General features: G+C 43.7%; 1 protein-coding gene across 2 annotated transcripts; it reads left to right on the top strand.

Moving 5' to 3' along the window:
• The first annotated feature begins 53,800 nt into the window (after positions 1-53,800).
• LOC111150411 (adhesion G protein-coupled receptor G2) lies at positions 53,801-140,177 on the top strand. 2 transcript variants are annotated; one of them, XM_022507831.1, is made up of 28 exons: positions 53,801-53,835; positions 66,899-67,017; positions 93,319-93,354; positions 95,926-95,964; positions 96,078-96,101; positions 97,597-97,635; positions 99,555-99,596; positions 101,805-101,858; positions 105,309-105,361; positions 106,202-106,257; positions 109,406-109,445; positions 109,912-109,949; positions 111,211-111,305; positions 111,814-111,880; positions 118,214-118,602; positions 119,961-120,132; positions 120,331-120,487; positions 121,372-121,515; positions 122,530-122,652; positions 123,301-123,346; positions 123,467-123,570; positions 125,139-125,260; positions 126,804-127,072; positions 129,731-129,830; positions 130,383-130,666; positions 132,827-132,928; positions 134,746-134,898; positions 138,426-140,177. In XM_022507831.1, exons 2-28 carry the CDS (start codon positions 66,900-66,902, stop codon positions 138,608-138,610), a joined length of 3,051 nt encoding a protein of 1,016 aa, XP_022363539.1. In that variant the 5' UTR covers positions 53,801-53,835; position 66,899; the 3' UTR covers positions 138,611-140,177. The 2 variants fall into 2 exon arrangements, with proteins under 2 accessions (XP_022363539.1, XP_022363540.1); XM_022507832.1 differs by lacking the exon at positions 99,555-99,596.
• The last annotated feature ends 4,002 nt before the right edge of the window (positions 140,178-144,179 follow it).

Genomic DNA, 144,179 nt, shown 5'->3' with positions numbered 1-144,179 from the left:
GGCACAGTCTCAAAGTATCTTCCCCAAGAGGGAACATGGACATGTAAGACAGACTAGGGGGCTCTAGGGGTGTGTCTGTCCTGAGTTTTCTCCTGAAATATGCCCTGTGGTTTCAGAGACAGGTAAACCAGAGACTCGGTTTAAAATTGCGTGGCTGGCAGGCACCTTGCTGGCTCAGGCTTGATCTCGGGCTTGGGGGTTCGAGCCCCACGTTGGGTGTAGGGATAACTTAAAAATAAAACTGTTAAGAAAGAAAGAAATTGCACAGCCAGGACCTCATGCGTTCTTCCAAGAAACAAACAGGGCCATCTTTGTTCAGAGAACTTTAGTCACGGCTGAGCTGAAGGTGGCCTGGCCCAGAGACTTGTTCCCTGTGTCACTTCGGAAGAGATGGGCTCATTCTCACCCCCTTCCCCGGTCTCTACCCCAAGGCCCCGGATTGCTCATTGTCGCCAGGGTTGTGGTGAGTTACACAAGCTAATGCCAGCGTGCAGATCTACTGGGGTGCGTTTAGTTTCCTCTTGATTCTGGGATTATTTGTGTTGGCACGGGGCCATGCTCAGCTCTTCCCAAGTTGGGACACATTCTCAGAAAGGGCTGGTCCCACCATCCTCATCTTGCTAGAGGCCAAAGTCTGGTTTCATTTTTCATTAAACTGCTATTTGTAACTTTCATCGAACAGAATGACAACATGTCCAACTGTCTTCATTCAGTATTTTCACAGGAGAGAGCCTTTTGCCTCCCATGAGAACATGTGATTTATTTATCTCCTCCATTGTGCAATCGGTTCACCATCATGACAACTAACGCAATGTTCTAGAGAAAAATTTTGCTGTATCACATGGTGACATCACTCACATCGGCAGTGATTGGCTTTTCACCTAGATCCACCAAAGCCTACACTACAGGGATGGAATGGTGGGACCAGGGGCTTCTCTGCTTTGACTGTGAGTGCCTAGGGGGCTGGGATCACGTCTTGCTCACCTTCATTTGCCCAGGGGTCAGCCATGGTAGGTATGGTAGTATTTCTACCTCTCCACTTCCTGGGTCCTTAAGGGACTACATGCCCGGCCTTTTGTGCCTGGGGTCAGCTCTGAGAACGGTTCCAGCTGATGAGTAGGGAGCAGAAGCGTTGCAGATCAAGCCTGGGCTGAAGCTTGTGGTCCAGGCGCTCTTACCCTTCTAACTGAGCAACCAGGAACATTTAAGAGAAGGCCCCTCAGTTAGCCTGGGTCCCTGAGCGACTGTGGTAAGTAGAGCTCTCCCTTCTAACTTATAATGAACACGCAGCATGAGTAAGACATAAACGGTTGTTGTGTGAACTGTGGAGATTTTGAGTTGTTTGTTACTGCAGCAAAACGTAGGCTACGCTCACTGACACTGTAGGCCTAAAATAGATACTTGTTACTGAATGAATAAATGATTTAAGCCAGAAAGGCCTTCTGAACAGTGGTAGCTCTAGAATTTCTAGAAAGGAGAAATTCAGTCCTGGTAATCAGGTGACACTTGTGTGGGAAGTAGGGGCCATGTTGGCTAGAGGACTTTTCATGTTTTGTTCATATAGTACACTGGTTTTGTTAGATGCCTTTTATTTGGGGTGTTGGAATGTTGATGAGGTTATGAGGAGCCCAAAATACCCCAAAGCAGTCCTTGGCACTATCACTAGAGTTTAGACTGAACTTGTCACCTCCTATGTGTTTTACAGATGGGGAAACTGAGACCCAGACTCAGTGTGGTGTCGTTTCCCGATTCTCTATCTAGTGCCTTTTTTTTTTAAGATTTTATTTATTTATTTGACAGAAAGAGATCACAAGTAGGCAGAGACGCAGGCAGAGAGAGAGGAGGCTCCCCAGAGAGCAGAGAGCCCGATGCGGGGCTCGATCCCAGGACCCCGGGATCATGACCTGAGCCGAAGGCAGAGACTTAACCCACTGAGCCACCCAGGTGCCCCTCTACCTAGTGCTTTTGCCACCCCAACATTGTACCTTTTGTACCTGGCCTTTAGACAGCAGGAGCTTGAGAGTCACACTCTGGCTGATTCTACTCCTGGCTCTACCACTTACTAGCTGTGGGTCTTGGGAGAGGCTGCTTAATCTCTCTGTGCCTCAGTTTCTTCAGCTGGACAATCCTGAGGGGGTTGCCATGAAGATTTGGTAACAAAGTATAGACTAGGGAAGGACCTGACATGCCTGACATGTAGCAAGTATAACGTTCATCCCCATCAAGGCCATTATCGTTGTTGTGGTTTCTCATCCCACCGTCTTGACTTACCCCCAAGTCCCATGTTCTCTTTGTGCTCATTTCCCTTGGAAAATAATAAATCTGTTAGAGACCATTGAGTGGTATCTTTGTAGACTATTTGGCCCCAGGGGAAGTTGCAATTGAAGTTTTTTTTTTAAATAAAGATTTTATTTATTTATTTGACAGATAGAGATCACAAGTAGGCAGAGAGGCAGGCAGAGAGAGAGGAGGAAGCAGGCTCCCTGCTGAGCAGAGAGCCCCGATTTGGGGGGGGGGGCTCGATCCCAGGATGCTGGAATCATTACTGGAGCCAAAGACAGAGGCTTTAACCCACTGAGCCACCCTGCAGTTGAAGTTCTAAGGAAAGAACTGGGCCTTGAGCCCTGGTGAGCTGTCCTTTTCTGCCACCTCCCTCTGCTGAGAGCCCATACTCCGGGGTCCACCAGAGGGAGGGGACAAGGAGAACGAGGACTTGTGCCCTCCCTACTCAGGCTCTGCCATGTTTCCTGACGGACTGATGCTGGGGCTTAAACTCTATCACGGGCTCAAATATCCTGTGGGGCAAGATCCAAATCGCCCACTCTCCAGTCGCTGGGACAGCAGCCTCTGGGTTGTGCTCCCATAGATTTAAGATTGGACTGCAGATCGTGGGCACCCTCAGCCTTCCTCCTGTCACCAGACAGTGCCCGCGGAGGTGTGTGACCAGGGTCCTTCTCACCGAAAGGGCAGAGTGCCCCTTGGCTAGAGCGCCGGCCACCTCTTCAGTCCCAGCCTCTTCCTTCTTCCTTCAGTCAGGATGGCAGAGTTATGTTGACCCGACAGCGTGTGCCAAGGGGAATAGAATTTCGGCTGAAAGTGCATCAAAATCTGAATTTTAATTTCAGGCAAAGGAGTCTCTTCTCTCATTTTTGTGTTTTAGACATACTTCCTTCGAGTGTCCTTTTTTTTTTTTTTAAACAGCAAGGTTGTTTAAAGAAAAAGCATATTTATTCTGGCATCACACTTACTTTAGAAATTTAAGCATCTTTTAATATGAGGTAGACAGACTTGAAGTCCTTTCTTGAAGTAAAACCTACATAGGGAAAGTGCGCATATCACAGGTGAGCAGCTCGATGAATTTTCACAAACCTAATACATCTACGGAAGTTAACACCGAGATAAAGAAACAAGACATCACCTTCTTATCCCCCTTGTAACTCCCGCCAGTCACTAACTTCTCCAAGACCGCTAATCTGATTGTTGGTTTGGCCTGTTTTACACTTTGCATAAACGGAATCACATCATGTGCATGCTTTCATGTCTGATTTCCTCTGCTCAGTATCGTTTATGAATTCCGTCTGTCCTCAATGGTTCACGCTTTCTCCTTGCTGTTTGGCATTCCGTTTTGTGACTACACCACCGAAAAGTTTTCAATCCATTCTACTGCTGATGGACATTTGAGTAGCTTTCAATCTAGGGCTATTAGAAAGACCCTGCTTTGAACACTCTTGTTCATATCCTTTGGCAAACATACACACTCCTTTCTGTTGGGTATACACCTAGAAGGGCAATTGCCGGCCGTGGGGTTAGTTGTATGCCCAGTTTCAATCGATTCTGCCAAATAGTAGTGTATGAGATTTTTGGCGGCTCTGCATAATATGAAGTCTATTTTCTAGTAAGTCGAAGATATACAAGTGTTAAGTTAATGCAAACAGAAACAATTAAGTCCTTTGGCATATCATTAAACCCGTTTATTGAAACTGTTTCCCCCCTTATCATAATTGTGCCTCCAACTTGTTATGTAACCTGGATGAGCTTCCTGACCTCTACTCTCTCTTAATCCAACCAGTCAAAAGTCTCTCTCAAAACACTTTCCATTCATTTATCCACCTAGAATGTTGTGAGTGTTAATAAGCTGGCGTTTGCAAAACAAATTCAACCCCTCCCGGAAATCTGAGTCCCTCTTAACTTGGGGTTGTGTCTAACACGGCAGAGTCAGCCAGGATGTGTTCTGCAGACCTGCATTTTATAAACACCTTCTCCAGAGCTGTGAATGCAATTCAGACTAGAATCTTGTTTTGGTGGTAAAGAACAATGGAATATTCTCCTGCAGGTTTTAACAAAGGAGAATGGTACCTTTAAAGGGATAAAGCGTTTTGCAAATATAGGAACTATTTGACTATAAAGGGTAGGGTGGAAGTGGATGGTTGGGCAGCAGTGGAAGGAAGCAGGGAGGGAATTCAGAGTGCTTACTTCCACCCCCCCCCCCCCCCCGCCCAGTCTCTGTTTCTACAAGTAATTAGAATTGTACAACCGGGTCCAGGCCCTTAGTCCTCCATTTTCCCATCTGTAACATGGGGTACTTCGACAAGCTGGTTAGGTGATTTGTAAGTCCTATCTAGATTTAGTTCTTAACTCTGTGAACGTGCACAGGGAGAAGATGCTAACAGAAAAGATAGAAGGGACCAGAGACAACTCACTCCATATACTCTCCAGCACACACGCACACACTCAGCAAGTAGAGTGCTGGGGATCCCAGTTTTTAGGTATCCGGTGTAACCTGTCATTCACCAAATAGCCGTGGACCTAAAACCTTTCCCAGAGAATTTTCCTTTTACGGATCTCTCCGAATCCCCCTCCAGTGGTTCGACATTATGATCTCTGCATTGGGAATTCTGTGGCAGAGGGGAGACCTGGGGCTCCCACCCATCACTGTGCACGGTGCCGAAAACAGTGAACCAGGCATTTGGGTACCAGGGCGACCCCTAAAGGTGAGAGGATGGGTTTGGAGGTTTGGGGGGTCTCCAAGGAGCGCGCCGGACCCGCCGCCGGGCATCCGAGGGTCGCGCGGTCCCGGGAGTCCCGAAGCGTCGCGGGGGCCTCTGCAGGGGTGGGGTGGACCGCCCAGCCCGCGGGCCGCGATTCTCTCCCCGCCCCCCTGCCCCGAGCTCCCCGCCCCCCTGCCCCGAGCTCCCCGCCGGGCTTCGGCCGGCCGCGCCACTGGCTCACGCCCTCCTCCCCTCGGCGCCCCGCCCGCTCCCCACCTCCGAGTCCAGCCTCCGCGCCCAGCCTCGCCGCCGCCGAGCGCCGGACGCGCCACGCCGCGCTGGGCTGCTGGAAAGCAGGCGGGCGAGCGGTCCCGGAGCGGCGGGGGCGGCGCCCAGCCCGCGGGAAGGGGGAGGGACGCGGCCGGAGGGAAAAGGAGGGCCGGAGGGCGCCAGCGGCCAGCGGGTCTGCGGGGATTGGCAGGTAAGCGCGCAGCGCCGGGATGAGGCTGTTCCCTCGGGCTCCTGAGACCCAGCCCGGGAGCCGATGGCGGGCGCGGGCGGCTCGGGCGGAGCGCCTGGACCTGGAGGGCGACGGGACAGCGGGGCGAACGCTCCCTCCGCCCCGCTGCGGCTCTGAGTCGGAGCCGGGGCCGCCCTGTGAGGCAGAGGCCGAGCCCCGGGGGCCGGCCCCCCACCGTGGGAGAGTGTGCGCCACGGGAGAGGGGGCTCCGGCGACGCGTTCTCGGAGGGGTGAGGGGGACGGCGTGTGTATCTAAAAGCTTCAAACGGACTCCAACTCTCCCCGCCCCTCCGGGAGACGGACTCACGCATCTCTTTCGCGCGGACGGCCCTCGAAACCAGACCCTTGGGGGACTCAGTTTACCGCTCCGGCCGTGGGGTGCGTTGGAGCTTGCGGAGCGCGAACGCGCCGCGGGCCCCAGACGGCTCGGCGCGGCGCTGTCTGGCGGGACCCAGAGCAGGTGGCGGGGGCGGGGGGCGCGGCGGGATGGAGCTGCAGCTCGAAGCCGGGGGGTGAGCATAGAGAGCAAGGAGGAGGCTGGAGGTCTCGGGCGAGCGCTTTCCGGCTGGGACTCGCCCTTTCGAGACTCCAGAACTATATACAAGGTGAGGAGGAGATGGGCTTTGCCCGCGTCAGATGAGGCAGGAGGCAGAGGTTTTCCGTGGCTGCCTGGATAGTGACACTTCTTAGTTTGTACTCTCCACGAATCCCTTGGGAGGCTTGCTAAACTGCAGATTCTGATTCGGTAGGTCTGGGGTGGGACCCGACAGCCTGCATTTCTAACAAGCCCCCACGTGATGCTGATGCTTGGGCTCCATGGACCACATTTTCTACGGTAGGCACAGCAGAAGTACTTTCTGTCCAACAGGCTGAAAACCTAAGAAAGTGAGAGACGGGGGGAAGAGGTCCTAAGACTTTACCAGTCCCAACTCCACCCCAAACACACACATGAAAATGATTGCTACGCGTTAAGAAGCGAAGTGCTTTACTTACTAGCTTACTACCCAAATACATTATCTGTGGGTCGAGCTGGCTTCGTGGGCATGCAACCTGTATTTTGGTCTTCACGCTTTGCTGTCGCTGTTGCAATTCTTAGTCATTTTTTGAGCGAGGGGTTTCGCATTTTCATTCTGCCCTGGGGCTCACAAATTATGTAGCGAATCCTAATAGTCCCCGTTGGCAGAAGAAGCACCTGTTTCTTTGATCAGGGTTAGGAGCTGGTGGGTGATGGAGAGTGAAGGTTTATTAAGCCAAAGTCTAGCCGAATGTTGCCGTTCCTCCCGTCTTTCTTCCTTTCTCTTTGGCTATTTTAAGAGATAAGCCTGGGAGGGTAACCTCAGTTATACATGGTATGCCAATATGTATTGCTTTATTAATATTAATAATTAACGGTTTATGAAGAGCTTTGTTATTAATAGGCAATACAGTTTTAAGTTCGACCTCATAATTTGTAAAATAAGTGACAAAATACGTGTTATTCCTAAAGTATTTGGGGAGACCTGTTCAGTGTCTCAGAGTTTTGCTTAGTTAAGATCTGAAACGAGCTGGACATTGCTTGGTTTGGCTGCTTTTACAGCTCAAATGCAAATCTAGAAAACAAAAAGTGGCCAAATTTTGTAGCTGTTCAGGGGTATTGTTTTACAGGGCCTCAGAGCGATGCCAAGCCCTGATCAGATTCCCACCGCTTTTACATTCCCACATCCCTGCAAGGTGACTTTCCTTAAAAGGGGGATAGAGCAGATTCTGCTATAGAAAAACACTGAAGGAATGCAGCGTGTTTTCCGTGTGAGTAATTCTTGCCCACAGACTCCAGGTGTGTTTGATTTTCTAGAAAAAAAAAAAATGGTTGGAAACACAGAAAAGAAAAAGAAGCTGAACTTTAATTATGGATTTGATTTTGTTCAGGGGGAGAAAACATCTTGAGAACTGGAATTTCATTGGCAGGTTGGGCAGGGAAAGGAGAGCTGCTGTGTTTTTAGTACCATGAACAGCCTTCCAGAAATGGTAAAGTGAGTTTGCTCAGGTGTTAGGGAGCCGGTTAAGAAGCTGCTTTTGTGTGGCCTATGTGTTGGTTCCAGGGGCTCTGGAGTGGTTGTGGCGTGGCTGAGTCTGATTTGGGACTCAGAGGGGGACATCACTACATAGGTTCCTGGTGCTTTCACTGCTCACGAGAAACTGACAAACACATTTTTCCATTTTGCGGCCTGAGAGTGCCAAGTCCCTTTCAAATACTCCCTACAAATTGGGAAGAGCACTCTTAACAAAAAAAAAAAAAAAAAAAAGGGGGTGGGCAGAGAATGTGTTTCTGTGATGTTAATAATTTGGAAGCTAGAAATGAGATTCCGCCTTTAGCAAAAACCTAGGAGCTGCTTTTGAGGCCTTGCTGAGAAAGGCCTTCCCTACCCCAGATAGAGGGCAAAAAATTCTTTTAAAATGTGTATGGTGGGGTGCTGGGTGGCTCAGTGGGTTAAAGCCCTGCCTTCGGCTCAGGTCATGATCCCAGGGTCCTGGGATCGAGCCCTGCTTCGGGCTCTCTGCTCAGCGGGGAGCCTGCTTCCCCCTTTCTCTCTGCCTGCCTCTCAGCCTACTTGTGATCTGTCAAATAAACAAATAAAATCTTAAAAATAAATAAAATGTGTATGGTTTTTAAAATATGTGGGTCTTTAAGCCACATGGAACTTGTTTTGGGAACATGGTATGAGGTGGGGGGGCACTGGAAATTAAGAAATGGGCTTAACATTTGGTAAAAATTAAAATAAATTCTCTCAATCAAATAAGAGTCTCTGAACACTCTGTTCCATTTTATAAATCTAGTTAATTCTTGAGTTGACTCCATGTTTTTGAGATTGAGGCATAATTTATGTATAATAATATTCACCATCTTTGTGTACAGTTTTAAAAGTTTTGACAGATTCATATGGCCATCTAATGAGCACCACAGCAAGACAGAAGAATTTGGTCACTCCAGAAAATTCCTTTTTGACCCTCTGTAGTCAGCTGCCTCCACCACACTCAGCCCCTGGCAACCACTGATTTACTTTCTGTTGCTGTAACTTTTATCTTTTCCAGAATGCCCAGCGACTGGATTCATACATGATATGGCCTTCTGCGCGTGGCTTCTTTCACCTCACGTAATGCATTTGAGATTTCTCAGTGTCGCGTGAATCAGTAATGTGTTCCTTTTTATTGCTGAGTACTATTCCACAGTTTATCCATTCCCTGACTTTCTATGCTTATGGATAGGGCCACTGTGAACGTTCATAGACAGCTTCCTGTGTGAACATACACTTTCATTCAGGTAAATACCTCCAAATAGGATTGCCGCTGGGTTATATGGTAAATCTAACTTTGTAAGAAATGGCCAGACTTTCCCCAAGCGGCTACACGCCAGCGCACCGCCACCGGCCATGTATGAGAGGTCCAGCTGCGTGGGCTGCTCCCCACCGGCACTTGGTATTGTCAGTTTGATTTTTGTTTTAGCCGTTCCAGTGGGTTTGTGGTGGCCGCGCTCTGTGGTTTCAGTTTGCACTTCCCTAATGACTAGTGATGTTGAGCATCTTTTCATGTGCTTTTTGGTCATTTGTATATCTTATGAAATGTCTGTTTTTCTAGATTGTATTGGCTGAGTGAGTCATGAGAGCTCTGCATATATCATATATCTGGATACAGGTCAGATATCTATTGCAAACATTTTCTTTAAGTCTGTGGCTTGCCTTTGCATTTTCTTTCTTTTTGTGATATGAGAACTCTTAACTTGAGAGCTACCCTCTTAAATTTTTAAGTGTATAGTAGAGCACTGTTCACTATAGGTGTCATGTCAAGTGGCCGATCTAGTAGAATGGGTTCATTGTGCACAGCTGAAGCTTTATGCCCATTGAATGCTAACTCCCCATTTCCTCCTCCCCCAGCCCCTGGCAACCACCATCCTACCCTTTGTTTCTATGAGTTTGACTATTTTATTTGACTTATACATCATCAAAGTAGAATTAATGATGTTTTTTTGAAGAGTAGCAGATTTTTTTTTAAATAAGAATAGCTTTGATCTTTTTTTTTTTTAAAGATTTTATTTATTTATTTGACAGGTAGAGATCACAAGTAGGCAGAGAGGCAGGCAGAGAGAGAGAGAGGAGGAAGCAGGCTTCCTGCTGAGCAGAGAGTCCGATGTGGGGCTCGATCCCAGGACCCTGAGATCATGACCTGAGCCAAAGGCGGAGGCTTTAACCCACTGAGCCACCCAGGTCCCCCAGAGTAGAAGATTTCAATTTGATAAAGTCTAATTTATCAGGTTTTGTTCCTTCTGTAGATAGCAGTTTTAGTAACCTGATAAATCTTTGTCTACTTCACCTTTACCAGGATTTTTTCTGGACATTTTATCGTTTTATCTTTTTATGGCTTCATTTCGGTTAACTTTTGTGTGGGTCAAGATTCACTTTTGTTCATATAGATAGCCAGTCCTTCCAATACGATTTGTTGAAAAGACCGTACTTACCTCCTTGTATTCCCTTGGTCCCTTTGTCAAAAATTAATTGACTGTATATGTGTGGGTTTGTTTATTTATTTATGTATTTATTTTAGAGACAGGGTGGGAGGGGATGTGGTGTGATAGAGAGGGGAGGAGAGAGAGGGAGAGAGAGAAGAGCATCTTAAGCAGGCTCCACGCCCAGTGCAGCCTGACATGGGGCTCGATCTCACAACCCTGAGATCATGACCTGAGCCAAAAATCAAGAGTCGGACGCTTAACTGACTGAGCCACCCAGGCGCCCCTGTGTGCATTTATTTTTGAATTCTGTTCTGTTCCATTCATCTGTATGTCTGGCCTCATGCCTATACTACATTGTAGGTCTTACACATTCTTGCAAGGTGAATTCCTAGATTGTTTTGTGGGTATACTTTTTTTTTTGTGGGTATACTTTTTATTGCTTTTAGAAATTGTATCATTTATTCCCATTTCGTTTTATACTTCCAGTACTGTTGTCTAGAAAGGTTATTTATTTTTTTGTAGGTCCATCCATATTCAAGCCATGCTACTGAATTTTTATTAGTTCAAAGTTCTTCTAGTGAGTTTTCTTGGATTTTTAAGGTAGACAATCAAACTTTCTGGAAATGAAACAATATAGGGATTTCCCCTCCCCACTCCCCATATTTTCTCTCATTTTACTTGCTTGCCTTAGTGGCTAGGCTTCCTTCTAGGGCACTGTTGAGTATCTGATTTGGGTGGGAATGAGTCTGACGCTTTCCTACTGGGTATTGTGCTTGCTCTAACATTCTGGTCCTTATTCTTACTATCATCAGGAAGTTTCTTTGCATTTGGAGCTTCTAAACATCTCAAGTTTTTTTTTTTTTTTAAAGATTTTATTTATTTATTTGACAGACAGAGATGACAAGTAGGCAGAGCAACAGGCAGAGAGAGAGGGGGAAGCAGGCTCCCTGCTGAGCAGAGAGCCCGAAGTGGGGCTCGAAGTGGGGCTCGATCCCAGGACCCTGGGATCATGACCTGGGTGGAAGGCAGAGGCTTAACCCACTGAGCCACCCAGGCGCCCCTAAACGTCTCAAGTTTATTTTTAAAATTTCGTGTTCTGCTTAGATTCTTTTTTTTCCATTGAAAAAGCCTAACAGTTTAGAGGTGAGTCACTCTTCCCAGCTTCTACGGAGGGTCATATTTTGATCTCCCTGGAGGAGAAGGTTAAAGTGTAATACAAGTCAGTTGTTTCATTTAGACTATGAAGATACTACCTTTGGAGCTTTTTATAATGTCCTCATTTGGGAGGATGCCAGGTACAGCAAGAAAGGGAGAAAATAAAGGGACAGATTATATAACCTACTTATGAATAAGTAAGCTAACTTTTGGTAGTGTTTTCAAACTTTCTTGCCCGCCATCCATAGTGAGAAGTATGTTTTACATCTCAGCCTAGTATGAACCTACCTATATAAGATTGAAATAGGATCTTACAAAGTCTTATGCATTTTGGCTTTGTGCAGTGTCCTCTGGACAGTTTCATTTTCCTTCCGTCTGTTCTATTTCATCTAAAACTGATGATCATTTCCCTGTAAGTGGATGCAACACTCTTTCATAAAACACTGGTTTATAAACCTGTCCCTTTAGTGTCTAAGCCCCCCGACTGCTGCCCGGTGTCCTAGACAGATTTATTTCATATCAGGTCCTGCTGTGCTGCAAAGTGAGACATTTCACTCTTGAATTACTGCGTCGCCTCTAAACCAGCATCCACCCTTCACCCCAAAGAACAGCTTGCAAATGCAGCCTCTGGAAACCCACTGCCCCAAACCCTCTAATAACCTCTACCACACTTCAAATAAGACCCCGGTTCCTCACTGTAGCCTCTGAGGCCCTATGTGGTCTTCACCCTTATTCTCACACTTCCCCCAAACACACGGGTGCGTTTGCTGTGCTGCCCTTACGGAGCACCATTTAGTCAAATGTTCACATAACTTGTTGCCGTCCTTCCGAAACAACATTCCCTGCTAACCGCTGTGAATGGTCTGTGAATGGCCATCCCCACATCCTGCTTTTGTTTTCTGCCTAACGACTTGTTATCTGCAATTGTATCATTTAATTATTGGTTCCCGGATTCCTTGTCTTCTTTCCCCTGCTGGAATATAAATTCCCAGAGAGCGAGGATTTTGTGTGTCTTGCTCAGTGTTGTGTTCTCAGGACCTAGAATGGGGGATATGGTAAGTGCTCAATAAGTATTGGTCAACCGGATGAATGAGGCTGCCTGGAATCTAGAAGAAATCAGGCCACTAATCCTAAGAGAATTTCAATGTACTCTCTGCTTTTCTGTTCCATTTTAGTATAGCACTTTCTGTTGGTTAAGGATGGAGTATATTCTAATATAAGCTGTTCGTTAATCAACAGACATCTGGTGTCTACTGCATTTCTGATTCTTCGATGGTAATAAGGATAGCTAATAGCTAATATTTAATGAGCAGGCACTGGTCTTCCTGCTTTACACATATTCACTCATTTAATCCTTCCAACTTCTTGAGGCACGTGCTGCTATCATTTTACAGATGAGGAAAGCGAGGCACAAGAGGTTAAGTAACCTGGCCAAGGACATACGAAAGGTAACTAATGGATCTAGGCTTTGAACACAAACCATGTGATTTCAGAGCCTACACAGTGCTCATGGCAACAGGGAACATACACAGTTCCTAACTTTTATCAACACGTCATGTTTATGGCCTTTATTCTCTTACAGAGCGTTTTTTTTTTTCCTAAAGATTTTTATTTATTTATTTGACAGACAGAGATCACAAGTAGGCAGAGAGGGGTGGGGGAAGCAGACTCCCTGCTGAGCAGAGAGCCCGATGCGGGGGCTCGATCCCAGGACCCTGGGATCATGACCTGAGCCGAAGGCAGCGGCTTAACCCACTGAGCCACCCAGGCGCCCCATTACAGAGTGGTTCTTCACCAGGGCCGATTTTGCCTTACTGGAGACATTTCGCGAATTTTGCCTGTTGTGACTGGCAGAGGTGAGGCTGCTACCGACACCTAGTGGGTAGGGGCCAGGATGTTGTTAAACATCCCGTGATGCACGGGACCCCCGCCCCCCATAATCCCCCACCGAGAATGATCTGGCCCCAAAGCCCACAGTGTTGGACTTGAGAAATCCTGCCTTAACACAGTAGTTCTGAAAGCTGGCTGCCCGCTCATATCACTTGGGGAGTTTTCAGAATCCATACGGATGTCTAGGTCCAGGTCCCGACCTTAGCAAATCTCGACGGCGCTTTCAGCAACGCCCAGCAAGCCTACTCTGCCTGGGTGGTAGGTTTCCTTGTCTCTTCGCCAAAACAGCTGTTTGGCCCCTTTTATTGTTATTTGGCCCCTTTTATTATTATTATTTATCAGTCCTCCTACACCAGCCGCTGACCCAGCCTCCTTAGATCCTCCGCCCAAACTCCCAACATGCCCACATTCGTACAAATGCGAACTACTCATGGTGCTCCCCACTTGTGCTGTGAAACCGAATGAAACGTGCCTGGTGTGTCAGAGACTGGCTGCTTTTCTGGGCTCTAGACCTCTTACCCTCTTTGCCTTCTCAAGGACATATTCTTCCCCTCCCCCCTTTTAAAAGCTTTTTATGTGGAAGGGCACAGGGCTGGCTGAGTCAGTAGAGTAGAGCACTCGACTCTTAATCTCAAGGTCATGAGTTCAAGCCCCACTTCGAGTGTGGCACCTACTTAAATAAATCAAAGCTTTTTATTTGGAAATAATTTCAAACCTTGTAAGTCAGTTGCAAAAATAAAAATTGTACAGCGAACACCCATGTGCCCCTTGTCCAGATTCCTCTCTTCTTACCCAGTTGCTCTCTCCTCTGCACTCCTGCGCGCCCACATCCCCTGTCTGAGCTGTGTGATGGTGTTAAATGCAGCGTGGCCTTTACTCCTAAGCCCTCCAGAATGGGTTTCTGAAGAATAAGAATATTTGCTTACATAAGCACAGCGCTGCTGTCAACTTCGGTAAATTTAACATGGATATTATGCTGTTACCTAATCTGCTATTTATTTTTGTCTGTTTGTTTACCTACTCTGCTATTGATCTTCCAAGTTAGACAATAGACAGGATAACATCCTTTATAGCATTTTTTTCCTTCTGGCACAGGATTTGCCCGAGGGGTGTTGACAGTGGTCTCCTCTCTTAGCATCTTTTAGTCTGGAATGTTTCCACAGCCTTTCTTTGTCTTTTATGACATTGGCAGTGTGGGGAAGGAAAAGTAATTTTTCCTCTACAAAACCCCCCTCCCCTCCAATACAAGGCAGATTAACAAGAGAAAAACAAAGAACATGAATAACATGTGCACCTGCGACAGCTGAGTAACTCTGTGAAATGGCCCAAGTCACCACCTTAAGCACCATCTCCAACTAAGGCCCAGAGGAAATTTGGGGGCGGAGGGTGGAGAGGTGGTTGTGGGAGGTGAGCAGGCAAAGCCCAGTAAACAGGAGTAGGACTGTGATGCAGATTTAAGTCCTGCCTTCTCCGTTGGGGAGAGATCCTAGAGATCTAGAGTCACCCCCCTCTTCCTGGGGCAGAGAGGAAGACACCCTTAAAGATGGACATTTCCCTTATACATGTAAATGTCTCCTACAAAAGGGTAATGTTGGTGGGTTTTCTGAGCTTCTCTTGCATCTGCTTTTCTTAGAAATAATCAGTTTAAAATCATCCTTAGGCCAAAGAAGCCCGTTTTGGGGGTGGCAAATGCTTCTCCCCTTTAGCATTTAGGATGCATGCAGACCATCTCCCTGTCTTTTTAAGAAACATTGGTCAATTTGGGTTTGTTTGATGTTTCTTGTGGTTAGATACAGATTATGCATCTTGGGTCAGAATACCACATAGGTGATATTATGTCCTCAGGGTATCACATCTGGAGGCCCACAATCCCCAGAATCTGGTGCCTAAATGGGGTATCTCGATCGAATGGGGGCTGGCCATTGTGGGGCCACAATCAGGTGGAGGCCAATGGTGCAGGAGGTGAAAGGGTTCACCTGAGGCAGAGCGAAGGAGATAGAAGTTTACTGGCTACACCCAGGGGGTGGTGGGCAGGACAGCAGAGGGGAGGCTGTCTGCAGTGAGGCGGTGGGTGGGGGCTGTTTTTAAAGGGGGAAGATGACGAGGTAGGGCGACATATGGAACTTTCCCCTCTTCTGGGAACTGTGCCTAGTTGTAAGTAGCCCATTGGCTAGTTAGGGCCTAGGGGTATTTTGAGGTGCGTGGCCTGATGGGCCTGTTGCACGCAGCGAGGGCGTCACTGTGGCCCTGTCTGCATCCTGTTGCTCAAGCCTCTTTGCCTAAAAGTGGCCTCCACGCAGATGTCCCTCTTCCTCTTTGGCGATGTTAATTTTGATCACCTGGTCAAAGTGTTGTCTAATTTCTCCAGTGTGTGGTTACTCTTAGTGAGTCATCTGGGGGAAGACACAGCCTGCTTCTCATCAGTATTTCTCTCTAGATTTAGCATTCAGTGGTGATTTTTGCCTGGTCCAATCCTTAATATGCTGAAAATAATGAGTTTCCAACTCCGATATTCTCTCCATATTTACCAGTTGGCCCTCACCAAGACCCCTTCCTCCCTTCCCCATTTATTTTTTTATTTATGTATTTATTATTGGTATGGACTCCAGAATTCCTATTTTTTCAGTGGTTTGTAATTCATTACTGTACTTAATTGTTTTTGTTCTCATGTTGTGAAGGACGTAATTCTTAATCCTGTCCCCCTCATTCTTTCCTGCTTCAGTGCACCCCTCTCTCTTGTCTGGATCATTTCCATTAGCTCACAGTCATGTTCTAATATAGAATATCTCTTTTGTCTCCACAGCCCCCTCCTGTCGTCTCCCCATTACTAGTCACCCCTTCTCAGAGGAGCCTCTTAAAAGACTGCACATACTTCATCACCACACATTCATCCCCTGTCTGATCTAATCAGGGTTCTGTCCTGATTCTCAGTGGACGCCATGTTGCCAAATACGGCAGCCGCCATTTCTCTGACTGACTGTGCTTGACTCTGCAGCGGCATTTGAGAAGTCGGTCATCCCCTCCTTCCATGAACACCTCCTCCTTGTGGCTTCCATCGTTCTACATTGTCTTGTACTACACTTTCTACTCTATCTGGTAACTTATTCTAAGCCTTCATTTCAGACTCCTCCTCCTCTGCTCAACCTGCAAAGGCTAGTGTCCCTCTAGGGCTGGGGATGCCTTTTCTTCTCTTTACAGCCTCTCCTTAGATGACCCCACCAGTCTCATGGCTTTGCATTTCATCCAGGTGCCAGTGCCTGCAGCCATGACCTTTCCTACCACTCAAGGGTCACTGATCCATATTTTTAAAAAAACGTTGTATATACTCTTCCCCTCTCCCAGCTTCATTGACGTATAATTGCCGAATAGGAATTGTGCATGTTTAAGGTGTATAATTTGCTGTTTTGTTGTAGGTATACATTGTGAAGTAATCACCACACTCAAGTTAACTAACATCCACCACCACACACCTTTGTTTTAGTGTGTGTGTGAACAGTTAGGATCTACCCTTTTAGCAGACTTCAAGTATACAATACATAGTGTTATCTGGAGTCACCACGCTGTACACTGGACTCCAGAACTCATTCATTTGCACTGATTTTAGAACATGAACTCCAGCCTTCTTAGCATGGCATTCATCCCGCACTAACCTCGGTGAGATTAAAATGTAGAGTCAATCTCATTGTCTCGGAAAATATCTGCGATTTTTATACTGGCTCAAAAATATCATTGAGAAATATTACAAAACAATGATGATAAATTGACCAGTTCTAAGAATGTTGAAAGTTTTGGGGGTAACTTAAAACACGAAAAGGCTCAGAAATGAGAAATGGGAGCTGTAGAAATGAAAAAGGGGGAAGAAAGCACAGAAAAAGTTATGCCTTAAACACCTTGTGTTTTTGAAATATTAAAATTTTAAAAAATCTTGAAACAAAAAGACTTACTAATCCACATGGATATCTAATTGGAGTCCCGAACTCCATGTTTCCTCAAACCCTCCTTTCCAAAGCAAAATTCTGATTCTCTACCACCGCCCCCCCACCAGTGCCCCAGACCAAACCTGATTCTTTCCCCATGTCTGTCTATGGCACCACCATCCACCCACTTGCTCAAGCCCCAAGCCTACAAATTTCATGCCCCACATCCAAAGCTCATCAGCAAATCTTGTCAGTTTGGCTCCCAAAGTATATCCCAGGTGTTCCGGCTTCTCTCTGCCTTCACTCTGTGTCAGTCTGCCACCATCTCGTTCTTGGATAATTGCAGTGGCTTCCTATAATCCATTTTCCATACAGCAGCTAGAGAATCTTTTTAGAAGCATTAATTGGATGTCACTCCCTTACTGTTCACCTGTCTGTGTTGAGGACCACTATCCTCCTTTTCATTCTTCCAGCCCATCAAGCTCCTTTTGGTCTTTTGTACTAACTCTTGGCCCTGGAATGTTCTCTTTGTCCCCTCCCCAATCTTACTATGGCTGGTTTCTCATCATTTATATCTCAGTTTAAATATCACCTATGATCACTTGATCTAGAATAGCCAACATGTTACCCTCTGTATCCTTCTCATCTTACTTTAATTCTCAACATTGCACTTTATCATTGCTCGTTTTCTTATTCGTGTATTTCCCTCTCCTTTTCTCCTTCAGCTAGAATGTGAGCAGGAACAACACTTTATCTGTAGTGCCTAGAACAGTATTTGGTATATAGTAGGTATTCAATAAATATTTGATGCATGAATGATACATTTAAATTGCCTAACGTAATTTCCAGCACTTTGAAGACAGAAAATGTTCTTTTTCTAACATGAGTGTCCATCTTCTTCTGGGGCTAAGTCCAGAAGCTTCTGGTGAGAACAGTGATTTGATAAACAGATGCTTATGTGTTAGGATCCTAATTATTAGAGATTCCAGACAAAGGGGAATTACATTTTACTAAGGAGGGGGAACAAAATAGTGCTAGAATTCCAGGAATCAACAGTGTCAACATTTTTCAGTGTGGGACTTTCCTGGCCTTCCTTACTGTAAGACTGGGTCTCAGATTTTTAAGTTGACATGTTTGGGGTGCCTCAGTAGCCCAGTCAGTTAAGCATCTGACTCTTGATTTTAGCTCAGGTCATGATCTCAGGGTGGTGAGACAGAGCCCCGTGTTGGGCTCTGGGCTCAGTGTGGAATCTGCTGGAGATTCTCCCTCTCCCTCCCCCTCCTCTTTCTCTCTCTCTCTCTCTCTCTCAAATAATAAATAAAACAGATCTTTGAAGAATTGACATGTTTACCTTGGCATTTAGACCTGTGAATTTTCTAAACCCTCTGGATATTCGTGAATTGAATATGTGGGAGAGGGAGAGAAAGATTGGGAGGATATGTGCTGAAGTAGTTTCCCTTTTAGGCTTTGTTTGAAGATTCGCTGTGGGTCTTTTGTAAACTCTTGTAGTTTGTAAACTCTTGTAGTTCTGTATGGTACTAAAGGTTCCAGGAAAAATCAGTACAAATAAACTCTACTAGTGATTTTGTTATACAGATGATTAAATTTTTGATAGAATGTATCACATATTTTAGGCTATTTGGAGAAACCATTACCCTTGACCCAGTAGGATTTACATTCTTTAAGTGAATCGATGCTCATTGTCCTCATTGTTCATACATGAGTCTGCAGCTGTGTACCGTTAGTCACTCTTGTGATATTTGTCACCTATGCATCATTATTAGTCATTTTCTTTGACTCATCAGCATCCATCTTTAGTGAGAGGAGACAAGTGTGTCAGGTACCTTTTCATGGATATGGATATATTGGGTCTTACCTTTTTTTTTTTTTTTTGACTCATTTGTGAAAATGGATTAAGTATATATACATATATTTTTAATTTGTTATTATTTTTAAAGATTTATTTATTTTAGAGAGAGAGAACAAGAGAGGACACAAACGGGGAGGACCAGAGAGAGAGAATCTCAAGGAGACTCCCCGCTGAGCATAGAGCTGGATGCGGGATTTGATCGCACAGCCCTGAGATCATCGTAACCTGAACCGAAGTCAAGAGTTGGTCCCTAAACTGACTGAGCCACCCAGGCACCTTTACATATATTTTTAAAATTCAACTTTTTAAGATTTTATTTTTTTTAAGATTTTATTTATTTATTTGACAGACTGAGATCACAAGTAGGCAGAGAGGCAGGCAGAGAGAGAGGAGGAAGCGGGCTCCCCCCTGAGCAGAGAGCCCGATGCGGGGCTCGATCCCAGGACACTGGGATCATGACCTGAGCCGAAGGCAGAGGCTTTATCCCACTGAGCCACCCAGGCGCCCCTAAAATCCAACTTTTAATTGAAATACACATTATATGTATTATAAATGAGCAGCTCAGTGACTTTTCACAAACCGCACACACCTGCTACCAGCCCCCTACATGAAGAATTAGTACATGAGCAGCAACCGAAAGCCCCCTTCCATGTCTCCTTCTGGTCACCACCTCCCCAAATTAACTGCTCTTCTCATTCACATGTTACAGATTGATTTTGCCCGTTCTCGAATTTCATATATATGGTACCACCCAGAACATCTGACTATCTTCACTCAGTGATTGTGAGATTCATCTGTATTGTTGTGTGCACTCAAGTTGCCATATTCTGTTATGACTGTACCACGAATTATCCTTTCTGCTGTCAGTGGACCATTGGCTTTTTTGGTTTTAGGCTTTTATAAATAGTGCTGTGAGAAACACTCTTGGACATATCTTTTGATGAACACATGTGTGCATTACTATCTAGTAAATACTGTAGGGGAGGAAAATAATTTCCTGTCTATACTTTCAGATTCTTGGCTGAGACCTCCCCTGCTCCTCACTGGAATAAAAGACAGATTAACAGGAGAAAAACAAATTTAGTAACATGTATACCTCCTGCCTGCCTGGCAGAGACACAGGAAAACTGAGTAACTCCCCCAAATTGTGCAAGACATCATCTTAAATGCCATCTCCAGCTAAAGACAAAAGAAGATGTTGGGGTGGTGGGCGTTACCAGGAAAACCACAATAGACAAGGGTAAGGTTGTTATGCAGCTCTAAGTCCTTACCTACTCCATTGATAAGAGTTTCTAGAGATTGGGGTATATTCCTGGTACTGGGAGGGAAACTCCCTTACAAATTGATATTGCCTTTATAAATGTAGATGTGTCTTACAAAAGGGTAACTTGGGTTTTCAGAACTCCTCCTGTGTCTGCTGTTTCTTAAAAATAATCAGCCTCAAAAAAAAAAAAAATAATCAGCCTCAAGGTAATCCTTATGCCAAACAGGCACATTTTGGGGTGTCCTATTCTGCTTCCCTTAAATACATAAAAGAATGCTTTAAATACATAGTTAACCCTTGAACAACGTGGGTTTTTGAACTGTGCATGTCCACTTAATATGTGGGTTTTTTACAATATAGTACTGCAAATGTGTTTTCCTTTTGATTTTCTTTCCTTTTTTTTTAAGATTTTATTTATTTATTTGAGAGAGAGAGAGAGAGAGTGAGAGAGCATGAACAGGGGGAGAGGTAGAGGGAGAAGGAAAAGCAGGCTCCCCACCGAGCAGGGAGCCCAACATGGGCTCAGTCCCAGGATCCTGGGATCATGACCCCAGCCGAAGGGAGTTGTTTAACTTGCTGGGTCTTCCAGGTGCCCTGATTTTCTTTTCTTTTCTTTTCTTTTTTTTTTTTTAAGATTGATTTATTTATTTGAGAAAGCGGGAGCAGGGTGAGGGGCGCCGTGGGGAAAAGAGAGAGAGAGAGAGAGAGAAAATCTCCAGCAGACTGCTGGCTGGGTTCACAGCCTGACACAGGGCTCGATCCCACAACCCTGAACTCATGATCTGGACTGAAATCAAGAGCTGGATGCTTAACCAACTGAGCCACCCAGGCATACCACCACCCCCTTATCATTTTCTTAATTTTTTTTTCTCAGCCCACTTTATTGTAAGAATACAGTATATAATTCAATATAGCATACAAAATATGTGTTAATTGACCGCTTATGTTATTGGTAAAGTTTTGGATCAACAGCTAGCTATTAGTCATTAAATTTTGGGAGAGTCAAAAAATTATATGCAGACTATCAGCTGTGTGTGTGGGGGGAGGGGATGGCCAAATACCCCTAAGCCAGGCATTATTCAAGGGGTAACCATTTCTAATCATTTTCATAGTTGTCAATTATTTTTTCCTCTGCATGCTGTTAGGATTAGTAGCCACCTTTGGACATACACGTCTGTATCCATATACAATATTGAAGCTTTTTATTTGTAACTTGAATTCAGTTTTAGCATCAGTTGTTTTTCTTCTTTTTTTTTTTCTAAGAAGCCTGTTTCTGTGCTCACTTATTCCCTTACTATCTATATGCAGTGTCATTTAAAAAAAATCCTAAGAATTTTTGGCATGCTCTTTCTTTTCCTAACACACACACACACACACACACACACACACATTTCGAAATGGAAAACACTCCTGAAACTGTTGAACGTGTTTTGCAGATGTTGAGGCAAAGGTTTACCCACCTGAGTAGACTTGGAATGGTACAGGCTTATTAAGCACTGATTCCTAATTTTGCCAAGAATAAAAAAGGAAGGAAGAGCAGAAAGAAGTAATTGAAAGTTTTTGGAAAACTAAGGTTTGCTTTATTTTGTTGCGATTACACCCAGGTTGGCAGGTTTTGCCCCTAGTTTCTTCCACTGTCCCAAGTTGCATTAACTTCCTCCCTTCAGCAGATCTGAAGTTTATTCCACAAATTGGAGAGAGCGAATATAGACTGAAGGCACTTACCTTCCACTTGATTTTGGCGGGAGACGCAGACATTGAATGAGCTCTGTGCGGAGAACTGTTCGCGAACAGTGTTATCTGTAGCAGTGCTTTCCAGACGTACAAACTAATCACCTGCAGATGCCGATTCTGTAGCTCTGGGATGGGGCTGGAGATTTGGGGGAAAGAGGACCACACTGAATAGCGAGGCTTTGGAGCACAGTTGGGGATTATGTGGAACCTTTGTCCATTGCCCATTTGCAGATGATGAACATCCTGGCCCAAGTGCCTCTCGGCTAGTCCTTCTAGCGCGGGCCCGAGAACCAGCTCTGCGCAGTCCCTTTCAGAGGGGTAGACAAAGCCAGTGCTCTTTGAATGCTTCTTTTATACTCCAGTAGAAATTAACCTCCCTCATCTAGTCTCTTCTCAAATGTTCCAGACACCCGAAGAGAAACTGCTGAATGCCTCAAACACACACCAAACCAAAACACACACACACACACACACACACACACACACACACACACGCACGCACGCACACTCGAAATCCCAGCTGCCGACCTGAAGAAAGGTGTGAAGCAGGGCAGGCATAGAACCAAGCTCTTCTCTCCTGGCTTCAACATCTCATACTTCCTCATTCGTTCCCCCAGAGACCGGGTGTCCGTGTCGACATCCCCGGCCCCCCAACTGCTTCAGTGCACAGCAGCCCCCTTCCAGGCGGCAGCTGTGCATCTCCCTGCCCCAAGTGCACTCTGCCTGCCCCTGGGGTTGGGGGGTAGTTGGGAGAGCCAGGGAATTAACACTCCCCATCCCACCCCTCGAGCCACCTTCCACCCATGCCTGATGACAGTCGTAGATAAACAGTCCAGCTCCTTTGCCCGCAGGTGGGATAACGGAGACAGAAGGGTGTTCTCCACTGGCCCCCCGAGTTTGCCAGGATTGAGGTTCAGTTGACCCGGGCGGTAACAGGGTGGGTAATGAACCCGTATTCCCGGATTCCTGCTCCCATCTCACTTCCCCATTCTCCTGTTCACTGGGATCACATCCTAAGTCACCTAACTACATGCCCTCGAATCCTTCCGCAGTCACCTCCTGGAGGAACCCCAACTATGGCAAGGTTCTTTGAGGTCAGCAGTCAGGAAGTACTTTCGTTTGTTTTAATAAAACTCCCATTACAAGAAGACAGCATGGGAGCCCCATGGGATTCACTCAAGGAGGTTTTACCAGGGTCTAGTTCTTTTGTTGGCCTGGCACTAACCATTTCCATGGCTGGAAATACACCCAATCATGGAGAGAATGCGTCTGTGTTTCTGGGCTGGTTGGGGATCATGTCTGCAGAGCTCTTGACTACATCATGTGGCATCCACAAACCTCATCCTGGCTGTATCCTCCTCCATGCCCCTCTCCCTGTGATTTTCTGTTGTGGGCTCTCTCTCCAGTCCCTTGGACAAGAAACTTTTTCTTGGACCTTCCTTTTACCGTGAGGGCCCCGGATGTTAAATTTCAAGGATGTACCCACACCTGTTTCCCAAGCTTTGCATCAAGGATCTGTGTTCCTTCTAGCCACGCCTTCAGCTGCTCCCCCCGCTCCCCAAACTGGATTTGGGTCTGAGCCTTAGTGTAATTCAATCCCACAAGGTATGCGATGACCTGGCCTTTCCCCCTCAAGACCTTGTAAGCAGAATCTCCCTTTCTGTGGCTCCTTGCCTGGTTGGAACTCACAAGGCGCAGGGATGCTCTGGAGGGTAGCCTGACTGCCGCTCTGGACTGGATTTCTCACAATCTTGCTGTACCTCTGCCAGGGGCTGCTGCCTACCAGGGGAACACCCATGTATTTGTTTGGGCCTCCTGGGGTTCCCTTAGTTCTTTAGATTTGATATTTTAAGGGTACATGCTACATTAACAGGGCTAGCTTTGTTTGTTTATATAAGTAATTTTTAAGATTTTTTTTAATTAAAAAAATTTTTTTTAAAGATTTTACTTATTTATTTGACAGAGGAAGATTACAAGTAGACAGAGAGAGAGAGAGAGAGAAGCAGGCTCCCCGCTGAGCAAAGAGCCCGATACGGGGCTCAATCCCAGGACCCCGAGACCACGACCTGAGCTGAAGGCAGCGGCTTAACCCACTGAGCCACCCAGGTGCCCCTAATTAAAAATTAAAAAAAATTTTTTTTTATTATGTTCAGGTAGCCAACATAGAGTACATCATTAGTTTTTGATGTAGTGTTCAGTGATTCATGAGTTGCATGTAATACCCAGTGCTCATCACCACACTGTGCCCTCCTTAATGCCCATCACCCAGTTGCCCCATCCCACCCACCCCCTTCTGTAACCCTCAGTTTGTTTCCTGGAGTCTAGAGTCCCTCATGGTTTCTCTCCCTCTCTGATTTCTATCTATTTTTAAGATTTTTATTTATTTGAGAGAGAGACAGAGAGAAGAACATGAACAGGGGGAGGAGAGGGAGAAGCAGGCTCCTCAGGAGCAGGGAACCTGACGTGGGGCTCGATCCCGGGACCTTGGCATCATGACCTGAGCCAAAGCAGACGGATGCCTAACTGACTGAGCCACTCGGGAGCAGGGCTCCATTTAACATAAACATTTGTAAAAACATCAAGGAAGGATGGCTAGGCGACTACTTCCCTGTGACTTTAGGCTCTCTTCCTGGCTTGCCAACTGCCACCTTCTTGCTGTACCCTCACATGGTGGTGGGGGAGGTGGAAGTTTGAGAGAAAGAGAGATCTTTCTCTCATAAAGCCACACCCAACTGGGTTAGGGCCCCACCCTTATGAGTTCATTTAACATAATTATCTCCTAAAGAGCCTATCTTCAGATACAGTCACGGGGGTGGGTGGGGGAGGAGGGGGGGTTAGGGCTTCAACATAAGAATTTTGAAGGTACACAGTCCGGTCTGTAGCAAAAACTGTGCCCAGCTCCACCCATCCCCGCCACCTCAGCATTTCTCCTATTCATCTCAAAGGATCCTGAAATTTCACAATTAGGGAGTCTTTCTTTGGTTTAAAGAATTGTTAAGATGTAAATGGACATAGCATTTGATTTATGTGTTTGCTGTGAAGTCTTCTAAGAGCAGGTAGGGGCTCAAAAAGTATGAGGTCACTGGACACCTGTAGACTAGGGATGGGCCCCACTGAGAGGACAGAAAGGGTACTAAAAATGAAGTTGGTTTTCTCCAAGCAGTGTCTGTCCATTGATTTTTGCCAAGGCTTGTTGAAGTCCTCAGAATTATTTTCTTATCGGTTCCTGTAAAATAACCTTAAGAGAATTGAGTATTTGACCCTGCTTTCTTGAATGTGTGAGTGATTTGATAGATACTGACTTTTATTTATTTATATATTATTATTTTTTAATTTAGAGAAAGAGAGAGAGAGAGAGAGAGAGAATGTGTGTGAGGAGGGGCCTGAGAAGCAGAGGGAGAGAGAGAGAAAGAGAATGTTAAGTAGTCTACTTCCCCAGTGTGGAGCTAGACTTGGGGCTCAACACAGGGCTCGATCTCACAACCTTGCGATCATGACCTGAGCCAAAGTCAAGCATCAGTCGCCTGACTGACTGAGCTACTCAGGTGCCCCAAAAGACACTGTCTTTTAAAGAAGGAGTTCTATTGACTCTGTGCAAAGGGAGAGGTGGAAGTACAACTTGGCATTGGCTTATCCAGCCTTCTATCAACACGGACGTTCTATTAGCCAGAAAATTATGTCTGATGACAACAGATGTTTTCATAAGGCGTCTTACATGCTCCTGGAGTCTAAAGTACTTTGTGAGTTATTGAAGATTAAATTATGTATGGGATGATTGTCATATTAACTGTGGTTTTGATGATCTTTGTTAATGTTTGTTACTAAATGGTAATCCTTTATTTTTAAAAAGATTTTATTTATTTCTTTATTTCTTTATTTATTTATTTAAGAGTGCGAGAAAGCACGAGGGCAGAGGGAGAAGCAGGCTCCCCGCAGAACAGGGAGCCCAATGTGGGGATCCATCCCAGGACCCTGGGATCATGACCTGAGCTGAAGGCAGACAATTAACCAACTGAGCCACCCAGGTGGCCCTAAATGGTAACCCCTTATTAACCAGAATATTTCCACTTCGATAGTCCAGTTTCCTCCCTGGCTAGAACCAAAATGGTACCTGAGGTGAACTGAGCCCTTCTTGTGGGTTATTGCTGGGGTCAGCTGCTTATGGAAAATTGGCTCAGGTCCTCAGAACACTGTGTATATCAGTCAGGCACACAGCTGTGACTGCTATGTGGCCTTTGCTCCTTTGGGGACCCACTGAGGGCGGTTCAGTGCTGGTTCAATTCTGCTGAGGAAACTGCATAGAATTCTGTCTCCTTTGGGACCTGCTCCATCAATGGTGTCATCAGGAGGTCCTCAACCCCGGCCATCCACTAGTCTTAAAAAAGTGCACAGAGGTCAGCACTATCCTGAAATTGGTGTTTATCTTCTCATCCTATATTTCCTCACACTTATCCTACATAGGTATACTTCCCTAAACAAAAGAGAATGCTACTTGTGTGCTTTTAAGCTTTATTTTTTAAAAAATGTTTTATTTATTTATTTGATAGAGACACAGCAAGAGAGGGAACGCAAGTGGGGGGTGGGGTGGGAGAGGGAGAAGCAAGCCTCTCACTGAGCAGGGAACCTGACACAGGGCTCCATCCCAAGACCCCAGGATTAGGACCTGATCCGAAGGCAGATGCTTAACAAATGAGCCACCCAGGCACCCCACTTTTAAACTTTATATGACTGGTATCTTTTTACTGTCCCATTCTCTGCAGTTTTCATTTTCAAACATGTTTTGTGAGCTATATCCTCGTTGTTACGTGTAGCTCTAGGTCATTTCTGTTTCTCTGCTCTGTGTTATTCCGTTATGTAAATATGTATTTATACATTCTTCTATTGATGGTCATTTAGGTTGTTTCAGATTTTGTTATTAAAAATGAAGCTGCTGGAGCACCTGGGTGACTCATTGGGTTAACCCTCTGCCTTCGGCTCAGGTCATGATCTCGGGGTCCTGGGATCGAGCCCCGCGTCAGGCTCTCTGCTCGTCGGGGAACCTGCTTCCTCCTCTCTCTCTGCCTGCCTCTCTGCCTACTTGTGATCTCTGTCTGTCAAATAAATGAATAAAATATTTTTAAAAAATGAAGCTACTATGAACAGCCTTGAACATATTTCCTTGTATTGATATATGAATGTTTCTCTAGACATTATATTTAGAAATGGAAGTGCTGGATGGTAGGCTATATGCCTCTTCACCTGTACTAGATATTGCCAGATTACTTTCCTAAGCAACAGAATCCTTGCCAACACTTAGCATAGTTAGACTTTTGAATATTGCTAAGATGTAGGTATGATATTGTATGTCTTTTGTTTTTTTTTAAGATTTTATTTATTTATTTGACAGACAGAGATCACAAGTAGGCAGAGAAGCAGGCAGAGAGAGAGGAGGAAGCAGGCTCCCCGCTGAGTAGAGAGCCCGATGCGGGGCTCGATCCCAGGACCCCAGGATCATGACCTGAGCTGAAAGCAGAGGCTTTAACCCACCGAGCCACCCAGGCGCCCCTGTCTTTTGGTTTTGATTTGCATTTCTTTTTTCTAAATATTTTATTTATTTCTTTGACTGAGAGAGAGAAAGAGAGAGAAAGAATAAGCAGAGGGAGAGGGAGCCTGTTATGGGGCTCGATCCCAGAACCCCGGGATCATGACCTGAGCTGAAGGTAGATGCTTAGCCAACTGAGCCACCCAGGTGCCCCTTAATTTGTATTTCTTGAGTACCATTGTTCGCTGGCTGTTTCAGCTTCATCTTTATGAAATTTTGGTTCCAGTTTTTTTGCCTATGTTCTATCAGGTTGTTAGTATTTTTTGTATCGATCTGTAGATGGTCTTTATTCTGGAAATTAATTTTTTGTGATATGTGTAATTGACAGTGACCCCCAGGCTGTGGCTTATTTTGTCACTTTTTATGGTGTGTTCTGATAAAGTTCTTACTTTTAATGTAGTTTCTGCTTTTTTTTTCTTTTATGATTGATTTGCTCTTTCTTTTTTTTTCTTTTTTTTTTTTAAGATTTTATTTATTTATTTGACAGATCACAAGCAGGCAGAGAGGCAGGCAGAGAGAGAGGAGGAAGCAGGCTCCCTGCTGAGCAGAGAGCCGGATGCTGGACTTGATCCCGGGATCCCGGGGCCATGACCTGAGCCGAAGGCAGAGGCTTTAACCCACTGAGCCACCCAGGTGCCCCTGATTTGCTCTTTCTGTCTTCCTCTCCTGAATATCTGAATATATTATTCTGTATTGTCTACTAAAAGTTTTAAATGTTGGCTTTTACACTGCGTTGTCTAATTGAAATTGAGGGACGAATCTGGATTGTTCTTCATTTGGAAACCAGTTGTCCCAGGATCCTTGCCCTCCTGAGCTGCTTTTACCCTTGCACTTCCTTTATTAACCAAGTGCCCTTATATGTGTGAATCTGCTTCTGGGTTTGCCCAAATTTGCCTTCCCCGCTGTGTTTGTCTAATTGTGAGAGAATACTACACTGCCTTGATTGCTACAGCTTTCTAATGAGTCTTGGTGTCTGGTAGTTGAAGGCTTCCTTTCTTGTTCTTCTTTCTTAAGTCGTCTTGGGCATGCTTTTATGTATACACCTTAGAATCACCATAGAGTTCCATGAAGAACCTCATTAAGATGTGAGTGAAACTGCCTTGAATTTGTAGCATTATACATTTTTTAAAAGATTTTATTTTTTTTTAAAGATTTTATTCATTTATTTGATAGAGAGAGACACAGCGAGAGAGGGAACACAAGCATGGGAGCAGCAGAGGGAGAGGGAGAAGCAGGCTTCCCGCCTTCCAGGGAGCCCGATGTGGGGCTCGATCCCAGGACCCTGGGATCATGACCTGAGCTCAAGGCAGACACTGAGCCACCCAGGCGCCCAAGATTTTATCTTTAAGTCGTCTGCACACCCAAATTGGGGCTCAAACTTACAACCCTGAGATCAAGAGTCACACGCTCTTCTGACTGAGCTGGCCACATGCCTCTGTGGCATTAGACATTTTTTCCAAAATTACTTTGACATAGATAATCTCATCTGCACCTTGCAACCACTTGGGAGGTAGGTTAATATTACCCCCATTTCTCAGAAGAGGAAACATACTAGAGAAATTAAATGCCTTGGCCACGGCTCACAAAGGTTGTCAACAGCAGAACTAGGGCTTTTTTTAACTTTTTCTTTTTATCTCCCCTTTTTTGATTGAGAATTCATATACTATAAAATTCACCCTTTTAAAGTGTATCATTCAATGATACTTTTTCATCATTCAATGAACTTTTTTAAAGTTCTATTTTGTAAGTAATTTCTACACCCAACATGGGGCTCGAACTCACAGCTCTGAGATCGAGTCTCATGCTCTTCTAACTGAGCCAGCCAGGTCCTTGCAATTCAGTGTTTTTTAAGTGTATTCACAGGGTTGTGTAACTCTCACCACCATCTAATTCCAGAACATTTTCATTACCTTAAAGAGAAGTCCTGACTCATTAGCAAGCACTCTCCATACTCGCCCCCCTTCTCCCGCCTCAGCCCCTGGCAATCACTCATCTACTTTCTGTCTCTAAGGATTTGCCTATTCTGGACATTTCAGATCAGTGGAGTCATGCAGCGTATGGCCTTCTGTGTCTGGCTTCTTTTCGCTTCGCAGCATGTTTTCGAGGGTCCTCCCTGTCATGAATCAGAACCTCATTCCTTGTTCTTTTCCTTCTTCAGTTTTTCCTTTCCTCATTCTCATCATCTTCTTCTTCATTTTTTTAAAAGATTTTATTTATTTATTCGACAGAGATCACAAGTAGGCAGAGAGGCAGGCGGAGAGAGAGGAGGAAGCAGGCTCCCCGCTGAGCAGAGAGCCTGATGCGGGGCTCGATCCCAGGACCCTGGGATCATGACCTGAGCCGAAGGCAGAGGCTTTAACCCACTGAGCCCCCCAGGCGCCCCATCTCATTCTCATCTTCTTTCCTTTTTCTTTCTATTCCTTTCCTTCATTCCTTCAGTCCTTCAGCCAAGTCCTTTGACTCTGGGTGCAGCTCCTTTCACAGTTGCCATATTAAACCAATCAGTAAGTGGAAATTTATTTCTTCAAGAAGTTAAAGGCCACAGTGAAGTGATTACTCATGAGCCGAACAGCAGAGTCCTTTAGCCTCCCCGTGTGCTTGCAGGGTGCGCCAGAGTAGGGGGTCAGCGGCAGAGCTCTTTTAGAAGCGTCTTGCCAGTTTGTTTGCTCTTTGCCAGGCCAGACTTTCGCTAAACAGCGTGTCTGGGCAGCTGAATACTGTTCGGGTCGTGAGCTGTGCACGAGACACACACACTTGCTTTGGGCGCTGCGCAGTAGCACTTTCTTCCCAAGAACATCAGGTATCACCTTCAGTGCTGCCGTAGAGCTTGGTTCGCAATTCAGGCGTGAAGCGCCTCCTGCAAATAATCGTCTCTGTAGGGGCACCTGGGTGGCTCAGTGGGTTAAGCCTCTGCCTTCGGCTCGGGTCACGATCTCAGGGTCCTGGGATCGAGCCCTGCATCGGGCTCTCTGCTCAACCTGGAATCTGCTCCCCTTTCCCTTTCTGCCTGCCTCTGCCTACTTGTGATCTCTGTCAAATAAATAAATAAAATCTTTAAAAATATGTATTAAAAAAAAAAAAGAATCCTCTCTGTAGAAACGTGCCTATTCAGTGAAGCGGCATTTTGCTGTTAACTGGAACCATGAGCTTGAACTGAACTATGAAGAACAAGCAGAACAGATGACAGCACCACTTGCCAAGACCTGAGCCAAGCTAAGAACAAATGTGTATGTTTCCCTGCACGGTCCGCTGAAGCGATTGCTCACTGCTCCCGAGATGGCTCCCCATGAGCAACTGACGTGCATTTGCTAGGGTTGGGGGAGAGGAGGGTTTACACACACACACACACACACACACACACACACACTCACAATCAGTTGAGCTCCAACCAACCTCCAGCTATTCTCTTAACTAAACCTAAATCAAGCCAAGAATTCATTCAGATTTTAACTAGCTGTTTTGGAGATCCTTCTGGAAGGCTTCAGTTCCTCTAAATGTTCACAACCCACAAAATTGGTTTTGGAAGTACAGGTTTCCCGTGCTGTCCGAAAGCAGAGCATGCCCGTGAAACCTTTTATACGTCGAAGTGGTGTAAAGCCGAAAGGGGAAAAGCAGCTAGCATGACAGAAAGTGAAGTGGTGGGACTTTCTTGGAAACCGGAATCCTGTTATTTCCTTTTGCCTGCGAGGAACAGCAAACGAGTTGGAGTTGAGTTACAGTAGTTTTTCTTCCCCTAGGCTTTCAGATATTCTTTGTTTCTTTTTTTTCACTTGCCGTGGATTTGCCCTTTCCCCCAATAATATGTCCAACTTCTTCAAAATCACTGTGTTCCTTCATCCATGCTTTCTTTCAACAAATACTGATAAAGTTCCTACTATGTGCCGGGCACTGGGGACTCAACAGTGAGCCAAGCAGACAAAACCTCTGCCTTCAACAAAGCTTATTTTCTAGTGGGGGAAGCAGATAATAAATAAATAAAATAGACATTATGTTAGATGGTGGAGGAAAATGAATCGGAAAAGAGGCACAAGGAGCATGAGGGATTGCAATTGTAAATAGCATTTCTCTAGATCAGGGGTTGGCTAATTATAATGGCCTGTGGCCCTCCACGTGTTTCTGTAGATAAAGTTTTATTGGCACCAGCCACACCCATTCATTTACGGCTTGTCGTGACTGCTCTCTTGCTACAGGAGTAGAGTTCAGTAGTTGCAAATAGACACCAGATGGACTGCAAAGCTTAAAAATTACTGTCTGGCCTTTTAGAGAAAATATTTACTATCTGGCCTTTTAGAGAAAATATTTACTATCTGGCCCTTTGCAGAAAAGATGCTATTTTTATATGTTACAACTTTTTAGAATTCATGTCCATGGTGTGCTCTTTAGCTTCCAAACATTTCCACAAATGCTGCCTCATCTGCACGTTGCACTGGTGTTGTGAGGTGCGTGTCAGTAGCTTTGTTTTATGGGTGACTGACCCGTGCTTGGGGAGGTTACTGCGGTTGTCTGGGGCTGCAGACCTTGTCAGGTGGTGGTGTTTGACTCTAAAGGCTGTTGCTTTTTCTGGCTTAATTTCCTGCTCCTGATGATAAACACGACCTAGGTTTTAAACACCAGGAGCTTCCTAGCTTACAAAACACAGAAAGGCGATACAGAAAGGGCATGAAGAATGAGGGCTCTGCAGATTGGCCATCCAGATTCAAATCCTCACTCTACAACTTACCTCTGTGGTCGTTACTTACCTTTTTTAGATTTAATTATTTGACAGAGCTTGAGAGCACAAGCAGGGGGAGTGGAAGAGGGAGAAGCAGGCTCCCCACTGAGCAGGGAGCCCGGTGTGGGCTCGATCCCAAGGTCCCAGGAACATGACCTGAGCCGAAGGCAGACGCTTAACCAACTGAGCCACCCAGACAAGTTATTTAACTTCTCTGTGCTTTGCCTCAGTTTCCTTTTCTATAAAGCAGTTATAATTAATTGTATGCCTTCTGGGTGGCACAGTGATACCTTTGCCTGAAGCAGCCCTGATTTAGGCCTGTTTTCTCTGCATTAATAGCATCTCCTTTTCCTCGTCAGCACCCCAGTGTGGACAGTAAATTATGTATATTCCCTTACTAGGATTGCTGCAGGGATTGAGTTAGTACGGACACAGCACTTAGGATCCTGCATTCACTAGACGTTGGCTTTTGTGTGTTTTAGCGCCATGCCAACCCATCACTTCATTTTCCTCTGACTCGCTTGGCTCCCTTAGGTCCAGGCTGATTTGGGTCAGAAGTAATGCTGCGTGTCTGGGGAGATCACCACGCAGGGAGCCTGCTCCCAGGGCCCCGGGAATTCTGTCTGCAGCCCTCAGCCCCCAGCGAGCCTCCAGGCATCTTTCACAGGCCACCTCTCAAAAACTGTCTTCCCTGCCGCATCCACTTTATACCCCTCCCTGGCTTTGATTTTCTACTTGAGACTTACTCCTAATAACGTGTAGATTTAAATGAACAGTTAATAATGTTTTTAGTGTAGTTTCGTTTTGCTGTTACTGGGATAAGACCCCCTCCCCTGAAATATACTATTCCTGGTTTGTTTGTTTTTAAGATTTTATTTGTTTATTTGACAGAGAGAGGGAGACAGTGAGAGAGGGAACACAAGCAGTGGGAGTGGGAGAGGGAGAAGCAGACTTTTGGCTGAGCAGGGAGCCCGACACGGGACTTGATCCCAGGACCCTGGGATCATGACCCGAGCGAAGGCAGATGCTTAACTGATGGAGCCACCCAGGTGCTCTGACTTTCTTTATAATATGGAGCAAGTTGCACATTCTCTTGCTGTCCCCATCTCCTCTAGGACTGTGATCCATCTGCTGTGTTGGTTCGCAGTGCTCTTTAAAACCTGTCATTGTTGCATATATTTGTCTATTTCCATTTTTATTTGTTTGAGTGCCCCACTGGCATGTAACTTCCAGAAGGGCACAGTTGTATCTGTCTTGCTTACTGGTGTGTTCCTAGTGTGTCAGGGAGTGCCTGGCATGTGATACTTACTCACTAAATATTTGTTGAATGGGAAGGCTCCTGAGGAGGACCTCGCACGCTTGCCCTCCGTGCGGTGTGGCTGTCCTCCACCAGCATCAGGGTGGGGACGACCCCACGGGCTGCGCGAGAGTGAAGCCCCCCACAGTGGCCCTGGCCCCTCAAATACACTTCTCTTCTAGTCTCCGAATGTCTTTAGCGAATGACAAAGTCCACAATTCGACCATCAGAGTGGGTTTAAAGTGCCAGTGCCTTTGGAGTCGGGCAGCTCGTTAGGCTTTCACACTCGGGGTGGAGAGTGGATGTCGGCTAGGTTCTGGGGGTGGCTGGAGCGGAGGGGCTGGGCGGGGTGGGATGGTCCGGGAGGAAAGCGTGCAGACAGGGCAGCGGGCCCACCGCTGACAGCCTTTTCTGGAGAAGCACATGTGCTTTCCCCCAAGCCCAGGCGTGTGACGCAATTCGCGGGGTGCCGACACACCCCAGCAGTTACAGCCCGTTCGCACCCCGAGCTGCTATTCTTGAGCACGTGCTGCGAGCCGGGTTCTACGCTGAGCGCTTTTCCTGTCCTTACTCACTCTTGCATACGAGGACTTCAGGACACAAATACAGTGATTATCCCTGGTTTACGGGTAAGGAATCCGAGGTAGAGGTAGAGGGGCGTTGCCTATCCGTGACCACTGCGTCCTGCGACTTGAGATAGGCTGACATTAAATACTGAGCATTCTTCTCATGACGCAGTGAAAGCATCTTGCTGTCTCCCTGTACCTCCCTTTTTTTCTACAATATCCTACATGTGAAAATGCTTTGTCAAGTTTGTCCATAATTTGGCATTATTACTATAGAATAACTAAAGGCAGTTTATAATACTTCTGAACGTGAGTTTTATGTTTTTAATTGCATGTTTTTACCTCTTTATTCAGGCAAGATCATTTTTATATCAAGTGTTACTTTTCTTTTCTTTTCTTTTTTTTTTAAAGATTTTATTTATTTATTTGACAGAGAGAAATCACAAGTAGGCAGAGAGGCAGGCAGAGAGAGAGGAGGAAGCAGGCTCCCTGCTGAGCAGAAAGCCCGATGTGGGGCTTGAACCCAGGACCTGGGATCATGACCTGAGCCGAAGGCAGCGGCTTAACCCACTGAGCCACCCAGGCGCCCCAAGTGTTACTTTTCAATCCATATTTTTTTGAAAGATTTTATTTATTTATTTTAGAGACAGAATGAGCAGGAGGAGGGTAGGAACAGAGGGAGAGGGAGAAGCAGACTCCCCGCTGATCAGGGAGCCTAATGTGGGGCTCGATCCCAGGACCCTGGGATCATGACCTGAGCCGAAGGCAGACACTTAATGACTGAGCCACCCAGGCGCCCCTCAATCTATATTTCTAACTATAACGACGGTAACTACTCTTTATTGAACAATTGTTATGTGTTAGGGGTTGTTTTAGCTGTTTTTTTTTTTCTAAGACATATGGACTTAGAACATGAGCACAGGAGCAGGAGTACAGAGGGAGAGGGAAGGAGACTGTCAAGCAGATGCAGCGCTTGCTCTCACCACCCTGAAATCAGGACCTGAGAGGAGTGAAACCAGGAGCCCCCTGGCCGTTGTTTATGTGTTTATACATTTATGTGTCCCAACAAGTGTGAGATGGGCACTGCTGGTAGTTTCTCCATTGTACAGATGTGGAAACTGAGGTGTAGACAGAGACTGACTGACTTGCCTGTTCTAGGGGCAGCAGGTAGCATCTTGAGAATTCAAAGGCAGGGGCTCATGTCCCTTGAAACGACTGCCATTTACTTCATGAGTGGGCATGGTGACCTTTTTTCACTATGGTTAACATTTCTTGACAGTTTACAGGGAGTTAGTAAGTTAGTGAATATTCCTGATGAAGCCCACCAGCTATAACCTGACTTTGCCGTTTTGGTCCATTTCCTTTCAACCTGACCAATTCCAAGAAGAACCTGGGAGACTGTCTGAAATACTGTTTTGTATTCACCCTGAACTATTTTTGCTGTAAGATTTTCCATCCACCTCCGAGACTAACCTGTGTGACTGTTACACTTCAGATGAGAGAAATGTTTGCTTTTTCCCTCCGCATTGTATTCATCACTCTTGTTGAGTCACTACTTTTACCAGTAGAAGGTTTTTGGCATTCCATACGCTGACAAGCGAAGTGTGGATTATTGGTCAACGTCTGGATGCAGAAGGACTTGGAGTTGCTTCCTTTGGAGAGTGGCCTTTCTGCAGTCAAGTTTACCGACCCCTCCTAAGAGTTCAAGGTCAATTGGGGCGCCTGGGTGGCTCAGTTGTTAAGCATCTGCCTTCGGCTCAGGTCATGATCCTGGGGTCCTGGGATCGAGCCCTACATCAGGCTCCCTGATCTCTGGGGCACCTGCTTCTTCCTCTCCCAGTCCCCCTGCTTGGGTTCCTTCTCTTGCAGTCTCTGTCAAATAAATAAATAAAATCTTAAAAAAAAAAAAAAGGGGGGAGTTCGAGGTCAAACTAGATGGCACATCTGTTACCACACTGCTTTCTCTGCAGTGTATTAAAGTGACTTACAGACCTTTTAACCAGTGGGCTCAGTGCATCTCACAGTTCATGGAGACTTTGGGGTCTCTCTGGTGGTAGGTGATTAGCTTTGAAAGTCGCTTCATTCATGACTTACGCTCCCATTTTCCCCAAATATCTGGGGAGTTTAGACTCGTACTGCAAGGGAAAAAAAGTAATACTCCCACTTGGAACACCTCAGTTTTGGAAAAATCATTAAAAAAATACTGTGAAGCCACCCATGCTGCATCAGTGCTGGAGGGTCATTTGGGAAAAGGCAGTGTTCAGACACTTGCGGGAGGTAGGATTTTTATGGGCTATTTGTGTGTCCAGTTTCGCAGTCTAGAGAGGACTCCATTGGGGCTATCAATGAAAACCATTGAACCTGTCAAGTTGTTTGCCAGCTCTCCTGGAAAAACACACCAACAAATCACAGCACTGGGTGGGTCAAAGAGGATAGTACTAAAAAAAGAAGAAGAAAATGGATGGCCTGCTCTGGTGTGAGGCCAGGGCTTGGTGCCACAGCCAAGTTCACTGGTGAGAGAGGAGTTTCCACCATCGCTGGCTTTCCCCACCCTATCTTACACCATCCAGTCTGCAAAAATAACTCCACTTCCGGAGAGCCAAGTAGTCATTTGAGGGCCCCATGAGCAAAAGGTAGTGTTGATGCTTTGAGAGACATCCTGATGAGGGAGGAAACAAAATAAAACTAGAAGGCCAGTCTCAAATGGGAGATTTTCCTGGATGGACAAGAGCTGCTTGGAATGGCATTGACTTCCAGTTTCTTTCTTTCTTTTTTTTTTTTAAAGATTTTATTTATTTATTTGACAGACAGAGATCACAAGTAGGCAGAGCAGCAGACAGAGAGAGAGGGGGAAGCAGGCTCCCCTCTGAGCAGAGAGCCCGATACGGGGCTCGATCCCAGGACCCTGGGATCATGACCTGAGTCGAAGGCAGGGGCTTTAACCCACTGAGCCACCCAGGCGCCCCGACTTCCAGTTTCTAAGGAGCAGCCGAGCAGACCTGTACTATAGGCAAGGCCCCTTCTTGGGAATCTCTTCCCCATCCCTCTCCTTTTGCCCTCTCCATGTCAACAGGATGTTCCCATTTCAATGCTCCTGTGTTGTCCATGGCTAACCCCGCTGGGCCCTCCCCAGTCATTGGTGCCTGTGGTATCCCTAGTCACCATCGAAGCTGACGTGATCAGATGAGTCACACTTACCTGTTGGTGACCATAGTAGTTGAGATTAGTGTTCTGTAATGGGTTGCAAGGCCTTACAAAAGAGTCCTTGAGAGGTGGTGTTTCAGACAGCAGTTAAGAACTAAGAACTTTTAGGGTAGGAGAGGAGTCCTGCTCCAGGCAGTATTTTACACGCCTTCCAGATTGCCGTCATCTTCAGTCTCTCTGATATGTACATCTTGGCGTCCTCACAGCAGTGTTCCTGTGACTGTGAGCATGTGGTATGACACCATTGATCCATGCGGAGGAGCTGCCTAGGGATGTTTCTTCCCTTCTCAGAACATGTCCCTCTGTCCTTTCCCTGTGCAAACACACACTAGCCTCCATTTTGAAGAGTCTTAATTGGAAGCCACAACTAACTGCAGATGATGTGATCAGCTGTCCAAGGTTGCTGAAAGGACAAGTGGAGGGGTGATGGCTGGGTTTGGTGAGGTGGAAGTCATGGGTGACCTTCATAGGAGTGGCCCAGAAGCCTGACTGAAATCCATTCAAGAGATGCTGGAGGAGAGAAGTGGGGAGACTGAGTATGGCCCCTAAGTGGGTTCTGTTTAAGGACTAGCTTAGGAAAATCTTCGCTTCCTTGAAGGACTTAAAAATTTTTTTTTTATTTTTGAATAATCTCTATACCCAATGTGGGGCTCGAACTCACAACCCTGAGATCAAGAGTTGCATGCTCTACCAACTGAGTCAGCCAGGTGCCCCAACCTTGAAGGATTCTTTTGTTTTCTTCTCTTCATGGATAAGAATTCAGAGTGGAATATGATTGATTTCTTTTTTTCTATCTGGGCACCAAAGAGCCACCATTTGCGGTTTGATAATACAAAGAGGAAGGGCTTAGGACCTAGTTATCTGTTTTCTAGTTCCCCTCCTTGGTTGACCTCCTTCTCTGATTTTTTTTTTTTTTTAAGATTTTATTTATTGAGAAAGAGAGAGCAAGCCGGAGAGCAAGCGGGGGAGGGAGAGGGACAAACAGACTCTGCAACGAGCACGAAGCCCAAGGAGGGGCTCTATCCCAGGACACTGAGATCAAGACCCTGAGATCATGACCCAACCTGAAATCAAGAGTTGGATGCCCAACCAGTTGAGCCACACAGGCACCCCCTCCTTCTCTGATTCATATATTCTCCTTGAAACTGCTCTTCTTTTTGGGGGGGGGGGCATACAGAGTGCCATTTTGTCATATGTGGTCTTGGTTGTTAATTACCATCACCACCACCACCTTCCTTGGCCAAACTAGCATCTCTCTTCTCAGATACAACCATCCCTTCCTCATCGATATAGAGCCGGACCAACTACCGCCTCTGGGCCAGATCTCATTAGTCCCTTGGTTTTGAAACTAAATATTTGTGTAATTATTTTAAATCTTCCTCTTTTTCTGATCTCTTAATTCCGTTTGTGTGTGTATGTGTGTGTGTGTGTGTGTTTATGACATAAATCTGTAGTTTCCATTTCCTTGATTATACATCTTACTTTGGACTTTTGTTTTATTGGATTGTTCAGACCTTAGAACAGTGTTGGAGATGGAGAGCAGAAATCCCAAACTGAAACCCCCACTTCCACTCTGCCCCCCTGTAATCCATTTTCCACTCAAAAGCCACAACAGTCTTATCAAAATGTGAACATAGCATCCTCAGTTTAAAATCCTTAAGTGCCTTTCCATTGCTCTGAGAACAAGACACGAATCCTCACCTTGGCCACCAAGAGCCACTCTAAGCTGAGTCCTGCCTGCTCCTTCAGCCTCATCCCTGAGTGCGCCCTCGGCCCTCTGTATCCTGGCCTCTCTGACATGGTCTTAGTTCCTCGCATGGGTTGTATTCTCTCCAGCCGCAGTGCCTTTGCACACACTGCTTTTACTTAAATGTTCATTTCCTGCCTCTTTTCTGGGTTAAGTCCTCCCACTTATCCTTTGGGTTTTAGCATCACTTCCTCAGGGAAGCCTCCCTCACCCCCTAGGTCAAATCCCACTGTCTTCACTCAGAGAGCCACAGGCTTTTCTTGGTGGCACTTACCACAATTGCAGTTTTGCATTTCTTGGTGTTAATTTTTTTAAAAAAGAGTTTGTTTATTTATTTGACGGACAGAGAGCACAAGTAGGCAGAGAGGCAGACAGAGAAAGGGAGGGGGAAGCAGGCTCCCCGCTGAGCAGGGAGCCCAATGCGGGGCTCAATCCCAGGACCCTGGGATCATGACCTGAGCTGAAGGCAGAGGCTTTAACCCACTGATCCACCCCGGTGCCCCCTTGATGTTAATTTTTGGTATCACATCTTTGTTTCCCTACCGGACAGTACACTTCTTGAAGGCAGGACTTAATTTAGCTTTGCAGTGTACCCCCACTACCTAGCATGGGGCTAGGAGTTTGCCTGGCATCTACTCCGTAAACGTCTATGGGTCAGTTGGAATAATGTATGTAAAAGCAGCTTCCTTATGAACCACCGTACAGATGGAAGGGGTTATTACTATTAGCAGATGGGAAGGAGCAAAACTAATTCTCTCTAAACGAGAAGGCTCTATAGACAGTTTTAGAACATAGGAAGGGAAATACTGCAAGATGTTTGAGGCAGCAATATTCCTCTGCTCTGCCAACAGCAGCATTAAGAAATTAAGAAAAATCTTAGAAATCTGTACCGGAGGGTCTGCTTCCAATTTACACTCATGGATGGAAACCGTTAAAATTCCCATCCACCTGACATTTTGGTGCTCAATTCAGAAGTACATTCACGCATGCACCTAGAGAAGAAAAGAACTCCAGGGAATCCTAAGGGAGAGAGTTCCATTGAAAACATCTCTCTCTCTCTCTCTCTCTCTCTCTCTCTCTCTCTCTCAAACACACATACACACACGAATATTCATCCAACCTGACATCTAATTTGACCTTTCTAAACATTAATGTTGGACCCACAAACAAATGGTAGGTTCCAGGCCCACAGGGAAAAGTAAGCTTTTAAAAAGTCTGAAAAAACATCATTCAGGGGAAAAATAAATTAGAAAGGGAATAAAGTGCACACTATAAATATGGAAGTGGAAAAAAAAAGCATTTTAAGAAATGACCTTCTGGCTTCTGGGTTGTACTGAGTTCTTTGATGTCATTAGCAAGATGATCCTATTGATTGTCTTTTATTCTTGTAGTAAACAAATGGAAATCTAAGCATTTTACCACTCACAATGCGGTGTTTCCTGTAGTTATAAATATATTTTCTGCTTACTTAGCCTGAGCAGCCATTTCAGAGAAGGGGTCTTGGGCTATGCCCTGTAACTGTTGCGTGTCTGGCTTGAAAGGTCCATTTTCTTTCTTTCTTTCTTTCTTTCTTTCTTTCTTTCTTTCTTTCTTTCTTTCTTTCCTTCCTTCCTTCCTTCCTTCCTTCCTTCCTTCCTTCCTTCCTTAAAGATATTCATGAATTTATTAGAGAGAGAGCAAGGGGAGGGGCAGAGGGAGAAGGAGAGGGACAAACAGACTCCATGCTGATCTGTGGAGCCCAACATGGGGCTCGATCCCACGACCCTGAGATCATGACCTGAGCCGAAACCAAGAGTCGGATGCTCAACACACTGAGCCACCCCAGCACCCTGAAATGTCCAGTTTCTTATGACACTTCCACTCTGGTGGGTAGAGGGGAGGGCTAGAACTGAACCTCCATAGCCTACTCAACAGGTCACAGTGACAGATGACTCCTGCAGGGAGATTATCATCAGCAAGTGTTCAGAGATGGGCTGGAGACTCTGCCAAGGGTCTGCCTTATGGCCTGCTCGTCCCTAGAAACATCTTGCTGAATCACTTTCTGAGAGAGTGGGGCCATCAACCTTGCAGGGTCTGTGGAGTCGGCTTGGTGGGTTTCAAAAGGAGTGAGTTAGAGGAAAAAAGGAGGCAGGCTGTGAATTAGAACTAGCCCAGGGCAGTGGATAGTACCAATGGGTCCGAAATGGGTACTTTGTAGTACTTGTATCAGGAAAAGAAGAAAACAAGAAGCGTGGGGGGAAATAATGAAAGGAAGGCAGGGTAGAGAAAGGAAACAAAGAATGAAGAAGAAGGAGAGGAAGAGAGGATAGGTACATAAATTAGCTTTTCCTGTGTAACAAAATGCCCCCAAATTTGGTGGCTCAATAGAGCCAGGTTTCAGGAGCAGCAAGACAGTGCAAACTTCCATGCTCAAGCACTTTTCAAGCTCTTGCTTGTATCACAATTGCTAATGTTCCATTGGGCATAGCAAGTGGCAAGGCCAGCCCACGTTCAGGGGCTGAAGCAAAAGACTCCACCTTTTGATAGCTGGACCTGTGAAGTCACTTTGCAAATGGACAAGCATACTGGGATAGCAAGAATGGATGGCTAGTTTTATAACCTACCACCAAAGGGAAGGACTAGAAATTTCTTTTGTGGCCATAGTTGGCAGAGACACAATAGCATAGAGGTTGAGTGTGAGGCTCTCGCACTGGATTGAAAAATGATATTAATGAATCAGGTTCCTATTTTCCTCACTTTATATGTCAATTAGGGCTGGATAATAATGTAAATTCTTACTCATTTCCAGTGGGAACAATGAAATCTTTATGGGCAAAAAGTTTCTTTGTCTTTTACTTCCCGAAATTGGACTAAGGAACAGTTAAGTGGTTAGTGCATCTCATGTGGCAAATATTTTTGGAAACAGAAAGATTTTAATGCACTAGACTTTATTTCTAGCCCCAATGTAGTATCAAGTGTACAACAACTTAACAAAGGAGAAATTGATGTGATAGTTTCTTAGTTGCTTGGTGGAATCCCTCCTACAGGCACAATTATTTTGTTTTTATCCTCATTTATGTATGTTTTTGTTGTATTTTATTTCATTACTGAAAGTACAATATCAAAACATAGTTTAAGTAGAGAAAAATGTCCAGCATTTGTCACTACCCAGTGGGAAGAGAAGTTAAGAGAAAATATCAGGTATGACAACTGGGATTGATTTAAGGCTGTGATAGTTACCTAATTTCAGTTTTCATGGTGACATGTTTTCAAAGAAAAGGATTGCATTAAATGTGTAGATTGCTCTAGGCACTGTAGACATTTTCACAATGTTTGTTCTTGCAATCCATGAGCATTGAATATTTTTCTATTTCTTTGGGTCTTCCTCAATTTCATGAGTATTCTATAGTTCTCTGAGTATAGATTCTTTGCCTCTTTGGTTAGGTTTATTCCTAGGTATCTTATGGTTTTGGGTGCAATTATAAATGGGATCGACTCCTTAATTTCTCTTTCTTCTGTCTTGCTGTTGGTGTATAGAAATGCAACTGATTTCTGTGCATTGATTTTATATCCTGACACTTTATTGAATTCCTGTATGAGTTCTAATAGTTTTGGAGTGGAGTCTTTTGGGTTTTCCACACAAAGTATCATATCATCTGCAGAGAGTGAAAGTTTGACTTCTTTGCTGATTCGGATGCCTTTTATTTCTTTTTGTTGTTTGATTGCTGAGGCTAGGACTTGTAGTACTATGTTGAATATCAGTGGTGATAGTGGACATCCCTGCTGTGTTCCTGACCTTAGGGGAAAAGCTCTCAGTTTTTCCCCCTTTGAGAATGATACTCGCTATGGTTTTTTCATAGATGGCTTTGATGATATTGAGGTATGTACCCTCTATCCCTACACTTTGAACAGTTTTGATCAAGAAAGGATGCTGTACTTCCGTCAAATGCTTTTTCAGCATCTATTGAGAGTATCATATGGTTCTTGTTCTTTCTTTTATTAATGTATTATATCACATTGATTGATTGATTTGCAGGTGTCGAACCAACCTTGCAGTCCAGGAATAAATCCCACTTGGTCATGGTGAATAATCCTTTTTTTTTTTTAAGATTTTATTTATTTATATGACAGACAGAGATCACAAGTAGGTACAGAGGCAGACAGAGAGAGTGGGGGGAAAGCCGGCTCCCCGCTGAGCAGAGAGCATGATGCGGGGCTCCATCCCAGGACCTTGAGATCATGACCCAAGCTGAAGGCAGAGGCTTAACCCATTGAGCCACCCAGGTGCCTCGAATAATCCTCTTAATGTACTGTTGGATTCTATTGGCTAGTATTTTGGTGAGAATTTTCACATCTCTGTTCATAAAGGATATTGGTCTGTAATTCTCCTTTTTGGTGGGGTCTTTGTCTGGTTTTGGGATCAATGTAATGCTTGCCTCATAAAATGAGTTTGGAAATTTTCCTTCCATTTCTATTTTTTGGAACAGTTTCAGGAGAATAGGTATTAATTCTTCTTTAAATGTTTGGTAGAATTCCTCTGGGAAGCCATCTGGCCCTGGGCTCTTGTTTGTTGGAACATTGTTTTTTTTAAGATTTTATTTATTTATTTGACAGAGATCACAAGTAGGCAGAGAGGCAGGCAGAGAGAAGAGAAGGGAAGCAGGCTCCCTGCCGAGCAGAGAGCCCAATGTGGGGCTCGATCCCACGACCCTGGAATCATGACCTGAGCTGAAGGCAGAGGCTTTAACCCACTGAGCCACCCAGACACCCCTGTTGGAACATTTTTGATGACTGCTTCAGACTCCTTACTGGTTATGGGTCTGTTCAGGTTTTCTCTTTCTTCCTGGTTCAGTTTTGGTAGTTTATACATCTCTAGGAAGGCATCCAGTTCTTCCAGATTGTCAAATTTGCTGGCATATAGTTGCTCATAATATGTTCTTAAAAATTGTTTGTATTTCTTTGGTATTGGTTGTAATCTCTCCTCTTTCATTCATGATTTTATTTATTTGTGTCCTTTCTCTTTTCTTTTTGAAATTCTGGCCAGGGGTTTATCAATCTTATTAATTCTTTCAAAGAACCAGCTCCTAGTTTCATTGATTTATGCTACATCTCTTTTGGTTTCTATTTCATTGATTTCTGCTCTGATCTTTATTATTTCTCTTCTTCTGCTGGGTTTAGGCTTTCTTTGCTGTTCTTTATCCAGCTCCTTTAGGTATAGGGATAGGTTGTGTACTTGAGACCTTTCTTGTTTCTTGAGAAAAGCTTGTATTGCTATGTACTTTCCTCAGGACCGCTTTTGCTGTGTCCCACAGATTTTGAACTGTTCTGTTTTCATTATCATTTGTTTCCATGAATTTTTCAGTTCTTCTTTAATTTCCTGGTTGACCCATTCATTCTTTAGTAGGATGCTCTTTAGCCTCCATGTACTTGGGTTCTTTCCAACTTTCCTCTTGTGATTGAGTTCTAGCTTCAGAGATTGTGGTCTGAAAATATGCAGGGAATCATCCCAGTCTTTGGGTACTTACTGGTTGAGACCTGATTTGTGACCCAGGATGTGGTCTATTCTGGAGAATGTTCCATGTGCACTAGAGAAGAATGTGTATTCTGTTGCTTTGGGATGGAATGTTCTGAATGTATCTGTGATGTCCATCTGGTCCAGTATGTCATTTAAGGCCTTTATTTCCTTGTTGATCTTTTGCTTGGATGATCTGTCCATTTCAGTGAGAGGGTGTTAAAGTCCCCTACTATTATTGTATTATTGTCGATGTGTTTCTTTGATTTTGTTATTAATTGGTTTATATAGTTGGCTGCTCCCATGTTAGGGGCATAGATATTTAAAATGGTTAGATTTTCTTGTTGGACAGACCCTTTAAGTATGTTATAGTGTCCTTCCTCATCTCTTATTATAGTCTTTGGCTTAAAATCTAATTTATCTGATATAAGGATTGCCACCCCAGCTTTCTTTTGATGTCCATTAGCATGGTAAATTGTTTTCCACCCCCTCACCTTAAATCTGGAGGTGTCTTTGGGTCTAAAATGAGTTTCTTGTAGACAGCATATTGATGGATTTTATTTTTTTATCCATTCTAAAACCTTGTGTCTTTTGATTGGGGCATTTAGCCCATTTACATTCAGGGTAACTATTGAGAAGATATGAATCTAGTGCCATTGTATTGCCTGTAAGGTGGCTGTTACTGCATATTGTCTCTGTTCCTTTCTGGTCTACTACTTTTAGGCTTTCTCCTTGCTTAGAGGGTGCAATATTTCCTATTGGGCTGGTTTGGTGTTTGCAAATTCTTTTAATTTTTGTTTTTTTATCTCTCCTTCTATTTTCAGTGATAGCCTAGCTGGATATAGTATTCTTGGTTGCATATTTTTCTCATTTAGTGCTCTGAATATATCATGCTAGTTCTTTCTGGCCTGCCAGGTCTCTGTGGATAAGTCTGCTGCCAATCTAATATTTCTACCATTGTATGTTACAGACTTCTTGTCCTGAGCTGCTTTCAGGATTTTCTCTTTGTCACAAAGACTTGTAAGTTTTACTGTTAGATAATGGGGTATAGATCTACTTTTATTGATTTTTGAGGGGGGGGGTTCTCTGTGCCTCCTGCATTTTGATGCTTTTTCCCTTTGCCATATTTGGGAAATTCTCTACTAGAATTTGCTCCAGTACCTTCTGCCCCTCTCTCTCTTTCTTCTACTGGGATCCCAATTGTTCTAAATATTGTTTTGTCTTATGGTATCACTTATCTCTCGAGTTCTCCCCTCATGGCCCAGTAGTTGTTTGTCTCTCTTTTGCTCAGCTTCCATATTCTCTGTCATGTGGTCTTCTATATTATTAATTCTCTCTTCTGCTTCATTTGTCCTAGCAGTACGAGCCTCCATTTTTTTATTGTACCTCATTAATAGCTTTTTTGATTTCAGCTTTGTTAGATTTTAGTTCTTTTATTTATCCAGAAAGGGATTTTATTTCTCCAGAAAGGGTTTCTCTAATATCTTCCATGCCTTTTACAACCCTACTAGCTAGCACCTTGAGAATCATCATTCTGAACTCTAGTTCTGACATATTACCAATGTCCATATTGGTTAGGTCCCTAGCCATTGGTACTGCCTCTTGTTCTTTTTTTTTGTGTTGAGTTTTTCTGCCTTGTCATTTTATCCAGATAAGAATATATGAAGGAGAGAATAAAATACTAAAAGGGTGGCAAAGACCCCAGAAAAATGTATGCTAACCAAATCAGAAGAGACCCAAAACCAGGGGAGAAAAAAGGAGGGGAAAAGAAATTTTAAAAAATTTATATGTGTGTGTATATATATATATATATATATACACACACACATACATACATACATACATATACATATACATATACACACACATATAGGTGCATAGAACAGAGCCACCCACTTGATTTAGGGTGTATTCTGGTCTCTTAGAAGAAACTACCTCCCAAAATTTTAAAGAAAGAAAAACTTATGTACATACAAAAACAAGGGTAAACATGATAAAGGGATGGAATATGACTGTAAAGATGAAAATTAAAAAGAAAGTCTAAACAAGGAATTGATAAGATAAGTTGGTTGGAAAAAGAAAAAAAAAAGAGAATGTGCTCAGGCTGGAGAGTAGAACAAAGCCATGTGCCAGATTTAGGGTATATTTTGATCTATTAGAAGAAATTGTATCCCAAAATTTTTTAGGGAAAAAAAAAACTATATATAAAAAACAAGGTTAAATACAATGAAGAGATAAAATATGACTATAACAATAAAGGTTAAAAAAGTTTTTTTAGAAAGGTATTGTTAAGTTAAACTAGTTAGAAAATGTTAAAAGAGGAAAGGGGGAAAGTTAAAAAATAGAATAAGAAAAAAATTAAATTAAAAAAAAAATTTTAACTTTGCAAGAATAAAGGATCCTGGGGGAAAAGCCATGAATTCTATGCGTTGCTTTCCCCTAGCTCTGGAGTACCGCTGTTTTCCTTGGTTGGTGAGGTTGGTCTTGGCTGGATGTTCTTGTTGATCTTCTGGGGTAGGATCTGTTGCCATGATTCTCAAATGTCTTTGCCCGAGGTGGAATTGCACCACGCCACCCTTGCCAGGGGCCAGACTGAGTAATCTGCTCGGGTTCGCTCTTGGGGAGCTTTTGTTCCCTGAATGCTTTCCCTATGGCTTTGGAGGATGGGAATGAAGATGGTGGCCTTCCAGTCTCCGGCCAGAGGAACCAAGAGCTTGGGGCCCCACTCTGCAGTGCGCCGTCAGAGAAAAACAGTCAATCCCTCCTGTCTCCCTGGTCTCTGACCTCACTCCGAGCTCACCCGACCTGTGACCGAGCATTTCTGTCTCTGGCGCACAGCCCTGTTTGGAGTCTCCAAGCCCAGCAATTTCTTGCTGCGCTGCTCCTCCCAGAGATGGAAGGTGCGTCTCCCCAGATCTGCCACTTGTGGGGTCCCTGCTCAAAGAGCAGTGGCCTGGCTGTGCCTTAGATCATGGTTTAAGGTAATCCCAAGCTGAGAGCTCACTTCTTGGCTCCATCTCTGTAGCTGGCTTCCCCACTCTGATACTTGGCAGCTCTGCCACACTCGGACACCCCTGATCCTTCTGTGACCCCGTGGGTCCTGAGACCACACTGTCCCCACAAGGGCTCCACTCCTGCTTAGCCTCTGGAGTGATGTCCCTCAGCGGAGCTGACTTCTAAAAGTTCGGATTTTGTGCTCTGCTGCTCTACTGCTTGCCAGGATCCGGCCCCTCCCCCCACAGTCTATCTTCCTGTGGCTTTGGATTCCCTTCTCTGCATATCCTACCTTCTGGAAAGTGGTCGATTTTCTGTTCCTAGAGTTGCTGCTCTTCTTCTCTTCTATCTCCTGTTGAGTTTGTAGGTGTTCAGAATGGTTTGATAACTAGCTGACCTCCTGGGACCTGATGTCATTTCAATCTGCTACTCCTCCGCCATCTTGCTTTTTACCAAGTTGTGCCCTTTTTGAAACACCTTTACTCCACCATGTCTGGTGGAGGTCTGTGGGCGCATCCCTCAGCAGGTTGGGTCTGGTTATTGGGGAGTCATTCCAAGGTGGGTCTCTCATCATGTGGTCTTCAGTACTGTTTCTCCAGCTCTGGACAGAGGTAACCATCCACATTCTAGGCACTGGGATAGTTGGGCAAGTGTCAAGCTAGGTAAGGGGAGAGAAGGAAAAGAGGGAAAACCATAGGATGAAGGAGAGAGAGAGTACGGGTATACATCAGAGATACTGTGGGTTTGGTTCCAGACCCCCACAACAAAGCAAGTCAAGTGAAGTTTTTGGTTTCCCAGCACATACGGACGTTATGTTTCTACTATAGTGTATTCTATTAAGTATACATTAGCGTTATGTCTTAAGAAACAATGTATATACCTAATTCCACAATACTTTATTGCAAAAAATGCTAACCATCATGTGAGCTTTCAGCAACTTGTAATCACTGACCACTATAAAAAATACAATAATAGAGAACAAGTTTGAAATATTATGGAAATTACCAAAATGGGACATAAAGACACAAAGTGAGCAGACGCAGTTGGGAAAATGATGCTGAGAGACCTGCTTGTGGCAGGGTTGCCACAACCCTTCCATGTGTTAAAAAAACAAAAAACAAGGGCGCCTGGGTGGCTCAGTGGGTTAAGCCGCTGCCTTCGGCTCAGGTCATGATCTCAGGGTCCTGGGATCGAGCCCCGCATCGGGCTCTCTGCTCAGCGGGGAGCCTGCTTCCTCCTCTCTCTCTCTGCCTGCCTCTCTGTCTACCTGTGATCTCTGTCTGTCAAATAAATAAATAAATAATCTAAAACAACGACAACAACAACAAAACAAAAAACAAAAAAACAAAATCCACCAAAACAAAACCAAAAAACCACAAAAGACTCCCACCAAACCCCATTGTATCTCTGAAGCACAATAAAGAGAAGTGCAATAAAACAAGTTATGCCGGTAGAAGGGACGAGCAGAAGAGAACAGTGGGGGAGAGGGGAGGAGAGAAAAGAAAGCCCTAGTGCTGCAGAGAAAAGTGGCCCAGTGCTGATGGTTCCAGGAGGCCCACCAGGTACTTTTCCTGGCCTGGTTTGTTCCATCTCAGCACGAGGCCTCACCGCAGGGACTATGAGGTCATCTTTTTAGACGTTTCAGAAAGCAATTCCAAAAGTGCTCTCATAGTCACTTCTACAGTAGAATAGTGATCAATATGAGGACATTCTTCCTCCTGATTATCTTACGTCTGGGGTTATGGTTTAAGCCACCTTTTTGACATCCTCTCTGCCCGTGATAGATCTGGAGAACACCTCGCCGCCATTTTCTTTCTGTGAGGGCCCTGTGTACTTAGCAGCTGTTTTCATAATCCACCACAACCTCCATGTGGATGTGCAGTATGACTTTTCCCCAGCCTGGCCAGATTATATTTTTAATATGTTCCGTTGCTTTTCTGCTCCATCTTTCCTGGTCCTTCCTGGCCATCCTCTCCACTTCACTCTTCGTGCTTCACCCACATCCAATGAATTCCAAGTCCTGCCCACTCCATGCCGGTTGTTGGCTCTGTTTCTTGGTTTAAGCTATTTTTTCTCTGGAATGCTCTTTCCCATTTCATCACATAAAGGGCATTGTGTATCCTTTGGGATGCAGCGTGACTGTTACCTCCTTGAGGAAATGCTCCTAGATCCATTTCCCTGCACTGGTTTACTGCCCTTCCTCAGAGCTCCTGCAGTGTCTGTGACAGAGCCCACAGCTGTTCATATGGCACTTCCAGAACTCGACATTCTGGATTCAGGCTCTGTTGATTCTCTTGGCCATGCTGCAGGCTGCACAGCCATACGGATTGGCCCTGTTATGGGCATGTAGTAGGCATTCAGTAAATGTTCACTGAGTGAAGTATCTTTAGAATTTCCCAAAGCCAAATGGTGGCATCCAGAATGGAACACATCAGTCTGTGTAGGTAACGATCTTATTAGGTTGGGTCTGACTAGCAATGGGGCCACCAGAAAGTTCTAGAATCACTCCTGTTTGTTCTTTGAGGGTAATACGTACTACTCTACAGTCAAGAACCTGCATATCCCTGACTTTCTCCTGTATATGCCCACAAGCCTAACCTTCACCGTCATCTCTATCCACGCAATTTGCTTTTCCTACTAGCATGGAGAAGGTTCTCTTTGTTTCTTTCTGCCCTTGTTCCCAAATTATCAAAGCCTCTTTGTTCTCTGGTTGTTTCTTCCATGGTGGTATGAACACCAGGAACTGTCGGCCTCTCTGCCCCTCAGTCTGGGCCACTCGTTAATCATTAGGCCTCAGATGAAGTGCTGAGTCTTTCAGGATGCTGTATGTCATCAGCATTTTCTTTTTGTTTTCTTTTTTTTAATTTTTTTGTCTATTTTTTTAATTGATCCTTCGACCAGCATTGTATTACCCCAGAGGGCAGGGGTACAACTGCCTGGGGCTGGCTGGCCATTACCTGTGTACTTGGCCTGTTTTGCTGATTATCCCCAGGATGCTTGGGCCCTGTGGCCAGCACCAGGGCCTCTGAGGAGTGTCCAAGCACAAGAGTCCTGGTTCTTGGGGAGCAAGGCTTGAACTGCACACAGAGACCATTTACTTCCCACCCAAACCACTTGTACAGTCTGCTTGCCCTTTTCCCCCCTCCGCTCACTCTGGTGTTACCCTGGCTTTTAGCCAGCTTGATAAATAGAGGAAGTTGGATGCCTTTCCAGCCTCCCTGATGTCATGGTTTGGGGCCGTCTGCACCTGGGGGAGGTTTCAGTTAATCCTAGCAGCTGGTGAATTTGCTGTTCTCCTCTGAGCAATTTCTCTGTTCTGTGCCATGTCTTACATAAGTCGATACAGTTCCTTTTACGACTTGCCCTTTCCTTTCAATGATGTAAGAAGCTCGAACATTGGAGTCACTAATGTTTTGTTCCTGGAGGCCGGGGCTCTTTGGGTCCTGATTCCTGTTTAATTTCTGTGGGAGATAAAGGATGGTGCGTGTGTGGTGACAGTGCCCAGGAGGGACCCTAGGGGCTGGAACTCTTTCATTAAGTGTAGGCCTCTCTGTCCATCAGGCCTTGCACATCATTGCTTTTGACATTCTTTTCCACAACTTGCTCAAGTGAGTTCCTGCTCCCCCGCTGGGAAGCTGGTTTCTTGGCTCTGTGACCAGAAGGCTTCGTGCTTTCAGTGAGGCCTTTCTAATTGGATTAGGGCAGGGCCAGGGGAGATGGCCTCCCGCTGAGCCAGGGACTGCTTTACCTCCTAGTTAGTTTACTTCTGAGCTCAACTTGAGAGCTCTTTTTAGAGAACCTGGATGGCGTGGCCCACTTTCTGACTTCTGCTTTTCTTTGCTAGAACAAATTTAATTACACAAGTAAATACACAGATATGTGTCTTGTGTTCTCTTGGGCTTCATATCCAACCCCCCCAAACCTCCAATCACCGCCCCCCTCCTCGCTTTTTGTGGAGACTTGTGGATTTCCTTCCAGGCTTTTTTGTGTGCATTCTTACTGGTCACTACATACACCAGCATGTATATGTATAGCTTTGCTTGTTTTTTAACAGATCTTACTATACGTATTATTAAGAAACTTGATTTTTTCTTTTGGCTTACATGTATTCACAATCTCTATGTCAGTACATATAGATCAACTTCATTTTCTTAAGCATTGCGTAATGGTCCATAATATGGATGGACCATCATTTATTTAACTATTCATCTACTGATGGAGACTTGGGCTTTTCCCCCAGTCATACAAAGCTGCAATTATAGCTTTTTTGGTGTGTATTTCTGTGGGGACAACTTCTGGAATAATTTCTGGATCAAAAGGTATGCACACCTAACATTTCAAAACCTAAACTATTCTCTCAAGGTTGAGGTTTCTGTTCTTTTCTTTCTTTCTCCTTCTTCTTCTTCTTCTTTTTTAAGATTTTATTTATTTATTTGACAGAGCAAGTGTGAGAGCACAAGCAGAGGGAGCGGCAGAGGGAGAGGGAGAAACAGACTCCCCACTGAGCAGGGAGCCTGATGTGGGTCTTGATCCCAAAATCCCGGAATCATGACCTGAGCTGAAGGCAGATGCTTAACCAACTGACCCCCCGGGTACCCCAAAGCTGATGTTTCCACCAACAGTGTATGTGAGTGTTCATTTCCCCACATGCTCTACAGCTTTGGGTATTAGTAGCCTTTTACATTTCTTTATCCAGTGGGCAAAATAAATTTTATTGTGGTTTGACTTCTTTTTCTACCTGAAAGTACTCCAAAGGAGCAAAGAGAGCCTCGTGTTGTTTATTAATAAACTTGGTGACCAGGAACCATGAAGTGTGCTTCATTGTGGCTGTCAGGTTTTGAAAAAGTAATGTGTTTGAGGTGTGAAATTTCATCAAAAATCCCTAGGTAGAAAATCTTTGTTTGCACAAATATGAACTGAAATTATTTCCATACTCAAGTCACAATCAATTTGTATCTTTGATTATTTGGATGTTTTTCAGTTGTTAATCCTACATCCATTCCACATTGAGCTTTGGGCCATATGTTTGTAATTTGTTCATCCCAGGACAGGACAACTTGGTTGGCCTTCATTTTTGTCTTCTTTAAACATTGGTTAATGAAGTTTTTCTGACATATCAGGCTTTAATTAGGAACTTTTTAAAAGATTTTGTGTTTAAGTACTTTCTACACCCCAGATCAAGAGTCACATGCTCCAACTAAGCCACTCACATGCCCCAAGAACTTTTTTTTTTTTTTGTAAAGAACATATCAGGGTGTCTAGGTGGCTCAGTGGGTTGAGTGTCTGCCTTCCTCTCAGGTCATGGTCCCAGGGTCCTGGGATTGAGCCCCATGTCCCAGCTCGCTGCTCAGCAGGGAGTCAGCTCCTGCCTCTCCCTCTGCCTCCCTCCTCATGTGCTGTCTCATGCTGTCTCTGAATAAATAATGTTAAAAAAAAACAAAAGGACCTATCATGATCAATAGAAACTCATCATGACTTATTTCTTCTTTGAATTCATATCTTAGATTCCTCCTTGAGAATTGACCTTCTGTGTATTGACTGAAGCCAGAAGTAGGTCATTTGGTTCCAAAATCACCTATGGACTGTTTTCTTTTACAAGTCTTGATTTGAAAATCCTTATGCCTGTATTTCACATTAGGGGATACCATTGTGTGACGGGACAGTCCTCTTTGAGTTAATAGCTATGCCAGTGTTTCGGTTTCAAAGTAAAGCACAGTGGAATATTCTGAAAGATCCAAGTCGGGTTGTCAGCAATGTGCTCCTCCTCTGGTGGGCGGGGTCTTCCCTTTCACCGGTACGCACCCGCCTTGCCCCTCACTCTTGTCATGCCGGTACCCCCACCATCCCCTTGCAACTCTGAGCCAAACTTAACACTCATTAGAGTTATTTATTTGTCCCCTCTGTGGAGAAAGAATTCTGCCTCTGGTTTTAGGGGCATAAGAGACATAAATGACCCGATTGTTGCTATCAAGGAGTTTAGGTTGTAGGGAAGTTAAGTCCCAAAACCATGTAGAAGTGTCTAACAAAGCATGGTCTCTCAAATGGTCTACCTCGTCCCCAGATCTGATCATTGCACTGTCCAGTGTCACTGCCGGGCTATGAACGCACCCTGAGACTGAGCAGTGGTACACGCTCCTAAAACACGAACACCATCAACCCCGACACCGGCTTCGGACTGGCCTTCTGGTTTAAAATGAGTTCCTGAGGAGCAGGGTTTGCTTCCTCCATTTCTTTTCTTATCTCTGCTTCCACGTTCAAGTCCTCGTATCTAGCTGTGGGGTCTGCGGGCCACAGTCAACAGGCTGACAGTAGCTAGAAACATTATGGTACCAATAAGGGCCACTTTCCATTAATCTAATTTTCTTTTTCTCATTTTCAGATTTGTACAGAGTCTCTCCATCTTCTCTTTCGAATTTCCTGCTGCAGGTGAGTGAGGCTTTTTTTTTACATGATAATGTAGCAATAACATGTTTGGTTGTCCCCCCCCCCCCCCCCGCAACGTCTCTTCCTTTCAGATCCCTATCCCCTTAACCACTGTATGTTTTGTTTCGTTTCGTGTTGAACTCCTCACAACTATTGGAGCCTTCTTTCTTCTTTAGACATTTTCTTTTCCTTGGCGATTCTATTGTGGACCCATTTCTTCTTGCTAATCCAATTGTTTAAGAAATTTCAGAAATGGTTACACATTTTGAAGTGCAGTAAAATCTGGGGAAGGAAAGTGATCATTTCCAGAGAACTCTTTGGGATTTGGTTTCACTCTTCCTCTTTCCTTCTTTCTCCCTTGACTGGCTTCCCTGTCTCCAACAGCTTTTCTCATGCTTTGAAATGGACTGTTTAACACACACACACTCACTCTCTCTCTCTCTCTTTTTTTTTTTTTTAACACATCTGGGTTCTTTTTTTAAAAGATTTTATTTATTCATTTGAGAGAGAGAGAGAGAGAGCACAAGCAGGGGGAGTGGCAGACAGGGGAAGAGGGAAAAGCAGGCTCCCTACTGAGCAGAGAGCCCGATGTGGGGCTCGATCCGAGGATCCTGGGATCATGACCTGAGCCCAAGGCAGACGCTTAATTGACTGAGCCACCCAGGTGCCCCTGAAGGGTCTCTTTTTTACCTAAAGTGCTGTGCCTGTGCAGCTTCCAAAGTCTGCTCCTAACCAGATTTCTGCTCCCAACTCTTCTTCTACACAGAAATTTTTAAACCACTACTAACTTACACTTCTCTTTCCTTTGAGACTCATAAATTGGCTATTTCTGAACTTCACTGGTATAAACAATAGAAATCTTGTAACCAATGCAAGTAGTTATTGCAATTAATACAAATTATAAGAATCCTATCATAATTTAAATGATAAATAACAACATAGTTATTAAGTTGAATGTCGACACATTATTATTATAGGTAAGGTTAAAATATCAGAGCAGTGTCATGCAGCTAGTAAATGGCCAAGCTGGGACTTGAAGCAAGAGTTGACATGGTGCGGGCACCTGGGTGTCCCAGTGGGTTAAAGCCTCTGCTTTCGGCTCAGGTCATGATCTCAGGGTCCTGGGATCGAGCCTCACATCGGGCTCTCTGCTCAGCGGGGAGCCTGCTTCCTCCTCTCTTTCTGCCTGCCTCTCTGCCTACTTGTGATCTCTCCCTCTCTCTGTCAAATAAATAAATAAAATCTTAAAAAAAAGAGTTGACATGATGCAATGACAAAAGCAAGGAAGGGCACAGAATATTGGTGGGCAGTTTGCTTTTCTTTATACCTCACTTTTAATCAAATATGATGTTCTAATTTCACAAACCATGTACTTCTTCTGCCCCATCCCTGTCCCCATCCCCCAGTGTAGATCACCACCTTGAGGATGCTTTTAAGGAGTTTCCTATTTTTCTCCTCTACATATTGATGGAATTATCCTGCAGCAAGAGATTCCAGACCAAATCAATTAAAAAAAATCTTTTCTGAGTGCCTGCTGTGGGTGGAGTTGCATGCTGCTGGGCTTGGGGTGAGGCGGAGACCAAGTCCATAGAGGCGAGGATACTGTGTTCCTTTGCCTTGGTTTTGTTTTTAGGCTGAGTTGAGTCTCGTGGACCATGAAGTTCAAAAGCTAAAAAAAAGTCACTATTTATTTGGCTACACCAATGACCAATGAATCTAAGGACATAGTGGCTGTAAGTTCTCGAGGGCAGGAAAGATACCTGTCTTGTTCATTGTATCCTAAGTCCCAAGCATAGTACCTTGCATGTAACAGACCTCAACACAGTTTTGTCAACTAGGTGAATGAATGTGGGAACTAATTCTCAAATCTGTTTACATTTAGCATCAGAGTATACTGTAAACTTGTCTTATAATTCTGCTTAGAACACCTAACACTTGCTGACTATACTAACACCTTCATTATAGTACTTCCTTTCATTTCTGCAGAACCCTATGAGGTAGATGCTGTCATGACCTCCAATTTTTAGATGATCCAGAGAGCGTAAGGGACACATAAAGGTTACACTGTAAGTGGTAGAGCCTGGGTTTGAAGGCAGGCAGATGGCTCTACCAGGCATGTTCTTATCCAACATATTTACCATGCACCGGGAAAGGAACCTGAAGAATGAGGGGAGAGACGAAGCGGGCTTTCGCTTGGCCTTGAGTATTCACACACTGGGGAATTAAGAGGCTGGTCGACTGCAGGTAGGACTGGAGAGGAGTTTGGACATGAGTGATGGAGTTGGAAAATATCAGACCTTCCACAGAGTTTTGTGAGTATTTGTTTACTTTAAGTTCATGATTTATTTCTAATCTTGCACATCTGATATTGATTCTCTTGTTTTATTGAATAAAGCTTTCCCCACCCCTGCATTAGAAAGCACTTAATGCTTATTAAGAAAATCATTTTGCCCTGCAAAGACCAAACAAATCAGGTCCTTCCATTTGCTTCCAGAGACATGAAAGCTTCATATTACCATCATGCTGGATGGTTCCCCGTTGACCTGACCTTGTGCTATGACAAATGATACACAAAGCTGCCATTTTGGAGTTCATATGCAGCACTTACCACTTAACCCAGTTTGTCTTGTTGTTAGGACATGGGCTTTTGGGGGCATATGAGATGTCATTCTCTTACTACAGCACTGCTGGCTTCAGTTCTTGCTGACTTCATCTTCAAAAAATTTTGTTGCTGAGGTTCGGAATGGTTCCTTTTGTCCTATATTTATTCACATTACCCCCGTTTACAAGATTTGAAATTTCTGCTAGACATTTCTGTGGGCAGTCCAGAGACTTCTGTAAATAGTTTCATTTGATTTATAAAATGGGTAAAATGTGAGAATTTTACTTGTCAGGTTTTGGCACCATGGTTATCCTAGCTGGTAAAAATGAGTTAGGTTGTGCTCTCTTTCTCTATTCTTGGAGTTTTTGTGAGACTGGAATTCCTGTTTTTTAAATATTTGATGGAATCACCAGTGAAAACATCTGGGACTGCACTTTCCTTTGTCTTTGGGAAAATTTTTGAGACTTTTAATGATTATACATCTATTCCTGTTCAGGATTTCTTCTTGATTCCTTTTTGGTTAAGTTTTGTGTTTTGCATAGGGATTTGCCCATTTCTATCTAGATTTTCAAAATTATTGAATAAAGTTATCCCTAAGATCCTTTTATCTTGTATGCTTATAGCATTTTCATTTATGTTGCTTTTTAAATTCTTTCCATTGGTTAATTGCTGGGATTCTCTCTCTTTTCCTCCCCCTTCCCCTCCTCCTCCCTTCCTCTTAGTTTTGCCAGAATTGTCTCTCCAAAGAACACCCTTGACTATGTTAATAACTTTTATTTTATGTCTTTTTCCTATATCCTTATTTTATGTTTTTGTCTTTATTATTTCCTTTTTATTTTTGTAAAGATTTTATTTATCTTGAGAGAGAGAATGAGTAGGGGTGGGGTTGGGTGAGTGGGGGGGGGGGGGGTTGGGTGAGTAGGGGCAGAGACAGAGGGAGAGAATCTCAAGCACACTCCCTACTGAGTGTGGAGCCTGACACGGGGCTCCATCCATCGTATGACCCTGAGATAATGACCGGAGCTAAAATCAAGAGTCCATTGCTTACCCAGGCACTCCTAAAAGATTTTATTTTTAAGTAATCTCTACACCCAGTGTGGGGCTCAAACCCACGACTCCAAGATCAAGAGTTATATGCTCTATTGACTGAGCCAGCCAGGCACTCCTCTAATGTGTGCATTTAAAACGTAAATTTCACTCTAAAGATCTTTAGTTCTATCCTACATGCTTTGCAATACAGTCTTTATTATTGATCAAGTCAAACATGTTTTAATATATGTTATGACTTCTTCTAAATGTAAATTGTTAAATAACAATTTACCTTTTTATTATGGTTAAATTATCTTGTGGTCAGAGAACATGCTCCTTTTTCCTTCTCTAATTCTGTAAAATATTTTTGAGACTTGTTGCATGACTTGGTTTTAATAAGCACTCCCAAGTGGAATGGAGGGTTTATGCCTGATCTCTAGGTCAGGTTGGTTAAATGTGTCATTCAAATATTCTGTATCCTTAGTGACTTTCTTATTTGAATTTTACCAGTTGACAATAGAGATATTAATTTGTCATCTTCCTGTTGAACTTAACCTTTTATGAATGAACCATTTTATTTACAGGTAATGCTTTTTGCTTAAAGTATAATTTGTCTGATATTAGTATAAACATATTTTCTTTTGATTAGTATTGACATTGCATATCTTTCCCATCCTTTTTTAAAAGTTTTTTTAAATTAATTATTTTAATTAACATGTAATGTATTATTTGCCCCAGGGGTACAGGTCTGTGAATCATCAGGCTTACACATTTCACAGCACTCACCACAGCACATACCCTCCCCAATGTCCATCATCCAGCCACTCTCTCTATACCTCCCTCCCCCCAGCAACCCTCAGTTTGTTTTGTGAGATTAAGAGTCTCTTATGGTTTGTCTCCCTCTTGATCCCATCTTGTTTCATTTTTTCCCTCTTTACCCCCCAAACCCCCGACCCTGCCTCTCAAATTCCTCATATCAGGTAGATCATATGATAATTGTCTTTCTCTGATTGACTTATTTCGTTCAGCATAATACCCTCTAGTTCTATCCATGTTGTTGCAAATGGCATGATATCATTTCTTTTGATGGCTGCATAGTATTCCATTGTATATATATACCCCATCTTCTTTATTCATTCATCTGTTGATGGACATCTAGGTTCTTTCCATAGTTTGGCTATTGTGGAGATTGCTGCTATAAACATTTGGGTGCACGTGCCCCTTTGGATCACTACATTTGTATCTTTAGGGTAAATACCCAGTTGTGCGATTGCTGTGTCATAAGGTACCTCTATTTTCAACTTTTTTTTTAAGATTTTATTTATTTATTTGACAGAGATCACAAGTAGGCAGAGAGGTAGGCAGAGAGAGAGGAGGAAGCAGGCTCCCCACTGAGCAGAGAGCCCAATGCAGGGCTTGATCCCAGGACCCTGGGATCATGACCTGAGCTGAAGGCAGAGGCTTAACCCACTGAGCCACCCAGGTGCCCCTATTTTCAACTTTTTGAGGAACCAAGATCAAAAACTTTTGCACAACAAAGGAAACAGTCAACAAAACCAAAAGAAAACTGACAGAATGGGAGAAGATATTTGCAAATAACATATCAGATAAAGGGCTAGTATCCAAAATCTATTAAAGAACTTACCAAACTCAACACCCAAAGAACAAATAATCCAATCAAGAAATGGGCAGAAGACATGAACAGACATTTCGGCAAAGAAGACATCCAGATGGCCAACAGACACATGAAAAAGTGCTCAACATCACTTGGCATCAGGGAAATACAAATCAAAACCACAGTGAGATACCACCTCACACCAATCAGAATGGCTAAACTTAATGAGTCAGGAAATGACAGATGTTGGCGAGGATGTGGAGAAAGGGGAACCCTCCTACACTGTTGGTGGGAATGCAAGCTGGTGCAACCACTCTTTCCCATCCTTTTACTTTCAAATTTATTGTATCATTATGTTCTAGGTGTGTCTTTATAAATAGCATATTTGGATTTTGCTTTTTTTTCCTTTTTTCAGTCTGATGATCGTTGCCTTTTCATTGAATCATTTAGTCCATTTATATTTAATGAATCATTTATTCATATGTGTTTACATTTACCACCTTCTATTCTTCCTAATCATTTTTGTTTCTTTTTCTCCCTTTTGGAGCCTCGTTTCAAATTGACTGAATATTCTAAACACCCTCCCCCCCAACTTATTAGGAAGTTACATACCCCACTTCTATTTTTTAGTAGCTGCTATAAAAATCACAATGTCTACCCAGCTTTTCAATGTCGATAGATAATTCATACCTTTAGACTCCTCTAATACAAGGACTTTGGAAGACTTTAATTTCTTAATTTCATTTCCTAATTGAGATATATATATATATATATATCTCCTATATTATATAATGTATATGTAAATAATATAGTTGTCATTTTTCTTTTGTCTCACTTATCCCTGCAAGATATTATTATTAATGTTTTATGTAATCAACATTCATTTGTTATGCTAAGTAAAATAATTCAATCAGAGCAAGACAATTATATGATCTCACTCATGTGGAATTTAAGAAACAAAACAGGATCGTAAGGGGAAGAGAGGAAAAAATAAAACAAGATGAAATCAGAGAGGGAGAGAAACCATGAGAGACTCTTAATAGGAAACAAACTGAGGGTTGCTAGAGGGGAGGGACCCAGGTGGGTCTTTGGGATGGGGTAACTGGGTGATGGGCATTAAGGATGGCACGTGATGTAATGAGCACTGGGTGTTATATGCAACTGATGAGTAACTGAACTCTATATCTGAAACTAATGATATACTATATATTAATTGAATTTAAATAAAATGAGATAATTAGAAAAAAACATTAGTTTGAATTTACCAGTATAGAGTGCCACCCTTAGCTCTGGCAGTTGGGGCCTTTGGCCTGTGTCTCATGCTTTAGAGGTCCTCTCTCTGGCCTTTCTCTAGTCATACCCTTCTCTAAGGGTGAGAAGTTTATGACACAAAGAAATGATGCCTGCCTGGAACCTGCCTCACTCTGCCCCCAACCCTTACTCCTAGATCTTGCTATGGGACCCTGGGACCCTGTAATTCCCTACTCAGGCATTGTGTGCCTATTTCCAGGACCTGAGCAGGCCTCTTCCCCACAGGCAAGTCATGCTGCAGGTGTCCTCACCTTTAGACCTAAACGATGACCAAGGGGTAGCTGCTTGCAGGAAGAGAGGGTGGTTTGGATGTACAGGCTGGGCTGTCCACATACTTGTGCACAAAACCTCTTGTATTTTGAGATGGAGTCTTAGTGGAAGAATAAGGGCAAATTGTGCCTCCTTTTATTTATTTATTTTTTATTTAAAACATTTTTGGGTACCCCTGGGCCTCCTTTTAAACTCTTAACCTGTATATCACAAATGTTAAGGATAGGGCTGATCACAGGCGAACCACTTTCTTTGTTCTTCATTCCTTGTTGCATCTCAGAGCTTACATCTTTTGCCTGAGTACATCTTTCAGGATTTGCTTAGGGAGGATTTGCAGTTAGTGAACAATATCACAGTTTTTGCATGTCTTCTGGCTTCCACTGTTGATTCTGAGAAGATAGCTGTCAGTCTATCATGTGCTCCTTTGAAGGTTAACTGTCTTGTTCTCTCTGGCTACTTGTAAGGTTTTCTCTTCGTCTTTGGTTTTCTTCAGTTTCACTATTTTGTGTCTAGGTGTAGATTTCCTCTTATTTATTGTAGAGAGTCTTTAGGTTTCTTAAATCTGTGGATAGATGGTTTTCACCAGTTTGGGGTCATTCAGTCATTCCATTTCAAACCTGACTCTTTCTTCCTTTTTGAATTAAAAAAAATTTTTTTTTAAATTTATTTGTCAAAGAGGGAGAGAGAGAGAGGGAGAGCAGAAGCAGGAGGAACAGCAGGCAGAGGGAGAAGCAGGCTCCTTGCTGAGCAGGGAGTCCAGTGCGGGGCTCGATTCCAGGACCCCAGAATCATGACCTGAGCCAAAGGCAGACGCTTAACCGACTGAGCCACCCGGGCATCCCTCCTTTTTGAATTTTTTTTTTTTAAGATTTATTTATTTGACAGACAAAGATTACAAGTAGGCAGAGAGGCAGGCAGAGAGAGAGGAAGGGAAGCAGGCTCCCCACTGAGCAGAGAGCCCAATGTGGGGCTCGATCCCAGGACCCTGGGGTCATGACCTGAGCTGAAGGCAGAGGCTTTAACCCACTGAGCCACCCAGGCACCCCCTCCTTTTTGAATTTTAAGTGTATGTTAGACCTTGTATTTTTTTTTCTCCATGTCTCTGAACTTTTCTTTTGTATTTCATATCTGGAGCTTAGGTTTACTTCAATTAGGCCCATTACCTCAGGCATAAGTGGTTCCTTTGTTTATATTACCTCCCTGAGTTCCTGCTTTCACTTTACCTTTGGCCTGGTGATTCTTTTCTATCTTGTCAGCTCTTTGATATATGTAAGAAAATCCTCTTAATATTTCACTTGTAGTTTTTGATTGTCTTCAGCAGAATGTTTGGTCTGAATAACTGAATCCAACATATTCTTGGAACACTGAAGAAATTTTTTTTTCTGAGGTGTTTGCTTTATCAGGGTCTTTTAGTAGAGTTCAAGTAAAATTTAATTATGCAAAAAATTTAATTATGCTTTTACTAACAGTTTCTGGATTCCTTTTTTAGAATAATTAAACACATAACCAGAGATTCCAGGGGGAAAAAAAAAAGCAACCTTGGGATTCTCTGACTTCTTTGACAGTTGAATGTTCTAAGTCAGTTGTTTTATTTGCACTGAGAACCTCTTCAGTACCTCCTTTTTAAATTTCCCCTTGTGCAAGTTTGGTTAATCAACACTTAGACCCAATGTAAATGTCTCAAAATCATAAAGTTTTCAATGAGACCTAGGGAACAATTACCACACCTCTTGTTACTTTGGTCAAAAATATTGATCATTGCATATATCCCAGCCGCCCTGGTATAACCAAATTATGCCAGTTAATCAGAGGTAATAGAGAATAACCTTTACCCAGACCTGCCCTGAAGTGATACCACGCTATTATCCCCCCTTTTAAATTATTCTTTAATTATTCTATATTTAGATAATGATAAATTTATTGTGTATTGCCATTCAGGTTTTCACTGATGACCTATGTGTCTTTAAAAATATGATAAGTGATAGTATATCTAAAGAATTGAAGAGATCTAGAACAATTTCTTGGAGGGTTACAAGCAAGGCCATGGACTACAGTCGTGTTGCTTGTGTACCATACAACCCCAGAGGTTGCCAGGTACATCAGAGTTCGCAACCATAAAAGGGGGCCCAGAGCCATGATGAACCTTGGGAAAATCTTCTGTGAGAGGTTGTGTAGCATCAAGGGCTAGGCTTTACTGTTCAAATGCTTGCAGATGGTTTTCTTTGTAATTGATGTGATCTTACCAACCATCCTCAGCACTTTGGAAATTTGCTAAGAATCAGTGGCTGTTTAAGTCCTCTTTCTTGATAACCTGGTGAGCATTGAGCTAACCCAAGTTACCCTGGAAGGTGAAGAAAATTTCCAGCTCAGAAAGGTATAAATGACTTTCATGGATAATGAATAAGGCTTTCAACAAAATCCACTGCTCTCCCTCTTTGATCAGTGATGGTAGGACTTTAAGGCTTAGCAGGATGTCCTCTAGCTTATACAGAAGCGGTGGGAGCTGTGTTATTTTAAATACCATAAAACTTCTCCTATTAGGAAATATATATTCAGTCTTTTTTTTTAAAAGATTTTATTTATTTATTTGAGAGAGACAGTGAGAGAGCATGAGAGGGGAGAAGGTCAGAGGGAGAAGCAGACTCCCCATGGAGCTGGGAGCCCAATGCGGACTCGATCCCGGGACTCCGCGATCATGACCTGAGCCCAAGGCAGTCGCCCAACCAACTGAGCCACCCAGGCACCCCTCAGTCTTAAGGAAAGACACGTCAGGCTTGATAACCTAAAGGTCAGTGGCACCTGGTTTGTAGTAAGTCCTTCTTGATCCATACTCCCTTTCCAAGATGGCTGCTTGCATCGCCCTTCATTCATGGCCTTTCCTCCTCTCATTTGGGAGTTGAGTACAAGCTCTCTTCAGTGAAAAGGCATGGTTTATTTTGATCAGAGGCCCAAGTTACAGCACATAATAACCAGTGACTGTATACTGTGACTAATTTAACTTTGACCATATCTTATATACTACTCAGGAAGTCTTGCCCTAGGAGTTAGCAAAGCTTAAGAATGAGTTTGCAGAGGGGCACCTGGGTGGCTCAGTGGGTTAAGAATGAGTTTGCAGAAATTTTGATATTATTTTTTAGCATTTTGAATTTGTTGATTTATTTCACCTGATGGACTTAGAAGTTTACTCCTAAGGAGACACATTCTCAGGAGGCCAGCACTGTGGCCTGGTAGAAAGAGAAGGAGTCCCACCAAACAGCCAAATGACCTTGACCCATCTCTTGGAGCATGTTGGACCTCTTCCTTCGTGTGTAGAATGAGGGTTTGAAGAATGAGGGTTTGAAGCTAGGTGAATTCTGAGTTCCTTTTCAAAGCTAAACTGCTCTGATACTCTTTCCAGATCTAAAATTAGGTACTTGTACAGTCAGTCTTCTAAATCAGTTCTGCAAATTCCAGGTAGAGTTGAGTCAACGCGTTTGTATAGGAGAGAGGTTTATTTTGTTTGCTTGTTTGATTGGTTTTTGTTTGTAGAGGTCTGGTTCACTAGATATAGATCTAACAAAAAAATAACAGTGCTTTTGGAGGGGGAACTGAGTTCAGAAATAAAAAAAAATAGATTGAATTTTAAACTTTTAAATGAAACTTCTTGTGGCATACACTCACTTGTATAATAAGATAAGTTTCAGGAACCAAACACACCTGTGGAACCGGCACACAGAATGTTACCTGTACCTCAGAAACCCCTTCGTGCCCCCTTCTAATTATTATTATTATTATTTTTAAAGATTTTATTTGATCCCAGGACCCTGAGATCACGACCCGAGCCGAAGGCAGGGGCCTAACCCACTGAGCCACCCAGGCGCCCCCCTTCTAATTATTACACCTGCACCCCCTTCCAAGGATAACCACTCTCCCTACTCCTCGCTCCATCGATTGGTTTTGTCTGCTTTTATACCTCGTATGAATGGAAATCTGTGCACTATGCTTTCTTTCATGTCTGGCTGCTTTCTCTGACTTTATGTCTCGGAGATTCATCAATATTGTGGTATGTAGCTGTAGCAGATGCTTATATTTTTCTCCAGAGACATTGTTACATCTTTGCATTCTGGTTTGAGTGACTCATTTGGGAGGGTCAATAATCCGCCATTATGAACAGAGAATAAAAGTGCTGAAGAGGAGAGCCAAACCAGAGGCATGTGATAACTTATTAACGTACTGTATTATTAATATATAATACAGTTTATTGATTGAGAAAAAAGAAGCCCTCTTTGGAAGGAAAAGGACTTACCTCCTGCCTAAGACATTATCACGCCACGTCCAAGGAAAGAATTCCCAGGTGATGGTACTGGTGATGGCTGTTAAGTTATAGGATCCTTAAAGATTGCCAGTTTTTCCTTGAGGCTGAGAAATTGTGTTTTTTCCCCATCTTCCTGTGCCCTTGTCCCCATAGTCCCTGCTCGGTTCTACCCTGCACGTGCTGGGTGCAAAAGACTGTCTGTCTACCGAAGGAAGGAAGAGTACAGCTAGCGTTCACAGTGGCTTCACAGGGCTTTCTCACCACAGCAACACTCTCTGGTTGGTGCTGTTGTCACGGTTTGCTAGATGCGGAATCCTGGCCATTGGAAAGAACTTGTCCCAAGTCACTCAGACATTGCACGGCAGAGCCAGAACCTGGCAGTGCCTGCTCGCTAGTCTTCGCTACTGGGCATGCGCACTTGATCGTTCTGAGGCTGGCAGAAGCCGCAGTGATGGCTGGGTTCGTGGGTGCTCTGTGGTCAGGAGTTCTGCCAGCTGAAAACATACAGCCTGGTCTGCCTTGGCCACTCGCCCTGGGGCTGTGCAGGGGGAGCCTGCTTCGTGGGATCTCCCTTCCCCATGCTTGTGCCTGCGCCCGTGGGCTGATTGTGATTTCCTGGCTGGCTTGTCCTCCCTTGGCATCCCGTGCCAGCCACTGCTGCTGGTGCTGACTGCCTGTCATAGGGTTCTGTTGGCCAGTTCCTCCACCGTGAGAGGAACAGACACAGCTTCAGGATTTGCCATTCTCTCTGGGTGCCGGGCTCCCTCCTTATTTTTTTTTTATTGCCTCTCAAGAAATATTTGTTGAATGAATGAATCCATGAATGGCGAATGGGGCTTTGAAATTCAGTTTTGATGCGAACTTTGCTTTTTAAAAAATGTTGACTCTGTTGTCCTGACCACTCAAGATCAAGCAATGATAATGGATTTGTGTGTGATAAAGAGGAAATTCTTCTGCAGAATAAGACAGAAACAGGAGTAGAATGATTTATGGGATTCTCTGACGCCTTCTGATTCTTAGTATAGTTTTGAACCAGGCTTTATGTAGTGGTAATAATTATATGTGTAGCGTTCACGTTTTTCATTTCTTCTCTTGATATTTTGCGTGTATTGATGTTTTCTGTAAATTCACAGGGACCACCTTGCTTATCTTTTTATTTATTTTTATTTATTTATTTTAAAAATTATTTATTTATTTATTTGACAGCAAGAGAGAGAGAGAGATAACAAGTAGGCAGAGACAGGCAGAGTGTGTGTGGGGGGGGGAGCCGGCTCCCCCCCGAGCAGAGAGCCCGATGCAGGGCTTGATCCCAGGACCCTGAGATCATGACCCGAGCCGAAGGCAGAGGCCCAACCCACTGAGCCACCCAGGTGCCCCCTTGCTTATCTTTTTTAAAAAATTTAATTTTAAGTGAAGTATAGTTGACATACAGTATTACATTAGTTTCAGGCGTACAACGAAGCAGTTTGACAATTCTGTACGTTACGAAATGCTCACCACGATAAGCATAGTTGCCATCAGATGTCATATGAATTTAATGCAATATTACTGACTGTATTTTTGATGCTGTACTTTTCATCCCTGTGCCTTACTTGTTTTGTAACTGGAAGTTTGTACCTCTTGATCCCGGCCACCTGTTTTTCCTGTCTCCTCCTTTCGCAACCGCTAATTCGTTCTTTGTATTTGTGAGTCTGTTTCTGTTTTTTTAAAAAATAATTTTCAATGTAATATGATACCCCACTGGGTGGTCCTCCCATAATAAACAGAGGTTTTGCTTTTAGTAAACACCCATGTCCCATCTGTCATTGCCAGTTCTCTGGAACCAGAGTAATTTAAAGGAAGCAGGAGAGCAGGTTGCCTTGGTAAAGTGACTGACCTCTTCGGTTTTGCTGTGTTGTGATTATGGCGTGCCATGATGATATGTTTTCGCCTTATTTTATTCCAGGATGTTTTTCTCTGGCAGACAGTGTAGCCATGTTGGCAGACCTGAAGAAGTTTTACCGCTGTTCAAGATATTTCTTATCATCATTTGTCTTCATGTTGTCCTGGTTACATCCTTGGAAGGTAAGGTGCCTGCGTTTTGTCTTGTCTTGTTTTTTTCATTCTTTCCCCTGTTTTATCTCTGTGTACATGTGTTTATTTAGGATTTTTTTTTAAACACTGTGAAATAAACATAACACAAAACTTCCCATTTTAACCATTGAACTGCTGGCATTAAATATATCCCCAATTATGTACAACTATCACCACTACCCATTTCGAGGAAATTTCATCTCAAATAGAAACTCTATACATGTTAAACAGTAGCTCCCCATTCCCTCTTGCCCCTAGTCCGTGGTATACTCTCTGCTTTCTGTCTTTATGAATTTGCCGTTCCAGGTACCTCATATAAGTGGAATCATACAGTATTTGTCCTTTTGTGTCTGGCTTCTTTCACTTAGCATGTTTTCAGGGTTCATCCATGTTATAGTATGTATCAGCATTTCATTCCTTTTTCAGGCTGAATAATACTCCATTGCGTGTATAGACCACATTTTGTTTATCCGTTCAGTGTTGATAGACGTGTGAGGTATTTCCACCTTTTGGCTATTGTAAATAATGCTGCTGTGGATATTGGTGTACAAGTACAAGTTCAAGTCCGTGCTTTCAGTTCTTTTGGGCACATATGCCTGGGAGTGGAATTGCTAGATCACATGGTGACTCTGTGGTTAACTTCTTGAGGATCTGCCACACTGTTTCCCACAGTGGCAGCACCATTTTACATCCTACCAGCAGGGCACAAGGATTCCAGTTTCTCACCAAGACTTCTTCTTCTTCTTCTTTTTTTTTTTAAGATTTTATTTATTTATTTGACAAACAGAGATCACAAGTAGGCAGAGAGGCAGGCAGAGAGAGGGGGAAGCAGGCTTCCTGCTGAGCAGAGAGCCCAATGCGGGACTCCATTCCAAGATCCTGGGATCATGACCTGAGTTGAAGGCAGAGGCTTTAACCCACTGAGCCACCCAGGCGCCCCTCACCAAGACTTCTTATTTTCTGTTGTTTTGATAATGGGTGTGAATTGGTACCTTGTAGTGGTTTTGATTTACATTTCCTTAATGATTAGTGTTGTGGAGCATCTTTCATGGACTTATTGGACATGTTTGTCTTTTTTTTAGAGATGTGTCTACTCAAACCTTTGGCCTATTTTTGAATTGGGTTGTTTGGGTGTTTTTGTTGTTGTTGTTGAGTTTAAGAGTTCTTTATATATTCTGGATATATTAAATCCTTTACCAGTTAATGTGATTTGCAAATATTTTCTCCAATTTTGTGTTATCTTTTCACTATCTTAATAGTGTGCTTTGACGCACCCAAGTTTTTATGTTTGAAGAAGTCCAATTTATCTGTTTTTACTTTTTTGCCTGTGCTTTTTCTGTCTTATCCAAGAAACCACTGCCAAATCTGATGTCATGAAGACTTCTCCCACATTTTCTTCAAAGAGTTTTAGAGTTTTAGCTCTTGTGGTCAGGTGCTTTGATGCATTTTGAGTTCATTTTTGTATATGGTGTGAGGTAAGGGCCCAGCATCATTCTTTTACGTGTGGACTTCCACTTTTCACAGTGTTATTTGTTGAAAAGACTGTCCTTTCCCCATTGAGTCGTCTTGGCACCTTTGTCAGAAATCAATTAACCACATATGTGAGGGTCTATTTCTGGTGTTTATTTGTTCATAAAAGCATCCATTGAAGGTACTTCTGCATGGAAACGTTAAGGGGGGTAGAGAATCAGCCAAATGAAGCAGCATGCTTTTCACAAGAGAGGATCTTTAGAATGAAATAAAGAGAAAAGTTACCTAAGGAGGGCAGCGAAAAGGCCAGATATCCTGGCAGCAAAATCTGTAGGTACAACTGCCAAAAAAAAATACAGTGCTATCCAAAGGGTAAGAATCCTCACCAGGAATGTTATTTAAGAAGAATTATTAAGGACACACAGAGAAATGCCTTTCTTACTTGGAGGAGAGTGGCAGGATCAAGGAATCTTTGGATAAAGCAAATACCTACTTAGAGCCAACAATGACATGTAAACAAAACAGACACACACGAACTAAATGGAAAACTTCCCAACAGGTTAAAACCCAATTGACAGTCCTTCAAAAAGCAGGCACCAGGGCCTGTCAAGAAGCCACAATACTTTACAAAAAGAAGTGGTAAGAGTCAAACGTGTCCTGACTGCTTATGATGGGCCGGGTCCTTCCTGCTTTACGCATACTCACTCTCTTCAGCTTCTCAACCACATCTGTGAAGGAGAGGTCCTAAAGTTAGCCTCATTTCCCAGGTCAAGAAACTGAGTCTCCGAGAGATAAGTAAGTTGTTCAAGGAAGTGGCTGACTGGAATTTGTAGCCAGCTCCGAATTTTGTGGTCATAACCCGCAAACCAGAGTTCTCAAACTCTGAAAACATCAGTTCTCAAAATATAAGAATCCCCTGGAGGGCTTGTTAAAACACAGATTTCTGGGTCCCTCCCCGAGAGTCTTCGTTAGGTATAGGGCTGGACCTGAGAATGGACATCTCTAAGAAGCTCCCAGGTACTATTGTTGTGACAGACCCAGAAACTACACTTTGAAGACCACTGCCCTCAGTGTGAGTCTTCCAAGACCACAATGGGCAGAAGGCAGAAGTAGGGAGAGAAAACTTCTCTAGATAACTATCACGGGGTATAGAGTCTGCTGTGGTTCTGTGATGTTACTGTCAACTGTGCTCACACGTCATCTTCTTGGGGCATGAAAATATCACTGTGGGATCAGCAGAGCAGAAATCAAATGTCCCCACTCTACTGATGACTAAATGTCTCCAGGGGCATGATGGGTTGGGAAGTGGTGGAGTCAGACTAGATACTAGATCTTCAGTCTCACGTTCCAGTGCCTTTTCCACTGCGGGGGTGGCTGAGGAAGGAAAGTGAAACATAAGGGGAAAAACGTCATCAAAATGAAAGCAGCTTGGGAGAAATAAGTCTTTGTGAAAAATATATTTAAGAGCGATGAAAATGGGGCAGGTGAACAGGAAAGTGCCTGCGTGCTGATGGCTCCCATGGCCCTCTGATTGCAGATGATCTGTGCCTAGACAACTGAGCGTGGCCTGTTCTTGGAACAAGCCAGAAGTGCCAGGGAGTTAACACTCCAAAAGAGTGAGGGATGAGAGTCGGTGTTGACCTATGCCAGCTTCCTCGTCCCTTGGTGGGCTGTGTTCTACACACCTAGTAGATAGTTGGGTTGTGCCCCAGTTGCCCCCCGGTAGTAATCCACTCATTAATGTACCCATTATTGGCTTTACTCGCTTCCCTATCTTACTTCCCTACTCCCTCCCTCTGCTTTCTGGGGTCTCCCCACTTGGAACAGTATGAACTGTCCAAGGTCCAGCCCAATATTACTACCTCTATAAAACCTGCCCTGATCTCTTCAGAAGAAAAAAATCTCTCTCCCTGGGGCTCCTTTTTCTCTTTATCTATGTCTTTTTATTCTTGAACCCTTCTGTTACAGTGTTAGGCATTTCCTTTGCATCACAAGTCCTTCCAGCACATTGTCAGTGCCAGGTGAGAAGGCAGAAGGAGGGTTTGTGAGGCGGATGGGAAATGAATGGGTGGAAACATAATGAGGACAGGGAACTTGCACTGGGCCACGCCCTGCTAAGTGCTTGCTGTATAGCATCTCATTTAATCCTCACAAAAACTCATCATGATAGATAATCTTAGTCTCAGTTTACAGATGAAGAAATGGAGGGTCAAAGAGATTAAGTCATTTGTGCAGAGTCTCACAGCTCAGAGGATTCCCTTCAGCACATAGCTTGTTCTGTTCATACTCGACCAGGCTGCCTGGTAGGTGTCTGAAGACTGAATGAACAGGTCACTGAGGCGAGGGGAGAAGATAGAGAAGGAGCTGGGCTGTGCTGCTAGAGAGCAGCCATTCCCCCAGACTCTGGGGGATCTGGACTGCAAACACAGTAGCTTTACCCTGGAAGCCTGAGAGATGACTCAGTAGCTCTTGACAGTAGGGAGAGGTAGGTCTGACACTCCCTTGTTAGGCCACTGGCCAACAGAGAGAACTCTTAGACCTTAATACTTTCAGTTGTGTAATTTGGCAATGCGTGAGGGAATCATTCTTGGTCTACCAGAAGCCCACATGAGCTTTGGTAGGTGACTATACTTCCCTCTAACCTCTAGCTCTCCTGGCCCATGCCAATGCCTTTTTTCTTTACTTTTTTTTTTTTTTTTTTTTTTTGCTTTGAAGGAGGTCTTCTTTTAGGTACAACTATTTTCCAGAGGGTAAGATGACACAATAGTGGAAGATGGTTATAATTTCATCCTTGTAGAGTTGTCTTCCCCATTTGGAAACAATTACACATTTGAGCCAGTTTGGTGAGCTCATGAGCTATAATCCCCCAACCTTCTCTCTGGTCTGGACCTAGATCTTTCTGTGCCACAGGCATTTCCAGTGATAGACTCCTCTATAATTCCTGTCTCCCAAGGCCTCACTCTCTTGTTTCCTCTTACACTCTCATGCTTTGTCCATCCAAGTCTTTGTTCTTCCTTGTACATGGTAAAGCTGTAGGAGGGTAGACTGTAACGCTCCTGAAAGGCAGGGAACCTGTCTTGTTTGACTTTGTCCTCCAGTACCAAACCACGTGTGCACTCTTTCTCTCTCAACTTTCTGTCTGTGCAAATGAAATTATGAATACCATGACATTGACCTGATGCTCAGCCAGTCTTACAGCCTCCCCAATTCCCGCTACCCCCACACAGGCATGAGGTCACTGCTAGTAGACTCTGACTCTTTCCCTGACAGATCAAAGTGCTGACGGGGAATGGTAGAGGCTCTGAGAAGGTGGAGGAGGAAACTGAAAGCAGAGGACATTGTGTCCCACTTAGCGCTTAGAACTCCTGGTCAGAACTCACAGCAGCCTGTACATCAACAGGGAGGCCATGGTACAGATGAAAGATGGTGGCATAGTGTGTCTAGGCAGAGAGAAGACTGGAGATTGTGTCTTTTTCAAGTCTTTCTTGTCTCTTGTGGGCAGGGGATGGATTCTAAGTGGCCCTCATGTTCCTTGTGGGTGACTGTGTTGTGAGCCAGGAGCAGGGACATGGCTGCAAAAGCGATGGTGTGGACAATTTAGACTAGGGGTCTGATGAAGGATGTGACAGACACTCAGAGGTGAGACCTGAGGAGACCTGGGTCAGCAAGAGAGGGACCCCCCAGGCCAGGGAGGGCTACTGAGAGCATAGACCATGGGGGCCAGTGGGCACAGTCTTCAGTGGTGGGTGCCAGCTGGATGCTCAGGAACCCCACAGGGGGAGGGAGATCTCTGGAGAGGCCATTGAGAACCCAGTGTTCAACACAGGGTGGGCTCACAGAGGTGGACCCCTTCTCCCTGCTGCCAGAAGGAAACTAGCGCCCCATTCCCAACCTGGAAGCCATCTTGACTACCAGATGGAAGACAAGGCAAAACAGAGATGGTGCATTTATCCAAAAGACATTGATTTAGCTGGAGATCATTTCAGAGCAAATGAAAGAGCCACCTTAAATCATCGGGTCTAGGGATCCCTTTCCTGTACTTCTGGAGTGGAGGCTGCAAAATAATGTGGAAGCTCAGGTAGTTTCTTTTTAATGTATTTGTTTATTGTTGCTATTATTTGTACATCTAAATTCTATTTATAAATTTTAAACTAACTCTAAAACGAATACATATTAAGATGTATTAGGACACTCTGCTAGGGATTGTTGAAGGTGATCATTATAACCTGAATTCCGCTCCTCCTCCTGGTTTTATCTTTTCAGGTATGAAGAAATACCTAGTCAGGTCCTTGAGGGTAAGGGGGACAACCCTTTCCTCTCTGTATCCTCCATAGTCCAGCACATAGTAAGTGCTCAGTAAACTGGTTGCTTGACTCACTTTGATTTTTGACTCTAGTGTAAAGCCTAGAGATACTCTAAAATGTGGGCCTCTGCCTTCAGCTGACTTACATCACCAGCAATACCCTCATCTGGACCCAGTGATTTCTTATACAACATCCGTTACTCCTCTAACATTTTGCACAGACCTCAATGAAGTGGCTGTCGGTTGGCTAGATTACCTTTAAAGAATGGCTTCCTCTCCTCCATATGATGAAGGGGCTCAGCTGATTGCCTATTAGGATTCCTTCACACACTCACATTCTGTGAGTTCAATTACCCAGCAGGGAGAGTCTTCGGATTCCTAATTCATTGTCCTGGGTGACCAGAGATCCTTGGGGTCTTCTTCAAAGTGAGAACCACTCTTCTTTGCCATTCCATTTTACGACTGCTCTCCTATTCAAAAATTTTTTAAAAAAATTCTTTATTTATTTTGGGGTGGGGAGAGAGAGAGAGAAGGAGAAAGATCCTCTAGCAGACTCCCTGCTGAGTGCAGATCCTGATGCGGGGCTCTGTCCCAGGACCCTGAGATCCTGACCTGAGCTGAACTCGTTGGACACTTAACCAGCTGAGCCATCTAGGCGCCCCTCCTATTCAAAATTCTTAATGTGAAATTGGAAACAATTGAAAATACTTTTTTAAACCCCCCCCTTTTTTTTTAAACATAATGTGATTTCAGAGGCTCTTCAAGTTACAGAGAAGCCAGTGAATCTCTTTGTTTGCTAAATTGATAAACGTTCCAGAAGTGGCTTTTGCTAACTGGTCAGTCAACGGGTCACTGGTGCTATCCTTGCCTTGCCCTTCATGGAAAAGTCCAGGGCCTCTTGTTAGGATCCAGTAGCAGCAGCTCATAGGACTGAGCATGAAAAAGAGCAGTGGCGGCAGCAACCCTGCTGGATATTTGTGTAGGTCTTCATGGCTTACAGCGCGCCTGCGCGTAGATCATCTCCCTGTGTCCCCACTGGGGTAGGCAAAGAATGTTGTATTATCCCCAACTTTGCTGATGAGAAGATTGAAGCTTAAAGCAATGGAGTAACTTTCAAAGTTACTCAGCAAGATATAGTATCAAGCTCCTGAAAGCAGCTCACCAGATCTCTGTCCTCTATTCCAGCCCATACAATGTGCTTGCTTTTGGCCAATTGACTCTGTTGTAGCCGAGATCCTTAACAGTGGTGATTTTAATCATAAGGAATGTCTTTTTGGAGCAGGGGTTGGCAAACATTTTCCACAAAAGCCAGATAATAAATATTTTTGGATTCATCAGCCATACACAGTCTCTGTGGCAACTACTCAGCTCCGTTGCGGCCATAGGCAATATGTAAATAGGCGTGGCTTGGCACCAATACGGCTTTGCTACAGACTCGGTTGGAGGCCAGGCTTTGGCCCATGGGCTGTAGTTTACAGATCCCCGATCTAGACCCAACAGAGTGGTGCAGCACATACTACTGATCATTTATATGACGACCATTCCTTGCTTTTTACTTGTTTGGCCAAGCCCTGGCTTCATAGGGTGCTTACCCCTTTCCACATGACTCAGGAGTAAATCCTGATTATTCTAAGCCAACTATGGAAATGCTGCTCTTGCCAGTTTGATTTAAGAGTGGCCATGTGACTCCCTTTTGACCAACAAAGACACATGGGAAAAGCTGCTGGGGGACTTTTAGGAAAAATTTCTCCACTCTTCGGGTGTGACTCAAGGAGAAACAGTTCTTCCTCTGGACCCGCGCTGTCCCATATGATCGCACTAGGTGGCACATGTGGCTGTTAAACTTAAATTAATTAAAATGAAATGAAATGAAAAATTCAGTTCCTCAGTCACACTAGCCACATTTTAAGTGCTCAGTGGTCACAGGGGCTAGTGGTCGCTGGACTGGACAGTACAGGTGTAGAATATTTCCATCATGACAAAGTTCTGCTGTATAGTGCCATATCTCAACATTTTTATCTCTGAATTTGATGTCTGGAACGGTGGTAGCCATCTTTTTTTTTTAAAAGATTTAATTTATTTATTTGACAGAGATCACAAGTAGGCAGAAAGGCAGGCAGGGAGAGAGAGGAAGGGAAGCAGGCTCCCCGCCGAGCAGAGAGCCTGACGCGGGGCTCGATCCCAGGACCCTGGGATCATGACCCGAGCTGAAGGCAGAGGCTTTAACCCACTGAGCCACCCAGGAGCCCCAGTGGTAGCCATCTTAAAAACACTGAAAGGAGGTAGCAAGTACCAGTGGAAAATGGGGATAACCTGAGATTTTGAAGGTGTTGAGTCCCTGGAGGAAAGAACAGAAGGATTGAAAGGACCTGGGGGTGGGGTGGCAGGGGGGCTCAGTCATTAAGCGCCTGCCTTCAGCCCAGGTCATGATCCCAGGGTCCTGGGATCGAGCCCTGCATCGGGCTCCCTGCTCAGCGGGTAGCCTGCTTCTCCTTCTCCCTCTGCCCCCTGCTTGTGTTCCCTCTCCTGCTGTGTCTCTCTCTGTCAAGTAAATAAAATCTTTAAAAAAAAAAAAAAAAAGAAGGAAAGAAAGAAGGAAAGGACCTGGGTCTCCCCGAGCTGTGGGACCACTCCTAGAACTGTCTGATTTTGGATTTCTTGTTAAGTGGGCTCAATGAATGTCCTTAATGTTTATGATACTTTCAAACGGGTATTCTCTGACTTGCCTCAGAAAGCATTCTAATGAATATAAGAGTTAACTTTACAAAGGTTTACAGTTCCTTCTTAAAAAAAACAGGGGGCTTAGGGGTGCTTGACTCCTGCACAGTCAAAAATGCACTATAATTTTGACTACCCAGAAGCTTCACTACTAATAGCCTACTGTTGTCCAGAAGCCTTACCGATCACATACACAGTCGATCAATGCATATTTTATATGTTACGTACATTATCCACTCCATTTTTATGATAAAATAAGCTAGAGAAAGGAAAATATTATTAAGAAAATCTTAAGGGGGACGCCTGGGTGGCTCAGTCAGTTAAGCGTCTGTCTTTGGCTCAGGTCATGATCCCGGAGTCCTGGGATCAAGTCCTGCATCGGGCTCCCTGCTAGGTGGGAAGCCTGCCCCTCCCTCTGTCTGCCACTCCCCATGCTTGTTCTCTCCTCTCTCTCTGACAAATAAATAAATAAAATCTTTAAAGAAACAAATCATAAGGAAGAGAAAATACATTTGCAGTACTGGCTTTATTTATTGAAGGCACCCCTGTGTAAGTGGGCCCATCCAGTTCAAAACCACGTTTAAGGGTCAGTCATGCTACCTGTCATGTTGTTATAAATGCTTCATATGTTACCTTAGTGGATCCGTAGCAACAGTCAAATGTTAATCCCTTACTTCTTCGATGAGGGAACTGAGGCTTTGCACAGTTTGAGTTACTTCCAGGTTCACACAGCTGGAAAGTGGAGGTGGTGGGATTCTAGAACTTGTGTCCTTAACCACTTCCTCCGTGTTAGTCCCTGAAACTGTTGAAAATGGTTTTTCTGCAACTTGGACTGAAACTTAGCCATATTCATTTATCCTGAGGTGGATTTGTATCCCCAAAAGACCAGATAAAGATTGAGGGAGATCTGAAGAGTAAAAGCAGTAGCTTCACTGATTTAGTCTATTAGGGAGTAAATTGATAGTCCAAGAGAACATACTGTTGTGGGCGCCTGGGTGGCTCAGTGGGTTAAGCGTCTGTCTTCAGCTCAGGTCACGATCTCAGGGTCCTGGGATCGAGCCCCGTATCGGGCTCCCTGCTCAGCGGGAAGCCTCCTCCCTCCCCCACTTCCCCTGCTTGTGTTCTCTCTCTTTCGGTGTCTCTGTCAAATAAATAAATAAAATATTTAAAAAAAAAACAAACCACGCTGTTGAAATGTACCTTGATGCAGGCGTATCCTTACTCAAGGAAGTCATAAGAAACACATTGATCTTGGCAAGAAGTCTTGTGTTCATAAGATCACAGTGCTGTAAAAAAGCATCAGTATAAATCGCAGATGCTTTTGCGGTGACGTCTGTGGCAATTGTGTTATTTTCTTTTAGGAGTACACAAAGCTGAAAGGAGAAGTTTCTCTCTTGTTGTTGTAGTATTCATAATAGTGTAAAATTTTGTTAAAGAAGAGAGAAGTGGAAAATGTGAAATGGGCAATAGTCTCGCTTTGGTGAATAAATTAGAATTGCTTATAATTATCTCACTAATTGAATGAGTAAAAACTGAGCACGTGGCTCTTCTTATACTGTGTTGTATTACACCTACATAGTCTTTCTCCTAATATAATACATGACTAGTTATTACTCTGATTTGGATCCACAGTAAAGTCTAACATTCTGGGTTTTAGTGGGCAGACAGGAGAGGATGTATTTGAATTAGCGAAAAATTTTCAGTTATAGGATGTTTTCGAAGTAGAATTTTAAAACTTTCAAGCGGGTTGCATAACATCACTAGAAAGTAAACTCTGTTTGAGGCCAGGGGCTTTGTGTTATTCTCTGCTGTAACCCCAGTCCCTGGCATACACAATAGGCCTTAAAAAGTTGTAACAAATGGTGGTGCCTGGGTGGCACAGTCAGTTAGGTGTCGGACTCCTCATTTCTGCTTAGGTCGTGATCTCGGGGTCTTGAGGTCAAGCCCTGCATTGTGCTCTGCGCTCAGCGTGTAGTCTGCTTAAAACTCCCCCTGCCCCTCCTGCACATGCTCTCTCTCTCAAATAAAATGAATAAATCGTTAAAAATAATTGTAACAAATGAATAAACTTTGGGCAAATCCCTTCATGTTTCTGAGCTTGCTTCCTCACTTACAGCCCGCAGGGGACGGACTAGTTTGGTTTCTAGTCTTTTCCTTACCCATGATATATTTTGTAATTCTTTTCTTCCAATGAACTCCCAACTCCTAAAAGATACTATCTTTCAAATGATTTATTTAAGAAAGAAATTTTTGGGTTGCCTGGGTGGCTCAGTTCAGGAGGTGCCTTCAGCTCAGGTCAGGATTCCAGGGTCCTGGGATCGAGTCCTGCATCGGGCTCCCTGCTCTGGGGTAGGGGGACTTGCTTCTCCCTCTGCCTGCCACTCCCCCTGCTAGTTCTCATTCACACACTCTCTCTCTCTCTCTCTGACAAATAAATAAAAGAAAAAAAAAATTTTCCCCATTTTTGTGTTGAGCAGACATATATAATCGTATCCAGTTTTTGTGATCAGCAGTAGACAAGCAATATGGATATAATTTTTGAAAAAAATCACTCTGTTTTTCTCATGCAGCCTATCGTGGATAAGTAAACAATTTTTGAAATAATTTTATATAGTCCAAGTGACTACCTAGGCCCGGTTTCTAGATTTATAAAATTGTACTAGGTCGTTCTTCAAGTCTCCTTCACCTCTGAGATGGGTTTCTATGAACTTCTGTTTCCTGACATGAAATGCAGAGATGGAACCCCATGATCTTTCTAGAAGATGCCTTCCTATGGTCCTAAGCTATGGAAAGTTGACAGTGTTATAATAGATAGTCCCGCTAATTAAGCATTAGTGAATAGAGAAGAATGTTTTATGGTTAGGTGGAAATCACATATGTGCAAATTTTGGACAAAAACCAGCTTCACGATTTTTTAAAAAAGATTTTGTTTATTTATTTGAGAAAGAGAGCCAGGGTTGGGGAGGGGCAGAAGAAGAAGGAGAAGCAGACTGTGCTGAGCACAGAGCCCGACCCTGTGTTCCATCCCGTGATCCTGAGATCATGACCTGAGCCCAAATCAAGAGTTGGAGGCTCAACCCAGCTTCATGATTTTTTAAGTTCCCCTCTGTGAGTTATTGATCTATTGTTTGCATTAAGGGGAAAAAAAACCCAACTAGATTATTACATAAAAGTGAACTTTATCCAAGAGCACAGAATCATAAAATCTGTATTAGTAACAATTACGATTTATTGCTGAACTATGATAAAATACTTTATAAATGTAACTTTATGCAAAGTAATCACCCCCATTTTACCGATGCACAAATACAAACAGGGGAATGTTAAAAACTTATTTAAGGCAGAGCCAGGATTTGAATGCAATTAAGTCTCCCTCAAGAGCCCAGTCTCTCTCTGCCTCTCTCTTCTTTTTAAGATTTTATTTATTTATTTGACACAGAGCGAGTGAGCACAAGGAGGGGGAGTGGCAGGCAGACAGAGAGGGAGAAGCAGGCTTCCTATTGAGAAAGGAGCCCAATGCGGGACTCGATCCCATGCACGTGAGATCGTGCCCTGAGCCAAAGGCAGATGCTTAACGACTGAGCCACCCAGGAGTCCCAGGAGCCCAGTCTCTTAATCACATTTAAAGCTTGGTTAAGGAGGCATGCTCATTCATCCATTGGAAATAAAGGGACATGGGCACTTTATTCATATGGAGGAGATTACCGCCAAATCAGTCTTTCAAAGCTCATGACAAGCCACAGAAAATATATGGTGAGGACATTAGAACACGAGCCATTAATGTACACAGGCCAAAAGCCCTGCTGAGAGAGTTCTATCCAGGAGTGCTACAGCAAAGGGTAAGGTTTACACAGCCTCAAAATAGAGGCAACTCAAAAATACAACTTTTTTTTTCTTTGATTTTTAAAAAAATGTCCTTAAGTAATCTCTCTGCCCAACATGGGGCTTGAACTCACGATCTGGAGATCGAGAGTTGCATGCTCCACCAACTAAGCTACCCAGGTGCCCCCAAAATGCAGCTTTTCTAACTTAGGCTACAACAGGAGTATCCGTACTTCCAGCCTTTGTTGGTGGCTTTTACTAGTATGTGGCTGTTTACAGAGATGATTTGTCATATGGGAGTCCTACTCTTGAGTGTGATGAAAAAAATCATAATATGGAGGTTCGCTGGGAGCAAAACTAGGGAGGCGAGGCACGAAGAAGGGAATTCATTGATTTAGCTGCAAAGTGGCAGGGACCCCTCCTCCTCCAATTCCTCTTGATTCCTTGACTTTTGACTTGTCAATATCATGGCAAAGGAAAAGGAAATAGTGGTTGGGGAGAGTAATTTTAGCATTAATTTTGTCCCATCATTAGTTTAATGGATATTAATTACTCCACAGCACTCAAATTAAATCGATGTGGCAGAGACTGGTTGGCAGCTCACCAAACTTTAATTTTTTTTCTTCGTTACCACACAGCTAGACTCCATCACCCAGCCTCCCTTGCCATGAGTTCTGGTTAATAGGTGTCGGCGGAAAGAGTGTTTGCCACTTCCAGGCTTAGCCATAAAACTCTCCCACCTGATTTCCCTCACTCTCCCTTCCCCTGTTTGCCGGCTGGATATTGCTGTCCAGAGCAGACTTGGAATTTTCATGTTGAACATAGCAGTGCCTCTGTCTTCCTGGGCCCCTCAATGACTGCATGGAGTAGATGCCCCTCTCTCTGCCCTACCCTTCTCTCTACTCTAGGTGGCCGATTGGACTTTACACATGGAAAAGAAACTACTATTATTTTTGAGCCCCTGAGATTTTAGAATTTAATTATTGCAGCAGTCTGCCTTACCTTAACTAATACATCTGTGACCCTGCTCGCCAGGGTTGTTGGTACATCTCGTTCTGCCATTGGAAGGTGTGGTGGAGTGGGGTAGGCATCTCTTCTTTCATAATTTCTTTTTTTTTTTAATATTTTATTTATTAGAGAGAGAGAGAGAGGAAAAGCACAGAGGAAGAATGAGAGGTCGAAAGTAGGCAGAGTGGCAGGCAGAGGAACAGAGAGGGAGAAGCAGACTCCCCACTGAGCAGGGAGCCCGATGTGGGGCTTGATCCAGGACCCTGAGACCATGACCTGAGTTGATGGCAGACGCTTAACCGACTGAACCACCCAGGTGCCCCTTCTTTCTTGAGATCATTTAAGAACCCAGGTCCGAGCTGGGGGAGGCTGTGATGGTCGCTACTGAGAGGCTCCTTATCCAATCACGAGAGAGTACTTTGAGTGCGGGAGGCCCACCAGAGCCATCCACTTCCTTTGCTCCAACCTGGGCCACTGGGACTTTCACAGTTTGGCATATGGTGAAAACTACAGGTTCTGGATTTTCTGGGGTCAGATCTTACCTGTACCATTTATTAACTCTGACTCTAACACGGTATTTACTCACTGTGGTTCAATCTCCTTATCTGTAAAGTAGCAGTATCTCTCAAGAATGTCTCACAGATGGGGCATCTGCATGGCTCAGTGGGTTAAGCCTCTGCCTTTGGCTCGGGTCATGATCTCAGGGTCCTGGGATCGAGCCCTGCATCGGGCTCTCTGCTCAGCAGGGAGCCTGCTTCCCCCTCTCTGTTCCTCTGCCTGCCACTCTGACTACTTTCGATCTCTCTCTGTCAAATAAATAAATAAAATCTTAAAAAAAAAAAAAAAGAATGACTCGCAGATTAAAGGAGGTGATGCCTGCGGAGGTGCCTGTAATGCATCTGACACCGTGTGGGAACTCTGTGAACACCGGCCAGTATCCCTAGAGACCAACACAGTGATGGAGATTTTTCCAGCAATGGCAGGGTTCTGTATCTGTGCCGCCCTATACAGTAGCCACCAACGCCATGGGGCTATTGAGCGCTTGAAACATGACTGAGGAACTGGATTTTAATTTTATTTAACTTGACTTAACGTAAATTTAAGTAACCACGTGTGGCTAGTGGCTATGGTAGTGAACAGTGCAGCTTAGACCATTTGTTCTAATTGCTTCGGAATTTTTCTCCTTTATATGGAGTAAGTCACGGTTCAGTCACAGGAGGAGAGTCACTAGGGAGGGACACACACACACATACACACACACACTCTCTCTCTCTCTCTAAGGAATTTATCACAGGGATTTGACCTTATACAACCACGGGAGCTGGCTGAGCGGCCTCTGTAAAGCTGTTGTCTTCACATCTGGTGCCAGAACTTGCCATGTATGATGGGTGGGCAGCAGGGAGGCAAGAAGAAGGGTGACAACGGGAACAGGTTGGAACCCATGGGCGTGAGTTGTAGTCACGAAACAGACTGAAACTCACATCCGTTCTTGTTACCTGTGACCTTGGTGGTATGGTTGTCCCGCAGAAGCTGGGCCCTTAGCACAAAATTAAATGTCCACCCCACCCGGGAGTTGAAGAAGCTGAAGCGGATGTGGGGGGTGGGGGGCGGCTGGAGCAGTTGCAGGCTGGCAGCGCCCTCACACGGATGCAGGGAGGCACCTGCTGCTCCGCTTCTGTCCACGTGTCCCACAGGAAGCGCTCTCATGAGCTACACTCTCCAGAAACCTATAGAAAAGGGGATTCTGGGAATTGCAGCTTAGCCTCGTCATGATGCTCCATTACTGAGACACCGCACATACTGGAACGCTAACGAGCTCAATTTTGTATCTGTTAATAGTTCTAAGTAAAACATGATGCTAACATCTCCCAAGGCTCTCTTTAATTGTTTCTGTTCTGCAGCTGGCCCGAAGATATTCTGAAGAGCCTTACAGCCAGCCAACATTATCTTTGAGTAGAAAGAGTATGAGTATTTTTTTTTAAGATTTTATTTTATTTATTTGACAGAGAGAGAGAGAGATCACAAGTAGGCAGACAGGCAGGCAGAGAGAGGAGGAAGCAGGCTCCCTGCTGAGCAGAGAGCCCAAATGCGGGGCTGGATCCCAGGACCCTGGGACCATGACCTGAGCCCAAGGCAGAGGCTTAACTCACTGAGCCACCCAGGCGCCCCGAGTATGAGTATTTTTAAAAAGTTTTTCTTTCCACTTTTCTGTGGTTTAGAATTTTCTCCACATAAACCCACATTATTATTGTTATAATTAGAAAAGAAACTAATGTTAATTTTTAGAAGCCTGTCAGTGACCCCTGGGGAGACCGGGCATCCCACTAGAGGGCACTCTAATAACATCACGATTGGATGTGCCCTTCACTTTGGGCCTGAAACTGTGCAGGGTCTAGACTTTGTGCAAGAACTTAAGAAACCGGGGCGCCTGGGTGGCTCAGTGGGTTAAAGCCTCTGCCTTTGGCTCAAGTCATGATCTTGGGGTCCTGGGATCGAGCCCCAACGTCGGGCTCTCTGCTCAGCGGGGAGCCTGCTTCCTCCTCTCTCTGCCTGCCTCTCTGCCTACTTGTGATTTCTCTCTGTCAAATAAATAAAATCTTTAAAAAGAACTTAAGAAACCAAAGATACAGTCACCTGATCTCCTGAAACCCTTTGACTTCTGCTTCTTTCCTTACATTTCCAAAGAGATTCCAAGGGTATTTGATAATCAGAAGCAAAGGGTAGAAAACGGAAAGAAAGTGAAGCGGAGCTCTTGTTCAATAGAAAGGAGAAACCATTTGTAGAAAGGTCACTAGGAAAACGAGGAACAGAGAGCACAATCCTGTTAATTACAGACATGAGCAGGGTTTTCTGTGTGCTCTCCTCATACATACCGATGAAGTATGTCCTATTGTGATTATTGCCATCATCCCTGTTTTCCAGAGGGGAAGCTGAAGTGCGGGTGGGTTAATGATGTTGTCCAGAGTTACGTAGTGGTAGATTACAAAAGTTGTGCGGAATTAACAAGTGGTGTCTTTGGACTTAGGTTGTCTGGGCTTCACAGTCTATGTTCGTTCATGACCTACTTACCACACCTGAGGGATTCAGGGCAAAGTCACATGGACTACTGGAGTTGACTCCTGTTTCCCCCACACCCCGACATCCAGGGGAACCCCCCCATCCTCTCGTCTTACCTTAGAATGTCTGTTGAACCTCTTTTCATGCCAGCTTCCCAAGCACAAGTTCAGGTCCTCATCGCATCCTGCCTGGCCAGTCTGCTGCAGCAGCCTCCTCTCCGGCCGCGGTGTTTATTTCAGAGCTGTGTAAAACGATACATATCATTCTGTGGTAGGGGCTGGGGAGAGTGGGGAGGGTGTTTTGCACCCAAGTCCTTATTTTAGCCTCTGTACCCCCAGAGAACATAAACCAAGATGCTAAGTGGATCACTGCTCGATTGTGAGCTGGCATAGAGTGGTGTGATCTAAAGGAGACTAGGGGCGCCTGGGTGGCTTGGTTGGCTAAGCATCTTCCTTTGGCTTGGGTCGTGATCTCAGGGTCCTGGGATTGAGTCTCAAGTTGGGGGTTGTGGGGGGGGGGGGTCCCTGCTCAGCAGGGAGTCTGCTTCTCCCTCTCCCTCTGCTGCTCCCCCACTTGTGCTCTCTTTCAACACCCCACACCTCCGTCAAATAAATAAGCGAAGTCATAAAAAAAAAAAATTTAGAGGAGACTAGAAAAAACTCTGTACCCTAGCCAGTAGCGCCCCCACCCTGCATTTCCAGGTACTTCTGCACTTAAAACTACAAGAAACTCTTGCTAACCCATAAATTAGAGTTGCTTTGGCGCAAAAGAGTATGTCAACTGCTCACAGTAGAATTACCCTAGGCGGGAGTGGGAATCAGGAGAAGGGCAGCCAAGCAAATGTTGCTTTCCTTAAGCCACATCTCTCCTGGGAATAAGTGGAGATAAGCGTTGAACATGCATTCTCTCCCGGGACAGTATTGCCCCCAGGGGAGTGAACATCGGCTTTCGGAGGCTAAAAAAAAGTCTTAACCAATTACACAGGCCTGGGACTACGATGAGGCAAGTGAAGGGTCTGGAGCACAAAATATTAGGAGATGCCCACTCTTAGCGCCGCCTATGTGAGTGTGCACAAATAGAAAAACACACGCATACATAAATGTGTACATACTCGTTAGATGGAACGAGAAAGAGATTGGAAGGGTCAGGCAAACGGGGAAAAATGTGGGGATTTTAAATTGAGTGGTCTGGATCAGCTTCTCAGCAAAGCTGATGAGCACAATTCCAAGGAAGCACCAGGGCACAAACCAGGGGGCTCCTGGGAGGACAAGTGTTCCAGGCGGAGGGAACAGTAAGTGCGAAGTGTGGATATGGCCCGTGTGTTGGCAGAATAGCAGGGAGTGCCCTGTGGCTGAGTGAGGGGACAGTCAGAGTCAGAGATGAGGTCTGGCTAGAAGGGCATCTGTTCCATGGGAATGTGGGGAGACTCTGTGAAGAAGCAAGGGTGTACTGTCCGTCTCAGAAGCGTTCACTAAAGGCCAAGGCCCACCAAGAACTGCTGATTGTTTGCACTTGGGGAAGTTCCACCAGCTCGCAGCTGAAGTCTTCTCTAATGATTAATAATGTCATTATTAATCGTTTAATAAAAATGTATGTCAGAGACCTTCCTGAGCAGCGTGACGTGAGATGGTCACAGCTTGAGTAAACACTTCGGGCTGTGCCAAAGGAGAAATGTTTTCGTTCATTTTGTTGGTTATGTAGTAAAATCTGAAAATACAGTTCTTGGAAGAGTATCTGTTGTTCCAAGCCCTGAAGAGCCAATGTAATAACAAAACAATATTGTTTTGTTTGGGGTTCCCATATAGGAGTGCCTAGGCGTGGCGCCTAGTTTTGAATCATCTCTCCATGGAATAGTAATTCAATCCAGGGAAGGAAGGCCACCAGATTACAAGTTTCAGCTGGGTCTAGAATATTCCTGCAAGGAGGGGGCTGGTTGTATCTGTTTCAGATGCACTAATCAGAGATTAAGCCTTAATCTTTCCCATTCAACTTGGGGCACGTGTGTTGGAAGGAAATCTTCATTCGTGTTCCTGTAGTCACAGGTCTGAGACAAGCAGCTGCCTCCCATTTTAAGTTGTACAGGCCCCCACGGCATCCAAGAGTGGGCAGAAGAATGAAAACATCAGAAATGGTCAGCCGTGACCTCACCTGACTTGTATGCAGGTCGTTTGCTGGGAAGGTGATTTCAGGAATCAGGAGTGAAGGAACAGGAAGAAGGCATTAGAAGAAATAGAAAAGCCAATAAAGGGTATGTAACTGAGGTCATTGTTGTAGGCAGTGAAAGCTCAGGGTCATTGAATTTTTTATGTTGTTCATGATATGTATTTGAATGGCCATTTTAGCACACATTTGTAAGATCTGTCTGCTGTGATTGGTAATTATGATTACTATTCCAAACTTCAGATTCTGAATAACAATTGTCCAAGAAATACTTTGAAGTCTTTCCTTCATAGACTCTGCCTCATGGCTCTCAGATCCATTCCCTGTCTTTCCTCTGCTGTGACTTGTACCCCAGGGTCCTGACTCCTTGCACTATTTATGTTAAATTCCTGCTGTTGTACTACCTACCACTCATGGGTTCCAGACTGATCCCTGACTGAGGGAGACTCCTTAATGATGTCATCAGTCAGTCTGAAAATATTTTTTTTTAAGATTTTATTTACTTATTTGTTAGAGAGAGAGAGAGAGGGCGAGCGAGAGAGAACAGGAAGATGGAGGCAGAGGGAGAAGCAGGCTCCCTGCCGAGCAAGGAGCCCGATGCGGGACCCGATCCCAGGACACTGGGATCATGACCTGAGCCGAAGGCAGCCGCTTAACCAACTGAGCCACCCAGGCGTCCCTGAAAATATTTTTTTAAAAGATTTTATTTATTTGAGAGAGAGAGCGAGAGCTTGAGAGCGGGGAGAGTCAGAGGGAGAAGCAGACTCCCCGCCGAGCAGAGAGCCTGACTCCAGCAGATGCTTCGGTGACTGAGTCACCCAGGTGCCCCAGTCCCAAAATATTTTTGAACATCTACCAGATTCAGGGCCCTGGACTGTCGGATTCCTAGAGGATAATAAAGCATCAAGCCGCTTAGCGTCTAGCTGGGAAAATGAGATATACAGTAGAAGAGTTAAATAACAGTGCCCTATAGTGTGTGTCCGACAAGTAGCAGTGAGTGCTGTAGTCAAGGAATAAACCTTAAGATAAAAAGGAGAGAGCCACCTCCACTGACTTTTGTGGCCAGAGCATGCTCTAAGGGGCCAGAGAGCTGACCCAAGGAGGTTATCTTCTAAAACTCCCAATTTGGAAGAGGTGAAAATTTGGAATTCCATTTGAAATCACCTGATTTCTAAATGTTGGTAAGTAATTCAAACTTTCAAAAAATTTAGTGTGATTTCCACTTGCCTGGCCAGTGGGATAGAGCTTGCCTGGCAGCTAAACTGGAATCGTGAGCCAGTGGTATGCATGTGTTGAATGGATTACTGCAATGGGCAAGAAGGTGAATGTCAAGAACATTAAAGATCCTTTCCAATGAGAAGATTCTGGAGTTCTAATATTTCACTCACATATGAGGTGATCAAGGCCTGGCCTTAGAAGGGGACAACAGCCATGGGAAGAAGGGGCAGATAAGAGAGCAATTAGGGAATATTAATAATACCCTACATTTATAAACTAATTTATGGTCAAGAGAGTTTGTGTTTGGAAGCAGGATAGAATAGAGAAGCAGGGTTGGCTCTGCAATTGGACTGGCTGCGTTCAAATGTCAGCTGTACAGTGAGTTGCTGAAGGGGCCCAGGGCACCTTGCCCAGACTGTTTCTCAAGCACTCAAATGGACTGATGGTGATGAATTCACGTATCTCATGGAGTCGTAGGCTCATTAAATAATAAGTGCATATTGAGGCATTAAGGCTGGCTCATAGGAAGCACCAGCCACTGCTTATCACATGGACACCATCTCACTTTAGTCCCTTGCAATAGCCCCATGTTACGGGGGGGGGGGAGGAGTCAGGTAAGGATCCAAGAGTGAGCGCGTGATTTATACACTCAGCTTTACCGCTGAGACGAACTCTAGGTTTCCAGGCCCTTCACCTGGGGGATTTTTCCCCCCCATAGAGGGTGGTTTCTTGCAGCTCATACTTTCTTTTTAAAAAAAGATTTTATTTATTTATTTGACAGAGAGAGAGAGAGAGACAGCAAGAGAGGGAACACAAGCCGGGGGAGTGGGAGAGGGAGAAGCAGGCTTCCCTCTGAGCAGGGAGCCCAATGCGGGGCTCCATCCCAGGACCCTGGAATCATGGCAGATGCTTAACGACTGAGCCACCCAGGTGCCCTACATATTTTCTTTTCTTTTTTTTTTTAATTTTATTTATTTATTTAAGAGAGAGACAGTGAGGGAGAGCGTGAGAGAGGAGAAGGTCAGAGGGAGAAGCAGACTCCCTGTGGAGCTGGGAGCCCTATGCAGGACTTGATTCCAGGACTCTAGGATCATGACCTGAGCCAAAGGCAGTTGCCTAACCACCTGTGCCACCCAGGTACCCTGCATATTTTCTATAATAATAATTAAAAAAACAGTTGGATTTCTGAGTATGATAGGAAGAATAATGGCTCCTCCATGATGTCCCTGTCCTAATGCCTAGGATCTGCAAATACCTTACCTTACATAACAAAAGGGACTTTGCAGGTGTGATGGAAGTTAAGTAGTGTGAGATTATCATGGATTACCTGGGTGGGTAGGATCTAATCCTGGGAGTTCTTAAAAGTGGAAGAAGAAGGCAGAGGAGTGAGTGAGAAGGATGCCCCAGATGAAGGAGTCTCCCCTTCCACCCCATTCCACTGTTGCTGTCTTTGAAGATGGAAGAATGAGGCATGATCAAAGAAATGTGGGTAGCTTCTAGAATCTGGGAATGGCTCTCAATTTCCAGCCAGCAAGTAAATGAGTTACCTTGGTCCTACAACTGCAAGGAACTGAATTCTGTAGTGACCCAGATAAGCAGGACTCAGTCCCTCCTAGAGCCCCCAGAAAGGAATGCAGCCTGTTGATACCTTGATTTTCATCTGGTGAGACCCATATTAGACTCCTGACACAGAACTTGAACATCACACATTTGTGTTGTCTTAAACCACTAAGCTCATGGTAATATGTTACAGCAGCAACAGGAAGCTAATACACTGAGATTTCCATCTTAAATTATTTGGCAGATGTTACCAGTAACACCATCAAATTCAAGAACTCAAAAGGTATGGAAATGATGCCTGGTGATAAAGGAGTTCTGAGATATATGGAGTTGGAGAGGCAAAGACAATAAGGCATTCACTTGGCAGTGCTTAGAACACACTTGGCCTCATGGGATTGGGGTTGAGGAAAGAAAGTGCCAGGGAGGTGACGGAGGGTAATAGACTACTGAGGGGTTCGGTTTCTTGAGATTCCAGTTCCTGTCTTTGGCTTTCATTGTAAGCATATGCATGGACATCATAATTGGAATATATGCACTTGGTTTAAAAAAAATCACTAGAGTCATACTGAGTAAATTTTATAGACAGATCATAATAATTTTATTTATTAATTAAAAAAAGATTTATTTATTTGAGAGAGAGAGGGAGCACGGTGGGGAGGCGAAGAGGGCAAGGGAGAGAGAAATTCAAGAAGACTCCCCACTGAGCGTGGAGCCCCAACTGATCCCACAACACTGGGATCATGACCTAAGCAGACACCAAGAGTGGGACATTCGACTGATGAGCCGCCCAGGCGCCCCCAAGAATCTTATTTATTGACTTAAAATGAGAGCTTAATAAATGAATAATGCTTTAAAATGTGCTCTTTGTAAGTTTCCAAAGGAAAATCTGAAAAATTTAAATGTTTTTCTTTTCTTTGTTTATGAATCCTTGTAACAATGGAAATGTTTTGTCTCCTAAGAATGGCATGGAGCTCAAGTATATGACTCAGTGGAAATGACGACCGCCTCTTTGGTTGTAACAAATGGGAAGTGAGTTAGGAGAGAGCCCAAGAGAAACAGGCTGATAGTCAGGAAAATGCAAGGCCTATGGGGGCGTCTCTATTTTGGACTAGAAGGCGTGATGTGGAGGATTGTAATGAGAGACAGAAAAAAGTGAATAAAATGTTAGTCACTAAGCAATCAGACCCCTAGAAGAAAAAAAAAATGCTAAAAGAAAAAAAAAAAAGGACAATAACAGTTTAAAAATCTCTGGCTTTTATTAGCCAGATTTCCTCCCTTCATCAGTGTAGATCGTTGCTGGGAGCCCTGCACGGTTCCAAGATGGAAGAGGCCAGCTCTGCCTACGGGTCAGGGGATTTGGCAGTGAAGGAGGCTGGAACCATTGGCAGCTATGGTCAGCCCCTGGGCAAAATTGTAGAGGCAGCAGTATAAGCCTCTGCTGGCCTCAGACATCACTCTCCACCCTGCTTTCCTGTTACCGAACTCTTCTCAGTGCCCTCATGCTCTTCCTGGCCCGTGCCACATTCCCGGCCCACTCCACCTCCCCTGCCCACACTGGTAAGTGTCGTTCTCAGAGGAGCCCATACTGAATGTTGATTCTTCCCAGTACTTTTCAGCATGGCCCGGTATGGTAGGTCTTTACTACACGATCAGAAGAATTCAGCCAACTGGAGGTAATTCATACCAAGGTGTGAACAAGTGATTTTCCCTTAGTGCTCCCAAGAGTATTTAAAAAATTAAGCTCCTGTTAACTTGACAGACTGTTTAAAGATTTAATTTATTTATTTGACAGAGAGAGATCACAAGTAGGCAGAGAGGCAGGCAGAGAGAGAGAGGAGGAAGCAGGCTCCCCGCGGAGCAGAGAGCCCGATGCGGGGCTCGATCCCAGGACCCTGGGACCATGAACCGAGCCGAAGGCAGAGGCTTTAACCCACTGAGCCACCCAGGTGCCCCTCGACTGACTCTTTAATTGGTGGAATATTAAAGTAGCCTGAGGGAGATACTGAAGGACAGAGAACTAAGAGGAGGCGCTTCCAATTAATTTGGGGCATCGAGGCACTAACCACTCTGCATACATTTGCCTTGTTGGCTGCAGTGCAGTTGGGAACTTGAACACTCAATCGGTCTTGCTTTTAAGCCGAATTGTGTTTTAATGATCCCAGTACCCTACCACCACTTTGGAAAAATAGGCTTGTGGAGCCTACCGGGTATGTTTCACTGTGCAATTTTAGTTTCCAAACATATGTATTCTTTTTTTTTTTTTTAAGATTTTATTTATTTATTTGACAGAGATCACAGGCAGAGAGGCAGGTGGGGGTGGGGGGCGGGCAGGAAGCAGGCTCCCTGCTGAGCAGAGAGCCCAATGCGGGGCTTGATCCCAGCACCCTGGGATCATGACCTGAGCTGAAGACAGATGCTTAACCCACTGAGCCACCCAGGCGCCCCGCCCCTTTTTTAAAGATCAATTTATTTCTCTTAGCGAGAGCACTTTTGAGCGGGGCAGAGGGACAAGGAGAGAGATCTCAACCAGTCTCTCTACTGAGCGGGCATGGGGCTTGATCCCACAACTCCAAGATCCTGACCCGAGACGAAATCAAGAGTCAGACGCCCAGCCTAGTGAGCCACCCCAGCATCCCCCAAACATACATATTATTTTTAAAATTGTATTTCAAGATACCTCTATAGAAATAATCTTTCCTCCCTCTGTAATTAAAAAAATTTAAAACTTTCAAGGTAATACCACATATGGATGAGAGTTCGGGAGAGTAGCATTCATGGCTGCAGAGAGCTGTCTAAATTGGTTTGTTTTCTGTAGGGCATTTTGGCAGCCAAAATCAAGGAATTTATTTTTTTTTTAATTTTTAAATTTTTTATTAACATATAAAATCAAGGAATTTCTGAGGGATTCAGCCAAGTATGTATTGCAAAAATTTAGCCAAAAATATATTTTTTAAAGATTTTATTTATTTATTTGACAGAGGAAAGCACAGCAAGAGAGGGAACACAAGCAGGGGGAGTGGGAGAGGGAGAAACAGACTCCCCGCCAAGCAGAGAGCCCGATTCGGGGCTCAATCCCAGCACCCTGGGGTCATGACCTGAGCTGAAGGCAGAGACTTAACCCACTGAGCCACCCGGGTGCCCCTAGCCAAAAGTATTTATTACAACATTATTGATAATCATGGAAAACTGTACCACTAAAATGAAATTTGTGGTATAAATTAATGGTATATCCAATCACTAAAATGCTATACAGTGACCACAAGTTAAGTATTGTGGAAAATTGTTTAATGATAGAGAAGAATGTTCGGGATATACTGTCATGAGAAAAATTGGGATACAAATTGTTGATGTGATATGAACTTTCTCATACATATAAACACATATATATACACATATATACACATATATCCATAAATCTATATACGTAAGTAGATATACATATAAACATAGAGCAAAGCATATATGCCAAAATATTAGTGTCATTTAAATTTGGGTGGTGAAATTATAGGTGGTTTTAATTTTCTTTTTTGTTTATTATCTGTAATTTATCTCGGGTTGTGCTAGTAAGTGTGTGTTGTTTTTCAGAGAGGAAAAAATAGAATTCCTTTTAAGGGATCTGAGCATCCTCTGAAAGTAGATAACAGCAGTTCTTGTAGTTTATAAACCCAGAGGCATCTGATGGGGTTTAACTCCTAAGAAAGAAGTAGCGGCTTGCTAGGTGTAACAGGAAGGCTGTGCAGATAGGCATACAAGGAAGCACAGTTAGGGGCGCCTGGGTGGCTCGGCGGGTTAAAGCCTCTGCCTTCGGCTCGGGTCATGGTCCCAGGGTCCTGGGATCGAGCCCCGCATCGGGCTCTCTGCTTAGCAGGGAGCCTGCTTCCCTTCCTCTCTCTGCCTGCCTCTCTGCCTGCCTGTGATCTCTGTCTGTCAAATAAGTAAATAAAAATCTTTAAAAAAAAAAAAAAGGAAGCACAGTTAATGGAAGTTTCATTTATGCATATATATACCTTTACTTTTTTTTTTTAAAGATTTTATTTATTTATTTGACAGACAGAGATCACAAGTAGGCAGAGAGGCAGGCAGAGAGAGGGGAGGAAGCAGGCTCCCTGCTGAGCAGAGAGCCTGATGCGGGGCTCGATCCCAGGACCCTGGAATCATGACCCGAGCCGAAGGCAGAGGCTTTAACCCACCGAGCCACCCAGGTGCCCCTATACCTTTACTTTCACAAATTGTTTTTCAAAAAAGATTTTTTTTTAAAGATTTTATTTATTTATTTGACAGATAGAGATCACAGGTAGGCAGAGAGGCAGGCAGAGAGAGAGAGGAGGAAGCAGGCTCCCCGCCGAGCAGAGAGCCGGATACGGGGCTCGATCCTAGGACCCCGAGAGAGATCATGACCTGAGCTGAAGGCAGAGGCTTTAACCCACTGAGCCACCGAGGTGCCCCTCGAAAAAGATTTTTTTTTAAACTTTTTTTGTTTTAGAGAGACGGAGAGCCCAAGAGGGGAGGAGCAGAGGGAGAGGGAGAGAGAGCATCTTAAGCGGACTCCCCGCTGAGGGGGTTGGGATTGATCCCACTACCCTGAGATCATGACCTGAGTGGAAACATAGTTTGACGCTTCAGTGACTGAACCATCCGGACGCCCCTTTACTTTTACAAATTTTAATGAATACCAGCCAACAACTGAAGTTCTCAGTCATCATTTTCAGTTTCAAATATACTAAATCATTATATGACAGAATACAGAGAGCACTGTCACAGGTTAAATTGGAAGAATTGCTTCACCAGAGATGTGTCTGGAGAGAATTGAGTCGAGAAGTACTGACGACAGGCCGTTGGAAATAATTGTAAGGTCATACAGTGCCCTCTTTTGGTAGCTATTTGCGATTCATTTTCCATTTGCTCCTGTTAAAGCTGTTCATCTACAAATTCATGCACAAACTAAACTAACTTTAAATCACCTTTTTCCTCAACAGAGAATGCCGATAATTCCAGTCTGTTATCACCATCTGGTAAGACTGTTATTTCATGGCTTTGGGGAATTTCAGGAAAATAGTCTCAATGTTCCTCACGCAATAGGGCATGAGGTCAGGTACAGCAAAATTGCTTTTCTCCACGCAGGTTGATTTAATTCTGTCACTAAACCTACACCTGAAAAGTCAATAGTACACACAGACAAGAGGACAGGCAAATTGGTGCCCCCACATTTATGGACGAAGCTGAGGAATAAATTGTGGGTTTTCGTTTGGGGGACTGCTTAAGTTCTTCAACGTTATTTTTAGTATTCTCGTTCATAGGTCTCCCGTAGAGTATTAAGAACATAAACCTGCCCAGTGTTCCTGTATATTTGAGGCATGAGATGTTCTCTTCAATATATTTCCCCAGTCACTTCTGAACAAATACTTTTCAAAGGATTTCTGAGGGCTTAGCCCTCCTGAGAATGGGAAGGCAATCAAGAGAAATTTTTCACTAGGACCCTGTTGGCAGGAACCAGGACTAGAACCCACATTCACGACTGCTAGCTGGAATCAGAACCGGAAGTCAGGGATAAAGTGGTCTAGCCCCATACGGTGAGAGCCGATGGGATAGTGAAGCCCCAGTAACTTACCCAAGGTCACACAACTCCCTGCCCCCATCAAGCACAGGCAGCACGTGGCTTTTTTGCCTCCTCCTTCTGCGTTCTTTCTGGTACACCATATATCGTAGAACAATCTTTTACGGTAAGGAGCCAGTCAATTCACATTGTATCCTTAGTTGTATCAAAATGAGCTTCTGCTGTTAATTCATTTAAATGAAATTAGTAACAATAGCTGTTAACTTCTTGTGGACATACCACATGCTTAGGAGTCTCCAGACATCTCGTTCAGCTTCCAGTCTTGCAGTATAGGAATTACTATATCCACATTCTAGACGAGGAAACTAAGGGTCAGAGAGGATAGAACTTGCTCATGTTCACACATTCTGTGGAAGCAAACTACTTGTGTTTGAGCTTGGACACCACCCTCCACATCCCACTGCTTAGCTGTGTGACTTTGGGCAAGTTTCTTCACCTTTCTGGGCCCCAGTTGCTTCATGTATAAATCGGGGAATATAATAATATCTGCTTCATAAGTAGTCATGAAGGTGAAAGGAGATGACCTATACACCTGGCCCAGAGTAAACCCTCAAGAAGTAATAACGATCATTATTCTGAGTGATAAGGGGATGGGGTGAAGATTCAAACCAGGACTGCAAGCCTCCGAAGCCCAAGCTTTTTGGACTGTGCCAATTTGCCCCCTTGCTGTTAAAGGTTCCTAGGGTGCAACGAACCACTGTATTTTTCTCCTAGTACAGTAGCCATCATCTGACTTAATCATGGTGATATCTTAGCAAAATCCTGTTTGCATGGAAATAGAGGATATGGAGATTTGAAGGCAGCCACTGGTTCCAGTCAAAGCCTGGGTCCTGGGTTCCCCAGGGGAGAGCCACACTAACTGGAACGGAATAGCCGGAACACATCCAGGGACCAGCAGGGGGTTGTGCATACTGGCCTCTTCTCACCACTCATCACCTTTCAGAAGAGCGGATACTCATTCATTAAAAAACCAGCTTTGGCCAGTTATTTTGTTTTGTCCCAACAGCAAAGGATTCCATACCTACACTTTGAATCTTATTGCTCAGAAACCGTCTTATTTCTTAAGAAATATCCTTGGTGATTAAAAAAAAATGTAGTCAATGACAAAATATGAAAGCAATAATGTAAGACAGGGTGTGTGTGTTTCAGCCAACGCATGAGCAGTCTAAGACAGGCCAGCCAAGCGCCTTGACACACCCAAATGTTGTCCTTACCCACTGAATATATCAGTCTGCCTCCTGCAGCAGAGCTTGTGTTACTTGTAAAATGTTTGCATTTACTTTTCCTGTGTATATGTAGAAGTCAAGCCATAGGATCTTTTTAATACTTAAACATGCAAAATGTGTTTAGTAGATTGACCTCTTAGCTTAAGTGTATTTACTCCATGGGAAATTTAGAACTTGATTGTCTTAATAGCAGCCATATTTTAAAATAAACTCCAGGAAAATGTGTTAGGTGGTACTGTACTGATAGCAAAGTTTTTTGGTTTTTGTTTTTTAAATCAATTCACAATGGGAAGAGTGCCAGGCATTACTAAAACAGAGTGGAGCCAATGTGCGCATATATTTCATAATTGTAGTTTGACAATTTTTCAAAGTATAAAATGTTTTCTTGAATTCTCTGGCTGAAAAAATTTGGAAGTGGTATGTCACATATTTTGCTGTGGTTCCAAAACTTATTTCCATAATATTCCATAGGTAGAAGCAGGCTTTGAGGGATGAGTCTCAAGTTCTTTGTCTGTAAATGAGACAGCTGTGTTCATTTCATTTCTCGGGGTTCTTTCTCTGCAATTCTCTGGTTAAGTGTATAGTCTCTGAGAGATTATGGGGCTTGGAGATTCATATTGGTCTGATAGCATGTTGTCTACTTCTTTTCATAATTCTATCTCAAAAGTTTTAACTCCTTAGAATTCAATAAATAATTGTTTCAAAATATTAATTTGAAAATTTTTTGTTTTTTCCTCTTGCAGTTGAATCGTCTTTTGTTGGTTTTGTCCCCTACACCAATGGTACTCCAGGCAAGATTTTGAAAAAAATTCAAACCTAGTTTTAGCCCAATTTGTTAAGTTTTGGATTTAATTATGCCTTTTATTGGTTCCTCCCCCCCCCCCCGGGACAAAAGAGGTTGAAACTACAAGCCTAAATGGTAAGAATTTTTCTGAAGCAAGTGAAAATTGATAACCCTTAATATGAATATAAGTATAATGAATGGTGTTGAAGGTTTTCATATTCAAATATGCTGAAGGAAAAACACCCCAAATCAAACAAATCCCCAAATTTGTTGACTCTGGAGAGTACCCTGAAGTTCTTGGTTAAATGAAAACATTCTTATGGAGGGAGGCCAGCCCCCCACCACGCTAACTGTTCTGTGAAAAAGAAGAAATGCTGATCCCATTCTGAGTACCCTATTTCTCTTGCTTTCCAACACAATGCCAGCACATTTTATATGACAGATTGTTTAAATGTGGAAAGCACATCCAGTGACTTCAATGATTCGGCATGGAGTGTTCAAAGGCCGCCCCACCCCTTTTTTTTAAAGATTTTATTTATTTGACAGACAGAATCACAAGTAAGCAGAGAGGTAGGCAGAGAGAGAGAGAAAGAGAGAGAGAGAGAGGAGGAAGCAGGCTCCCCGCTAAGCAGAGAGCCCAGTGTGGGGCTTGATCCCAGGACCTTGGGATCATGACCTGAGCCGAAGGCAGATGCTTAACTGACTGAGCCACCCAGGTGCCCCTACATTTAATTACTTTTTAAAGTGAAAGAACATCTTCAAAATAGCTTTGGCAGTAGTTTTTAGATCCATTGTATGTGGATTTTTAAGTGTGATAATATGTGCCTTTCCCTCTTAAGGTTTCATCCAGAATAATAAATGATACCATGATTTCTATTTAAAGAAATAGCAGTTAGAATAGATTTTCAATGGAATTTTAAGGGAAATAAGATCAAAATGAGTTTTTTTTCTAAAAGTCAGTTAAATATAATGTTTAAGAAGTTTAATTTTAAGCTAGAGCTACTTAAAGATTGCTTTGTAGGAGTGTACCATCAGGCATCCGCAGGGCTATATATTAAAGTTGGTATTAACTGGAAATATATCCCTTAGGGACTTGCACTATAATGGAGTATAAAAGGGATAAAATATTAAACAACATAAATGAATTTATTTAAATCTAATAATCATAGAAGTGTTGCTGTATTTTAGACATATCACCTGTGTTTGGAAAACACATTTTAAAAGAATGAATACTTGGGGCACCTGGGTGGCTCAGTGGGTTAAGCCACTGCCTTCGGCTTGGGTCATGATCTCAGGGTCCTGGGATCGAGCCCCACATCGGGCTCTCTGCTCAGCAGGGAGCCTGCTTCCCCCTGCCTCTCTGCCTGCTTGTGATCTCTCTCCCTCTGTCAAATAAATAAATAAAATCTTTAAAGAAAAAAAAAGTGAATACTTGTGTCTGGGGTTTGGAGAATGGTTAGTGTGTGGTGGGATGGGCAGCAAATACATTCGATAGTGTCAGCTGGCTTTTGCAAAACTCTCTAGCTTCTCTTGGATTTGGGGAAAAGTGAAATGTTTAAGGAATCTAGAAGATGCATGTGTTCGTTAAGCGTATCAATAATTAGGCTTAATTTTCATTACTTTATTTCAGATGCTACTTCGAGTGTATTATCCACTTTAAACAAAACAGGTAATACCAAGTTCTTTCTAAATATAATAGCTCGTCCTCTGCCTTCTTGGGTTTCTCACTTGTGTGGTCAGCCTTCTGGGTTGTTAAATGTTGTCTCCTTGCCTACTTCCTATGCCTTCAATTGTTGATTTACTACTCATTTCACTTTGATAGTGTCATTCTGGTGTTACCATTTTCTTGACTCCCTCCATTCAAAATAACATTAAAAAAGTGTAGTTTTTAATTATTTTGTTATCTTATTTTTGTTATCTTCGCTCATAACAAATGGAGAATATAGAAAAATATAGTGAAAAAAATAGAAATCATCTCTAATGTTACTTTTCTAAGACTGTTACTGTTAATCATTTGGTATATTTCCATTCATGATCATATATACATATGCAGTATGTGTGTGTGTGTCTTTTACGCAATAGTCATAGTGCATATAGATTTTTATGTTTTGCCCTTTTGATTTCATATTAAATTATAAGTATTTTCTGCTGTCCATTACTATTAATGACTTGATAATATTCCATTGTGTACCATATGTTGAACATTCTTAAAGCTGTTTCTACTTTTTTGATAGAAATTGTTGCAATGAACATCCTTATGCGAACATTTTGCATTCATTCCCGATTTCCGTAGGAAGCATTCTAAGGATTGGATGTAATGGGTTAGCAGTTGGCGAGTATTTTAAGGTCCTTCCTTGATAGATACACTGCTCAGTTACCCTCTTGAAAGCTTGTACCCAGCAACATTCCTGTCAGCAGTGAATGAGGATATCCGTGTCACCGTACCTTTGCTGAGAGCTGAGACTATTTCACATATTATCAGAGCTTTCAATTCTGTAGGTTCTGTTTTACATTCTCGATTAGTGAGGTTGAACATTTTTCCCCAAAAGCACTTTTGTTTCTAGAACCAGAAGTTCATTTCATAGATGTGTTTTGTTTGCTCTGGGAAGGACAGTATCAGGGCAAACCAAATACTATATGATAATGCAAAATACTGTCAGCGTCTGTAATTACCACCAGCCATTACCCATGAGTCAGTCACACACTAAAACGGGAACTCATCAGTCACACATAACACAATCGAGGTTTCAGAAGCTGGTAGTGTAACGTTATCATTCTTAAGTGCTTCTCTAAGATCTGAGCTTTGTGTTCTTTTCAGAATTTGCCACTCACCCAGGCAGACAGACCTTTGCAAATCTGTGCCCCTATCACAGCCTCTTCTAATTGGCCATCCTTAGGGCAAGGATTTCTAAACCTGGTTCTCCGTTATCTGAGAAATGAACCCAACATACTCTGGGGAAGCCATTTCTAAGGTTTGCTTCTTCAGAGCATGTTCCTATTAGCCTGCAGTTTGAACAGTTCTGTCCTGGTTCTGCTGTGAGGTTATTGTACAACCATAGTCGAGTGTTTCAGCCTCTTTGAGAATAATTATATCTACGGATGTAATAGCGATAATATTATGTTAGCTCCTAGAGAAAATAGCAGGACATTTTCTTGATTATAGAGTATGCAGTATTTTAGATCTTGTGTTTCCATTAAGTTTTATTCTGAACCACCTTTTCTTTGCAACCTGTCACCTGAAGGTCCTGAGAGTGGCTTAATTCTACATATCTGAAGTGTAACTCCACATTAATTTGTCTAGCAGCAGCACGTGGAAACCGCAGTAGAATGGCACAAACAGTGGGGTGCGTAATGGGTGGGAGAGAACTGGGTAAACATGGGAATCCAAAGCCCACACCCACCCTATTTCAATGCTATAGGATCTGGGTATGTGATTTCCCTTTATTCTGCTGCCGGGAAGAGCCATAGTGGCCAAAAGGTGTCAACAGTATGATTTTCTTAGCACTTCACTAAAATGCTACTCATGGCAAATTGTTTTTTAAAAACAAGCAACAGTTCTGCTCTAATATTTAAATTGCTTCTTTGCAGAAAAAACTAAAATCACTATAGTAAAAACCTTCAATGCATCAGGTATGATTTACTATCAATATCAAGACTTTTTTCTTTTTTATAACTAAAGTAAAATGAAACAAATGGCTGGTTTTTATGTTTTCTTTCTCTTTTCTCCTACCTTTTAAAATGAAATCTGTTCTTAATGAATAGATGTTTATGCACTGGGTACCTGAAGTTGTACTAAGTGTCTGGGGCTATATACTCACAATGTTACACAGTGCCCACCCTTCAGAATCTTCTAGTTTGGGGAGAGATAAGGCAGATAAAGAGATAACTAACACAAACATGTATGCTGATAAAGGCAAATGATAACACAGGTGTTTCTGACATGGTTAAGAAGCGTGGGAAATAAAAGGGCTGGTGCTAGTGGTTATCGATGGGATGTAATTTATGAGGGAAGGTTTCTTAGAGGAGTCAACCTCAAACTCTTTTGAAATCAAATAAAGGGATGTACTTTTAAGTACCTAGTGCAAGAGTAGGAATACGCGATTTGCTTAACAAAGGCTTCTGGTTGATTTCAAATAGGGGTTGGCAAACTGTGGCCTGCAGGGCAAATATGGCCCACTGCCTGTTTTTGTAAATAAAGTTTTATTGGGACACTGCCATGCCTGTTTGTTTACATGTTATCTATGGGTACTTTTCTGGTACAATGAACAGGAGAGTCGAGTAGTTGTGACAGAGACTATATGGCCCACAAAGCCTAAAATATTTATTTTTTGACCCTTTATAAGGTTTTTTTACTCACGATTTAAAGGATAACCTGTGGCCATGTACTCGGGGGAAATTACAGATAAGCCCTAAGAATGGGAAAGAAAATTCTCAGGGTTCTTGAGCAGCTAAAGACGCACATCGCTGGAAACAAAGGTGCCAAAAATTTAGAGAAAGATGAGAGATGGAAGGTAACACTGAGTGAACAGTAGACCAAGGATTGTAGAGAACATTTAAAGCATTACTACCCACCATCTAAAGCAGGTATATTCAAAATGAAATTTCTATTTTGGCGTGGGTAACATTGCTGTGAAACAATATAGAATTGTACATGTCGGGTACCTTGTGGCACCTAAATTCAGTTTGTTCGCAGAATCAAATCTCTTAGCTGAAGCATGATACCTATACAACAAACGTCACCCAGATCGTTCTGGCAGAAACCATTTCACATGCACTAACACAAGTTCTAATTTTAGTTTGTGTCCAAACTTGTTCTCTTAAGAAAAAAATTATGCACTCCTAAAGTACAATGGAAATAAAATAGCAATCGGGCATTGCATACATACTTCTGACCAAGCTAGACCTCACAAGGACAGCAAAATATTCCTTAACGTCACAGTCTTTTCCCCTTGGCACTTTGCTTAATGTGTTATCAGCATTTGCCCCTCATTTACTATAGATTTCATGTACTTCACCAAAAGGATGAAATTAAGGCAAGATTTTTAGGGGAGTAAACCTTGAGCTCTCTTCAAGTCAAAAGAAGAGATGTACTTCTCTTTTCACCAAAGGATGCAGTGTTTTTTAGGTGACTATGTAGGAAGTTTTTGGTTCTAACATGGCTTATTTCATCTCCCATTCGTCCCTCCCTCCTTTGTATGCCTGTGTGGTCTCTTGTCCTGGCCTTCCCTCCATTTTGCCCTCACTATAACTTTTTATTTCCCGGCCACCATCACTTACTAGATTGTAAGCTCGTTGAGGGCAGGGTCAATATCTGCAACCTTCCAAAACCTGTAGAATATGGTGGTTGTTGAGCAAATCGTTTTGAATTTCGTGGTTTTTGCCTAGGTGCGATGGCATCATGACACTGTTGTTCTTTCTTAATATATTTGCATAAGGAAATAAGACCAGCATTAGAGTGTTCAAGGACTCCCCTACCCAGGAAAGGAAGGGCTATTGCATTTAAAGTCTCTATGCTCGATTTGCCTTCATACTGTTCTTTTTATGTCAGACGGGAGAGGGATTAATTGGGAACAGGACAACAAAAGTTTTGAGGGAGGAGTAGGGAATTAGACAGTGACATACTAAGGAATAGTAAAGAGTCAAGCTGTATAGCTGGGCAGCTACGAAACGAAAAGTCTCTTGTTCCTCTAGTCTTTGTGGAATTCATCCAGCCAGTGATACCCAACTTACAATATTTTTGGTCCACATTTGATGCCTAAATTTGTGAATTCTCTTGACAATGTAGGATGTAAGTGTAGGTGTTGACATGTTTAACCGGCTGGGTTGTTTTCTTTGCAGGAGTCAAACCCCAGAGAAATATCTGCAATTTGTCGTCTATTTGCAATGACTCAGGTTAGTTCTTGTATACATTACATATTACCAGATAAATGAGCTCCAGAGAGAAAAGGTTTGTTTTTCTCCTGTTGAGGATGTGATGCGTATCTCTCTGATCTCTCTCTTTTCACATCGCATGGCTAGTAAGAAGTCCCAAATGAAAACAAAAGCGAATTTTAGATCTGCCTGAAATGATCTCCCTGTTGCTTAGTGAGATGGCGATGAATTTCCTTAATATGAGAACATGAAGCTCTACACCAAATATTTTTCTCCATAGCTTTAAATCCATAACTAATATCCTTAGAGTTGATCTGTGAATATTAACTAGTAATGAACTTAATTATGGAAAGCCACTTCTGGTATATAATCCCTCAAGTTTTTCCATAGGCCCTTAAGTATTATAGCTTAGAAAGAGGGTGTTGTCTTTTGCTAAAAGTAAAATAAACCGCTGTACCGGAATGTTGAAAACCTCACGTATACCTAGTTTAATTGGATGCTAATTCCAGTAGTGCCCAGAGTGTACTTTGCCATCCTTAACCCAGACTGTGCCCACTATTTTTTGAATTGAAGATGGAAATCTCTTGAGAACACACTGTTTTTGAAATGGGAATATTTTCCCTTCTGCCATGGGCCAGAAGGAATGAAACAGCCATTTTTCTCACGTTGGTTTGGCTCTCTGGGTTTCTTTCCTTATTAAAACCAATGAAAGCAGATGTGAAAAACATAAAAACATGGTGTGACAGGTCAGAACTGGATCACGGGAAGAGAGAGGAGGAAGGTAGTGAAGTATTTTGTAATATTAAAGTCTTAAAAAACAATCCTTATAGGAATATTTCCCATTTCTTCGGTTCCTTTTGTTCTGTTTCCTTTAATAATTTGTTTTAAAAACATAGGAAACAACTTCAAGTAAAAGAAGTTAAGGTTGGATAGTATTAGAAAAGAAGAAAACTTTGTATTCAAAGAATGGTCCCCAAAACTTTTCTGCTTGTGTGAATGTGAGATTTACGTATATGAACTTTCTGCTGATAGAATGCACCAGGTAGAGTGTAGTAGGCAGATATTAGCTGGTTTGATTAAATGGAAAAAAGACTGGTTAGATATATTTCACTTTCACATATGTTGTAATTCTTCTTCTTCTTCCTTCCCTCTTTTCTTACCCTTCTCTTACTGAATTATCCGTCATTTCATTATTTTTACGCTTCATCTGTGTTTTGGACTGGTGACTAATGTCTAGTTTAGTGTTGTGTCTACATGATGTTTGATAACTTTGCAAATTGAACATTTAGTTTAAAAAAAAAATGGTCATCTTGAATAACAGATGCCAGGAAGCTGGTTGGAGTAATGTTTTCCCCAATTAAGTGACTGAATTGACCATTTGTTTTAGGGTCTGGTGAAAACAACGTCATCAGGGAACCAACTCTTTTGGCACCAGAAATCCCATGGTATCCTGCCAGAAACTAGAAACCTTCATTTCTCTCAGGTTCCAATCTGAGATCATTAAGGGAAACGGAGGCTGGTGAAAAAACTGGGAGCTGACCAGGCAGAGTTAGGCTGAGGGTCAGAAGCTTCCCAATTGCTCTGCTACCTCTGGGCTCTGGGCACGCTTCTGAAATTCAGCGTGCGTTCCACAAGACTGAAGGATGAACTTGGAGAACCAAGGGGGGTGAGGGAGAGAAACTGTGGGTGTCGGCATGCACTCACTAAATACATTTTTAATAGCTAAGTTTCCCCCCCCCAAATTTAGAAGTAATTCTATGCATATATCAAGTATCTTTACTTTTAATAATTGTATGCTGCATTAATTGAGATTTCGGTATCAATACGCCAAAGTTGAGGCTCTCAGTAGGGAAGTTGCTAAAAGAGATAAATTCTATTAGTTACTGGGCCTGTGGCTTTGTCGGCCATTTTAAGTGGAAGTGGACCATTGGGTTCTTGGCTGTGGGCATCAGTGGTACTTTGGGTTGCTGTAAGAGATGGCTGAGAAGGCATTTAAGCCTCCAGCTCAGGAGTTGACAAACGACTGTCCATAGTCTAAATAATGCCAGCCACCTGTTTTTGTAAATAAAGTTTTATTGGGACATAGCCATGTCATTTGTGTACATATTGTTTGGCGTCTCATGCTACAACTACGAAGTTGAGTAGTTCTAACAGAATGTATGGCCCACAAAACCTTAAATGTCTGATCGGATACCAGAAAAATGGCTGACACCTGCCCTAGTTTGTATGACCTCTTTGCCTTCTGCTCAAGAGGCCGGTTTTCGGTCTCTGTAGATTATGAAGTGCACACAGTGTACTTGTGTTAAGCAGTCTCTATTTTCTCTCTCTCTCTCTCTTTCTTTCTTTCTTTCTTTCTTTTTTGATCGACTCGGAACCCCTCCAAGTATACCCTGTAGGAAACAGGTTGACTGAAATTGAGTTCTGTATTTTCCCAAAGTGTGCATTTTAAGAATAGAGTTTTCTGGCATTTCTGGGACAAAAGACACAGTGAGTTGTTCAACTGAAGAAAGGATTTTCCCTGCATACTATTCAGGTTTCAAAAGCAAAATCTTAACTTTGTTCTTGGAGAGAGATTGCACTTGGTAGCTCTATTTCTAAAAGGAAGAAAAAGGGGTGCCCAGGTGGCTTATCCATTAAGCGTCTGCCTTTGGCTCAGGTCATGACCCCTGGGTGCTGGGATCGAGCCCCGCATCGGGCTCCCTGCTCAGGGGGAAGCCTGCTTCTCCCTCACACACTCCTGCTTGTGTTCCCTCTCTTGCTGTGTCTCTCTCTGTCAAATAAATAAATAAAATCTTAAAAAAAAAAAAGGTCAAATGACAAGGAATAATTAGACTGTTATACGGCTGCTTAATTTCTGAGAAACGCTTTTTCTCTCCCTCCTTTTTGTATGTAACTACAACTAGAAAACCCCAAAAGATTATTTTTTAAAGATTTTTATTTTATTCATTTGAGAGAAGACAAACAGAGTACAAGCACAAGCAGGGGCAGAGGGAGAGGAAGAAGCAGGTTCCCCACGGAGCAGGGAGCCTGGGTACAGGGCTCCATCCAAGGACCCTGGGATCATGACCTGAGCCAAAGGCAGAAGCTTAACTAACTGAGTCACCCTGGTGCCCCCCAAAGTATTTTGTATGTTAGAGCCAGTTCCCCAAGTTAGCATCTTTATGGGAAACGAGGCTCTGATGAGCAGCATGTAGGATTAAAATTTCTTGACCAGGAGACAAGGTTTTTCTCTTTCCACATTCCCACACAGAATTTATTGTTCACATTTTCCGAAAATTGTACTGATGGTCATTGAGTACGGTTCTGACAGAAAAGACGGTAAATGTGAGTAACTGCGAAGAATTTGACGAAACCATTTATTTTATTAGTTTGATTATTCATTATTAATCTGCTAATCTTTTCCTGTGTTGTATTAATCCTTAAGCTCTAAGGATGCAAGTCTCAAATTTTGTTTTCCAAATTTATTTTTAGCATTCTTTAGAGGTGAAATAATGTTTCCATATGAAGAAAGCAATGGTACCCAGGTAGGTTTTAAAAGATTTTTTTTTAAATTGTAATTTTAAAAAGCAAGTGCTTGTGCATTTAAAGATTTGTTTAAGGTTCAGATTATTCGTGGTATTTGGCATATTTACTTTTAGGACCAAATTTAAATAAAAACGTGTTGTTGAATCACTAGCTTTGTCAAGAGGGTTTGTCTTCATAATAATCACGGTACTTTGTTAATAAGTATATTTCAGTTTTCACTAAGCTTGCTGCTGAATGTTTATATGATGGAATCCTATTGCCTTTAAAAAAATTTTTAAATTATAGTAGAAACTTCTGGCAATAAGAAATATGTTGAATCTAAGAGGAGTCTTATGAATCTGATTCTGTTCCAGCCCACGGGGGATTTAGAGACAGTAGTGTCAGTCTTCCCATGACCTAGATCGGGTCAGAGGATCCCAGCCAAATGTGGTTTGTTCTTTTAGTGACTATTTCCTGAGCACCCACTATGCGCCAGGTGAGGAAGAAGGTGCTAGAAATGCAGTGGAGTCTGCTACCAAGTTCCCTCTTTACACTGGTATCCTTACTTACGTCTGGGACCTTTTAAGGTGGAGAGCTTTAACGTGTTCTTCTTGGGGAACCCTTGGAACAATGAAATCAGTGAGCACATTGGACTTGCTGATTCAGAATATTTTTTAAAGGAAATATAAAAACAGAAACCAGCTCAGTCAATAGGATTTGATCTTTGGTTAGCATTCCGTTTTAGGGTGTATTTCTTTGGGTGGCCGACGAAACTGAAGAACAACTTCTTGTTAGAGAATGTAAAAAAAAAACCCACAACAGTATTTGTTATATTCTTAATGATTTTGTGCCCCTAACAGAATCAAAATGCGGCTAATGGCACCTTATCGGGCATCCTGTCTCTAAGGGAATCGAGGTGAGTAATCTGCTGCTTGATTTAAAAGTTAAGACATCAGCCACGGAAAGATGCTTGTTGAGTGGTCTTTACTTTTGGAAACTGAGAAGGGGAAATAGACCCAAAGCTTATAAAGAATTGGTTCTTGACTTCTTAGTGGATGTACCGTAGTCACCCGTCATCAAATAGCCCTGTGAGGCTCTTCTCCTTGACACTCCATAGATACGTTAAGAGGTCAGTTTGAATTGGTATTTGAGCTTTAATATGATTTGGTAGAAAGGTTGGAAGAGGAGTTCAAGGTGGGATGCTGTGTGTTCCATTTGTTCGTGCTTTCATGAAACCTCAGTCATTCAAAAGTCAGAGAGGTCTTCGTGAAGTAGGTACCAGCTTCCAGGTTCAAGCATGGACAGTGAGAGATACATTACAAATACAGGTGCTCCCAGTCAGACACAAGGTCAAAATATCAGTCTAGGCCTGGAGTCAGTCTTATCTGAGCGTCGCTGGGAGCAGAAACATCATGTCTTCATCCCCGCGCTTGGAAGCAGCATCGGAGATTAAATTTACCTGCTCTCAACCTTGCTACTACCCCTCAAATGAGGTTTGCATCAAATTTTGAACTAAATCCAAAATGTCTGGGGAGTATCTGTGATGATATTGAACTAGGTCAAAAACAAAACAACACAAAACAAAACAAAACAAAAAAGAACACTCTTTAAGGGTCATCCTTTCAATTAGCATTTTGACCTGGCCACTTCCCCTGGGTTAGCAGTGCGGAGGTGGAGGGGAGCCTTATATCTCTTATATCTGATATCTGGGGGCTATCAGACATCTGTAGGGCTCCCCTAGTGAGAGTGGTGAGAACTGGGTGAGAACTGGGATGGACAGGAGTGGTGTTTCTGTCCTTTATTGCTATTTTTTGAACTCCTAATAAAAACGTAGCTTTCCTAGCTATTCAGAGTATATGTATGAAATAAAAAGCAGAAAATCTTGGGCGCCTGGGTGGCTCAGTGGGTTAAGCCGCTGCCTTCGGCTCAGGTCATGATCTCAGGGTCCTGGGATCGAGTCTCGCATCGGGTTCTCTGCTCGGCAGAGATCCTGCTTCCCCCTCTCTCTCTCTGCCTGACTCTCCATCTACTTGTGATCTCTCTCTGTCAAATAAATAAATAAAATCTTTAAAAAAAAAAAAAGCAGAAAATCTCAATGTTTTAGAAGTATCTTAAACTTTAGATGGGAAACAATGTGGATAAGATACATTTTTTAATTTTTTCATTTTTTCAACTTTTAAAAAAGATTTCATTTATTTTATTTGAGAGAGAGAAAGAGTGAGAGAGAGAGAGAGAGAGAGAGCACGAGAGGGAGGAGAATCAGAGGGAGACTCGGACTCCCCAGTGAGCAGAAAGCCTGGTGCTGGACTCCAGGATCGTGACCTGAGCTGAAGGGAGACACTTAATTGACTGAGCCACCCAGGCGCCCCAAGATACATTTTTTTAAACTCAAAAATTTGTAAATAAAACACAAATTTGCATATTTACAATGCATCTGAATTATTAGATTTGAAATACAGAAGAATTCATTTAAAGCCACAAAGCATTTGTTGGGTTCCTACTATGGGTTTGGCCTTTGGGATAAACCCAACTCTCAGGATGGAAAACTGTTCTAGAACAATGGTTCTCTACCCTGGCCACATATTATAATCACCTGGGGGAGCTTTTAAAAATCCTGATGTCCAGACACACTATAACAATTAGATCAGTATTTGGGGGCTGGGACACAGAAGTTGGTACTTTCGAATGCCCCCTGGTGGTTCTAGCCTGAGGTCAATTTTTAGAACCAGGAGTCTAGAGTCTGGTAGAATAGACCTAGGATGCAAACAAATAATGATACAGTACAATCCCTACAATGAATGCGATATGTCTAGGGTACCGAAGGATGTTCTACATATCTAAATACAGAGCAGGCAGAGTGGATGGACTTGAACCCAGGGACCAGGGAGATCCCCGGAAAGGTAGCCTCTGAGCACAGTTAAGGAGGAGTGGCTCCTGCCAAATAGAAAAGCTAGCTGATTACTTATTATTGTCACAATTGTTCTCTTCTTTCCTCTAGACCTTCCCTGGAACCACCTAGAACTATTGCCCATTCCTTGGAGCTGGGTTTCTTAGCCTTGGCACTATTGCCATTTTGGACCTGATCGTCCTCTAGTATGCGGGGCTGTGTTTGTACTGTAGGAGCTGTAACAGATCTATGACCTCTACCCACTAGGTGCCAGTAACACCCAGCCCCCAACTGTGACAATCAAAAACATCTCCAGATATTGCCTAATGTCCTCTGCGGGGCAGAGTCTGTCTCTCCCCCTCCCTCCCCCCCACCCCAGTTGAGAATGGTTGCCTTAGAGTGAATTCTCCTCCCCCTCCTCCTGTCCCCTCTCCTCCTCCTCCTCTTCTTCTTCATTTATTTGAGAGAGAAGGGCAGAGGAGGGAGAAGCAGGCTCCGCCTGAGCAAGAAGCCTGACATAGCCCATCCCAGGACCTCAAAATCATGACCCTAGTTGAAGGTAGATGCTTAACTTACTGAGCCACCCAGGCACTCCTAGAGTGAATTCTTTAACTAGGTTTCTTTTATCCTAACCTCTCGTGAAACTCTTCCACATTGAAGAGATAAAGGTGTTGTTTGAGAGGGATTGGAGGAAAGGAATGAGGGAGATTCTGGAAGAGGGGTGGTGAGGAGGGGAATGGGGGCTGGAGAGTGCTAGAGGCTGGTGGGGTCAGGTGGAGAGGGAGTGGGGAAGAAATCATGGGTGCAGGGGCCCCACGGTGATTGGTGAGCCCCTCTCAGAAATTTCGCCTTGGGCTGGCTCTCCCTTGGGCCCTCTGCCAGAAGAAGCTGCCTGGGGGTTGCAGGAGCCTAATGAATAACAAGATCGTTCAACCATAATTTATAGCTTGCTGTTGGCTAGAACTGATACAGCTTCTGTCTGGCTAGTTTCCCTTGTCATATAAATAATTTATTTTTCTCACATAGGAATCTCTTAGTATACCCAGTGTTTCTTCAAAGTGAACACTGGAAACAGTAAATACCATAGGCTTAATTTAATTGCTAAAAATCTAACTTGTTTTGAATTTAACGTCGCCAGTGATCTCCTTCATGTCAATTTCTCTTGTTTTATTAACAGACGATCAGAGCTAAACAAAATCCTGCAAACCTTAAGTGAGGTAATCAGAGAACATCCTATGCCTTGTTTATCATTACTGTTTCTGTTTGGGGGAAAGCATGGAGTTCTGCGTTCCTGAGGAGAAATGTATTCAAACTTCCCCAAATCTGTCATAGAGAAAGATTGACTAGACTAATTCCGTTGCCCCAGAAATTCGAACTGGATGGATCCAGAATCAGAGCTGGAAATAACCATGGGTGGATGTTACAGGGAAAGTTTCCTAAAACGAGGGCCCCAGAATGAGCTCCCTTGTGTGGTAGTGAGTTCTTGACGGTAGCAGGATGCAGGCAAACCTTGTTTGCCCCAGTAGCTTTGACAGTTGGGCGGAAATCCAACAGCAATGTGAATTGGATCATCCCTAGGGGTTATTGTGATTCTAAGGTTCTGTGAGGCTGTGATAAGTGCTGGGTTGTTTTGCCTGACATTTACAACTGTCAAAGGAATATATATATGTATTTTTTTTCCAGATTTATTTTACCGTGTGTGCCACAGCAGAGGCCCAAAGGTTAGTCATTTTTAATACTTTTATCCATATTATTTCGCTACTCATGAGAAATAAGGTATTGAGGGGTTTTAAACGTGTTCCTCTAAAATAAATAATATTTAAAAAATAAATACATACATATTCATACATTTTGGATATATGTTTTTGGTCTCTGAAACACTCATCGCTCTGTCACATGCGTCTTCCTGTTTCTTTGTGGATTGCAGAGGGGTGGGTAGGATTGCGCCCTTTGCCTCTGGTGCTGTGATGCTAAGAACTGTCAGTATCCTTAGCCCCAAGGGCCACCAGTATAACCAAGAAATGGCTCCCAGTGGTCCAGTCTGGTGAAGGCAAGACAGAGAAGGGGGAACATAATATGGTGCTTGGGAGAAGGAGAGAAGGGAGGAAAAGACGGGAATGCAGGAGAAGAGAAGAAATTAAAAAGAGGTGCAGGGGTGAATCAGAGATTGCCGGACAATTATTTGAGGTTGCACAGATGATCATGTTACATTGTGTCCGTCAGCTGTCCTGGCTGCATAAGCTAATGGCTCACATGGGTCAGTAATCCTGACCCATTCGTCACCTGAATCCTGAGCATTCTGTGATAGCACAGGTCCCAGAAAGTGACAGTTTCTGCTCATCAAGCTATTCATTGGTACAGATAATGGCAATTCCTCATAAAACTGTAGATTGAATCCCTATCTACTAAATATATATATATATATTGAGTTCTTGTCATTTATCACTTTTGGTTATTTGCAACATTAACATGTTTTCGCGTAAATCAAGACTAAAGAAAAAAAATAAGCGATAATGTCTTAAATTGCTAGTTATCCAATGATCTAGATTGAATTGCCAGAGAAGTTTTGGATTTAAGAGACCTCGATGTTCATCCAGGCTGGTATGTGACAGGGCTCTCATGATGGAAATTCAAACACCGACAGATAATAGACAAGTAGCCAGCTAGGGGTAAGACTCTAGATGTTAAGATGCTTGTCTTTGCAAGCAAGTTGCACCCCTGCCAGTTCCTAGTTCCTGCAGGCAAAATGAATCAACAGTTGTGTGTGGTCACAGGGTCTCTGGTTTGCAACCTCTGCAACCGTAAACCTCTATAAATGTCTCATGGTCAAAGTCGTGGGTGTTCGCAAGCTCATTGGGGTGTCACCAAGTTCATAGCATCAGTGTCTCCTTTCCTCACTCCCAAGTTTGAAAAAGCATTTACAAATCTGTAGGTAGATTTCCAGTTTAGTAACATTCCGATTATCTATATTTCTCTTCACAGCACATTAAATTGTACATTCACAATAAAAATGAATAAAACAATGAACATATGTTCTGTAATGGTTGCTTTGAAAAGAGCAAAGATTCATCCGATGGGTAAGTTGTCTCTATCTTTATTGCTGTGTTCTTTTTCACATGACTTTGATGTGTTCTTCTTAAAACTGAAAATATAATAAATAAATTTAGGTATGTGATAGCTTTCCATTTTGACTCTTGGACAGTTTTTAGTGAGCTCTAAAAGGTGATTCTCCCCCACCCTTCAGTAAAGTTTCAGTATACTGTATTTGAAAATAAGATAGGAAAAAAACCCTACTGAGAGGGACTTCTGTCTGGAATGTTTGATGCATTGCTGCTGGGTGTGTTTACTTCAGAATTTTTAGGAGCTGCTGAAGAGTAATCGCTATAAATATTTTTGAGCACCTGTTATGTACATGTATGATTGTCAGTATAATAGTATCCAGGGTTTTTTTTTTAATCACCTGTTTTAGACAAGGCTTTATAAAATGCAGCCACTGTAGAAACCATAATACTTGATGGATCTGAGCTTCTGCCTTGCCTTGTTCTTGACCATGTATTTTCTTCTTTCTTTTACTGCTGTCTCCAGAACAGTGCTGCTGTTCTGTCAGGATACCATGCCCTTCCTCGCCGGAAGAGTTAGGAAAACTGCAGTGGTACGTAGCAAACAGGATGACCTTTTTCCTAAAAGTAATAATGATAATAATAATAACAATAATAATATTTAATCGCCATGTTGGCTAAGGAATTCTGGAATTTTGACCGTGAAGAAGGGCTTTCAGTTTTAGGGGAAATGCAGTTTTTTATTGTATCAAGTTTCCACTTAGACCATTACTTTGAAATAATGGTTTGCAATCTTGGTTGCACATCGGAATCTCCTGGGGAGTATTAGAAATATTCTGGCCACCTCCCTCCAACCTTCTAGCCTCACCAACTGAATGTCATCATATTTTTAAATTCTTCCAGTGTGGTAGTTGAGAAAGGGCAACTCAGTGGTGTTTTAATTTGCACTTCTCTTATGAGGACTGTTTGAACATTTTTCATGTATTTGGGGTCATTTTTGTATCTTTCTTGTTAATTGTGCATTCATGTCTTTCCCACCTTTTCTACTGGATATTTTTTTTTAAGATTTTATTTATTTATTTGTTAGAGAGTGCATGTAAGTAGGCAGAGCTGCTGGCAGAAGGAGAGGGAGAAGCGGTCTTTCCGTGGCGTGGGGAACGTGATGTGGGGCTCGATCCCAGGACCCTTGGGATCATGACCTGAGCCAAAGGCAGAGGCTTTAACTCACTGAGCCACCTAGGCACCCCTGATTTTTTTTTTAAGATTTTATTTATTTGATAGAGAGAGCAGGTGGAGGAGCAGAGAGAGAGAGGCAGAGAGAGAACATCTGGCAGATTCCCACTGAGCACAAAGCCCAACACAGGACCCCATCTCATGACCCTAAGATCCTGACCTGAGCCAAAAGCAAGAATAAATGTTTATAACCCACCCCACCACCCAGGCGCCCCTGATCACCTGATCAGTTTTTAAGAGTCCTTTATATAGTGGGGATATTAACCCTTTGTGGTATATGTTGCAAATATTTTCTCCCAGTTTGTCAGTTATCTTTTGATTTCATGTTTTTGTCACGCGAATTAAATTTTTAAAAAATGTAGTTAAGGGGCTCCTGCCTGGTGGTTTAGTTGGTAAAGCATCTGCCTTCCATTCAGATCATGATCTTGGGCTCTTGAGATCCAGTCCTGCACCCCAAGCTCCCAGCTTGGCGGGGATCCTGCTTCTGCCTCTTCCTCTGTCTGCCTGCCACTCCCCTTGCTTTTGCTCAAATGAATAAATAAAATCTTTTTTAAAAACTGTAGTTAGGGGTGGCTGGGTGGCTCAGTGGGTTAAAGCCTCTGCCTTTGGCTCAGGTCATGGTCCCAGAGTCCTGGGATCGAGCCCCGCATCAGGCTCTCTGCTCAGCACGGAGCTTCTCTCTGCCTGCCTCTCTGCCTACTTGTGATCTCTGTCTGTCAAATAAATAAATAAAATCTTAAAAAAAAATTGTAGTTAAATTTGCCAGTCTTTTCTTTTACTGCCTGTGGATTTGAAGTCTTCGTTAGAAAGCCTTTTCCAATGCCCAGGTTATAGGGGAATTCACCCTTGAGTTTTTCTGGTATTTATTTGGTTTCTTTTCTTTCCTTTTTTTTTTTTTTTTTTTTTTACTAAATGCACTTAGAATTTATTCTTATGTGTGGGAAGAAGTATGGATTTAACTTAATCCTTTCCAAAATGTCTAGCCAGGGGTCCTGCACCATTTATTAAAAAGTCTGTCTTTTCCTCAGTGATTTGAGATGCCATCTTTGGAATATGTTAAACATTGATAGCTATTTGGTTCCAATTCCAGACATTAGATGTTAACATCGAGGGAAGCTGAGTGAGGGGTATAAGGAACTCTGTGTTATTTTTGCAGGGTTTCTATAAGCCTCAAATTAATTCCATTGAAGAATTTTTTGAAAATCCTGATTTCCAGTCTCCCACCCTCAGCGATTCTGATTTAATTGGTCTGGAACACAGTCCAGGTATCCAGGGTTTTAAAAGCCCCCTCGGTGAGATGGCATTGTTTAAACTCAGCCCTGTGATGGAGGGAAGCTGGGAGGCAGATGACCCCAAAGTCATGGATGACGTGATCATGGGTGTATATAAATATACACAGAAAAAACTCGGAAGTGAATCAATGAAAATAGTCACGGGGTTCTCAGTGACTGGCCTGCCTACTGTCATCATGGGTGATATTTTGCTTACTATTCCTTTTTTTTTTCTTTGTAGCGTTTTCTGTACTTTCTTACAATTGGGTAAAATTTGTATTTGAACAAAAGGACATACATTTTTCAATGTAAACCTTTTCATATGGGAACAAAAGGCAAACTGTGACCTGTCTGCCCGGTATGGGCTGTATTTCTGGGATATAATAAAACATTGGACTCAAGGAATAGCTAAAGGACTCTAGTTTAGGATTTATAGCACTTTCTGTAATAAATAGTAAAGAATATGTAAGTTTTAGCTTAAAATGCACCATGAAGCTGGAGGGTTGAGGCCCATTCGAGAGATGGAATTTCTAGAAGTACTAGATCAGATGAAGAAATCATAGCTCTTTTGAGGAAGCCCCACAGACTGCTGGGGGGTTGTCCATTCAAATTGCTGTGAGGAAGAAGCCCCAGGACACAGAGAAGGGGGCAGAGCATGAGCTCATTTTCTGGCTCGGGCTCTGTCCTCAGCTCACTGTGTATCCAGCGGTTGCTTCTTTATCCGTAGAAATAAGCCTCAGGTTCCTCCTCTGGAAAATGAGGAAGTGAGCCCTGTCAGCACTTCTCAGAGGTTACTGTGCGTGTCAGTCACAGAGGATCTTGTTAAAATTCTGATCCAGGAGGTCTGGGAAAGACCTGAGATGCTGCATTTCTAACAAGTCCCCAGGTGAAGCCAGTGCCACTGGTTCAGGGACCTAACTTTGCCTAGTGGGGTCGAGCCCACAGAGCAGTGCTTCTCAGCCCTGGATGCACCTTGGAATCATTCGAGGAGTTTTAAAAACGCCCCTGCCTGCCTCCCACTCTCAGTAATGATGTTATTATTGGTCTGGGGTATAGCCCAGGTTTGTGGATTTTTTTCAGGATTCCTCGGTGGGTTGATTTTTTCTTTTCTTTTTTTTTTTTTTTTTTGAGAGCAACTGAGAGCATGAGGGGTGGGGGAGGGGAGCAGAGAGGGAGAAGCAGACTCCCTGCTGAACACAGAGCCTGATGTAGGGCTTGATCTCACAACCCTGAGATCGTGCCCTGAGCCGAAGTCAGACACGTAGCCAACTGAGCCACCCAGGTGCCCCATTTTTTTATTTTTTAACAAGATTTTATTTATTTGAGAGCAAGCACGCAAGCAGGGGGAGGGGCAGAGGGAGAGGGACAAGCAGACTCCCCTCTGAGTGGGGAGCCTGTCATGGGGTTCAAGCTGAGGACCCCGAGATCACGACCTGAGTGTAAGGCAGACACTTAACTGAGCCACTTTGGGCCCTTTTAAAACCTACTGATATGTCAAGGTGGCCTTCCTGGGTGCTGATGATGTGGGTGTACACGTGTAAGAATTCTTCAAGACGAGCACAGTGTATCGTATGGAGGCTGCACGTTGGAGGAGAAGCGTGTTGCAGCAAACACGGATACCCGCAGCTGCCCCCCCACCCCAGAGAGTCCACTGGAGTGGGCTGGGGAAGGGAGCCCCGCCCCAGGGCTGCGGTGCTCTGAGGGTCCTAACGTGTAGCGGGCATTGCCCGCCGCCGTTCTGCCCCTCCCGGTGTGCCTCTCTCCACGGAGCCAGGGCTCCGAGTAGCCCAAGTGCCAAGAGCATCAGAGAGAGGGGGTAGCCTCTTCCTGGCAGAGCCCGGTGAATGGGAGCGCTCGTGCTGGGGGATTGGGTTGCTGCAGACCTCCAGACATAAGAAGAAAATGTCATTTATACTTTGCAAAGCACCTTTGCCATGACTTGGCCCAGTGAGTGGCTGCAGTATATGGTTCAGAGAATGGAGTCTCAGGGAACTGGGGTGGATCGCCTAGAGGACTAATGAGAGCCGGAGCCTCAGCCAAGGCTTCTCGACTCATCAGCTCTGTGTCTGTCTGGCGCCCTTTCGTCCACACTGCCGCCCTTAACCTCAGGCTGCGTTGAGAGGCCTCCTGCGGGTGTCGGGCCAGACTAGACCAAGCCAGCATTTCTTGTTATGGGTAGGACCCGCCTCGGGTTCCTCAACATGGTATTCCTGCCTCCTCTCACCCCAGACAAGCTCTGAGGACACGTTCTAGTGGGTGCTCCTAAGTCACCACCTAAAACTGGATCCGTCAGAGGCTTCCCTAGGTAATAGTTTGTGGCCCCCTCTGGTTGCTCTTACCCCCCCCCACCCCCCAGGACCGGTGGATCTGGAGAGTATATGAGTTCTTCTCAACCTTGCATGCCATGAAAATATATGGGCCTGGGGGCCTCACCCCTGCACCAAGACAAGCTGAAGCAGCCGCTGAGGAGCAGGCCACGGAAATCTCTGTATATTTTTTAAAAGTCGCCTGGGTTTTCTCATGCATGGCCTAGGTTGAGAACCACTGAGCTAAAGCAATACTGAGGCATAGCTGATTTTATAAGCTGCGGATCCTATGGCCCCTGCTTAATTCTTGTTGTTGGTTTTTTTTTTTTTTTAAGATTTATTTATTTATTTATTTGACACAGAGAGAGAGAGAGAGACAGCAAGAGAGGGAACACAAGCAAGGGGAGTGGGAGAGGGAGAAGCAGGCTTCCCACTGAGCAGGGAGCCTGATATAGGCTCGTTCCAGGGACCCTGGGATCATGACCTGAGCTGACGGCAGACACTTAATGACCAAGCCACCCCGGCACCCCCTTAATCCATTTTTTATTCAACAAACATTTCCTGGCCACTCACTATGTGCCAGTTAGCCTCACACTGCACTATAGTGGTATAAGATCAATTCAGACAGATTCCTCTCTTCATCGGCTTCACAAAAGTTTATGTATTATTAACTTCAGTTTAAGATTTTCTTGAAACGAGGGGCGCCTGGGTGGCTCAGTGGGTTAAGCCTCTGCCTTCGGCTCAGGTTATAATCCCAGGGTCCTGGGATCGAGCCCTGCGTCAGGCTCTCTGCTCAGCAGGGAGCCTGTTTCCTCCTCTCTCTCTGCCTGCCTCTCTGCCTGCTTGTGATCTCTGTCTGTCAAATAAATAAATAAATCTTAAAAAAAAAAAAGATTTTCTTGAAACAAATCAATAGGTCTAAGGAAAAAAAAAAGGCAGTGTGATTTACCGATCCCAGCCAATATCACACCGCATGTGAGTGAGCTAACTTAGAGGTTTCATGGCAAAGAAGGGCTTACTTGTGACTTACTAGGACCAGTATGAGAATTTGCTGAAATAAAAAAGTCCATTATCCAAATCAATAATAATTATTTTTGCACATTTTTCTAATATGGGTCAATACACAGAAGATTGTAAGTGTAAGCGACAGAATTATGTACTTTGCAAAAACTATGGGAAAAATCTGAAAAACATTTTATGGTTATTGGTAAATTTGGAGCTGGTTTTTCAATTTATGCCATACCCTTTTGTACCCTGTGTTAATACTGAGTTGACATAAGAGTTTGTGAATTTATTATGGACAGATACGGTTTTGAAATGGAGATGCTTTCACTTCGAAGTAAACTCAATTGTTCGAAAAATGATGAGTCAGTTTTATTAATGTAGATTCAAATAGTCAAGGAAAATTATATTTTGGTATTTAAGTTTTTAGAAAACTTTTTTAAAGATTTTTATTTATTTATTTGACAGAAAGCAGGGGGAACAGTGAGGGAGAGAGGGAGAAGCAGGCTCCCTGCTGAGCAGGGAGCCCGATGCAGGGCTTGATCCCAGGAGCCTGGGATCATGAGCGGAGCGGAAAACAGACCCTTAACTGACTGAGCCACCCAACCACCTAGTTTTTAGAAAACTTTCCAGTATGTTAAGAACAGTTTGGGCGTGCGATTCTGTTTTTTTGAGAATACATTTTGTAAAATCTAAAAAAAAAAACAAACCCTAAGACAGGTTCCTAATACATGAACATCAACTAGGTTGGTAATAGCATGTAAGAGCTCCCCTCCCCCAGAAGCACATAGAAGTGTTGTTACAAGATCTCTTCAACTGAGTGATAAGTAATAAAGGATAAGAGCCTGAGAGCAGTGGTGAATGAGTCATCCAGAACTGGAAATTCATAAATCAGCATCCCTCCTGGCTAATTCCTCTCTCAGGGAGGAAGTGGTGGACGCGGGCAGGGGCAGGGGGCCAGTGGCAAGGGCACAGAAAGTATGCTGGGCAGAGGCTGGGAGTGGCAAGTCCCTGGCAAAGCCAAGTCACCTTGGTGGTGTCGGATGGTTGCTAGAGGAGATCAGCCTCTCACTCTTCTGTCTCTCATGTGCCTCTCTCTGATTCTTTCTTTTAGTGACCTGCAGGATCCCGTTGTATGTCTTGCTGGTCATCCAGATGGCTCACCATTTTCTTCTAGCAATTCCATCCCTGTTGTTCCTCAGGCCACCATTCTGTCCCAGGTCTCCAGTGCCTTCTCTTTTCCTGAACCTCTAAATCATCCACCTATAACCCAGAACCCTCCTTCTCCAACACAAGTGATTTACCTTCCTTCTCCCCAGCCTTCAGCTCCCCTAGCTTCGAGCTCTGCCATTGATACGCCCCCCAGTTCTGGAACTATCTCTTCCCCTATGCCCCAAACTGATCTTTCCCACACACTGCCACCTGTGAAATCCTCACTTTCCTCTCCCACCGCGTCTGCCCCTGTGGATGCCATCACGGCCACCTCACCTCCTGACAAGACAGGTAAGTATGGCGGAGCCAGGCTGCTGCTGTTTGTTACAATCTGGCTTCTGGAAACGCAGGAGCTAGCCTGCCTAATCAAGATACCTATAATAAGACCAGGTTGACCCTTTCTTTTTATGATGTCTGCTTGATTTTGAGAGCTTTCCTCCAGACATTCATAGAACATAGATATGGCTGAGTTTGATTGTTTTGAGCAAGAGAGTGGAGAAATAGCTCTGAGGCAAACATACCCCATTTTATCAAGATGAGTTAGTTTACAGGTTTGTTTCTTCCACAAAAGGTTATGAGGTTACTGTTTCCAACATTCTGAAGAGGAAAATTTTGAACTTTATTTACTGTTTTTTAAAGATTTTATTTATTTATCTGACAGACACCGAGGGAGGGAACACAAGCAGGGGTAGTGGGAGAGAGAGAGAAGCAGGCTTCCCACTGAGCAGGGAGCCTGATGCGGGGCTCGATCCCAGGACCCCGGGATCCTGACCTGAGCCGAAGACCAATGCTTAACCAATTGAGCCACCCAGTCACCCCTCTTTTATTTTTTTAAAGATTTTATTTTTACATAATCTCTACATCCAATGTGGGGTTTGAAGTCGTGACCCTGAGATCAAGACTCGCATGCTCTTTTATTTTTTTTTAATTTTTAAATTTTTTATTTTATTTTATTTTAAGATTTTATTTATTTATTTGACAGAGAGAGAGGAGATCACAAGTAGGCAGAGAGGCAGCCAGAGAGAGAGGGGGAAGCAGGCTCCCCACTGAGCAGAAAGCCGGATGCGGGGCTCGATCCCAGGACCCTGGGATCATGACCTGAGCCGAAGGCAGAGGCTTTAACCCACTGAGACACCCAGGTGCCCCCACTTGCGCTACTACTCCCTTACTCAGTTTCTCAGCCATACTGTTTGTTTTAAACTCTTAGAAAGGTTTTAAACTCGTAGAAAGGTTTTAAACTCTTAGAAGTGTTTTTTTTTAAAGATATTATTTATTTGACAGACAGAGATCACAAGTAGGCAGAGAGGCAGGCAGAGAGAAAGGAAGGAAAGCAGGTTCCCCGCCAAGCAGAGAGCCGGATGCGGGGCTCAATCCCAGGACCCTGGGATCATGACCTGAGCTGAAGGCAGAGGCTTTAACCCACTGAGCTACCCAGGCGCCCCCATCCATTCTTCAGTTGACAGATCTTGGGTCGTTTCCAGCTTGGGGGTATAATGAAAAGCCTCTATAAACATTCACAAACAAGTCTTCTTGAGACATGTTTTTCTTTCCCTGGGGCAGATACCTAGGAGTCGTGGAGCCTGTCGTGTTTCTTTATTAGTGACTTTTCCAGTACGTGTTCATAAAATGATTTGGCTTCTCTGTCGCAGAAATGGTTTATACCAGCAGCATCAGTGATTCTGATCTTGAGAGTCAAGTGTCCCAGATGGAAAAGGCTCTGTCCTCGGGTAGTTTGGAGCCTAACCTCGCGGGAGAAATGATAAACCATGTCAGCAAACTCCTTCATTCCCCGCCTGCCTTGCTGGCTCCTCTGGCCCAGAGGTAGGTATTAGCAAACTGATGTGCGCAGGAGAGGGCCCCCCTAATGACAGTGATACTTCTTATCAGGATTAATTACAGCCAAGTATTTTTCTCCCACAGAAAAGGTTCATAATGTTTTGTTACATTGCTACTGCATATTCTGCTTCGAGTGGGGAAGACAAGGTGGGAGTGTTGAATTTGAACCACTTGTCTTTACAGATTGCTAAAAATAGTGGATGACGTTGGCTTACAGCTGAATTTTTCCACCAAGACCGTAACTCTCACCTCCCCTTCCTTGGCTCTGGCCGTAATCAGAGTGAATGCTAGTAATTTCGACACAACTACCTTCGCTGCCCAAGACCCTGCAAATCTTCAGGTACATCCTAATTCTTTGTGAAAAAAAACCTTTTCTTGTCTATGATTATAGCCTCCGTGTACTTCGTGCTGGAGGCAATTACTGCTTATAGTCAGGGGTGATACTCAAAATATTTAACATCTAGAACAGTGCGGCACCGCAGAATCAGAAACAGGACATTGGTCTTGGCTGAAGCAGGATCTGAGAGGTCCTTGGGCCCAGTGTTAACCTTCTGGCACCTAGATTATGGAAGTTTTGCAGGGAGGTGGGGGGCTCAGGTGGGGAGAAGTGTCCAGTAGAGGGTTCTGGGCAGTTGCAAGAGAGCAGGGACATCAGCTACTTACCAACCCATTTCAATATTTTAACAAGCATTTGGACTGCACTGGTGTCAGTAGCAGAGCTGAGTATCAATCCTGTTTCTAGCATTTTCTATCCACCTATTAGAGGGATTAGGGGCTAGAAAAGCCCAAGTCAGACCAAGTCTTGCCCTTTTTGCCTTTTAACTTGATTTGTATAGTTTTCCCTTTTCAAGTTTAGTGCATGCGGTTCTACAAAGACTTTGCCCTAACAGGCGGCCAGTTGGTGTGTCTGGAGTTACGATTTTCAGCACTGCCCCCCCCCGACCCAGCCCCACTTTTGTTGAGCTATAACTGACACAGAGCATCGTACACTTTCCGATGGTTTCTATATATCTTTAAAATTTTTCCTTTCCTGCTCTGAGGACTTGTCTCTCTATTATACATCCTCTCCAGTTTCATAGCGATCAGAGAGACAACAACTGATTTGACAGAGGTTGCCACAAATAAATGCCTTTACAGGATCCTCCTCCTTAATTAGTCCTTACGTTTTCCATCTATTCATTATACTAGCCCAGGCATTTTTATTATCTCTTACTTGTTTTTCAGGTTTCTCTGGAAACCCGGCCCCCTGAGAACAGTATTGGTGTTATTACGCTGCCATCATCACTGATGAGTAATTTACCAACTAGTGATGTGGAGCTCGCTTCCAGGGTTCAGTTTAACTTCTTTGAAACACCTGCCCTGTTTCAGGTAAGGTTAATGCTAACTGCTTTGGGTTTAGGTTTTATTTTGGTGGGGGGCAGTTTCGTTTCTTTTTCATTCTCCATGAAAGCTGCAGTTTTTTAAATTTATTTATGGTGTCCTGCAGCTTATTTTGATTTATTTATTTCAGAGGTTTATTTATTTATTTGAGAGAGAGAGAGCGTGCAGTGGAGAGGAGCCAAGGGGGAAGGAGAGAGAAACTCTCAGCAGACTCCCTGCTGAGCACAGAGTCCAACACAGGGCTCGATCTCCTGACTCTGAGATCATGACTTGACCGGAAACCAGGAGTCAGGCGCTTAACCACCCGCCATCACCCAAGTGCCCTTCCAGTTTGTTTTTAAACAGGACCTAAGGATAAATAGCGATAACTAATGTTAGCCTGCTACTGTGCACTCAGAAATGTTAACTTTTTTTTTTTAAAAGATTTTATTTATTTATTTGACAGAGATCACAAGTAGGCAGTGAGGCAGGCAGAGAGGGAGGGGGGAGGAAGCAGGCTCCCTGCTGAGCAGAGATCCCGATGTGGGCCCGATCCCGGGACCCTGAGATCATGACCTGAGCCGAAGGCAGAGGCTTTAACCCACTGAGCCACCCAGGCGCCCCGGAAATGTTAACTTTAATCCTCCCAACGACCCTGTGAGGGAGGAACTATTCAACGACTATGCCAACTTTGCAGACGAGGGCAAGGAAGTGCAGAGAGCTTAACTTGCTTGAGAACACACAGTTTAAGCAACTTCGCGTTCGATTCTCTTGACAGTTCCTGAGGGTCCTGTCCTGTCGGTCTGTGAAATTTCCGTCAGTAGCTAGAGCACGGTATGGCGGAGCAGGCTCTGTTTCTAATTGTGGGCCCACCAAGGAGTAAAGGGACTTTCCCAAGGGTTACTCCTTGACCCTCAATTTCAATTTCTCACCTGGATTATAAAATCAACCGTGTGAACTTAACTGTTCTTTAGGGTCCCTTCCGGCTCTAAAAGCCATCTTGTTGATTCTTTGGTGTGCTAGGACCCTGCCCTGGAGAACCTCTCTCTGATCAGCTACGTCATATCGTCCAGCGTGGCAAACCTGACGGTCAAGAACTTGGCAAGAAACGTGACGGTCACCTTAAAGCACATCACCCCAAGCCAGGTGCGGGAGGCCCGTCTGGTCTCTCCTTGGACCAGATGCACTTGCGCAAACCACGTCTGTCAGACTTGGCCTGAAAGAAGGAGATGGAGCGGAACCTCACACTCGGTTTAGGCAGTGTGTGAGGCTAGGATCATAGGGTCGCTCTGCTGGGTTTTAGCGTGCCTAATAACTGATCACCTCATTTCCAAGAAGGTGCAGTACAAAAGCCAGCTACTCTCCAGTTTAGTGCATTGAGATCTGCGGCTACAGGTCTGATTCTCACCCCCCAAGGGAAAACATCTCTCACTTCCGTTCAGATTGAGCAGTACCTGTGACCATACTACTCAAAGTCTGGTCTGCAGGCCTGTACCTTCGGCATCAGCTGAGCACTTGTGAGAAATGCCCACTTTGAGGCCCCACGCTGATCCCCGGAATCAGAACGTGCATTTCAGCAAGGCCTCAAGGTGGTTCCTGTGCACAACCGCTGAGTTTAAGGAGTGCTGACCTATGAGGGACTCACTTGCTGCTAGGGACTAGAATAAAATAAGAATTCTCCCAATATCAAGAATGAGATTCTGAAATTTGAAAATTTCATATTGTTTTTCCAATTGCTTTTTAGTTTTTTCAGTTCCGTGAATTGATTATTTGTCACTTATCTTTCCACGGCAGGATGAATTAACCGTGAGATGTGTATTTTGGGACTTGGGCAGAAATGGTAGGTACCAGTCATACCTTTTTCAGTCTCCAGTGGGCAGGGGTGGAGAAGAGGAAGAAGGGGCAATCATTGAGACCGTGGCCTTGCTGACGGGACAGATACTCTTCCCAATACCACCAGGGGGCCAAGGAGGCTGGTCGTCGGATGGCTGCTCTGTGAAAGACAGGAAGCAGAATGAGACCGTCTGTACGTGCAGCCACCTTACAAGCTTTGGCGTCCTACTGGTAATGACCCCACGCTACATGGCTTTTGACTCTGGGTCTGCGGGGCAGCTGGGCATCCTGACATGATGTCTAATGTGATGGATGAATTTGATCAGCAGATAGGATATTGTAGCAAACTTACCGAACAATGAAATTACTCCTCCAATGAGCAAATGCACTTGAAAGATAATACTTAGGGTACTGGGATGGCTCAGTCAGTTTAGTGTCGGCTCTCAGGTCAGGTCATGATTCCAGGGTCCTGGGATTGAGCTCCATGTTAGCCTCCCTGCTCAGCGGGGAGCCTGCTTTTCCCTCTGTGGCTCCCCCTGCTTGTGCTCTCTTTCTCTCTGTCTTTCTCTCAAATAAATAAAATCTTTAAGAAAAGAAAAAGAAAGATAGTATTTGACAGTGGAATGTTTTCTTCCCCCCAGTCTATTTTTATACATAAATTTTCCTCTTTTAAATAACAGGGCCTAGGGGATTCAGATTAAAATGGGTAAGAAAAATTGTTTAGTTTGCATTGCCCTTTAAACCCTCCTTTTTTTTTTAAAAAAAAAGATTTTATTTATTTATTTGAGAGAGAGAGAGAGAGAGAGAGAGAGCAGGAGCAGACAGGAGAGGGAGAAGCAGGCTCCCTGCCCAGCAGGGAGCCCGACACAGGACTGGATTTAAGACCCTGAGATCATGACCAGAGCCAAAGGCAGACGCTTCACCAACTGAACCACCCAGGCACTGCACACTTTAAAATTTTCATAAAGGGCGTCTGGGTGGCTCAGTCATTAAGCATCTGCCTTTGGCTCTGGTCGTGATCCCAGGGTCCTGGGATTGAGCCCCACATCCGGCTCCCTGTTTGGCAAGAAGCCTGCTTCTCCCTCTCCCTCTCCCCCTGCTTATGTTCCCTTGCTTGTTGTGTCTCTGTCAAATAAACAAAATCTTTTAAAAAATTTCTTTTTTCATAAAATGCTCTGTCATCAGTTTTCTTAGGTGATCTCTCCAACAGTCCTACGAGACAGGTGGAATGGGGTGTTGTTACTGTTATTTTAGGAAGTTGGAATTAAGACTTTGGATGGCCAGTGTCCTAGTAATAGAACTAAGAAGTGTAAGAGTCTGAAGCCAAATTCAGGTCTTTAGGCTCCTAGCCCAGTGCTTTTCCAGTGCATTGTAATGCCGCCGCATCACTGACCGGACAGATTCTCTTCCCAACGCTGACAGCTGGCCAAGGAGGCTGGTCGGGTGGCTGCTCTGGGAAAGACGGGAAGTGGAACGAAACTGCCTGTACCTATCACGTACATGGGCTTTGGAGTCCACCAGACCAGAATTTGGGTCCCGGCTCCTCCATTTCATACTTGGGTGCCCTTGGGCAAATTATCGACCCTCTCTGGGCCTCGGTTTCACTATTTTTATGTGATGATAATAATTGGGTCTACCTTGTAGGTTTGTTGATTAAACTATGGATGGGCACTTCGAACACTCTAATAATAATAATATTATTATTATTGGTTATTATTGGTTTACAATAATAAATGTAAACCATGGCTCTTTAATGTATTGAAAATATTTGGTCTTGAAAGCAGTGTTTTATTTTGCAGGATCTATCTCGGACATCCTTGCCACCTTCTCAGATGATGGCTCTGACGTTTATTACCTATATTGGTTGTGGACTTTCATCAATTTTTCTGTCAGTTACTCTGGTAACCTACTTAGCCTTTGAGTGAGTATCCACACCGGACACTTGGGGTATAGGATGCAGTACCCGTCTCTACTGCCAAAATGTATTAATTATATGTGCTCTTTGGCCTACATTATCCTATATACCATCCAGTGGTGCCACCTGTATGTGAAACTTCGTGGGACTTTTTGGTTAAAATGCTCACTTCCTTCTACTAGTTTGTACACTTACTGAAGGCAGAGGTTGTGTCTTTTTTTTTTAAGATTTTATTTATTTATTTAACAAACAGAGATCACAAGTAGGCGGAGAGGCAGGCAGAGGGAGAAGGAGAAGCAGGCTCCCCACTGAGTGAAGAGCCCGATGTGGGGCTCGATCCCAGGACCCTGGAATCATGACCTGAGCCAAAGGCAGAGGCTTTAACCCACTGAGCCACCCAGGTGCTCCAGAGGTTGTGTCTTAATCATCTTTTTACCCTAGAATGATGCCTGCTGTCTAGCCGACATTAGGTGTAAAATGAAAGATGGAGGCAGACCTTGAAACTCAAGAGCTTCTGATCTGATGATAGACCATAGCTTTGCGTACAGCATAAGAGCTCTTTAAGTTACTGAGTTTCTAAGTTATACTGAGTAAACAAAAGATTAAAAACAGTAGCAGGTATGGGGATGAAGAAGAATAAGAGGCATAAGACCTCCCTGAAAAAGATAGATATTTCATGAGTGCAGTTTTGTAAGTCCAACCAGAATGCATTACAAATAATGGCATCTCCTTCTTGGCTTACGTGAAGGGTCCCTTTGGTCATTTTGGGATGTGGGGGGGGGGCAGATTCCAACAAATTCTGTTGGGAAAAAAGAAAATAGGCACTTTCATTACATTAACTAAATTAAAGAGTATGTACGTTCTGGGGTTTAGATTTTGGACACTGCTTAGAAAATGTAGAAATTTACTTGCAGTACCAAACTTAGGGTCCAGCTGTAACTATAGATCTTCTAGTGGACCTTTGGAAGTATGATTAATGAGACTAAATGACCATCAGGCCAGCCATGACTCAGAATGATTTCACCAGGTCCAGTTTCTCACACATAGACATGCACATGTCATCAGTTTGCTCTGATTTCCTCTGCCTCTTTCATTTAGCTATAGTTTAAACTCTTCTCTCCGTGATCTAATTTTAACTAATAGCATAATAGGGGATCTGGCTCGGTTTTGAAGATCTGAATGTAGGAGCCTGTTGTAGGAGAAGCAACAGCAGTGCTTCTCGAAGTCATTTGGGGAGAAATGAAGGTGGGCGCTCAGTCGATTTCACTACAAATTACTTAAAAGGACGGGTCAGCCGTCAGCACGTGAAAGGTTCCCCTGAAGAGATTTTCCATATTGTTAGGACAGCAGATACTCTGTTTTGAGTTTTCCTTTGTTGCTGTTTGGGTTGCTGATTTTTAATGCCTGCCCCAGCCCCACCGGGACACACACAGGGAAGAAATTGAGGCATATAGACATTGACCAAAAAACACAAATACATTTCTTAGATATGCTCACATAAGGCTTGTCAGATTGCGGTGCTAATTCTTTTCTCGTCCTCTCCTTTTAGGAAGCTTCGGAGGGATTACCCTTCCAAAATCCTCATCCAGCTGTGTGCGGCTCTGCTCCTGCTGAACCTCGTGTTCCTCTTGGACTCGTGGATAGCTCTGTACGACATGCGAGGCCTCTGCATCTCCGTGGCTGTATTTCTGCACTATTTTCTGTTGGTCTCATTCACCTGGATGGGCCTGGAAGCATTCCATATGTACCTGGCCCTTGTGAAAGTGTTTAATACTTACATCCGGAAATACATTCTCAAATTCTGCATTGTTGGTTGGGGTATGTATAATTTGGCTTGCACATGGCCTGGGCTTTCTGCAAAGCTCTTGCTCTGCTGTTCTGGTTTTTCATCAGGTAGAGACAATGGTAAAGCGGGTCATACTTAGCAGGTTTCTTAAACAGCTGTATTGTCCTTACATGGTGCCCTGCCCAAAGGGCAACCTTGTCCAGTCTCTCTCTCTTTTTTTCTTTTTTTTTTTTCAGGATTTGTTTATTTGTTTTAGAGGGGCGGGCAGAGGGAGAGGGAGACAGAACCTTGAGCAGACTCGGTGCTGAGTGCGGAGCCCAGTGTGGGGCTCGGTGTCATAACCCTGACAGGTAATCTAACCTGTGTTTGAACACTTCTGTTATTAGGGAGCTCATTATCTTTGTTAAAAAAAGAAAAAAATTCAACTGACTAAATTTTAAAGATCTTATTGGCTCTATTCAGGGAATTCATGAATCAACAGCATCCAGTCTAGCAGACAGAAAGGAGCTACAGGGACGCCTGGGTGGCTCAGTGGGTTAAAGCCTCTGCCTTCAGCTCAGGTCATGATCCCAGGGTCCTGGTATTGAGCCCCGCATCGGGGGGGGGGGGGTGGTCTCTGCCCAGCAGGGAGCCTGCTTCCTCCTCTCTCTTTGCATGACTCTGCCTATTTGTGATCTCTGTCAAACAAATAAAATAAATAAATAAAATCTTTAAAAAAAAAAGGAGTTGTACAAAAGGAAAGATGTTGATAGGCAAAAGGAAACAGGAATAACCAAGTTATGCTAGGCAAAAAAGCAAGTTAGTTATGGCCAGGTTCCTTTCCTTTAGGGGATGACAGAAGTGTCCATCAGGCAGATTACCTAACTAGCACTAATAATGTGATTCCCGGTTTAAGATTCCATTTCTGGGAGAGCTGAAATTGTAATTAAGTCAAGTCTCCGTTTCATGACCCGGGGCTTGCCATAAGTGACTCAATTCTAGGTCTGTTGTCTGGTTTTTAATACCTTACGAAGCAGCCAATAACCATTTTCTAAAGCCCTACAGCTCTGATTTCCCATTAAGTTCACTTGTCTCTCTGGCGGCACTCACCCAGTGGTCTTATTTTTGCTTTATAAGGCAAAAAAATAATAAGCTGACACTTCTCTGCCAAAGAGCCCTTTAGATAATCTACAAGTAATATATAACACTGTGAAAAATGCCCTGTTTTTCCATGTATTTTCATACAAGTAACCCCATGAAAGACAAGCCGGTGAGGTTATCACAAGGCAGTTTATTGCTAACATCAGGTAAGGAGACCAGCTTAAAGCGATGACGTGATTTACCCAATTCACATAGTTTGAGAGCAGCCCCGCCTGGCTTTCTGATTTCTCATGCGTGTCCTTTCCACTGAATTAGAGCCACATCCCTCCCTGTCTTCTTTTTCAGGCTAAATATTCCTTCAGCTATTCTCTACACAGCAGTGCCACAGACCCTTTACCACCCTTGTCACCCACCTGTCATTATATCTCTGTCAAGAATAACAGAACACCTTTCCAGAGAGATGAGTCGCTTCTTCCTAGAAAAATCAACCACTGCTTCTGACATTGGGCATGGATTCAGTCTTTGTGGAATACCAAATGGCCACATTCTCAGTCCTAGACAAGCTCCACAACCCCAATATTTTATTTTTAGGAAAGTGTTTCACTTAGGAAGTCACCGTATATTAGTGTCCCTGTAAGGTACAAATACAAAAGAATTCAATGAAATTTTATGTTACACTGTACCAGGCACCCCAACTTATGAGGAGGAATTGTTTTTTATTTACCAGAGACTTGAGATTGGATGTCAGGCTGGTCTTTGTGCCCAGAGTGTGAGCTGTCTGCATGGAGTCGGCTGAGGGGTGACGGGATGGGGGGTGAGAGGGACTCCTTCTCAAGCAAATGCCATTTTAAACTGGGAAGAGCCTTCTCATCGTGCTGCTGCTTTGTGGAAGCACCAGTAAGTCCTTGAAAGAGCCAATATGGTGGCCGTCAGCACCCCCAGATCAACCGGGTCTGCTCCCCAGTCCGTCAGTGGGTTCCAGGTAATCAGTGGAGGATTTGGGGTTCATAATGGAAGATTTGCCAGGAGTGGCTGATAACCCTACTCCGTTGTTTACATTTTCGAGTCCTTTACTTTGCTGGCCACCTGAGCCTCAAAATTACATTCCAGGTGTGTGTAAGTTAAGGGTAACTCTAGCTACTGTAGCCAACCAAAACCAACAACAACAACAACAACAAACCTTAGAAGAAGATAATTTCTCACACACAGTCCAGTTAGCAGGACTGGAGAGGTCTGTGGTCTCGAGGTTAGTCAGGATCCAAGCTATTGAAAACTCTCCCTCAGGATAGGGCTTCCAAAGTTGCCATGAATTTGAGAGAAGAAAGAGTGGAGGATCTCATATAGGAAGTTTCTGTGGGACAAGCATAGAAGTAGAGCAGATCACTTCTGTCAATATCCCATTGGACACAACCTGGTCACGTGGCCACATACACCGAGCTGCAAAGCAGGCTGGGAGAGGTCCAGCCACGTGCCAAGGAGAAGAAGAAGCAGGGTTTGCCGAACAGCTCACCAGTCTGCTACCTGAAGAAAATAGAATGTGATCTCCAGTCTTTCTTTTCAACACCTTGGTTACTAGAACTCAGTGTGACTGATGTTTTCCCATCTCCCAGGTGTACCAGCTGTGGTCGTGACCATCGTCTTGGCTATATCCCCGAATAACTATGGCCTCGGATCCTATGGGAAATTCCCCAATGGCTCACCCGATGACTTGTGAGTACAAAGCCCCTGAGGGAATGTTAAGTGAACTGGAAAACAGAATTCTCCAAGAAAGTAGAGTATGTAATCAGCGTATCGACTCTGACTCTCATCCTAATAAAATCCAGTCTTCTCAGTTATGTGTGTAATGAGATAAGCTAGTCAGAAATGCCACGCTCCTGCTTAAGTATAAAAAAAACGAATTGGAAGTATTTTGAAAATACTTTTCTAAGCCTCTGATAAAAAGGAAATACCAGCTACATTATATTAGTAAAGACTCATGGATAGAGTTGCTAAGATTTAAAGGGGGTAAAATCCTGAATGTTTCCAAAGAATAGTTTTTAAATACTTCTAATCACCAAGCGTCCTAAAATAAACTCCTAGTATTTTGGTTTTTTTTTTCCTTTGAGCTTTAAATGGTTGTTGGAGGGCAGTCGGTTTTATCTTTTTGTTCTCTTATACTTTTAGGAGATGTCTCAGTAAAACAATAAAGATTCATTGTATCATTTTGAACCATATTTCAGCACTGTAATATGTTCCCCATTGTTTTTCCCCCCCAAATTCCAGTTGCTGGATCAACAGCAATGCTGTATTCTATATTACAGTTGTGGGATATTTCTGTGTGATATTTTTGCTGAACGTCAGCATGTTCATCGTGGTCCTGGTTCAGCTCTGTCGAATTAAAAAGAAGAAACAACTGGGAGCCCAGCGGAAAACCAGTATTCAAGACCTCAGGAGCGTTGCCGGCCTTACGTTTTTACTGGGCATTACTTGGGGTTTTGCCTTCTTTGCCTGGGGACCAGTTAACGTCACTTTCATGTATCTCTTTGCCATCTTTAACACCTTACAAGGTGAGCTCTAGAGCACCAACCGGGCATGAATGATCCTAGTCGGGCTAAAAATGTCTTAAGAGTTAGAGTATCTGTGAAGTGGCTAATTTCGGAGCTTAACACTTCCTTGTTGAAAACAGATTCATCTCCGAAAAAGGGGTCTTAGAGATCCTTGGAAGAAACGGGTACTTTTTTCCTCCTTCTCCATAACCACAAATTTCCCAGTGACTTCTGGCTGCGCCTGCCTTCTAGGTCTGTTTGATATGAAGACAATGAGAAACCTGAAGTCAAAAGATAGAGCCAAGTGGCCCCAGCCTGGCCCCAGCAACTCTTATTAACTGTATAAAAGACTTGTCAGCTCTAATTAATTTTCAGTGGAGGTACTTGGACATTAAATGCTAAGCAGGCTAATAGGTTTACATAACAATAACTATAATTCATGTCCCTTGGTTTCCTTTTATTCCAAATCTGCTGGGATGCCTTTCCATTTATCCTGGTCTCCCAGTTTCATCTTTTCCTTCCTGTTGTTTTTAGCTCCCACAGGGTCCTCCCCACCCTCCCGGTAGTTCTTTCCAGCAGTAGATGGTTTTGCTGGTTTTCAAAGAAATCCCAAGCTGAGATTGAATTCAAATGCCTAATTTGGAGGAAGCCACTTAATATACTTGTTGGTTACATGGTTTGTTAGCTTTTAAAAAAAAAAAGATTTTGTGTATTTAGAGATTTATTTCTTTATTATTTGAGAGAGAGAGAGAGAGAGAGAGGAGGGGCCGAGGCAGAGGGAGAGGAAGGAGAGGAGAGGAGTGGAGGACGATGCGGTGTTTGATCACGGGATCCTGAGATCAAGACCTGAGCCAAAATCAAGAGTCAGCGCTTAACTGACTGAACCACCCAGGCGCCCCTGTTAATTTTAACTCACGATGTATCAGTTCCTGAATAAGTATATCCAGGTGTTATACTACATAGTATTAAACAGGAAAGTTTTATGTGCCATAATGGCGTGCAAAAAAAAAAAAAAGAAAAAGAAAAAGAAATATGCCCAAATCACACTAATCACAAACACAAAAGCAAGGTACCTATCCTCATGTTTGTTGCGGAAACCGATCCTGCCTCTCCCTCTTCATTTCCCCCAGAATGTCTTCTCATTAGAATAGGAATAGATGAAAAGAACGTGTCCCTTCATTTACAAAAGGGAACTGAAGCCTAATTCACTGGGCTTTGGGTTAAGGAAAGCTGAGTGTAGGTTCTGAGTTGGGACTTAGGCCCATCTGGATCTCTCTCATACCTGCCATTTCTCCTCTTACGCAGCCATCGGGGGCTGCCCAAGGGTGGCTGATAAACAGGGGTGAGCGGTAGTCAAGATGGCAGGTTTCAGGATGGGCACGTGTAGTGTACTGGAAGAAATCCTGACACTTAAAAGGAAGATTTTACAAGATCGATTGGGGTTTCAGGAGAGGGAGAATTCAGAAGTCGTCCATTCATTCAGCAAATATTTATGGGCAAAAGCCTTGAGATGTGGTAGTAGCTTGGGGCCCTGTGTTGCAGGACCAGGAAGAAGGTGGGTTAGGAGGCAGAACCTGAGTCCTTCTTCATGTCTGTAGTGTTACTCTCTTTGTGGCCAGGACAGCAGTGGAGAATTTCCTTGAACAGATTAGAGGGAGGCTGAAAAGCAGACAGGGACATCACTGTGGGGCACCAGGCTTGGGAGGAAGAGGGAAGGGCCCAGGCAAAGGACTCTGGGGAGGGCTGGAGAAGAGGAGCCGGGGCTTTGAGACCAAGGAGGATGTGGCACTTGACAGGGCATGAAGACAGATCATAAATACGGAAGCATGAGAAGGAGGAGCCTAGGTCTGAGCTGGCATCCTGAGGGAAGTGGAGGACTTGTACTTGGAAAGATCAGGAATGCCAAGGATGGGATATGAGAGGAGAGACAGTTGAATTTTGGAAACAGGGAGTTATCGTTCCTCTCATAAGTATTTTTTATCTTACAAAGAGAGTCCCTTCAGGGTGCCTTCCAATAGCAGACTTTCTAAACGCTTTGGACTTTTTTTTTTTTCCAATTTGCAAAATTTCACTTTGCCTATGGCTGCCAAAGATTTTATCTTTGTGCAAAGGAAGCTCATGACATTCAGGTCTCAGTCTGGGATTACGTTACAGGTTGGTTTGTTTGTTTTTCCTCCATAGGATTTTTCATATTCATCTTTTACTGTGTAGCAAAAGAGAACGTCAGAAAGCAATGGAGGCGGTATCTTTGTTGTGGAAAGTTTCGGCTGGCTGAAAATTCTGGTAAAGATTGACCTTTTTCTCCTCTTAAATCTTGAGGAAAAGACATAAGTTAAGATCTAAAGCAATGTATGCCAAAGGGCTGTCGGATCAGGAAATCAATGAATGGATTCCAATTGTGAACATTAGGGGGAAAAGCCATGGTGAATTAAAAAATAATTGCTTATAATCTGGGAATTTTGTGAACAATAGGATTAATGGGCTCATTGGTTCTTAAATGAAACAAGAGGTCAATTTTTCCTTTTGAGCTCAGGTTTTCCATTTGTCCAAAGTCATTTGTCCTATTTCCCTTCAGAACTTGGTAAGCCTTGGCTCGACCTGGGGGGTGGGGGAAGGGGGTGAAACAGGTGATGGGGACTCTGGAGGGCACGTGTCCATAATGAGCTCTCAGCACGTGTGGAAGGGCTGAGTCACTATGGCGTACCCCTGAAACTAATAGTGCACTATATGTAAACGAACTGGACTTAAAAGCATTAAAAGGGGCGCCTGGGTGGCTCAGTGGGTTAAAGCCTCTGCCTTCAGCTCAGGTCATGATCCCAGGGTTCTGGGATCGAGCCCCGCATCGGGCTCTCTGTGCCGCAGGGAGCCTGCTTCCCCCCTCTCTCTGCCTGCTGCTCTGCCTACTTGTGATCTCTGTCTGTCAAATAAATAAATAAAATCTTAAAAAAAAAAAAGCATTAAAAGAATTCTATAATTCTTTAATAAAGCATATTAGTTTCTTATTTAAAAAGAGGAAAAAAAAGCGCCTTTGGCTCAAATGTTTTTTCTACAGGTCCTGGTTGTCTGTTGCTTAATTTGTTAGTGGGCCAGACGTTGTGTAGGAATTTTAGCATACCTTGGTTATTTTGAAGTTATTTTCAGGCGTGCCCTGTGTTGCAGAGCAAATGGCTCCTTTTCAAGAAGATAAGAAAATTGAAGTACTGTTTGAAAACATAAATTCCTTTTACATGAATACCACCTTTACCATATGGCAGAGGCCTGTTGGCAGGAGATCTGCCCTCAGAAAATGGCAGTACATATAGTCTGGTCCCGTTAAGTCATATAAGAGCCACCCGTTGCCACAACACAGTTGTTGCGTTCTTTTTTTTAAGATTTTATTTATTCCTTTGAGAGAGAGAGTCAGAGCACACATGCAGGGCGAGCTGTGCAGGGAGAAGGAGAAGCAGACTCCCCACTGAGCAGGGAGACTGATGCAGGACTCTGTCCCAGAACCCCGGGATCATGACCCAAGCTGAAGGCAGATGCTTAACCCCCTGAGCCAGGCAGGCAGGAGCCCCATCTTGTGTTCTTCTTCTTCTCTTTTTTTTTTTTTAAAGATTTTATTTATTTATTTGATAGACAGAGATCACAAGTAGGCAGAGAGGCAGGCAGAGAGAGATGGGGAAGCAGGCTCCCCACTGAGCAGAGAGCCTGATGCGGGGCTGGATCCCAGTATCCTGGGATCATGACCTGAGCTGAAGGCAGAGGCTTTAACCCACTGAGCCACCCAGGCGCCCCTAATCTTGTGTTCTTCTTAAGACCGTCCTCAGCTCTGGGGCAGTGCCTAGTTCAGCGGATATCTATAGACACAATCAAATCAGCGTGGCCTGAATGTAGGCTACTTTTAACTAGGTGGTCCTTTAGAGGACAAAAAGGTAAATAGTCTTACATGCACACACAATTGATCACACAACTAATGAAGTGTGTGACTCCTTTGTAAGAAGAGGGAGTGAGATCTGGAAGTGAGATCAGTTGCGAGAACGAGTTCCACTGGGACCTGTCTCTCGCATTTGAGCTTCAACTTTCCGCCCTATTTCTCTGAAATGCTTATTCTGCTGTAGACTGGAGTAAAACTGCTACTAATGGTTTAAAGAAGCAGACTGTAAACCAAGGAGTGTCCAGCTCTTCAAATTCCTTACAGTCAAACAGTAACTCCACGCACTCCACCACGCTGCTGGTGAATACCGATTGCTCGGGCCTTGTGAGCGGGAACGGTACGTATCCCTCAACGTAGTACTTCTCAAGCCAGGGTTTGTTTTATTAAAGTAGTTTTCTCCTTTCGCGGCATTTTTGCTAAGCAAAGAGACAAAGTACCTATGACGAGTGGATCGAAATGTGGCTCCCTTATGGAACAGAAAGTTTACTAACTCAGATGTATTCAGTTGAGAGCAAATACCGGAAAATCAGTTTTTTTAAGGTTTAGTTTTTCATGATGGGACTTAATGATGACCTAAAATGTTTCACGTTGCAAACCCTAATTTAAGATCTGCCCAGAAACCTCAGTGTTGTGCTCCTGCTGTATGAGCTGTACTGAAAATAGTTAAGACCATATTGATTTTTTTAAAGATTTTATTTATTTATTTGACAGACAGAGATCACAAGTAGGCAGAGAGGCAGGCAGAGAGAGAGAAGGGGGGAAGCAGGCTCCCCGCTGAGCAGAGAGCCCGATGTGAGACTCGATCCCAGGACCCTGAGATCATGACCTGAGACGAAGGTAGAGGCTTAACCCACTGAGCCACCCAGGTGCCCAAGACCATATTGATTTTTATAGTACATCTGTAATCATACATATTTTCAATACTTTTAAACCTTCCTATTTTTTGCTTGTCGTGTTTGTCCATTCTTTTCCACAGCATGGCTGCCTTGTGGCAGTGCCCAGATCCCCATTAATGTATCAAACACTGCCAGGATGAATTGAGGCCAGTTCTGGGGACCATGTGTGTCACCAGTATATGAATAGATTTTCGCTGCAACGCCTCCTTATACTAATTATGACATCTCTAGCTGAAACTTCCATTACATTTTCTTTCTTTCATACACTGGGGCTGTCCATTACTCATAAAGGCTTATGTACTTCATTCGTCTTTGGCTTCTTAATACATCTTTTGCATTTTCATAAAAACGTCTATTTCTGCTCATATACTTTTGCCTTCCCTGGAGAATTTGCCTTTATTCATTGTGTTAGGATATTAATTACTTAATCAATTTAATTTAATATAATTATTTTAATTATGTTCTAATCTCCTAAAGATGGGAGGTCCTGCTGGTTTATAGAGAATTTTAAAAGTACAATAGAATGCCTCTAAGTCGAGGTTTCTCAACCTTGGCACAGCTGACATTTGGAGCTAGGTAACTGTTCGGTTTTGGGAGGGGGGAGCCTGTCCCATGCGGTTGGGGGTTGGGGACGTTTAGCAACATCACTGGTTTCCACCCACCGGATACCAGGAGTACCTGCCCCCTCACCTCCAGTAGTGACAAGCAAAAATGTCTTCAGACATTGTGAAATGTCCCCTGAGGGGTAAAATCACCCACCTCCCCTTCACTGAGAACCATTACTGTAGAAGAGGAAAAACACCTACCATTTGGCCTTAGCTCCTTACTGTAGTTGTCAGGGTAAGAGCTCTGGGGTCTAGGACAAATGGCTCTATGGGGAATGACTGTAAGTAAAGAGAGCAGAGGCAGTAGTGATTAAGACTGGCTGGTAAGTTAGCATGAAAAAGCAGGTTCAAAGCCGAGAACTCAGAGGTGTGAGGTAAGCCATCATGAATCCTTACAATCACAACATGTTGGAAAGCCTGTTGGCTTGGACAGAAATGTTTGGTGCTCTTAAAGCCAGAGTTTTCCATATTCTAGAAACAACTCACAGATGAAGCCTCACTTGCCTAGCCTGTGTTGCCATATTTCGGGCAGTCGGGTTTGACAGAAGCAACACATTTTTGTGCAGCTGTTTGACATGGCTGATTTGACACAGCTGTTTTTGGTGGCCGACAGTGAGGGTGGGGGTAGATTTTTTGCCACTGGTACGGCCGAGTTTTTAATACCGTGTAACAAGCTCATCAGATGGGCATCCCTGACTCCTCGGGCTGCACACCGCGATCTGCGATGGATGAGGGACGGGATGGGCCACTCCAAAAAAGAAGGTGGAAGCTTAATGGTTTATTTCACCAGGTCAGATTGTCCCTGCACCAAAATGTCCTCAAACCAAAATGCCTAAAGCAGGACAGCTGGCCTCAGATGGTCACACGCCCTATTTGGGCTGTGTTGACCATATCCATCACCTAGTTTATGTGAATGCCGCCTATCTGATTATGCGTGAGCAGCTATCTCATTCCACACGGCAGGGAGGGAGGGGCGTCCACAAGCTCACATTTTGAAAGAAATGTCACATGTTGTTGACTCCATCAGTTCTGAGCCACACAAAACCTTGTACAAAACACTTGATTTCTGAAACCTTAGTTTCATTGTCTGTGGAATGGGGATAATAAAAGCACTCAGCGTGTAATGTAATGAGATAATACTTACACAGCTGTCAACACTGTTAGTCATTATTGTGATGATTATAGCATGAACTAAAAAATGGGCTTCTTATTCAGCTTTCTGTTTTTAAGATTTATTTACTTATTTTAGAGATAGGGAGAGCATACAAGTGGAAGGGACAGAGCCAGAGGGAGAGAGAATCTCAAGCAGATTGCACTGAGCGTAGAGTCTGACATGGGACTCAATCTCAGAACCCTGAGATCACAGCTTGAGCCGAAACCAGGAGTCAGTCACTCAACGGACTACACCCCCCAGGTGTCCTGGTATTTGGTTTTCTACGTTGTCTTCCTAGTAGGATAATGTTCAGGAGGATAGTGCCAAGTAGCCCGAGGGTCTTCGCTGCTATGGTTTCACGCTTCCTGCACACACACAGTCGAAGGCCCGCTTGCTGTGTAGGAGGCCCAGGTCAAAACTACGATGTCTCTAGAATGTCCAGCTGCACCCTGGCTTGGACTCTGAGGTTGTAATAAATTGGTCGTTTCCTCGTGGGAATCAGTCCTGACCTGGTTTAGTCAGAGGGGCTGATTTAGTCTACCAGAGCTAGTTTTGTCTTGCCCATGACTATTTTTGCTCTCAGTTTCTCTGGTACAAATTTTATTTTATAGAAATCTTTTTTTTTAAGATTTTATTTATTTATTTGAGAGAGAGAGAGAGACAGTGAGAGAGAGCATGAGCGAGGAGAAGGTGAGAGGGAGAAGCAGACTCCCCGTGGAGCTGGGAGCCCTATGTGGGACTTGATCCTGGGACCCCGGGATCATGACCTGAGCTGAAGGCAGTTGCTTAACCAGCTGAGCCACCCAGGCGCCCTATTTTATAGGCATCTTAAGGAACCAAGAACTTCATAAGGGGACATATGGGATCTCTGTTAACCTTAATCTTTGGGGGGAGACCAGAATATTACATTAGGTCATGCTGTTCAGAAGCTACTTCTTGATAATATGATTAACCAGAGTTAGGAAATTGGCCTTTTCCAATCAAATATATTATTTTCCTTCATACTTGACCATTTCATTAAAAAAAAATTGCCATAGAGAACAGGTTTCTGACACATTCTCTAGTTTCTATATAATATAGTATTATATATTTAAAAAAGAAAACACGTACTACATGTGCCTACTTCAGAGCAAAGGGATTTAACTGTGTTTATTTTTTAATTGTTTTTTGTGGATACTTTGTGACACCAGATTTGTTTTTCCTTCTATAGGGAATGCTTCAACAGAGAAGAATGGTGTTTCTTTCAGTGTTCAGAATGGAGATGTGTGCCTTCATGATTTCACTGGAAAACAGCACATGTTTACTGAGAAAGAAGATACGTGCAACGGTAAAAGCCGTATCGCTCTCAGAAGGACTTCAAAGCGGGGAAGTTTACACTTTATTGAGCAAATGTGATTCCTTTTTCTAAAAACAAAGCACGATGCTTGACGGTGTGAAAATGTACAATTTTACCTTTTCCACAATGTGAGATGTGTGAAAATCAACTAATTTTATACTCAGCAACCTCTGGAGGAACATATGCTAATTGAGGGCAATGGTTATTGGAAGAGGAAACCCAAGACATTATCCATGGTTCTTAGACATTTGCCATCTGGTTTTTAACCTTCATTTTAAAAGAAGGTTGGGTTTAAACGATACAGTAGGAATAAGACTCGTTTAAAATCAAAGTAGTTTATTTCTAGCTGTATTCTAAAGAGGCCGAGTCATCTATGATAAGGTCCGATAAAGCAACTGTTGACTTCAACCTGTTGGTGAGTTCAGTTGTGCATGCCTTTGTTGTAAATAAGCTAAATTCTAGTGACCCCATGTCAAATATCTTCAACATTTCTTGTATTTATTTTCTACTGTGTAAATTAATTTCTTTGTAGAATCGTGGTTGTGTTATTGTGTCTAATGTGATAATTCAGAAAATCCTTGCTGGTTCAGTGAATTCTAAAGCTCCTTTTGGAGATTATATGGGATGTGAAATACAGAAGCTTCACTGAAATCGAGAAATAATGGTGCCAGCTCGACTGGAAAAAACGTATGCAGACAGTGCCACAATTAGCTCATTAGTGCCTTTGAGCAAGTTGGAAAAATGTGCCCCCCCCTCCCCGGGCAGACACAGCCCCGAGCACTCATGGTTTGGCAGACAAAGTGGGGGCCATATTTTAGCCCCACGTATCCTCTTGGGTGCACCCTTGTGCAGGGCACCACGTGTACAACAACCGTGGCAGCCAATCCCAGTGCCCATCTCCTGACCTCATTCCTAGTAAGCAGATTATGGAACCTGCACCAAGATGTTTCACCTAGTACCTTGGCCACAGAGAGGGATAGAACCGTAATCTAGACCATCTGTCAGCAGAATTGTGACTGTGGAGGAGATCTGTACACTGCCACTTCTCACATCCCCAGAGCCTTTCAGACAAGGGGAGGAGAGTAGGATTGATTCCCTTTTAAAGGAGAGGTAGATGAGGAAAAAAAATCCTATCGCTGTTCTTTAAAAGGCAACTGCATAGTACTTTAGTTGTCATGACTGGTACACTCTGGCCCAGCCAGACTTGTGATTATTTTTTAAAAGGTGTCAAGTCTTGAAGAATGTATAGTGACAAGGGGGAGCAGCTGTTGGGAGTGTGAACTATCCTGCAATGCTGTCTTTTCCATATGTATCAAACCCTGATTGCTCCTAGTTAAGGAGGGTTTATCGTGCTTCCCGCCTATAGCTGCCTGAGCTACGCCTCAGGTGTGTCCTGATGAGAAACCTTGCAAAACCCCGTAGTTAGGTCTTTCACTACGGTTCCCTTGCATATATTTCAAGGGAAGGTCGTAGCCCCAGCTAACCACAGTAATAATGTAATACACCTCTGTGAGTGCTGATTTGCCTTTGCGATATTTCTTCTCTGATTTATTTAATTGTCTTGTATTTATGTCAAAATCGACAAAAATGTTAAGATCGCCAAAATAAATTTGTAGTTCAGTCCTTTGAGTTTGAAAGCTTTCACTGAGAGAAGGCGACCGTGATCTCCTTCCCTGGCGGCGTGGCGTGTGAGTGGCCTGACACGGAGGAACGCGACGGGAACATCTTCTAGCAAACAGCAGACACACAGTGACTGTGAGGCTAGAGCAAGGTTCCTCCCCACGGGATCAGTTTCTGAGGTCTCTACAGTCTTTCGAGCCTCCCTTTTTAACACATGTTGCCATCGGCCTTTGCAGCCCTGGATTTGGATCCCCTCCCTCCATGTCTCCGCATCCTCAGCATTGAGCAGTAGGATTTCGAGAAGGGGAAGACAGGATTTGGGGCTTCTGGGGGAGCTGATGAGTATGGGGGAGCCACAGCTGGGGGAAGTTGGCCTTGATTCCATAAGAGGTCTTTGAGCAGTCTCTCCTGTGATGCTCCACTGCCTCAAAGATGTTGAAGATTAAATTGTTGAGGAAGGTGGTGAGATACCTGAGATTTGGGTGTGAGATCTCAGAGACAGAATCTCAGGGAGAGGATGTAATCAAAGTGTATGCCAGAGGATGCCCAGTGGCCAGTGTTCTTTAGATTCTGTCCATGCCCCCTCATTTTCCCTCTTAGGTTTTGTGTTTGGGCTGTGGTCCTTAAGCCAAATTCTCTTGTCTCTTTTTTTCCTTCACACGGATAAGGGGCAGGATAGAGAGAATGTTCCTGAGAAACAGCCTTCTTTGAGTTTAAAATTGGTCTCACAATCTGAGACTCCAATGAAGGAGACAGAAGTGCTAGTATGAGGAGGCAAGGCACGTCACAGCAGTGACCAGTATTTGAAGAAGAATTTCCTCAGAACATTCGAGAAGTTTTTCCCCCAAACACACTGCAATCATTAATCCCACAGAGTAGCTCTTAACTTCAGGGAGCAGCATCAGGACTAGTCTCAGCAAAAATGGTGAAATGGCTTCCTTTGGGATACTGGGTTGTATCTAATGAGGTCATCTAGAAAGGAGGTTAGTTTGAAGGTCATTTTGACAAAGGTCTACTTTACTAAATGAACAGTTTTCTGAACAGACTAGTGTGTTAACATTTTTTTTCTCCATAAAGGCGTTTTAGGGACTATTCAGTTTGTCTCTGCCTCAGTTTCAACTGATGTGGTTGGAGTCTGAAGGACAGGAAAAAGGAAGCACTGGGTGGACATAAAAACATAATCTTGAATGGGCAGAATTCTTGTCAGTAGATTCTTTTTTTCTTTTCTGTAGGTACAGCATCAAAATGTTGGGGCAGACAAAAATTTAATACATTCTTCCAGAATATATTCTTTTAAATATGTCTGTATATTCTTCACTGAGAAGAAATCTTACACTCCCTGGTGTTTCTACTCTTTACCTATTAGTCTCAAACTAGCAACAGGAATCTGGAACAGAGACAAATCGTACATTCTTTAAAATACTACAATAAAGATGATTGCCAGTCAAAGATTTGTCATAGAAATAATGAAATTCAGTACATTGGCTCTTTCCAGAAAATTCATTCAGAATGGACCCTCTCCTTTGTGTCAAAGATGGGGCGCTCTTCCTTAGGGTCAAAAATTTGAGCCTTCCAGAAGAAACCCTGGATAGTTTCTACCTTGGTCTGCTGACATGGGGCTCTCTGGGAACTTCGTAGACCTGAACCGCAATGGCAGGACAATGAGGCAGACTCTCTGGATGAGGTCAGAGAAGTCCTGTGTGGACCCTAGAGTCCACTTTTGGGCTTTCATATCTACAAAGATCATGAATCAGCTTCAGAAAGAAGAACTTACCCCATCATGTTCCATATCTGATTCTTGACGAATATTTGGGAAATGACTTGGAGACAGGTTTCTGTATATTGGATCACAGCCAGAGAAAGGGTTCATAGATACAGAAACCAAGAGATGGAAATTTTGCATCTTACGGACATCGGGATACTAAGATAGGAGACTGTTGTTTTTATAGCGCGGCTTATGGTCCAAAATATGCATGGAAATTTAAAAGCTAAAAAGTAGTAGCTTTCCTTCTTGGTTTTATCTTTGAATTTCAAGCTTATGGAAAAATGTAGCTGATACGATAATATTCATTAAAGCATAGACCAAAGCTTAAGAATGTAGGCTTAGGTATTCATCAAAAGGGGCATATGCGTGCATAGAAGAATTTACTAAGAATAGGATAAATGGAAAATGTCTCTATACTGGATGGAAATGCCAGGTAATGAGCAAAGGTTATCCGTCATTTCCCCCAATGGCTGCAAAATGGACTCTTGAAGAAGCACTCCGTGTGAACAAAAACAGTAATGAAGAAATGATCCCATTCCGGCTTTTTGATTCACAATATATGAATTCTAGTAAGATTACATACTCCGAGTCCAAAGAGATTCAATGGTCATAACTTAATGTCTAATTTTATTTACCCCTAGACTATTACAAATTCTGCATGGAGGCACATCACATAGATTGCTGAATAATTTAAGAGTCAATAGTAAGAAAGTATGTGACATGTGGGTTTGGGTGCTATAGTTGAGTGACAGATTTATGATATGGAATTTCTAAAGTGAATTCAGTTAAGGGGACCCAGTTAGCAGGACTGATTTTCTTTCATTCATTCAACACTGAGTTACAACTACATGCTCAACACTGCTTCAGACATGGCAGGAGATTTCAAAGCCTTTTTTTTTTTTTTTAATTTATTTATTTGAGAGAGCACAAGCAGGCAGAGGGAGAGGGAGAAGCAGGCTCCCCTCCCAGCAGAGGGCCCCATATGGGGCTGATCCCAGGACCTTGGGATCACAACCTGAGCCAAAGGCAGATGCTTAACCAACTGAGCTACCCAGGCGCCCCAAGACTTTTAAGATTTTTATTTATGGTTGGGGGCAGGAGGGGGAGGGAGAGACCATCCTAAACAGACTTCATGCTGAGCTCTGAGCCCTAGGGGGTGGGTGGGGGGAGGGCCCTGGATCTTACCACCCTGAGATAACCACTGGAGTGAAAACCAAGCCTCAGCCCTAAACCAACCAAGCTACCCAGTCACCCCTCAAAAGGCTGTTTGAATGAGTATCTTAGAATCCAGTTACAAAAGCATGCCTCATCTGAAAACAAAAATAACACATGGAAATACATTGTCAAATGACAGATGAAAATAGCTATGATTTATGAAATACTTTTCTATGAGCTAGGCATGGTGCTCAGTGCTTTTCATTCATCCCCTTGATGTTAGCCGCCTTTGGAAGTAGGTGGTATTATCCCCATTTTACAGATGAGAACGTGAATTTCAAACTGCTGCAGTGGCATTGCTGAAGCTCACACTTGTCAATGGCAGAACCGGAATTTGAATTTAATTTGCACTGACTCCGAAACCTAAGTTTTTACAAAGAAATTAGATGGCAATTCAGAGAATAGGGAGGGCTTCTAGGAGGGGGAAAGTGAGTTGACCCTTAAAGGATAGGCTTCAGGGGTGCCTGGGCCGCTCAGGCGGTTAAGCGGCTGCCTTCAGCTCAGGTCATGATCACAGGATTCCTGGATGGAGCCCCACAAGAGGCTCCCTGCTTAGCGAGGAGTCTGCTTCTCCCTCTTTCTCTGCCTTTCCCCCTAGCTCATTCTGTCAAACAAACAAACAAACAAACAAATAAATAAATAAATAAATAAAATCTTAAAAAAAAAAAAAGGATAGGCTTCAGATAGGCAAAGAGGAGGAGTGGCCTACTTGGTCAAGCTTACAGTAAATGCATGGAGACTAGCAGAGGGCCTCTGAAAATTACATTAGCCGAGCTGTCCAGTGGAACAGATTTTGTTGGAAAATGAACACTGGGTCAAAGACTGAACTGTAGGTAATCAGCCGCTGCAAAAATGCCAATTTCACGTTGTAGACCTGTAGGAGGTGGACTGCAGGCCTGACTTGCAGAACGGTGATCTGGGGCAGGGCCTACAGGAAGCGAAAGAGGGAAGGGGGTGTGCCCCCTTTCCTTCCCTGAGGGGCCACACTACTCGGCTTGCGCTCCGTGATGGAGGCTGCGGTGGAGACG

This window comes from Enhydra lutris, unplaced genomic scaffold (assembly GCF_002288905.1).
Source record: "Enhydra lutris kenyoni isolate GAN:26980312 unplaced genomic scaffold, ASM228890v2 scaffoldscaffold23, whole genome shotgun sequence".
In the NCBI taxonomy this organism is placed as follows: Eukaryota; Metazoa; Chordata; class Mammalia; order Carnivora; family Mustelidae; genus Enhydra; species Enhydra lutris.
The sequence above is the reverse complement of the archived record's forward strand: the minus strand, read 5'-3'. Positions and strand labels throughout refer to the sequence as shown.

Bases quoted from the DNA above. Each gene is read 5' to 3' on its own strand.
- LOC111150411 (XM_022507831.1), top strand. From the start codon at position 66,900: ATGTTTTTCTCTGGCAGACAGTGTAGCCATGTTGGCAGACCTGAAGAA. The intron at 93,355-95,925 runs GTAAGACTGTTA...TTCCTCTTGCAG, and splicing joins CAGTCTGTTATCACCATCTG to TTGAATCGTCTTTTGTTGGT. The intron at 121,516-122,529 runs GTAAGGTTAATG...TTGGTGTGCTAG, and splicing joins AAACACCTGCCCTGTTTCAG to GACCCTGCCCTGGAGAACCT.